Genomic DNA, 144,179 nt, shown 5'->3' with positions numbered 1-144,179 from the left:
TTCTAACGGTGGTAAAAACTTTTTGTCAATTCCATTATTTTATATTCTGACTATTGGTTGCAAACAATAGGCCTTGCTTACTAGTGATTTGCTTGAGATAAGAAATCAACCCTAGTAAGAAGCGAATTATCAACAGGGTCTTGGAAGCATCAAACTTTCATTTAATAATTAATGTTGCAACAAGATTAATTAACTTGAGATAACATCCTGTTATGAAATATAAATTCCCTAAGTTTTAAAGAATTAGGTGGTTAAATGTCTAAATAGGTTGAGAAATATTTAGACATAACTTCGACAAGGATAGTCTGCTGTTCCCACCTACCACAAGAATCTTGAACCATTACTAGCGTCTGTCAAATCCCAACACCATAGTGAACATAACTCTGCTTTCCCTTATCATATTGATTTCAAACACTGAATTAAGAAGTAATTATTTGCTACCTTTCCAAAAACCCCCATTGATAGAAAACTGTAACTATCAGTCGATGAACCCGCAAATAACTTAAATTCACACCATATTCCCTATGGGATTCGACCCCCAACCTAGTTGGGTTATATATTGACAATGATCGCTTACATTCTCGTAATAAAGGTGTAGTTTGAGCATTATCATCTTACAATTCCAAAGTTAAGCGATCCTGTTAAGGGTTGTGAAGGCTTTGTAGCTAAAAAGCAAACCGTCTATACAGATGCGTAGCTCAGTTATTGGAAAGCTATGGCATGTCAATTAAAAGCTTTGATTTCGTATGGCATGCCGCCTATATGGACGTGAATCACTGGTCTTGTTGGAAAGGTTAGTCTCTGTGTCTGTGGTGTTGATGAAAGCTTTGAATTATTAAGGTATACCGCCTCCATAGTGTTGAAACCTATTGGAAAGTTAGTCTCTATGTCTATGGTGTTTCACAATACCTTTGATTTCATATCGCATGCCACCTACATGGTCGTGAAACTACCTTTTATGGTGGAAATTTTGGGGTCTGTTGCCTAGCCGTCTGGCTGCTCTCTCTGACAGTCATCTATGCCCCCTACCTCCCTATCTATTTGGTGGCTATTATAAATAGTTTGCTAAAGTATTTTCTTCTATTGCTTCTCCCATGTCTAGACTAACCCAGAAAAAGGTTAAATTTTAGTTGTCATATTCCTATGAGAAGAGTTTTCAGGAGTTGAAGACTCGACTTACTTTCGCCCCAACCTTAACTTTGCCAGATGGCATAGATGGTTTGTAGTATATTGTGATATATCTAGGGTTTGTTTGGGTTGTGTTTTTATACAGAGAGGTAAGGTCATAGCCTATGCCTCTAGACAGCTTAAACCCGATTAAAAGAATTATCAACCCATGATCTTGAATTGGTAGCCATTGTATTTGCCTTGATAATTTAAAGGCACTATATTTATGGGGTTCGTGTTGATGTATTTACGGATCACAAGTGTTTACAGTATGTGTTCATGCAGAAAGACCTAAATTTTTGCTAGAGAAGATGGCTTAAGTTTTTGAAAGATTATGATATGAGTTTTTTATATCATCTGGGCAAGGCCAATGTAGTGGTGGATGCCCATAGTAGATTATCTATGGGTAGTATTTCCTATGTCGAAGGTGATAAGAAGGAGCAAGCCTGTGGGGTTCATCAACTTGCTAGGTTAGGAGTTCCTTGGTTAATTTAGTCGATGGTAGTATAGGGGTTTTGAATAGAGCAACATTTTCATTGATTGCTAAGGTAAAAGAAAAGAAAGACAGGGATCCTATTTTGGTTAGGTTGAAGGAGGCAGTTAGAGATTAGAAGGTGGAGGTTTTATCCCAAGGGGAGATGGTTTGCTTTATTGTTAGTGCAGGTTGTGTGTTCCATTTGTTGATTGTTTGAAACAACGAATATTAGCAGAAGTGAATAGTGTACGGTATTCTATTCACCCAGGAGCTACTAAGATGTACCGTGACTTGTGGGAAGTCTATTGGTGGAGTGGTATGAAGAAAGATATTGTAGAGTTTATGGCTAAGTGTTCAAACTTTCAGCAAGTTAAGGTTGAGCACCAAAGGCCTAGTGGTACACTTCAGGAGTTCAGCATCCCCACTTAGAAGTGGGAGGTAGTGAATATGGATTTTGTGATAGGATTGCCTCGTTCTCGTCATCACCATGATTCTATTTGGGTCATTGTAGATAGAATGACTAAGTCATCCTATTTCATTCCAATTCATACTTCATATTCAACTGAGGATTATGCTAGACTCCCTCTTATTGTGATGGGGTCCACGACACATTGGTCTCTCCCCCAGAGCAAGAGATGCGGTGCATTGGTTACTCCCTTGTAGTAAGGGATGCAATGCGTTGGTGTCATACGTCTAGCTTCTTGATCAAAGTGATCAAGGGGCAATTGAGTATTTTTCCCTCAACCTAAGTCGTCCATAACATAATTGGGGACATTCATAGGGGCATTATTTGACCTTTTCTTTCAAAATTACTCATTAGAAACCCTCTTCCTTCCCAAGAATAAAATCCAAGATACCTTTGCCAAGAATCCAAGAGTTCAAACTTCCAAGTTCAAGCAATCTTCAAGAATCTAGCTATTGAGGTATGTGGGTTTTTGAACAAGGTTAACCTTTCAACCTTGTGCCCAAATGTATGATTTTCTAGTTAAATTTGCATGTTTTAAGTTAGGGTTCATTCCCAAATCCTCATGTATTTAAAGCATAGCAATAACATGTGATTTAAGGGACTAAAGAGCATAAGAGTTTTACTTCTTCATGTTTTCAACAAGTTTGATGTTTTATCATGAATTTCATTATTTTGATGAGAAATTGCTATTCTCTTAGGTTTAATATGTTCCCATGCTTAAACTCATGCATAATACTCATGAATTTAACTATCCAATGTTTTGGGTCTCTGAACCATGACTTCATATTACTGCTTTAAGAGTTGTTATCATATTTTTGAAAATATTTAGTGCTGGCAGGTAATGAACACCCGATACCTATGTTTTTACTTGTTATTTCAAACTTTTCAAATACTAGTGAGCCAAACCAGGATTTTATTACTACATTCAAGTTCAAGTTGATCCTTGTTAGTATGGTACCATGTTATGTTGAACCATGAATAACACTAGTGTCATTCAGTTGGAGTAGGATTTAGCACCGAGAGGAAGTATAGGTTCAGCGAATCCTACTTCCTAAAAACTATGTGCTCCTATTAGATTTAAGGACCCACCAAAGAGCGTTTCCCCTTTTTGTCATAATTGGTCTCAGTATAGTGATCACTCCAGTTCTGGTTCAACTCCAATGGCAAGGATGGAACAACTCTTCTCAACGTGGGTCAGACGATGGAATCCATGGAAATATCCATGGTTTACGTTAGTTACATGATAGCTCCCATAGTTTCAGTCGATGTTGACATTCTATTTCAATTCAATTTTACTAGACCAAGTCATCAGTTTTTAGTATTTATTTAGTCAGTTATACAAACTATACCAGTTATTCAGCTAATGTCAGTGTATTAAAATACTTCATCTTGCATATTTAGTTTTATATGTTCATATAATTACATTCTGTTACTGCATATATTTTAGTTATTCCTTACCTCACATACCAGTACATTCAAAGCATTGATTGCATACCTTTATCTTGCTCTATGTTGCCTTATAACATTGGTTTAGACGTACAATTACTCGATCATTCTTAGAAAACACAGCAGTTCTCCGCGACAGAGTGGTGAGTCCTCATCCATTGAGGATGCGATATGTTATATTATTCATTTCAGCATTTTATTATGATTCAATTAGTTGGACTTCGTTGAATGTTTTTCCCATAAACTCCTCATGATTCTTAGAGGCTTTCAGAGCGTAAGATAGTCATTTAGTTTTTTAGTTATTATAAGTTGTTTTAGATAGATAGTTTAGTTTCAAGTGTTTATCAGATACTTGAACATGTCTTTTATATGTTTCTGTATTTAAAATAACAGTACTGTATTGGTTAATCTTCCGTGCATGTTGTTTTGCTTTCATTTTATTTTGTGCTCATAGCATATACTAGACCATGGGTTAGCTTGGGGTCGCTTATGGCCTTAAGCATCATGTCGCGACTAAGGGTAGCCTCTAGTCATGAGATTTATTCTGAATCGATACCCATGCATGTATTGCTTTATATTAAATATAATAGTTTTCTTAACGGGGAACATGTTAGGATCCCACCTAGATTATTGCTACTTACTCCAAAAGAGGAGTAGTAATTAGGAAAAGATAAAAACAATAGTAATTTGGAATTTAGTTGTTGATCCACGCTTCTAGGTTTTATCTTAGTAAGATGGTTAGGTTTTATGTAATAACTAGCGACTCAAAAGGTAATAGTTAACTAGGATCAAGATAAGGTTAGTAAGGCCACATCCTCATACTCAAAAGGTAAAGGGTGAAATCCTTCTACTCATCCAAAAGACTATGGAAGGTACATAACTTATTGATTCTACAAGGTACCGGGCTGGTTCAACAAAGTACAATAATCCTACAGAGTTGGGAAGCTAGGGGGAACACAATCCTAGTGTCTACTTACAACTGATTATAACCGAAGTTGATATTCGTTACTAGTTCAACATTCACACTCAAAAGCCCCTATTTAATTTTCTAGTTCTGTCCATTAATTACATTAACTGAGAGCCATGAATCCACATATTCCCTTGGGATTTTACCCAAGCTTTGTTGGGTTACTATATTTGGTAGATCGTGTTATCTACTAAGATGAGGTGTAGCTTAGACATCACAAAATTTTGGTGCCATTGCTGGGGAATATGGTGTTGTATTGTGAATAGAAGTTGTTGCTGTTTTTGGATCTTTTTGTTTTTATTCTTAGCTGGGTATACGCTGGTGTATTCCTAGCAAATAGAGTAGAGACAATCCCTTACTCCCGCTGAATTTGATTCTAGAGAGGATCCTTTAAACACCTAGTAGAATGACAGAGCCGAACAGAGACAATATTCTTGAAAGAGTTCGTGATGTTGTAATTGCTCCTCCTCCTTAAGGAGTACATGATATTATTGATCGATAGACCAATCAACTTTTAGATTAAGTGGAGAATGAGATGAGGGCAAAAAAGAAGCTTAGTAGGTAGCTCAAGAGGCAGAGCTAGTTGATCAGAGTCAGGCAGTAAACCACCAAGCAACACTCAGTGGAAATCAGAATAGATTTTGATATGGCCAAGACCATATGACCAGATAGTAGCTGATGACTCATTAGCACAAGATATTGTGTTGCTAAGATTTGATCTATGAGTATTAGCAAAGCAGCTTGTAGTAGCAATTCGAGAAAGTAAATACAGTAGCAGCACAGGGGCCAGCTTTCAAAGCTTATGAGTCAGAACTAGAGGAGGAAGCAAATTATTTGGATCGTCAGTTGGCAAGTTTTTAAGCCTAAGGAAAAGGTAACCAATGTCGGAACTATAATAAAAGATATAGAGATTGTAGTACTGAGCGAGATGGTGAATGGAGAAAGAAAGATGACTATAGAAAGAAGGGAAATATACAGAGACTGTAGTAGAGAGTGAGATAGTGATTAGAGAAAGAAGGATGACTATAGAAAGAAGAGGGATAAGTATATTCCACCTGGTAGAAGATATACAAAATAAAAAATAGAAGAAATGCTGACCAAGCTGGTGAAGGGTTAAGAAAAATAGGAGAACAACCTTAAGGAGATTAAGGTTGACTCTTTAGGGTTGACACAGAAGGTGGAGTTTTATTGTAATACCCCGATCGTTCCTTAAGCTTAAATTCGCCTTTTATATGAATATGGTTAACTTCTAAAGTGATCGATGTTTATACCATATTGTATTTCTCTAATTTCTAATATTTGTCATGTAGAGCATTAAATAAGCTTTTCATCGATACCAAATTCGCCCAAATCCGACACTCGGGTGAAGAGTTAGAGCCATTTTAGTGAGATAGTGTGCTACCTGACACTTTAGTGCGTCGTTAAGCCAACCAAAATGGCAATTGTTATTTTCCAGCGAGTCTCCATGATATTCACCGCATCGCGCCAAGGCTCAATATCAGGATTGTCAAATTGCAGTGCACCAACGCGATTCTACCACGTCGTGGTATCTTTCCAGGTCACTACCAAGGTGGCAAATGCGACCACCGTATCGCGCCACTGAGCAGTTTTCCAATTGTCAAAATCCAGTGAAGGTCTGCAATCATGGCGCGTCATGCCAGGACCAAAAATTGGGCTGTAGTTCTAGAATTTTCTCAAGGGTATTTTGGTCTTTCCACCCATCCTTACCCACTATATATATCCAAATAGAGGAGAAAATCCTCATTTTCCTTTTCTATTCCATCCAAAAGGTAGGGTTTCTCTCCAAAATCCAATCAAATTCTTGTCTAAATATCTCAAAATTGAGCCGTATATCTCAAAATTGAGCCGTAGTTTTCGTAAATTAGTTCAAGATTCCAAACTTCCAAGTCAAGAACATCAAGAATCCTAACTCAAGAAGTGGGGAAAGAAGTCTATAGCAAGTTTATTAATTCAGAATTATAATCAAGGTATGTGGGGCTTGAACAAGAATATCCCTTCATTCTTGTGCCCAAAGAATTGATTTTACTATTGGAATTTCATGATTTTGCAAGTGGGTTTATACCCAAAGTACCTTATCATTGATTTATGAGAATTGAGCTATTTCAAGATTGATATATACGACTATTTCATTGTTTTATTTCTTAAATTGGGAATTTATGCTATGAATTGTACATTGCTACTATGAATTGATGATTTCTAAGTGATAAATGATAAGAGTCATGATTTTAAGCTTTTTCATGAGAAGTTAATTATTGAATATATATATTGATATTGAGCTTGAGAATCAAGAATGAGTCCTATGACGTTTTCTCAAATCTTTTGATACTTGGTATAATTTGATAATCAAGTGTACTTGATGTTTAGAAAAACAATTTGAGTTTGAGTCGAGTTAGAAATCCACAAGCTATTTATGCTTTACAGATGAGATATATTTATATTTTGGTTTTCATGATAGACCCTTGAGTTGATTGAGGTGGATTTTCCTAATGCGTTCTGAGCTGAGTCTTGGAGGAGTATTTAGCACCAAACCGGAAGTGTGGGTTTAGTTCATCCTACTTCCCCAGAACTACGTGCCACCGTAGGATTAAGATCTAAGGGCCAAAGTGCCGAGTTTGTGATCATAGAGATGAGTTTGAGGTTATACTCCCTGGTAAGAGTATAACGCTCCCGCCAATATGGGGTTTCTTCCTTAGGAGGGAAAAATGTTGGACTCCATGTGGCTCACATGGTTTATATCGGTTATAAGAAACTCCCAAGTCCATAATAGTCTAAGTTTCTTGAGTTACCGAGTCACTCTAAGTCATGAGTCAAAGAGTTTGAGTTGAGTCCATTGATTTATGAGATTTATGAAGCATGTGTTATTATTGATGATTAATGAAAATTATGTTTCAGGAAATTCAATCGAAGAGAGTCATTATTGTCAGCGTGTATGATTTAATTTTACATTTATGATATTATTTAAAAATATTGCATGCACCCCCACATACTCAGTACATTCCCAAGTACTGATTCCTATACTCTTCTGTGTTCTATATTTTCTCATGATGTAGGTTCGGGTGCTCAGTCTTAGCAGCGATAGTGATCTTTGAGTACCTTCATCTATATTTCTGCAGTTGGTGAGTCCTCATAGTTCGAGGACCTATGTCCCTGATTTTTCCTTGTTAGTAGATGGTTGTTTCTTTTTAGTTTAGTACAAGTCAGTTGGGGATCTATACCAATGGCTCCTCAGTCTTATGTAGTAGAGGCTTTTGTCAGACTAGAGTACCAATATGTACAAAAATTTTAGTATTTTGATTATACAGGCCAGTACTTCGTCATATTCCAGTATGTTCATGACATGATTATTCTTCCTTGTTTTAGCTTGATTATTGTCATAGTGAGTTCTAAAAGTGATGACAGGTTGGGAGGGTTAGCTTGGGGCCACGTGTGGACTTAAGCACTGTGTGACGTCTCGGGATAGGTTCTTGGGGTGTTACAAGCTTGGTATCAGAGCCTAAGGTTCAAAGAGTCCTAGGGAGTATAATAAGACACATTACGTAGAATCTTGATCATCGGTTTGTAGAGCGCCACATCTATGAACAAGAGGCTATGACATGTTTTAGGAAAAGTTGGTTCCTTCTTTCAAAAGTCCATCGTGCTTATGACTGTTTCTCTCTGCTATTAATTCATGCTCTATTATGATAGAAAATGCCTCCTCGTAGAGCTTGCAGAAATAATGAATGACCTCAACCTATTTATCCTTTAGGTGAGACAGTGTCCCACATTGAATTCTAGGCAGCTTTTTAAGTGCTAGCCCAGGCGGTTACCGCCAATTTTCAGACCCGTGCAGAAGTTATAGTTCTACCTCCGCAAGAAGGTAATTCAAAGGTAGCTTGGGTTCTTGACTTTATGTGGATGAATCTGCCAGAGTTTTATGGGTTAAAGATAGGTGAGGACCCACAGATGTATCTTGATGAGGTGAAAAAGATCACCCAAATTATGCATGTAATGGAGAAAGAGAGTATGGAGCTAGCTTCCTATCACTTGAAAGATATTGCTTATGATTGGGTGGAGATATGGAGAAAGAGTAGAAGGGAAGATGCCGCTCCCATGACTTGGCAGTTATTCCAGGATGTGTTCTTAGACAAATTCTTTCCCCCGGAGCTGAGGGAAGAAAAATTAGAAGAATTTATGAACTTGAGATAGGGCTCCATGATAGTTAATGAGTATTGTCATAAGTTCAACCAGTTATCTAAGTATACTCCCGGTATGATGTCTGATCAGTGTGAGTAAGTTTTTAGCTGGTGTGTCTGGTTATGTTGTGAAAGAATGTAGATCTGCTATGCTTAATAGGGACATGGGCCTTTCTAGACTAATGATACATGCTCAGTAGATTGAAATGGACAAGGTGAAGGAGAAAGAAAGAGTAAGGGCAAATAAGAGAGTTAGATTAGAGCAACAGGGGAATGGTCAGACTAGATTTTTTGGAGGGAATTGCCCTCAGTCCTAGAACCATTCACTTGTGCCAATGCCTTCATCAGCTAGTGCTCCCGTATTTAGAATCAGGAAGGAGCAGTGTAATAGGTCTACTATGTCCAGGTCCCAGGATAGTGTGAGTAACAAACCTCATCCTTCCTCATATCTGAAGTGTGGTAAGGACCATCCTGGTGATTGCTTAGTCAATCGAAAGGGTTGTTTTGGTTGCGGTAAGTTGGGCCACAGATTTAGGGATTGCTCGTATGCCAGACAAGAGAGTCGAAATGATCGTCCTCAGAGTTAGGCCATTAGTGATCCGGCCCCTTTAGCTCGTCCTACTCCTTCTCAGGGTGCCTCATCTAGTACTGCTGGCGATCAGTCCCAGAATCACTTCTATGCTATACCACCCCACCAGGAGTAGGAGAATTCACCAGATATTATTACTGGTATGCTCCGTGTATTTCATTTTGATGTGTATGTGTTGATGGACCCTGGGTCAAGTCTTTCTTATGTGACTCTGTTGGTGGCTGTGAATTTTGAGATCAGTGCTGAAAAAATTCCTGAGCCTTTTCTAGTTCTACCCTAGTAGGTGAATCTGTTATTGCTAAGCAAGTGTATAAGAAGTGTCATATCACTGTCCTTAACAGAGTCATGTTTGCAGACTTGATTCAGCTTAACATGGTTGCTTTTTACATTATTCTGGGTATGGATTGGCTTCACTCTTGTTATGCGTCTATAGACTGTCGTACCCATGTAGTCAAGTTTCAGTTTCCCAATGAGCCAATTTTTGAGTGGTCCAGAAATTCTGTAGCTCCCAAGAGTTATTTTATATCCTACCTTCAAGCCAGGAAATTGATTTCCAAGGGTTGTATCTATCATTTGGTTCGAGTTAAAGACACTAAGTCCGAGACTCCGACTATTCAGTCTATTAGTGTTGTCAATGAATTTCTTGATGTTTTCCCAGAAGATCTCCCAGGGGTTCCTCCTGATAAAGAGATATAATTTGGGATTGATCTTCTTCCCGATACTCAGCCTATTTCTATTCCTCCGTATCTTATAGCCCCTGCAGAACTTAAGGAGTTGAAAGAGCAACTCAAAGATCTTCTTGATAAGGGTTTCATAAGGCCCAGTGAATCTTCTTGGGGCGCACCCATTCTATTCGTGCGAAATAAAGATGGTTCATTGCGTATGTGCATTGACTATCATCAGTTCAACAAGGTCAAAGTCAAAAACAAATATCCTCTTCCTAGAATTGATGACCTGTTTGATCAGTTGCAAGGTGCCAGTTATTTCTCGAAAATAGATTTGAGATCCGGTTTCACCAACATAAATTCAGAGAGTGTAATATTCCAAAGATAGCTTTTTGCACCCGTTATGGTCATTTTGAATTCCTGTTCATGTCCTTCGGGCAAACTAATGCCCCAACAGCTTTTATGGACCTCATGAATTGGGTGTTCAAATAGTACCTGGATATGTTTGTTACATTTTTCATAGATGATATTCTTGTGTACACCCAAAATAAGACCGATCATGCAGATCATCTCCAAATCGTCTTACAAACCCTTAAAGATCATCAGTTGTTTGCCAAATTTAGCAAGTGTAAATTTTGGCTAAGGTTAATTGCCTTTATAGGTTATATTGTTTCTTCTGAAGGTATTCGAGTTGATCCTCAAAAGGTAGAAGCTGTGAAAAATTAGCGTAGACCTATATCTCCATCCGACATTAGGATTTTCTTGGGTCTAGCTGGTTACTATCATCATTTTCTTAAAGGTTTCTCCTCCATTGCGTCTCCTTTGACCCGGTTAACCCAAAAGAAAGTTAAATTCCAGTGGTCAGATTCTTACGAGAAGAGTTTTTAGGAGTTGAAGACTCGACTCACTTCAGCCTCTGTGTTGACCCTTCGTTACGGTGTAGATGATTTTATGGTGTATAGTAATGCCTCTAGAGTTGGTTTGGGTTGTGTGTTGATGCAAAAAGGTAAGGTTATAGCCTATGCCTCCAGGCAGTTGAAACTACATTAGAATAATTACCCGACCCATGACCTTGAGTTAGCTGCAGTGGGTTTTGCCTTAAAAAATTGGAGATACTACTTGTACGGTGTTTATGTTGATGTCTTTATGGATCACAAAAGTTTATAGTATGTGTTTACTCAGAGAGAGCTGAACCTGCAGTATAGTCAATGGTTAGAATTATTGAAGGATTATGATATGAGCGTGTTGTATCATTTGGGCAAGGCCAATGTAGTGGCAGATGCCCTTAGAAAATCATCCATGGGCAGTGTAGCGCATATAGAGGAAGATAAGAAGGAGTTAGCCCACTAAGTGCATCGTCTGGATAGGTTGGGTGTTAGATTGCTTGATTCAGCTGAGGGTAATATTTGGGTTTGGGGTAGTTCCGAATCCTCCCTAGTTTCAGAAGTGAAGGAGAAATAGGATATGGATTCTCGTTTGGTCGAACTGAAAGGGTCAATCAAAGACCAAAAGGTGGAGGTTTTCTCCCAAGGGGAAGATGATGTATTAAGATTTCAAAATAGATTGTGTGTTTCGGATGTTGATGATTTGAGGTAGAGGATTATGGCTGAGGCGCATGGCGCGCGGTATTTTATTCATCCCAGTGCTAACAAGATGTATCATGATTTGTGGGAAATTTATTGGTGGAATGGTATGAAGAGGGATATAGTGAAGTTTGTAGAGAAGTGTGCAACTTGCCAACAGGTGAAGATAGAGCACCAGAATCCCGGTGGTATGATGCAAGAATTTAGCATTCCTACTTGGAAGTAGGAAGTGGTGAACATGGATTTCATGATCGATTTACCTCTCTCTCATTATTATCATGATTCTATTTGGGTCGTTGTAGACAGGTTGACTAAGTCAGCATATTTCCTGCCAGTACATACATCTTTTACCGTCGAGGACTATGCTAAGTTGTACATCAGAGTGTTAGTCAGGTTGCATGGAGTTTTGTTGGCTATCATCTCCGAAAGAGGTACTCAATTTACTTCTCAGTTTTGGAGAGCCTTTCAGAAGGGTCTTGGCACCCAAGTTCGTCTTAGCTCTACTTTTCATCCACAGACGGACGGTCAGGCTGAGAGGATCATCTAAACCTTGGAGGATGTGTTGAGGGCATGTGTTCTTGACTTCAAAGGAAGTTGGGATGAACATTTGCCATTAATTGAATTCGCTTATAACAACAGTTTTCATGCTAGCATTAGAATAGATCCATTTGAGGCTTTATATAGAAGGTGATGTAAATCACCCATAGGTTGGTTTGAAGTGGGTGAGGCTACTGTGATTGGACCTGATGTGGTGTTCAAGGCCATGAAGAAAGTTAAGTTGATTCGGGAAAGGTTAAAGACAACCCAGAGTCATCAGAAGTCGTATGCAGATGTGAGAAAAAGAGCTCTTGAGTTTAAAGTTGATTTAGTGTACTTAAAAATTTCTCCCATGAAAGGGGTAAAAAGATTTGGTAAGAAAGGAAAGCTTAGTCCTCGATATGTTGGCCCTTATAGAGTTTTTAATCATGTTGAGAAAGCAGCTTATGAGACTGAGTTCCTGCAGAGTTGTCAGCTGTCCACCCTGTATTTCACATTTTTATGCTCAAGAAGCATATTGGTGATTCTGTTCTGGTTGAACCATCAGAAAGCTTTGATGTTTGGGACAATATTTCTTATGATAAAGTTTCGGTCGAGATTCTAGATCATCAAGTCCGTAGACTAAGGAACAAGGAAGTTCCCTTAGTTAAAGTTCTATGGCAAAATCAATCTGTTGAGGGTGCTACTTGGGAAACAGAAGCAGATACACGAGGTAAGTACCTCCATCTCTTCTCTGCGAGTTCAAAACAAGCCGAAGGTACTATTCTTCTTTAATACAGTTCCCTACTAATCCAGCGTATTCAGCTATATAGATATCTATTCTATAAGCCGGTTGAGTGATATTGTTCCTATAAAGTGTTTCCAATTTCTTCTTCGATCTTGAGCCTAACTAGCAACATTCAAGGATGAATGTTTCTAATGGGGAGATATTGTAATACCCCGATCATTCCTTAAGCCTAAATTTGCCTTTTAAGTGAATATGGTTGACTTCTAAAGTGATTGATATTTATACTGTGTCGTATTTCTCTAATTTCTACTTTTTGTCATGTAGAGCATTGAATAAGATTTCCATCGATACCAAATTTTCCAAAATTTGACACTCAGGTAAAGAGTTAGAGATATTTTAGCGATACAGTGTGCCACCTGGCACTTTAGCACATCACAAAGCCAGCCAAAATAGCAATTATCCTTTTTCCAGTGAGTCTCTGTGATATTCACCGCGTCGTACCAAGGCTCAATATTAGGATTGTCAAATTCCAGTTCACCAATGTGATTCCACCGCATCGCGGTGCCCTTCCAGGTCACGACCAAGGTGGCAAATGCAACTTCACCGCATCGCGCCACTGAGCAGTTTCCCAATTGTCAAAATCTAGTGAAGGTCTACGATCATAGCGCGTCATGCCAAGACCAAAAACCGGGCTCCAGTTCTAGAATTTGCTCAAGGGTATTTTGGTCTTTCCATCCGTCATTACCTACTATATATGTACAGATAGAGGAGAAAATCCTTATTTTCCTCTTCCATTCCATCCAAAGCTAGGGTTTTTCTCCAAAATCCAATCTAATTCTTGTCTAAATATCTCAAAATCGAGCCGTAGTTTTTGCAAATTAGTTCAAGATTCAAAACCTCCAAGTCAAGAACATCAAGAATCCTCACTCAAGAAGTGGGGAAAAAAGTCTATAGCAAGTTTATTCATTCCAAATTATAATCAAGGTATGTGGGGCTTGAACAAGAATATCCCTTCATCTTGTGCCCAAAGAATTGATTTTACTATTGGAATTTCATGATTTTACAAGTGGGTTTATACCCAAAGTACCTTATCATTGATTTATGAGAATTGAGCTATTTCAAGATTGATATACATGACTATTTCATTGTTTTATTTCTTAAATTGGGAATTTATGCTATGAATTGTATATTGTTACTATGAATTGATGATTTCTAAGTGATAAATGATAAGAGTCATGATTTTAAGCTTTTCCATGAGAAGTTAATTATTGAATATATATATTGATATTGAGCTTGAGAATCAAGAATGAGTCCTATGATGTTTTCTCGAAGCTTTTGATACTTGGTATGATTTGATAATCAAGTGTACTTGATGTTGAGAAAAACTATTTGAGTTTGAGTCGAGTTAGGAATCTACAAGCTGTTTATGCTTTACAGATGAGATATATTTATATTTTGGTCTTCATGATAGACCCTTGAGTTGATTGAGGTGAATTTTCTAACGCGTTCTGAGCTGAGTCTCAGAGAAGTAATTAGGACCGAGAGGGAAGTGTGGGTTCAGAGCATCCTACTTCCCCAGAACTACGTGCCACCGTAGGATTGAGATTTGAGGGTCAAAGTGCCGAGTTTGTGATCACAGAGATGAGCTTGAGGTTATACTCCCTGACAAGAGTATAATGCTCCCGCCAATGTGGAGTTCCTTCCTTAGGAGGGCAAAACATTGGACACCATGCAGCTCACATGGTGTATGTCGGTTATAAGAAACTCCCAAGTCCATAATAGTCTAAATTTCTTGAGTTATCGAGTCACTCTAAGTCATGAGTCAAAGAGTTTGAGTTGACTCTAATGATTTATGAGATTTATGAAGTATGTGTTATTATTGATGATTTATGAAAAATTATGTTTTAGGAAATTCAAGCGAAGAGAGTCATTATTGTCAGCATGCATGATTTTATTTTACATTTATGATATTATTTAAAAATATTGAATGCACCCCCACATACTCAGTACATTCCCAAGTACTGATTTCTATACTCTTCTATGTTCTATATTTCCTCATGATGTAGGTTCGGGTGCTTAGTCTTAGCAGCGATAGTGATCTTTGTGTACCTTCATCTACATTTCTGCAGTTGGTGAGTCCTCATGGTTCGAGGACCTATGTCCCTGATTTTTCCTTGTTAGTAGATGGTTGTTTCTTTTTAGTTCAGTACAAGTCAGTTGGGGATCTATACCAATGGCTCCTCAGTCTTATGTAGTAGAGGCTTTTGTCAAACTAGAGTACCAATATGTACAAAAATTTCAGTATTTTGATTGTACAGGCCAGTACTTCGTCATATTCCAGTATGTTCATGACATGATTTTTCTTCCTTATTTTATCTTTATTATTGTCATAGTGAGTTCTAAAAGTGATGATAGGTTGGGAGGGCTATCTTAGGGCCACGTGTGGCCTTAAGCACCGTATGACATCTGAAGATAGGTTCTTGGGGCGATACACTTATGCCACTGCTATTAAGCAGTTGGAGCACCAGTTTGGGAAAATGTCTGATATGATCAAATAAAAACAACCTGTTACTCTTCCAAGTGAGAAAGTTCAGAGTCCACCAGCTATAAGTCATTATCTAGCTATCACCACTAATTGTGGTGCCACTACTATTGATCCCCATATACCTACTATTGAGGAATTGAAGATTGACAACACTGAGAGCGATGAGATACCTTAGGCTGAGTCTACAAAGATGACATGGGGTGATGATGATTTTGAGTATGATAGTAGTGAGGATTAGGTCATTGAGAACAATGATCATGTGTACCCTTATCGTGCGGCCCCTTCCTTTTTATTAGTAGAAAAGAAGGAGGACCCTAGAGTAGTCACTATTCCATGTTTTATTGGTCCTTTCAATGTCATGCAGGCTTTATGTGACTTGGGATCAGGAGTAAATCAGATTTCACTGGTTGTGTACAAGCTGTTGAGGATGGGGGAACTCAAACCTACGTCCATAAATCTGTTGATGGCTGACTCATCTAAGAAAAAACCGATAGGTGTTTTGTGTGACGTAGAAGTAAGGGTGGAATCCCTTATGTTTCCCACTAATTTCATGGTTCTTGATTGTGAGGTGATTTTTAAGCCCCTATTATATTGGGTAGACCCTTTCTACCCACTAGTAGGCTATTGATTGATATGGACTTGGGGGAGATTACCTTCAAAATGAATGATGAGAAAGTACTATTTGATTTGTATATGACAGTGCAATAGCCAGACGATATGTGAGTAGTATCTATAATAGACACTATTAATGAGGATGTTATTGCAGAGGCTAGTATACCAAATGCACCCGGTGCTGATGAAAGATGTGTGGAAGTCCAGTTTGCAGAGATTGAGATACCGAATGTAGGAAATATAAAGGAAAATGTAGATATCTTGCGAGCATAGGTGTGCTCTTTCACTGAGAGCCTTATATTATCCATCCCTCTAGTTGTATCCCCAATTACTCAGCCATCACCTTCGTGTGGTCCCAGATACTTTTATTTATTCACGAAGAATGATGTAGCGGTACTTATAGTTGGGACCGAAAGAGGACGAGTAGGGAATTGAAGAATCTAGATAGGCCATATAAGCAAGCCATGAAAAAGGCCACCCACGATTATACGGAGACTGCAATTATTGATAGGCAGAGGCGTGCTGAGATAGTTGAGGATGCATCTTCTCATAGTGCACTGCCACCACCATGGCCTCCGCGAGTGGATATAACCCTATCTGGGGAAGAACTGGTCCGTCTAGGATAATTTGTGTTCCTATTATGTTTTGTTTCATATTTTGATATATTCTGTGTAATTAGGAGATCTTTAAGTATTTAGGGCAGTAGTCATGTTTTTCATTAATTTTTGAGAAAAAATGACACCCCTCCAATAATTGTGTTTTAGAATTATGTAAATGTATATATGTGTGAACATTGTGGATCTTATTATGGCATTACGATTAGGGACATGATAATTATTGCTAACAATTGCATAAACCAGATAGGTAGTAGCTTATGGTGCGACTATGTGCCAATGTGTGTAAGACACTACTAGTTCCCTTTGTGTGTTGAATTCAAAACTTTCCCGATTAGTTTTTCCGAAGTCGTAAGATAGTCAGTTAGGAAAGGACCATGACCCGTTTTTTATTTCATTCCACTTTTAGCCTAAATGACCTTCCATGTGTGAGTTTTATCCCTTGATCCCTGTTTTGAGCCTTATAGCCTATTTTTCTTATTTCACCTATGCACCTTAACTCAGGCAAAATACCTAAGTTGAGTGTTGCTATCATAGGGGTACGTAGTATAAAATGGGTATGTAGAAGCGTAAAATAAGAGAAAAAGTTAGTAGGGCTAGGTATAGTAGAAAAAGAAAAGAAAAAGAAAGAGAAAAAGAAAAAGAAAAGAAAAATTGTGAAAAAAATGAAAAAGAAAGAATAAAAGACCTCACCAAACCTGAATGTGCAATAAAAAATAAAAAGAGAGAAATAAGGGTGAAATAAAACAGAAATTGGCTAGTAAGTCTCATAAAAAGGGAGAAATAAGGGTGGAATAAAAAGAAAATTGGCTAGTAAGTGACACCCCAAGGTTAGTGTAGTGCCAAGGAGGATTAGTCACTTGATATGTACATATGTACCATAGCAGCCCTCAAGCCTACATTACAAGTTGAAAAAAGTCTTATAGTAATTCTAACTTGACTGTCTAAATGCTAAGGTAAAGAAAATAAGGGCAAGCCTATGGTATTTGACATGCATTGATTGGAACTTCTTTTTTGAGGGTGAGTGTCTCATGACTGTCCCTGCACTGACATGACTTATTTTATATGAGTTAGTGGTTCATCTTTGTTGTGAGGTCACATGAGTCATATTTCTAGCTATTTGTTGTTTCAGGTCATGTAACTTGTACATATGCATGTTTGTCTATTGCTAATATAATTGTCATACCTTAATCCCATTATGTCACATTGTTGTGCTTCATATTCATACATAGTTGGTTTTGAAAAGTGAGATTGAAGGGGTTGTTGTGTTCTGAGCTTAAAGTGTTGAATGACTACCTTGAATAGCTTAGATTCTCCTAGTTAAGCATCATTTTTGTTTTGTTTCCAAGGAAATAAAAACATTTTAAGTTGAGGGTGTTGATGTGCAATAGAAATATAGCACTTTTGATACTTAAAACGAGGAAAATATGCAAGTTTCTGAGGTTGTTTTGTTAGATATGATGCGTTTTGGGTATGTTTTGCAGGAGATTAGGTTTTGGATGCTAAGTTCGTGAAAAAGATGTTCTTGGCTATTTATTGGAGCAATTATGGATGTTAGGGACACTTTTCAGCATTTTCATGATCTAAGCATGTTCAGGACTTGAAGAAGAGATGAAAAGACGACTCCCAAAACTTGCTAAGTCAACGTGTGGACTGTAAGTAGCACTTATGGAACGCATGTGGGCAAAGAAAGTACCAGAAGTCCAAAATCCCGAGAGCTGACTTGCAAGAAAAATTTATTCTGGCACTTAGGCCCGGCACTTGCGCCCACCCCTGCAGGCTGCAAGTGCTACTTGCGCCCAAGGTCATGGTGCAAGTGCAAACCATAAGTGGCCACTGACCATGTTTTCTCCTATTTTGATTCGATCTTTGGTTTTATGGTTTCCTCATGTACTATAAATACCCTTTATGTGTTTTTAGTAGGAAATATGCATTTTTGATAGTCACAAACATATTTTGATTCCAAGATTTGATTTTGATCTTGGGATTCTCTTGTATTGACTTTGATTTATTAATTTAATTACAATTGTGGGTTTTCTACTTTTTATTATTGTGATTTCATCTACGCTTTTGATTATGAATGTTGTGTATTTCTTCACAAGCATGAGCGGCTAAAAACCCATAGCTAGGGTTGTGGAAACCGGGGCAGATTAACAAAGTAGGGAAAGTGCTATTATTGTTTTGAACCAATACCCATGCATGTATTTCTTTCTTTATAATATAATAGTTTTTTTAATGGGTTCACACATTAGGATCCCACCTAGATTATTGCTACTTACTCCAAAAGAGGATTAGTAACTAGGAAAAGATAAAGACAACAATAAATTGGAGTTTAGCTGTTGATCCACACTTTTAGGTTTTATCTTAGTAAGATGGTTAGGTTTCATCTAATAAACTAGAGACTCAAAAGGTAATAGTTAAATAGGATCAAGATAAGGGTTAGTAAGATGATATCCTCAGACTCAAAACGTAAAGGGTGACATCCTTCTACTCATTGAAAATACTGTAGAAGGTACATAACTTATTGATTCTGCATGCAAGGTGTTGGTTGGTTCAACACAACACGATAAGCCTATGGAATTGAGAAGCCAGGGGGAACACAATACTAGTGTTAACTTATGACTGATTACAACCAAAGTTGATATTCGTTACTAGTTCGAAATTGACACTCAAAACAACCCATTTACATTTCCAGTTTCGCCCGTTGATTACAACAACTGAGATCCCTAAATCCACATATTTCCTTGGGATTTGACCCCAACCTTTGTCGGGTTACTATATTTGGTAGCATCCATATTATCTTCTAAGAGAAGGTGCACCTTAGACATCACTACTTATGCAGATTAATGATGATGTGGGTCAATGAAAGGTTATTGCATTCGATATTGGGGGAGATCGTATTATGCGGTATAAAGGTAGATTGTGTGTGTCTAATATTGATGGGCTGCGGAAAGGATTTTATGTCATGAACCAAACCAGGGCCTGGCTATGATGAGTATCTTAAGTCCCACATGGACCGGAGATCGCCCCCTCTACCTAACCTAACCAACATATCAACCACAAGTGCCGGGATGAAATCCGAACATATAACAAGATATTTAAAATAAGACTATCAATAGCTTATGTAATGTTTAAATCATTTGTCACCACAATACACTAAACCAACACACCCAAGTCCATAGTAATTTACGAAGCCTCTACAATCCAAAGTCAGTAGAATATCAGGACATGCCCCCAACAATAGCCAAACACCAAGTCTAACAATGTCTATGACAAATAGTAAAAGACCATAAAATATATGCCTTCCGAACTAGGAAAGCTCACCACTTCAATGTAAACTCACATACCACTCGAACCTCTGGTCACTGCGCTGAAAAAGAAAAAGAAGCTCTGGTCCCTGTATCGCGTTGGGATCTAGGTCCAATGATGGTTAGCGGATGAACGCTAGCATGTAACTCAGGGATAAATGAATAAAATAATCCCTTTATTCAAAACTGAGTCAAATCGTCATATGCAATCACATGTACATATATTTATATATAGTGACGGGATAGGGAACACGGATTAGCATGAACTTTAAAAACATTAACCTAGGCTGTGTAGAGTAACCATCATAAACAAGGCACCCATAGGCTATATGGGTCTAGATCTCCCCTAGCTGGAAGGGCCTTAGTGCATGTAGCCGCACGAACCAGAGAATATCCATATCCGATCATATAAATGCCCGCACCGACTAGTGTAGTTTCCAGTGTTAGTCCTTCAGACTCCACTTTCATGGCCTGACTAAACATCATAATTTAGAGCCCGGTTAAAACATTATTTACATGTACACACAACCATTAGTCCAATTACTTACCAAGGTATCCCATTGGTATCGTCATACCAACCCCACTTGCAAGTGTACAACATGCCACAACCATTACTATTTGACTTTGGGAATTGAACCCTTTGTCTATACAAGATATCAAGTCAATTAAAAATTTAGGGTCTCGAACCCATTTAGCTATTTAGACCACCAAGATTTCAATTCAAATGAACATATGGCCAATAAGGCCTTTATGAAACCATCTACCAACCATTTACATTATTAGGAAGTGCCTTAGTTCAAATTACAATTCAAGTAAATTTATGGTTACTAATACCTCCACAAACCATACATTCTTCATTAACATTATTATGCCAAACAGTTGTTCAAAGCATAACTCATCGTGTGACTAGATTCTTCTTATAGTTATTTTCACAAATACATTGACGGCATACTTTTACCAAGACCAAAACCAAAGTAAAAACCATCAAGTTTGGGGTTAACCATGACACAACTGTTCAACCAAAATTACCAAGCACCCATATGTGCAAAACCATCATTAAATCATGTATATTCATAATTTAAATCAAGAGTAAACAATACTCAACAATATTCAACAAAATCCTCCACATTGGTTTTCAAAAGAACCATTAATGATTCAAGAACAATGTTTAAATCACATAATTTTTATAAATTAACAATGAAGGAAGAGTCACATGCCTTATTCACAAAGATTCACGGAAAGAACTTGACTCTTGAGCCTCTAGATGAACACCTTGTAGAAACCCTAGCCCAATCTTCAAGAGAGAGTTTAGAGAGGATTTTGAGAGTGTTTTAGTACTGAAAAGTAAGTTATGAGAGGACAAAAAGTGTTATAATATGTAGAGTCTTAAGGGTTTTGGGGAGGGAAATGTCTAAAATACTCTTAGCTTAAAAGCTGTCAAAAACTCATAGGAGGGTATGGTTTGGCCTTTCCACTCGTACCCACATAATACCAGTGGTACCCTCCACGCATATATTTATCAGAATATTGGACACTATAATTTGTCCAACATACAACTCCTTCACATGAGTCATACCCTACAGTATAACTTATACCCATTCAAATCATACCCTAGGTAGAATCCTCTAGGCTATACTTTGGACATCATACGATTTAGCACTATACTTCTTGTACCCTAACATATGACTAGTATGATGCCTTATCATACCAAGAATAAAAATTAGATAATGTAACACTAACCAACATACGACCAAGGACTTCAAATCATATCTACTCCATACGAGTGGTATGATGTAGTCGTATGATGCACAAAATGTTCAAGGCTCAAAAATTTTTGCAAGGGCCAAAGTTTGTGGCATTTTATTTTGACTGAGGCTCATGGGTCTAGGTATACAGTTCATCTGGGTTCAACTAAGATGTACCATAAACTTGAAGACAATCTATTGATGGAACAATATGAAAAGGGATGTAACAAATTTTATGGCTAAGTGTATGGTTTATCAGCAAGTTAAGGTTTAACACTTGAGGCCTGGTGGCATATCTCAAGAGATAGAGTTTCCCATGTATAAGAAGGAGATAATCTATATGGATTTCATTATGGGTCCTCCATAGTCTTGGAACTAGTATGATTCGATTTGGGTCATTGTGGATAGGATGATTAAGTCTGCTCACTTTTTGCCCATGAGGACTAACTACTTAGGAGAAGATTATGAAAAGTTATCCATTCAGGAGATTGTAAAGTTGCATGGTGTTCCAGACACAGTTTTCTTCTTACTTCTTATGTTTATTTTAAAAAGGTTTGGGTTCTCAGGTGAACTTCAGCACTACTTTCGACCCTCAAATGGATGGACAAGAGGAGCCTACTATTCAGACTTAGAACTATATGCTAAGGTCCCGTGTGATTGATTTTAAGGGATGGGTGGATCATTTACTTCTTATTAAGTTTGCGTAGCACAATAGTTATAACTCGAGTATTCAGATGGATCCTTTTGAGGCTCTTTATGGTAGAAAGTGTAGGTCTCTTAGTATATAGTTTACAGTTGGTAAGACTAGGTTGTTTGGTCCTAAAATGGCTAACAAATCCATTGAAAAGGTAAAGGTTATTATAGATAGACTTAAGACTGCTCAAAGTCACCAAAAGTCTTATGCAAATGTGAGGCAAGGAGGGTTGGAGTTTGAAGTAAGTGATTGGGTATTCTTGAAGGTATCTTCTACGGAAGGAGTCAAGAGGTTTGGGAAGAAGGGAAAGCTCATCCCCATTACATTGGTCCATATTAGATTGTCAAGAAAGTTTGAAATATGGAATACGAGTTAGATTTACCTACGAGTTTGGGTTTTATTTATCCCATGTTTCATGTGTCCATACTGAAAAAATGTATGGGTGATCCTTCCTTGATAGTGCCTGTTGAGGATGTTGGTGTTATAGATTTCTTGTTTTATGAGAAAGTCCCAATTGAAATATTGGATAAGCAAGTCCGTAGATTAAGGACAAAGGATGTAGCCTCGGTGAAGGTTCTTTAGAGGAATAAAAATATAGAAGAGGCTACGTTGAAAGCTAAGGAAAATATGAAGGCTAAATATCCATTCTTGTTTCCCAGGTTGGATGGAAGTTCTTAAGGTATGAGTTTTCTTTTCCTCTTGTTACCTTTCGAGTTTGTCATTTAATTCTTGTGTATTCTTGCTATTCTTGTGCTAAAAGTATCCTGACTCATCATTCGGGAACGAATGATCCTAAGGGGGGATAATGTAAGCCCCCTTAAAATTTTGATCATTTTATTATTAACCTTCCCGCATTCATAATATCTATTTTTGAGTTGAATTGTGTTTATGGAGGTTAAAAGGGTATTTGGAGAAAGTTTTGTATTTTTAAACTAGGTTTGGGGTTATTTTGGGACTCCTAAGATAGTGAGGGTCTATGATTAGGTTGTGTCTTAGAGGTTAACCTCCATGATATCTACGTGGAATAAAGGATAACCTCCACGATAATGGCATGCCACACAGTGTGTTAATTTATCTAGTTTTGTTTTTTTTTTTCACTTGGGGTAAGGGTCTTTCAGTCTTTTTACCCCTTGTACGACCTTTAATCATAAAATAAGTCTATTTTCTTCAGTTTTCAAACATCAAAATCACCCATTCTGTCTTAAAACTCAAAACCCAAAAACATTCAAGGATTTCACAGTGCATTCACCATTCGGGCTCCAAACTTCAAATTGACTTCAATTTCTTGTTGTTTTAGGCATTTTTATATTTCCTAAACTTTAATTTTAAATTATGGCATAAATTGAATGGATTTTAATGTGATTTAAATTATGGGTTTTGAAAGTAGGTTAAGGGGGTTTGGTTGTTACTGATTGAATTACTTGTCCCATGCTTTAAATTGATTATTCATGTTTTAAATTGATATTTTTGAGATTGAATTGGTATATTATTTAAATGGTTAGAATAAGGGATGAGGTTTTCTCCAAATTGGATGAATTTTTGACTTGGAAATGAATGAACCTCAACCCACTTTGTTAATTTAATTTTAATTATGGAAAATAATATGGTTTAACTTTCTTTGAACTCAATGCATTGCATTAATGTATATAAAAACTGATTTGGATAGCCTTGATGGCCATGGTTTGTATTTTAATAGAACTTGAGAGTTAATTTAGTTATGTGGATTGGTTTGACATGTTTAATTTAGCTTGAAAGCGCATTGATACAACGCTACCAAACAGTAAATGTAACGACCTGAATTTTGATAAATTATGTGTTTTTTGGTCATTTGAATATTTTACCCCTCCCCATAGTTGTTTTATAGTATTTATGGGGTGTGGGGTTGATCGACTCGATTCTCAATGCATTTGGTACCATATGTGCAATATGGTTTTCGGAGGCTCGGCACCTCATTATGGACTTCTATAGTTATCTTTTGATCCGTGCAATGGATGGATGAATAGACTGCGCCAGCAGACCAAGAACATTAATTTTAGGGTGGTAACATATTGGGTCTAGTTCTGTGGCTTTTAAATCTCATTTTGACCCTTGGTTTGAAAAATTATAATTTTGGATTTCAGGGGCCTACCTTGTGAAAATGATGTCTTTTCAAAATCGGATATCACTAATGAGTTCGGAGTGTTGAATTTAGTATGGTTACATAGTTCATTTGTATGTATCGGATTTTGAATGAATTCGGAGGCCTTAGTGGTATCTTGGAAATTCATTAAGTTTCAGTTGTCATCTATTATGGTAGAAGATAGCACAATCGCACCAATGCCTATGACGATCACCATATCTGCTACTGCAGCTAGATAGTGCGATTACACATCTGATTGTGTGATTGCAATATTTGAGAACCTAGTAAGGGTATAAATAAACCTTTTAGGTCGCAAATTGGAGCTTGTGGGTGCTTGGGAAACTAGATTAACATCTATTTCTTGATTCTCTTATGGATTTAAGGTTAGAATTCACCCTTCTTTTAGTGAAATTCTTGATTAATTTTTCAAAACTCCAAAACCTTAAGGCTTGATTTTAAACCCCAATTTTACTCCTTTTCACTTGAATAATATTCCTAATTCTATAATTACTTATTTTTCCTAAATTCCATCTTCAAAACAACTTCGATTCTTGATTTTAAAGTAGGTTTAAAAATAAATTTTCTTTGATTTGAACCTCATTTTAACTCATTTTTACTTGGATTTTCTACTGTAGATTCCTAAAAGCATGGGGAACATGTTTTTGAAATAAAGTTACAATTTTGCCCTTCTTTTTTAAAACCCCATTTTAGGGGTCTATTTTGAACCCAAACTAAAAGTAGGCAATATGGATATATTATGTTTTGATGCGTAGATTCTATATTTCTTAGTTTTAGTTAATTTTGGGTTCGTTCATAAGAAGAAAGGTCATGGGTTAAAGCATAACAGATAGTTTTCAGCCTTCGAGGTAGGTCATGGCTCTACTCTTTAGACTGGGTTGGGTAGTTTTGTATGCATGTTAATGGGATGGGAACTAATCATGAAATTAGCTATCTAAATGTGTTGTGCCCATGTGGGGGCCTATATTTGATACAATTATAGGTTTGAGATTTTTTATGATATGTGTGACCGCGTGGGGTCCTATGTGATGTTGATAACCTGAAATACATGTGAATAAATTGTCTTGTTAAAATTCCTATTGTGGTACCATTGGGGTATTATGTTATATTCATACTTTATTGGCATACAAATCATGTGGAATTTCATGGATGGTGGAAATAGTGAGTGGATATTAGTTCACATCGTTGTGGAATATATCATTGTGGTTGGTTATGGAAGTACATCTTATGGTTGGTTGAAGAAATATTCATTGTGATTGCTTGTGAGCATCAAGTCCTCATATCATACTCATTTATGAAACAAATGGTACACCATTGCAACATCTGGGAAACACTGACAACACTTTTTTTTGACAAAAAATGTGACATCTTATAAAACCCTCCCCAGGGGATGTGCCGGGGAGGAGAAATGGATATATATATATATATATATATATATATATAGATTATATATGGGTTGAGGAACCCACCATAGGTCACATGTTGGGAGGCTTTCTTCCGTGGATGTATACGGAGGTTGTGCGACAACCTCTTGCATCATCATCATCATCATCATCATTTCTATCTTGTACATTGCACTTGCTTTATTGCGTTTATGTTGTGATTGAATTACCATATTGACTTTTCATATGCCTATTTGCTCTATCTTTAGCTATTTGTACTTGGCATTCTTGTATATACATGTTATCCTTGTTTCTACTTGTATGGATTATGATATAAATTTTTTTTCTACCTTGTTGTGTCATTGTAATATATGTAATATAATATATATATGTATGTGTGTGTGTGTGTTTGTGTGTATATATATAGTTGAGTTGTTAGTACAAGCGATGTGGGCTACCATTGTAGGACATTTTTTGATTGTAGGTGACGTGCTCATAAAACGTATTTTGTATGTTTTATTATCTACTTTGCTCTATCGGCTATGATAACTACTAAGTACAAGTGGATCATACTCACGCCTAATACGACCTTTTGGTGTAGGTCCTAGTTCGAGTGTGCCCCAGCTTGGTTGATTCGATCGATATTTGGTGCTTTCAAGGTAGTGGTTGACATTCAAGCATCCGGATGTATTCTACTACCTTTCTCATAAACTATATCATTATTTTCATTTCAGAGACAAAGTTTCTCTTGTATTTGGACATCTTATGTTTTTCCTATAGATTTGAGTTGTACTAGATACATTCGTATACTGTTGACATCAGATTTTAGGAGTTATGGTTGCGTTGTTAACTATATTCTTTTTGCATTTATTATGCTTATATGGTTCAATTTCATTCTAGAAGTCTTACCCTGGTGGTATTTCCGTCTTTCTCCCTTTGTGTATCAGTTTGGGTAATAGGCTTACTCGTTAAGGTTCACCATGATAAGTGCCATCATGACCCTTGTCTTTTAGGTCGTGATAGTAAATGCCTTAATTAATGACTCCTAAGTTAATGTTTGGAATTATATGCAAAGTAATTTTAGTTTGGGCTTAAAGAAAGTTGCGTAGCTCACCGTGAAGATGGAGGTCTTGAAAGGACCAATACTAGAAACCACGTTTACCGGCGTGGGGGTCTTTATGACTATGAACATAGTTCACACATTATATACTTTTGGGATGATTGGTGCCTTGGTGTCTCTGGCCCTCTCTCGAGATTCCTTGATTCGTGCGGCTAACACACATTGGAGCCCTTTCAGCAGGGGGAGCTGAACCCTTATAGCACATTTATGACCTTAGTATGGATTGAGCTATATAAATGTATATATAAATGTGTGCATGTGGTTTTGGCTGGTTTTTGGACATGACATTATGTTATCACTTTTCCTAAGTTACATGATAGCTTATCCTATTGACCTTCCTAGGACGCTACATCATTTCTTGATGTAGGGTACGGAGACATTTCCGTTGCTTCTGTGCAGCATTAGGTGGATTAGCACGTCTGTTGAGTTGTCTTGAAGTGGTGAGCCTCCATCATTCGGAAGGCTTTGTCATTTCATCATTCTCCCTTTACTTTCATAGTACTTTGGATTTATTTTGGTCATTGCCGGGGGCATGTCCTAACTTATTTGGTATTTCTGGTTTTAAAGGATATTGTGGACAAATATGGGTTGGTTAATATTTTGACTCTTAGTTTTGTTTGAGTCATCTATTCATTTTTTTTTATTAATATCTTGAATTGTCTCCCGCTTTATCTTTATTGTTATTATTGCACTTATAAGGTTAGGTGAATGTGGTGGTCTCTGCTCTATGGTGGACTTGAAATACCCGTCACAGCCAGGCTCTAATTCGGGTCGTGATAGTTGGGTGGTCTACATAGTGTAACCAAGAAAAAATGAACACATGAATTCTTAAAATATTTTCCAAATTTAGAAAATAGAGAATAAAAATGAAATATAGGATAAAAAACTCTTTTAAGTAGATGAATATAAAAATGACGTGGCTAATGATGTGGAGATGATGTGACATTAATTTTTTGATGTAGATATGATGTGTGATTCATGTCAATGCAAGTGATCTTATTTCAAATGAGTTCAAGTGTCCAATTGAAAATTCGTGAAATAGAAGGGTCCAATTGATAAATTGAGTCAAGTGTAAGAGCCTCTAGGGTCATACTGGCTTAATATCTAGTCTTCTATCTTCTACTTATTTCATACATACTGTAGAATGTAATGCATCGGAGTCATAAACCTAAATGATGGGAAAAAAGGTGGGACAATATAGAATACAAAAAGAAAATTGAACAAAACTACACGTTATGTACTAAATTTAGTACTAGATAAGGCATCAGGCAAAACTAACCTTAAGGGTCATCTACGTGTAAAAACTCATATAACTCACTAACCTGGTCATAAAATCAACCAACAGTTAGTTCTTTTGGTAGTTTAGATTTATAGGTTAATCACATTATTTTTCGTATGTCAAATGATTTAGTTGTCGACCTAATTTGTGTTGATTATTTAAATCTATAAAGAATTACAATAATAATTATCATCAAGGAATATATATACATCAAATATAATATATGCATTAAACTATACAAATTAATTACAATAAATCCAACTATATATCTAAATCAATCTATTCCACAATGCTTAACCCTTAGAACACCTTTCGACCTATGTATCATACGAACTCCACCTCACCTCTGCAACCATCTTCGTGCCCATCCTGCTTTCTCTTCATAAGAGGATACTCCACGTCATAGTTTTCTATCTTGGTACGCTTTTCCAATCTTAGTAGCACGCATTTTTTTGCAATCTCTCTACATGATCAATCTAGGAAGGGGGATATCTTGATAATATTTTGTTGATGAGTCCATAGGCGTCGAAATATGATTCTGAAAAAATAAAATGAGATAAACTTAAACAAATGCTAAAATAAATATAAATGAGAGCTAATTTACAGCTTTATTCAAAAAATATTAACTTATATGTCGACCAGGATATTGGGCGATCGTCTCACGAATAGGATTCAAAATGGATGAAGGCACCAAAACCTATATCTAAAAAATATAATAAAATGAGTAATAGTTTAAACTTAAAAAATTATTAGAAGATATAAAAATGAGAACTAATTTAAATTTTTATTTAACAAATATTAAACTATGTGTCGACTTGATCCTCGGTGACAACATGAGTAGGATCTGGGGTAGTTGCCTTATGAATAGGATCTAAAATGGATAAACTATGATAAAAATAAATTCAAATTTATTTTAAATAAATATTTAAAAAATTAATTATGAGTACTACTTTAAAGTTATATTAAAACCAATTAACATTTCTATCGATGGAATTCAGTTGATACTGTGGAACTTAGGTGTCCACATGAGTAGAATCCTAGGTGATTGTTTCATGAGCGGGACCCAAATTGGATAATATCTTATAAGAATTTTAAAAGTAAAAAATAAAAGTTGTTAATACAAGTAATTTTTAAAAAATTACTAATACTAACCAACATATCAGCTAGAAAATCATCAATGTCCGTCATTAAGATGAAACTTAAGTGTCTACCTCTGTCTAAATCTTATATAAAAGTGTAATGAACTTCTAGGTTATTTTTACATTTCCACCCATTTTCACTATTTAGATCTTTCCTTTAGCTGCCCCAAGTCATTTATGACATTTTGAAGCTGACAATTCAGTTACCAGATAATTCATTTGATTTTTAGAGTTGATTCCTTATTTTGAAGTCTTTATTGGTAAAAATTGGCTATTAGGTGAAAAATTCAGTTTAACAACCACGTATACCAATTTTGATAGTTCTATCAGCTCTAAAACATTGAATTTAGGCTAGAGGAACCTTTGATTTAGGTCCCAAGGCTTCCAGACTTATTTTGAGCTATTGGTCAAAATCTGATAAAAATGACCTTAGGTGTGGGGCCTACTCTTTATAGAAATGACCTCGGATGGATATTTTGAATGTGCCATTGAGTTAGGAATGTACAATTTGATAGGGTAGAATAGTTCGTTAGTGTTCATAGGATTTTGGATGAATTCCGATGGATCGATAAAAACTTAGAATTTTCTAAGTTTCAACTAATGCATCTGCTAAAACGCCACTTGGGTCGCTTTAGCAGAGGCCACTTAAGCGACCAAGCTTATCAACTAGTTTACTAAAGCAGAGCTCAGTCTGCTTATGCGGAGGTCACTTAAGCGGTTGTTTTTCCGCTTTAGCAAAGGGAGAAGACCCAATGGGTATGCTTAAGTTGTAGTTAGCCTCTTTAGCGGTGGTGGCTTAGGTGGTCAAGTGGCTACTTAAGCGGTACCAGGAGGGCATTAAATCCTTTTGTTACCCAATTTTTTTCCTATTTTTCTCATAAGTCACAAGAGTTAAAGCCTTAGAGAGTGTGGGAAATTGGAAGAGTAATTATTAGAATTTTGGGGTGTTTGTGTGCTCGAATTACTCATTTCCTCCTCAAAATCTTGGTAAGTTTCCATTTAATTCATGGTTAATTCCTTAATTTATTCCAAAATACATAGATTATTGTTGGGTTGATTTTAGTACTATTTAATCTCAAAATTTACTCATTCTTGAAGGTAGATTATCCTTGAACACTAAGGGTCGTGTTGATGGTTCAAATGTAAATTCCACAAGTAGGCTCCACATGGGATTTTGGCTTGATTTCAGACCCAAAGTATTAAAATACAATATGAGTACCGTTGTTCTCGTATTGATGGGTCATTACCTTTTTATTAGCATTGCACAATGCAAAAGCTTCTCAAAGGGGAAATTTAATTTTTAACGGTAATGCTAGGTTTACCTTTATCCTAGATTGGACTAAATTATAGTATATATATGATGCTGTGATAGATGTGGGTTGGGTATTAGAACTTGGTGTCATATTTAGTGTGGATTGAATGATTTAGCTCTTGGGTTTAGTTGGTGGTACACCGTTTGATGGTGCAAAATCTAAAGATTACAGTGGCACAGAGGTAGGGGCATAACTTATAGCTGCTACTCCTAGAATAGAGATTCCTCTAGTGCTGGTAGTTTCTCAATAGGTAGTTGCTCAGCATGCAATATCTATTGAGGAGTAGAAGATGTTGGGTGGATTCTTGAGATTGACTCCACCTAGGTTTTCTGGGGCACCGGGTGAGGATGCTTATTAGTTCTTGGTTGCTTGTGAGGATAGGATCCATAATTCAGGCCTAGTTGAGACTCATGGTGTGGACTATACTACCTTTCAGTTGGATTTGTAACTCGACATTGGTGGAGAGGTTATCGTTATTATAGGCCAGTTGGATCTCCTCCGTTGATACGGGCCTAGTTCTCCGAGTTCTTCTTGGAGATGTATTTGCCTCATAGCCTTCAAAATTATTTGAGGGAATAATTTTTGTGATAGGAGTAGGCTCTATAACTATTATGAAGCATGAGGTTCAATTTCATGATTTGACTAGGCATGCCACATCTATCTTGCCGATCGAGTATGATCGGGTTTAATGTTTTATTTAGGGATTGAGGCTTTCTTTCCGCATGGATACATAGAGTCGGGTTGCTATTAATAGATCTTTTTCTAAGGTTCCTGATCATGCCCAGATTATGGAGAAGATGCATTGCGAGGCCCCAGGGGGCAATGATATCAGGGTAGTTTCAGCGGAGTCAGAGTGGCTCATGGTTCAGAGGTAGCGGTTCTTAAGGTAGGTACCCTCTACACTAGTCCCATAAACATCAAGGTCAATCTAGTAGGCCCGTTTATGCTGCACTTTGGATTACAGATGGGGGCTAGTCTAGCTACAGCGATCATAGTGGCCTGGGTAGTGGTCAACCTCTAAGGGGTTTATATTCTGGGTACTCTAGTCGAGGTAGTTATTTTGGGTCATCTATATCTTTGAGTTTCAGTACAAAAACTTGGGCATGTTATGATTGTGGGGCCTTTGGCCATTTCTCTAGAGAGTGTCCTATGTGTGGAGCAATTGTTCCTACAGCACAGGGCATTTCACCAATTAGGTCTATGTTGCCTCCGGCTAGAGTTGGTATGAAAGATTATTAAAGTGGTCCCACAGTGCTTGTAGAGGTCCTCAGGGAAGTAGGACAAGAAATAGATCAGGCACCATCAAGGTGGTGGGTAAGGTTAGTTGCATGCCATACCTAGTATACCCGAGGTAGAGTCTTTTGATGTTATCATAGGTACAATTTTAATGTGCCATTAGTCGACTTTTGCTTTATTTGATCTGGGATCCATTTATTCTGATGTATCTGCCTATTATGTATCGTGGTTAGAGTTATCTTAGGAGTTTTTATCTTTTTTGTTATGTGTATCTACTCTTGTAGGTGATTCTTTATGTAATACCCCATACCTTTCCCTAGCTTGAAATAGTCTAAAAAATATGAGGAGCTTTCTTTGAAAGATGAATCCACTTTTGTACACGTGGTATTTTTAAGATTTTCACATTTTTCATGTGGGAAATTCAATAAGCTTTCCATCAATATAAAATTCGCCTAAATTTGATAACCGAGTAAGAAGTTATGACTATTTTAAGTTTCCATCATAAAACAATGCAATATTGGTCAGTGGCGTGCCGTGCCACAAGCTAAAATGGCAATTGTCCTTTTCCAGTGTCTCAGCAGAATTTCCTCCGCGTCGTGCCAAAGTTCCAGGTCACAAAATTAAGGGGCAACATGATGGCTCCACGTTATGCCATCCCTCAATTTTTCGATTATCAAATTCCAGTGTCACGACGCGATAGCGCCGCATCGCGCCAGGAGTCCAATTCGAGAAATTTTTACTGAAATTACAAGACGCATCCAGGGTTAAAAGGGTCAATTATTTAAGCTCTTTAACACGTGATTTAATGATTTTTCACCCAAAATACACTCTTTTCTCTCAAAAACCTCTCAAGAACAACCTAGGGCTTTTCATAGAAGATTCAGAATCAAGAACTTCCTCCGTAAATCTTCATGTATTTACGAACCAAGGTACGCATTGTGTTCATTCATGGATTCCTTCTATCCATGAAACTCAAGAACCTTGTTTTATCTATAAATCATGGTATTTATGTTGTAGGTTAATTGTAATCCTGTTGTTGACGTTGATTGATTTCAAAGCTGGAGTCCTTGTGTGTTTTTCATGATATTATGTTCATATGAAAGATAATATCCATGAACTTAGTTGCTTATGATGTGTAATTTGATGATTTCACCTATGCTCTAAATTGTGCATGCAAGGTGTTTGATAAAATGCTTGAAGGAGTAGAAATCATGCCTTATAGCTCAAAACATAAACTAAATGTGACATGCTTGTCATCCTCCTATGTTTAAATGGTCTCCATGCTATCATTGTGAAATGTATATGTTGTCGGAATGCCTATGATATTAGAACATAAGATTATGAAATAATTGTCAACATTCTCATCCATGTTAGATAGTATGATAACCATGTACTTTGTGAAATCCATAACTTATTAGATTATGTACTGTTGATGTGGATCTTGTATGCAACAAAGTCATGCTTTGTCAATCTCCTTCTATTGAGTCCTAGGGGTACTTGTACCCAAAATATATTGCTGTGTGCCTAGAATTTGCGTCATGTTTCCAATATATCCTCAGTCAAGCCATGTTTAGTAAAATTCAGTCAATCTCATGACTCAGGAAAACTCAGAAATCTCAGTAAATTTTAGTCAGTTTCAGATATTAGTAGCGTTTTGTCAGTCAAGGGAACTTATTTAACACAACCCACTTCAGTTTAGTTAATCATGTTTAGATTCTATTCAGATGGGAGTAGAATTAGCACCGAGTGAACCTAAGGATGGGAACACATACTGTTAGATGAGGGTGTGATTCATAGAAGTCATCCTTACATTCCAAAACTATGTAGCCAACATAGGTTAAGACATCAACATTATCCGATGAGGGTTGTTGAGGTGGATAAACACTATCAGATGAGGGTCCCACCATTCTCCTTTAGGGGACACTATCAGACGAGGGTCACCCACAACTTGTCCATACTAGTGGCGCGGTATTGACACCCTTTCAATTGGGGTTACTGATTAGACCTCAAAATAGCTATAATAGCTCATTATGAGCATGTCGGTTAGATAATTGTATCCCATAGTTTCAGTATCAATCTCAGTAAAAGAACTCAGATTGTTCTTCAGATTTTAGGACTGTCAGATACAGTTAACTCAGATACAGTCTGGGACTCAGCTAGTTTCATTAGATTCAGGACTATCAGATACAATCACTCATGTTATCAGTTATATCAGTTATTAGTATGTCATGTTATTAGTATTCAGATTCGGTAATCATGTTATTACGATATCAGTGTCAGTTATTATGTCTCATGTATATATTCTCACACTCATGATAGTCAGTCTGCTATTGTTATTGTTCATGAATATGAACCCCATGCATTCAGCCTACCTCACATGCATACTAGTACATTCAAAGTACTGACGCATTTGCTCTATGGTGTCTTATACCATAGGTTCAGAGATACGAGCTCTAGAGCATTAGTAGATTCTAGCCTCAGCAGTCAGAGTTAGCAGTAAGTCCTTATCTTTTGAGGACATGATCATCATCTTATTATCTCATTAGTCAGTTCATTAGTTAGATTTAGTTGGGGATATGTTCCATCAACTCCTTATTCAAACAATCACATTTTAGAGGCTTTCCAGACTACAATATTCTCAGATAGCTTATTTCAGTTGTTTTAGGTATTTTATACCCTTCCCAGATGTTATATTTTTATCAGATACTATGTATTAGTTTTGAACCTTATGGCCTTTCAGTTCATGTTTCCACATTATAAAGTATTTTATGCAGTATACAGGTACAGATATCAGTCATGGGTTATCTTGTGGTCCTTCAGGGTCATAAGCATCGTGTAGCATTTTGGGTACCAGATTTAGGGTCTTACAAACTTGGTACCAAAGCTCAATAGAGTCATAGGAATTCTAAAAGCCGCATCTAGTAGAGTCTTGTACATGGGTGTGTTGTGCGCCACATTTATGTATAGGAGGCTAAAAGATAAAGTAGGAATAGTTTCCCCTCTTTCAGTATTTATGTCGTGGCAGTGAGTATTATTTCAAGTCAATCTCTCAGTCTAATCTATTTCTCCTTACAGAACAGCCTCCTAAAAGAAGAAATGGGAATCAACCAGCCCCTTAGCCCGAAGAACCTTTGGGCAAACATATTTCTAATACAGAGTTTTGAGCTACATTCACTACTCTTGCTAACTCAGTTTCTGCTCAGAATAAATGACCAACTATCGTTCTGGCTAATCCAGTGGCCAATTCAACCGCAGCCAGGATTCAGGATTTCACCCAAATGAATCCTCCATCCTTTCTTGGGTCTAAGTCAGATAATGACCCTCAGGAATTCCTAGATCAGGTGCAGAAGGTTACAAACATCATGGGGGTTACTCCTATTGAGAGTGATGAGCTAGCTGCATATCAGTTGTAGGATGTTGCTCACACTTGGTTTAAACAGTGAAAGTCAGAGAGGGCAGTTGATGCAGGGTCAGTTGAATGGGAGGAGTTTGCTTTTTCATTCTTAGATAGATTATTTACCCTAGAGCTTAGAAAAGCTAAGGTGTTAGAATTCATCAACCTCAGGCAGGGAAACATGATGGTGAAAGAGTATTCTCTTAAGTTTACTCAATTAGCTAGATATGCCCCTCATGTGGTTGCAGATAGCAGGGCCAAGATGAGTAAGTTCGTTTCAGGGGTGAATAATAGCGTGGTTAATGAGTACAAATCCGCCATGCTAAATAGTGACATGACTTTAGCCAGGCTTATGACTCATGCTCAGTAGATAGAGGAGCAAAAGATTAAGCAGAGGGAGAAGTAGAATAAGAGAGCTAGGATAGGTAGGTTTTCATCCCAAGTCATCAGTTCCAGCTCCTTCGTCGGCCAGTGCTCTAATGCCAAAATTAAGAGACGGCAATAGAGATAGAGCGCTAGGCTTTAAGTCTTAGGATAGTATTAGCAGTGCCTGAACTAATCCCCTTTGTCAGACTTGTGGTAAGAAACCCAAGGGTGTGTGAAAAGCTGGCAGCAATGTCTATTTCGGTTATGGCAAGCCAAGCCACAGAGTCAGAAACTACCCTCAGTCAGGTTATCAGAGTTATCTTCGCTCCTCAGCTCAGTCCAATTTCCCAAATCAGTAGGCTTCCACCTCTAGTGCTACTAGTGGGCAACGCCCAAATAGATTCTATTCTATCCCGTCCCGAAAAGATCAGGAAAATTCTCCTAATGTGCTTACTAGTACGTTATAGATCTTTCATCTGCATGTTTATGCTTTGCTAGGTCCAGGTGATTCCTTGTCTTTTGTTACTCCCTATTTAGCAGTTGATTTTGGATCCAGTCCTAAAATTCTAGCAGAGCCCTTTTCAGTCTCTACCCTAGTGGGTAAAACCATTATAGCCCAGTGGGTATACAGGAACTGCCTTATTATGATATTTCAGAAAATCACTTTAGCAGATCTAGTTGAATTATAGATGACTAATTTTGATGTCATTCTCGGCATAGATTGGCTTTATTCTTGCTATACCATAGTCGACTGCAGAAATAGGATAGTCCAGTATCAGTTCCTAAATGAATTTATCCTTGAGTGGAAGGGTAGTGTATCCGCTTTCAGGGGTAAGCTTGTTTCCTACCTTCAAGAAAAGAAAATGATATCAAAGGGATGTGTCTATCATCTTGTTCATGTTAAGGATTCCAGTTTTGAAACTCCCAGTCTTGAATCCGTTCCAGTTATGAATAAATATTCAGATGTCTTTCCCAAAAATCTTCCAGGAATTCCTCCTGAAAGGGAAATAAACTTTGACTTTGATCTTCTTCTAGACACTCAGCCTATATCTATTCCACCATATAGAATGGCACCAGCAGAACTTACAGAATTGAAAGAATAGTTGAAGGATCTATTCCTCCATCATTCTTCGTGTATTTACGAACCAAGTATGCATTTTGTTCATTCATGGATTCCTTCCATCCATGAAGCTCAAGAACCTTGTTTTATCTATAAATTATGGTATTTATGTTATGGGTTAATTATAATCATGTTGTTGACATTGATTGATTTCAAAGCTGGAGTCCTTGTGTGTTTTTCATGATATTATGTTAATATGAAAGATAATATCCATGAACTTAGTTGCTTATGAAATTGATGATTTCACCTATGCTCTAAATTTTGCATGCAAGGTGTTTGATAAAATGCTTGAAGGAGTAGAAATCATGCCTTATAGCTCCAAACATAAACTAAATGTGACATGCCTGTCATCCTCCTATGTTTAAATGGTCTCCATGCCATCATTGTGAAATATATATGTTGTTGGAATGCCTATAATATTAGAACATGAGATTATGATATGATTATCAACATTCTCGTCCATGTTAGATAGTATGATAACCATGTACTTCGTACAATACACAACTTATTAGATTATATATTGTTGATGTGGATCTTGTACGGAAGAAAGTCATTCTTTGTCAGTTTTCTTCTATTGAGTCCTGGGGGTACTTTTACCAAAAAAATATCGTTGTGTGACTCGAATCAGCGTCATGTTTCCAAGATATCCTCAGTTAAGCCATGTTCAGTAGAATTTAGTCAATCTCATGACTCAGGAAAACTCAGTAATCTCAATAAATTTTAGTCAGTTTTAGATATCAGTAGCATTCCGTTAGTCAATGGAACTCATTTAACTCAACTCAGTTCAGTTTAGTTAATCATGTTTGGAGTCTATTCGTATGGGAGTAGGAATTAGCACAGAGTGAACCCAAGGATGGGAACACACGCTGTTAGATGAGGGTGTGATTCTTAGAAGTCATCTTTGTGTTCCTGAACTATATAGCTAGCATAGGTTGAGACATCAACGCTATTCGATGAGGGTTGATAAGGTGGATAAACACTGTCAGATGAGGGTCCTACCATTCTCGTTTAGGGGACACTATCAGACAAGGGTCACCCACAGCTTGTCCTTACCAGTGGCACGATATTATCACCCTTCTAATTGGGGTTACAGATTGGACCCCAACACAGCTATAATAGCTCATTAGGGGCATGTCAGTTAGATAACTATCTCCCACAGTTTCACTATCAGTATCAGTAAAAACACTCAGATAGTTCTTCAGATTTTAGGACTGTCAGATACAGTCAACTCAGATACAGTACAAGACTCAGTTAGTTCCATTAGATTTAGGACTGTCAGATATAGTCACTCATGTTATCAGTTATATCAGTTATCAGTATGTCATGTTATCATTATTCATATTTGGTAATCATGTTATCATGGTATCAGTGTTAGTTATTATGTCTCATGTATGTATTCTCACGCTTATGATAGTCAGTCTGCCATTGTTAGTGTTCATGCATATGAACCCCATGAATTTAGCCTACCTCATATGCATACCAATACATTCAAAGTACTGATGTATTTTATCTATCGTGTGTTATACCATAGGTTCAGAGACACAAGCTCTAGAGCATCAGTAGATTCCAGTCTCAGCTGTCAGAATTAGTAGTGAGTCCTCATCTTTCGAGGATATGATCATCATCTTATTATCTCAGTAATTAGTTTATTAGTTAGAGTTAGTTGGGGACATGTCCCATCAACTTTATATTTATACAATCCATTTTACAGGCTTTCCAGACTATAGTATTCTCAGATAGCTTATTTTAGTTGTTTTGGGTATTTCATACCCCTCCCAGATGTTGCATTTTTATCAGATACTCTATCTCAGTTTTGAACCTTATGGACTTTTAGTTCATGTTTCCACATTATAAAGTATTTTATACAGTATACAGGTATAGATATTAGTCATGGGTTAGCTTGTGGTCCTTCGGGGTCATGAGCACCGTGTAGTATTCCGGGTACTAGATTTGGGGTGTTACACTTTAGTAGTGGATCAGATTTATCGATCTTGTGTTATAATTGTTCAAGAGTTTGATAATTAGGCTAATCTTATTGTACTAGATATGGTGAATTTTGATGTGACTGGGGGCATGGACTGGTTATCCCCCTATAATGTGGTCTTAGATTGTTTTGCCAAGACCATTTCCTTGGCCATGCTTGGTATACCCCCAATTGTGTGGTAGGGATCTTTTAGCTACTAGATGAGGGGGATTTTCTTTATGGTTGGGGTAGGATACATATATCAATAGATAGAGAGTCTTATCTCACTTATATTCATGATGTTAGTTTGGAGAGACCGTCGCTTGACTCTGTTTCTATAGTTTGTGAGTTTCCTGATGTTTTATTTAACAATCTACCTGGTCTTCCTCTTGAGCATTATATTGTGTTTATTATTGTCTTGAGATGTTCAACTGACCTATTTCTATGGCAACTTATCATAAAGCTATTACCGAGCTTAAGGAGCTAAACTCTTAGCTTCAGGATCTTTTGGGTAAGTGTTTTATTAGACCGAGTGTGTTTATTTGGGGTGATCCAATCTTGTTCGTGAAAAAGAAAGATGGTTACTTGCTATGTGTATTGACTACAGATTACTTAATAAGGTGACGGTTAACAATAGGTATCCTATGCCTCACATTGTTGATTTATTTGACTAGTTTCAAAGAGTAGTGGTGTTCTCTAAGATTGACTTGAGGTCCCATTACCATCAGTTGATGATTCAGGTTGAGAACATCCCTAAGACAACCTTCAAGACTCGATATGGCCATTATGAGTTCCTGATGGTATCTTTTGGGTTGACCAATGCCCAGCCGTATTTATGGATTTAATGAACTATGTGTTCAGACCCTGTTTGAATTCCTTCATGATTATGTTCATCAATAACAGTTGTGTATTCGAGGAGTAGGGAGGAGCACATTCAACATTTGAGGATTGTGCTCCAAATTTTTGGATACCATAGGCTTTTTGCTGAATTCTCAAAGTATGAGTTGTTGCTCGAGTCGGTGATGTTCCTTGGACATGCGGTGTCTAAGGATGGGATTATGGTAGACCCAATGAAGATTGAGGCTAGTCATGATTGGATCAGGCCTACATCTCTAACTGACGTTCGCAGTTTCATTATTTTGTTGGTTACTATAAGTAGTTCGTCAAGGGTTTTACTACTATTGCAAAGCCGATGACCAGATTGACAGGAAAGAGGTTCTTTTCTAGTGGTCCAAGGAGTGTGAGTCAGGCTTTCAAAAGCTCAAGGGTTTTCTCACTTCAGTCGCTATTTTGGCTCTCCCTGTTGAGGATACGGGATTTACTGTGTATTATGATGCTTTCGGTGTTAGTCTGGGTTATGTGTTGATACAACAGGGTCAAGTTAATGCTTATGCGTCGAGCTAGCTAAATGTGCACGAATGCAACTACACTCATGATTTGGAGTTGGTGGCGGTAGTTTTGCGCTTAAGATTTGGAGGCATTATCTTTATGGCGTGCATTGTGAGATCTACATGGATCATCATAGTCTTCAGGATATTATGACCCAAATAGATCTTAAATCTAGGCGACACAGATAGATGGAGTTGCTGAAGGATTATGACATCTCTATTCTAAATCATTCGGGCAAGGCGATCATAATAGTGGATGCCTTACGCCGAAAGACGGTAAGTATAGGTAGCTTAGCTTCTATTTCAGTTTCTAAAATGCCATTGGCATGGGACATCCAGTCCTTAGCCAACTTGTTAGTGTGATTTGTTATTTGTCCCGACTCAATTTCCAAATCATGATGGAACCTATTAAAACCCTCCAGTAGGTAAGCTGACACCGTAACTCGGAGCTAAGACAATGGGTTACTTTGGTAGAAACGTCCAACATGGACCAAATATAGGAACATAAATATAAGCAATAATGTACCACATAATAGAAGACGACCAATATACGAACCATGACTTGGTAATATTAGTACAAGAGCATCTAAGTTTGACAAAAAGAAATACCACTTGAAGTCTAAATAGCCTTATGCATTCCTCTCAATTACAAAAGAGTGAATAAAGATAGGAGGGAAATGGGCGACTCGAACTACAAGCGCTCACCCTATCTCCGGAAGATCAACACAACATGATCTCAACTCAACGGTGGCAGCTAGTACTCAGGTATGCTCCAAAAAGGTACAATAGTGTAGTATGAGTACCAAAACAACCGATACTCAGTAGGCATCATCAACCGACTCAGATAAATTATAATATAAAGATGATATAAAGTAAGACAATATCTATAATTCAAGGTACAGAATCGAACCTGAAGCATCTCCATCATCAATATATAAAATAACTAATAACTAGAACAATAATACAACATCTCATATCAATACATACTACAACCGTCATATAAAGTTGATAACTGATCTGGAAGTGTAAAGCAACATGCATATATAATTAAGACCGATATATACAAATTTTGACACACATACAATCATTACAGAATAAAGTAAAATAACTTACCACGATGTCCCATACCATCGAGATGTGCACCCAAAAGAACACAAAGTAAAGAACTCATCACGACGTCCTATACCATCGGAGAGTGCACCAATAGATCAATTCATCAATGTATCAATATATATATAAATATATATGCACAACCAATTCACATTTACCACGAGTTCCACATTTCCCATCATGGTCACTTGTTAAGATCCATAATCATCATCAACTACCACAAGTAGAACCAACATATACCAAGGTAATCATAATCATAGTGATATAGTTATTTGGACCTCTAACTCATTAATATACTCTATCTAGTCTATATTAACTAATCACCATTTATTATTAAGCTACTAGTTCGCTAGTCATTATAAGGCCTCCAACCATAAGGTTAACTGATTCCTCATATACCCCTTCTGCAGGGAGTAGCAAATAATTATGATTCATTAGATAGGCAACATCCATATCTAGCCAAGACATATCACTAAACCATAAGCACCATTTAACCAACTCATACCTAGTTATCATAAGTATACTAGTCATCATATAGTGAGAAGCTACATATCACCAACATACTTATCTATCTATTAACCGATGCCATTTTACAGTTAGCACCATAATTATCTAAGTCCTCATCAAGAAACCAACAACATTACATGCTAGGCATTAATATCACTAATCATCAACAATGCCAAGTCTAATATTATCATTAGCCACGTTACAACCATAATTACTAGTTACCATATTTTAACTAAACAAGGTACCCCTATAGTATTCTAGGCTTCGAGCCATCAAGTAATATAACCACTTTATATAGACAACTAGTTATCACATAACCCATTTTACTAGGTGAAATTCCATAACATAACCATTTGTTCAAGCTAAATACACTCACTAGGTCAATCCTTAGTTCTACACATGATTACACTTACCGATTAGTCTTAACTCATTAATCAACATATTCTACTTCTATTCACTATTTAGTATTAACAAGAGTCACACCACTTAACTAGTGATCAATGGTAGAGAATTGTATGACTTCCCAAGGAAAACATCATATCCTACAAGTCCAACTTCTACCAGGAATTAGGCTAAGTTATCTAAATCATGCCTTAAAATCTTACCAATTCACACTAGTTCTATTGGACAATTCTTCTTCAAGGATTCCTCCTTAGTCACCCCAAACACCTAAAGCCAATCCATAACTAAGCATACCTAGGTCATCATACCTTTAAGGTGAGTGAACAAGGTCTCTCTCATCCATTAGAACAACTAGAGTATTCTCATGCTATTTATGAGATTACAAGTTCAGCTAACCAAGGTTCTAAGCTATGAGTCAACTATCCCACTTAATGTGTTTTAAGACCTAAGTGATTTAACTAGTCCCAAATATTTCCATCTACCAATTCAACATCCAAGACCCCGCCCAATCATATCAATATATCACAATTATACTACAATAAAGTTCAATCTAACTACAAGTAAGCCTAACCTACATCGAGTCCAAATAGCTCACAAACCACCAATCTTCACTTTTCTTTCCTTGAAGCTTCTTCCATGAGCAAAGATATCAACAGCATAATCTATGCATTATTATGGGAATAACAACACCCACATTGCACCATTGTGCTTTGGGTCCAAAATGACACCCAAAACCCCCAAATAGGTCCCCACCTATGGATAACAAGTTTTCGAGTCGAATCCATTTTCCAAATACCATTAGGAAGTTATAACCCTCAAGAAATTTGTACAAAACGACCATATTTGGGGCTAAAATGAAGCCTTAAGCCATTAGGGGTTTTAGGTCTTAAAATCAAGAAATCAATACCGAAATTGAAGGAATATTACCTTAGATTTGATGTTAATCGAAAATACACAAGCTATGCAAGCTCCCAATCGACCCACAAAACTCACTTTAAGGATCTTACACCCTACTAGGGTTTGGGGACTCAAAGTAATGGAAGAAAGAGGCCAATTCTCGGCCAAAAGTTCCTTTAAATAGACCTTACCGAGCTCTCAGGAGTCGCGATTGCACATACGTGCTAGGCCGCGATCATGGCCATCGCGATTGTAGTTAACCCACCATGATCACGGTATCTCCATCCATGAAAAACGACGACTGAATTTTGGAATTTTATTCAAAGCTTCGGCCAGTGCCTCAGGATGTATCCAAAATCCAATATGAGCAAACAAAATATGCAACCATATAGATTTCAACATTTCGGATGCGTTGGAGAAGTCAAATTTTCCACCCAATACTGTTTTACTAATGTTTGTGCTCGGTGTCCATTTGGAACCAACAAAGACTTCTTAATGGGAAAATGGTTCTAAAAACCAAAAGAGCTGCCAGGTAACAAACTATCAGTTCCAGCAAGTCATAAACGATTTGGGGCAGCTATGAGAAAGCTCTAACGGCGAAAATAAGCAAGAACAGAAAAAATAACCTAAAGGGTCATTACAACATCCACTACTAAGGAACTTTTATCCCCAAAAGTTAAAGATGAAGAAGAAAAAAAATACCTAAAGTCTCAAACAAATAAGGATACTAGGCTTGCATCTCACTCTCGATCTCTCAAGTAGCCTACTCTACTTGGCGGTGATTCCACTGAACCTTAACCACTGGAATCTCTCTAGCACGCAATTGTCTCACATCAGTCGCCAATATAAGCATGGGCTCCATGCAATTATCTCACATCACTCGCCAATATAAGCATGGGCTCTTCAACAAAGGCCAACTACTTATCTAACTGGACAAAGTCCCACCTAAGCACATGGGATGAGTTAGGAATACACTTCCACAACATTAATACATGGAAAATCGGGTGAACAACATCAAAATCAGAAGGTAATGCTAACTCATATGCCACCTCGCCAACTATGTGGAGAATCTCAAAAGGACCAATATAATGAGGGATGAACTTACCCTTCCTTCTGAATCTCCTCACACCTCTTATAGCTGAAACATGAAGGAATGCATGATCACCGACTCCAAATCTCAAGGCACAAAGTCTACGGTCGGCATAGTCCTTCTGCCTACTTTAGGCTACTCTTAGCCTATGCTGAATCATCCTAACTCTATCAATTGAGTCCTGAATCAAATCTATACCGCGACGTCTAACCTCAGAAGTCTCAAACATTCCTATCGTAGAATGGCAACTCCTACCATACAAAGCCTCATAGGGAACCATCTCAATACTCGAATGATAGCTATTATTGTAGGCAAACTCTACCAATGCTAAGTGTTGATCTCACTATCCTCCAAAATCCATAACATAGGCTTGAAGAAAATTCTCACGTACCTGAATAGTCCGCTCGGATTGACTATCTGTCTGTGGATGAAAAACTATACTCAAATCCATTCGAGTACCTAACTCCTTATAAAATGCTCTCTAAAATCTGGAAATAAATATAGAACCACGATCTGATATGAAAAAAATAGGCACTCCATGCAAATAACTATCGCTCAAACATAAATTTAGCCTAATCTCTCAGCACTGAAGGTCATCTGAATACGAATGAAATGTGCCGACTTGGTCAAATGGTCCATAATAACCCAAATACCATCAATACCATAGGGAGTACAAGGTAAACCACTAATGAAGACCATAGTAATCTGTTCCCATTTCCACTTAGGAATGGGCAACATCTGAGTCAATCTACCTGGACGCTGATGCTCAGCCTTAACCTGCTGACAACATAGGCAATGAGCCATAAAGTATGCCATATCTCTCTTCATCCCATCCCATCTGTAATGTTGCCTCAAATCTTTATACATCTTAGCAGTACTAGGATGAATGGAACATCTAGAGCTGTGAGCCTCATGAAGAATTGGATGAATTAAGTCGGGGAACACAAATATGACCCTGGAACCTTAATATACCCTCGATAAATAGTGTGTCTCCAAGACTAATAACTCACCACCTGATCATGGAGAAAACATAAGTTTCTATCCTCATACCGACGATAACGAATCTACTCAAATAAGGAGGACCTCGCCTCCACACAAGCCAAAATCCTAGTAGGATCTGAAATATTAAGGTGAACCATCAAATTGGCTAGGGATTGGATGTCCCATGCCATAGGCCTATGAGAAATGGATATACAAGCCAAGCTACCCATACTCACTACCTTGCAACTCAAAGCATCAGCTGCCACATTTGCCTTACCTAATAATACAAGTAGAAATATCATAGTCCTTCAACAACTCCATCTATCTATGCTGGAAAGCATGAAGCTCCCACGCGGTCATAAGATGCTGAAGGCTAGAATGATCAGTGAAAATCTCACAATGCACACTATACAAATTATGCATCTAATTATTGAGTGCAAAAACTACTGCCACCAACTCTAAATCATGAGTGGTGTAGTTTCACTTATGCACCTTAAGCTATCTAGATGTATAAGCAATAATACAACCCTACTGCATCAAAATACAACCAATACTAACTCAAGAAGCATCACAAAACATGGTGAATCCCCCACCCTTAACTGAAAGAGCTAACACTGGAGCTGAAGTAATATAATCTTTGAGCTTCCTAAAACTCAACTCACACTCCTCCAACCATGGAAAAGTAACTTCCTTCCGAGTTAATCTAGTCATAGAAGCTAAAATAGTAGCAAAGATCTAAACAAATCACTCATAATAACCATACAAACTGATAAAACTGCAAACCTCAATCGGAGACATAGGCCTAGCCCTGCCAAAATCTTAGCCGAGTCTACCATCATACCCGCTTTGGACACCACATGTCTAAGGAATGATAATGACTCAAGCTAGGACTAACGCTTAGAGAACTTAGGAAAAAGCACATAATATCTTAGAGTCTGGAGCATGACTCTTAAATCTTGTGCATGCTCGTCACTACTCCTTTAATACGTAAGAATGTTATCAATGAGCAATATAATGAAAGAATCTAGGTATGGTCTAAAAATGTGGTTCATCAAATCCATTAATACGGCTGGGGCATTAGTCAACCTAAAAGACATCACCAAGAACTCATAATGACCCTAACGGATCCCGAAAGCTGTCCTCAGGATATCCAAGCCTGAATCCTCAACTGATGATCACCTGATCTCAAATCTATTATAGAAAACACGACTGCGCCCTGAAGATGGTTGAAAAAATCATCAGTGCAAGGCATAGGATAACAATTCTTCACCGCCACCTTATTAAGCTTTCTATAATCAATACACATGCGCATCAAACTATTTTTTTCTTTACAAATAAAATAGGAGCTCCTCATGGGGACATGCTTGGTCTAATGAAACCCTTACCAAGAATATCTTGGAGCTAAGAATTCAGCTCTTTAACCTCAGTAGGAGCCATACATTAAGGTATCATAGAAATTGGTTAGGTGCCAGGCTCAAGGTTAATAGCAAACTCAATCGTACAGTCAGGGGGAATACAAGGTAGGTGGGCAGGAAATACATTAGGAAACTCACACACAATAGAAGCAGAGTCAAGCGATGGACTCTCTACACGAGTATCACATACATAAGAAAGATAAGACTCGCAATCCCTTGCTATAATCCTTCTAGCACAAACATAAGAAATAATCTCCATCGATTTGCAACTAATCGCTCCCTACCATACGACTAGGGCTACAAAAGTCATGGATATAGCAACGGTCTTGGCAAAATAATCCATGACCGCATGATAGTGGGATAACCAGTCCATGCCCAAAAATCACATCAAAATACAACATATCCAAAATAATAAGATAAACATAAGAATTAACATCACTATCTGTTACAACATAAGATCTAAATACTCGATCTACTACTAAAGAATCACCCACGGGAGTAGATACTCATAATAGCACAAATAATAAATCACTAGTAAAGTCCAACCATGATGCATAATAAGTAGATGTATAAGAATAAGTGGATCCGAGATCAAACAAAGCAAGAGCCGACTTGTGGCATTACAAAATCATACCAGTCACAACAACATTCGAAGTCTCAGCCTCAGGCCTAGAGGGTATGACATACAACTGACCATACTCACCACCTGGTTGGACACTTGACTAACCTCCTATCTTACTTGCATGACTACCACCTTAAGAACCCTAGTAACTACCCCTACAACCTTACAAACCATCTCTACCTAAGGGATAAACTTCCTTAATAGGTGTAGAACCCTAGGATAAAACAGCCATCACCCCCATGACTAAGGAAATCTCTCGAGAAATGACTAAAAAGTCCATAAGTAAAACAAGAATCACGAGCAAAACCAAAACTCACAGCCTGGCTAAACTGGAGTAACCACTATTCCTAGCATGACTTGTAGATGGACTTTCTAAAGATTGATCACCTCTCTTACTAGGGCGACCACTAGTACCAAACTGACCTCAGTTAGTGGTCTGAAGAGCTGCCTGAACTGGTCGACTAGTCTAAATCTGAGGCTAAAAAAATAGACACAGAGGATGCCCAATATAAAAAGTATAACCTCTGAATCGGGAGCTATTATGGCTCCCACCAAATCTGCCTTGATACTTGGGCCTCTTATCATGGCCCTCATGATTCATGTCCTTTATCACTCTAGCATGATCAAAAACCTAAGAAAAAGTCCTACCTATGTCAACTAAACTCCAAGTTTCCCAGCAAATAGAAGTCTCAATCCTCTCATAAAGTAGCAAACTCTCTCATACTAAGAATCTAAGACAGCAGTCGTATGCCTAGCCAACTCATGGAAATAGGCCTTATACTCAACAACTATCAAAGAACCATGCTCCAATATAGAGAACATATCCCTCAATCGATCCCTAAGGCTGCACGACATATACTTTTCTAAGAACATCTCTGAGAACTGAGTCCATAAAAGGAGAAAAGATCCAACTGGCTTAGAACTCACTAAACCTCTTCACTAATGTGGAGTAGACAAATCTAACTAAAATATGGTGTAATCCACACCACGAGTTTCAATAAGGCCTAAACCACGAAGCCTATCCTCATAAGTAGTCAGAAACTCAACTACATTCTCTCTAGGGGCACCAAAAAACCTAGGTGGGGCCAACCTTAAAAACCTGTCCAGTATTTTTTTCTCTTCAGTAAACATAGAAGGCTAGGTCATAAATAGCTGAGCGACTGTTGGCTGAACAACTACCGGCATAGGGGGAACCTCAACTCCAGGAGTTATAGCTACAGGCTTTACTCCTGACCTAGTATTCTGTGAACCATTAACAATATCTAAAAAATGACCAAAGAATCTCTAAGCAATAAGGAGGGAATAAAAACTAGTGGAGCCTGGACTGGTCCCTGGCTCATTACTGGCTGTGGTAGAGGAATCTCTAGCTCAGGTGCAGGAATGATGCTTAGGGAAGGCCCATCGTGATCCTTAACTGGGGACACATCATGAGGCTGGGTCTCAGTACCCTCATCATGCATAGCTGAAGCATGAGTCCTTGACATCTGCGAAAAAGTAAAGTCAAGAAGATATCCTACAAACCAACTCAGACTCTTAGAATGATATGAGTGAAAGAAGAGAAGGTCTCTTAGGAATGTCCCATAGCCTCCCAAAGATAGGAAACGACATCAATGTACTAATCCATATGGCCTCCCAAAGATAGAAAACGACATCAATGTACTAATCAGCATAACTCTATTAGACACTTGCTCTTGTAATAATAATACCGGTAAAGCCTAAGCTTTGATACCAAATTGTCATGACCTAATTTTCGAGTCATGATAGCACCTACTAAAATATAATTATAGGTAAGCCAACACCATAACCTGAACTAAGAAAATAGGTTACTTTGGTAGAAACGTCCAACATGGACCAAACATATGAACACAAGTATAAGCAACCATGTTCCATATAATAGAAGACAACCAATATACGAATACCAATCCCATGACCTAGTAATATTAGTATAAAAGAAACTAAGTTTGACAATTGGAAATACAACTTGAAGTTTAAATAGTCATGTATAGTCATCTTAAATACAAAAGACTAAATAAATATAGAAGGGAAATGGGTGACTCTAACTCCAAAAGCTTACCCTATCTTCGAAAAATCAACACAACATGATCTCAACTCAATAGCGACAACTAGTACTCGAGTCTACACCAAAAATGTACAGAAGTGTAATATGAGTACCAAAACAACTAGTACTCAGTAGGCATCATTGGCCGATTGAGCTAAATTATGATATAAAAATGATATAAAGTAAGAAAATATCTATTAGTCAAGGTACAAAATCAAACTTGAAGCATCTTCATCATTAATGTACAAAAAAACTAACCACTAGAACAATAATACGACCTCATATCAATATGTACCACAATCGTCATACAAAGTAGATGATCGATCCGAAAGCATAAAGCAACATATATATATATATATATACAATTACAACCATATAAATACAAAGTTTGTCACGTATAAAATCATTAAAGCATAAAGTAAAAGAACTTACCACGGCATCCCATACCACCGGGAAGTACAACCAATAGAACACAATGTAAAGAACTCATCATGGCATCCTACATCGGAGAGTACACCAATAGATCAATTCATCAAAGTATCAAGATATGTAAATATATATACATAACCAACTCACATTTACCACGGTTTCCACATTTCCTGTCACGGTCACTTACCAAGATCCATAATCATCATCAACTACCGCAAGTAGAACCACCATATATCAAGGTAATCATAATCATAGATATATAGTTATTTAGATCTCTAACTCATTAATATACTCTATCTAGTCTATATTAACTAATCACCATTTATTATTAAGCTATTAGTTTTTTCAGTCATTGTAAGGCCTCCAACCAATAGCTTAACCGATTCCTCATATACTCCTTCTTGATAGAGTAGAAAATAATTATGATTCATTAGATAGCCAACATCTATATCTATCCAAGACGTATCGCTAAGCCATAATCACTATTTAACCAACTCATACCTAGTTATCATAAGTATACTAGTCATCATATAGTGAGAAGCTACATATTACCAACATACTTATCTATCTATTAACTGATGCCATTTTCTAGTTAGTACCATAATCATCTAGTCCTCATTAAGCAACCAACAATATTACATGCTAGGAATTAATATCACTAATCATCAATAATGCCAAGTCTATTATTATCATTAGCCATGTTACAATCATAATTACTAGTTACCACATTTTATCTAACCTAGGTCCACCAATAGTATTCTAGGCTTCTAGCCATCAAGTAATATAACCACTTTATATAGACAATTAGTTATCATATAACCCATTTTACTAGGTGAAATTCCAAACATAACCATTTGTTCAAGATAAATATACTCACTAGGTGAGTCCATAGTTCTACACATAATTACACTTATCGGTTAGTCTTAACTCATTAATCGGCATATTCTACTTTTATTCACTATTTAGTATTAACAAGAGTCACACCACTTAACTAGTGATCAATGATAGAGAGTAATATAACTTCCCAAGGAAAACATCATATCCTAAATACACATAATGACTTAATCATACAATGGCATGACCACGCATATACCTATATATTCATATATGCTTACCATACATAACATCACCATAAATCAATATATCCTCCAAGTTTACCGGGCATCATCATATCATCAATACCTCTTCTAGATATGCTGGGCATCATCATAATATTAATATATCATCTAGATTCACCAGACATCATCATAACATTAACATATCCTTTGAATTCACCAAGCATTATCATAACATCAATATATCCTCTAGATTCACCAGGCATCATCATGACATCGACATATCCTCCGAATTCACTAGGCATCATTGTAACATCAATATATCATCTGGATTCACCTAGCATTATCATAACCACTAAGACAATAATAAATACATACATATGTATCAAAATTAATAACAAGTACATGCCCATAATAATAGAGTATAAGATATGTAAGGGAAATACATATCATGGTACTTCACTATTAATCATCACTACATTATATATAGATGTATAGGCATGTATATATAAATGATATGAGCAATCCCCACTTTTTTGAGTTTAATCATAATTATTAACAAGTCAAATATTGGTCATGGGTATATTTTCTAGAATCCTTCTTTACCCATATGGTTCACAACACTAGCTCAAAGAGATTCTTTTACACAAACATTAGCTTAGTCATTAAGCTTGGATCATAATAAAGGTTGTAACATAATTCAAGGCTTACATAGTAAACTTGCCTATAAATTTAAGTGATAACATAACCATAGATTTAATTTGCAAGACTTTCCAATGCTATCCATATCACAAAAAAACATAATCAATCAAGCATACACATTATTCCAACATCGAAAACATGCATAAATCATTTATTGGGTTTAACCATCATATCACCAAGAGCATAATCTAGGATTTCATTACGTATCTAGGTCACTAAAGAAGTTACATAGTTCAAGCTTAAGGCGGTTCAAGTTTAGCTTCTAATAATCCCCAAATTCTCTTCTACAAGTCTAACTTCTACCCAGAATTAGGCTAAGTTATCTAAATCATGCCTTAAAATCTTACCAATTCACACTAGTTCTATTGGACAATTCTTCTTCAAGGATTCCTCCTAAGTCACCCAAATACCTAAAGCCAATCCATAAATAAGAATACCTAGGTCAACATACCTTTAAGGTGAGTGAACAAGGTCACTCTCATCCACTAGAGCAACTAGAGTATTCTTATGCTATTCATGAGATTATAAGTTCAACTAACCAAGGTTCTAGGCTATGAGTCAACTATCCCACTTAACTTATTTTAAGACCTAAGTGATTCAACTATTCCAAAACATTTCCATCAACCAATTAAATATCTAAGACCCCGCCCAATCTTATCATGATATCATAATTATACTAAAATAAAGCTCAATCCAACTTCAAGTAAGCCTAACCTACTTTGAGTCTAAACAACTTATGAACCATTAATATTTACTTTCCCTTTCTCGAATCTTCCCCTATAAACCAACATATCAACAATATAATCTATGCATTATTATGAGAACAACAACCCCCATATTTCACCATTGTGCTTTAGGTCCAAAATGACACCAAAACCCTCAAGTGGGTCCCACATATAGAAAGCAAGTTTTTAAGACCAACCTATTATCCAAATACCATTAGAGAGTTATAACCCTCAAGAAATTTTAAAAAAACAACCATATTTGGGGCTAAAATCAAGCCTCTAGCCATTAGGGATTTGGGTCTTAAAATCAAGAAATCAACATCAAAATTGAAGGAATCATACCTTAGATTTGATGTTAATCGATAATACACAAGATATTAAAGCTCCCAATCAACACACAAGACTCACTTTAAGGATTTTACACCCTATTAGGGTTTTAGGACTTAAAGCAATGTAAGAAAGGGGCCAATTCTCAGCCAAAAGTGACTTTAAATTGACCTTGTCGAGCTCTCAAGAGGCGTACTTTCACATACGTGCTAGGATGCGATCATGACCATACAATAAAAATCAACCCACCATGATCGTCGTATTATCCATGATAGACAATGACTGAAAGCTTAGACTTTGATTCCAAGCTTCAGCTAGTGCCTCGAGATGCATTCAAAATCCAATATGAGCAAATGAGATATGCAACCATATAGATTTTGATATTCTGGATTTGTTGCTAAAGTCAGATTTTCCATATGATACCATTTTACCATAATTTTTGCTCTGTGGCTATTTGGAACCAACAAAGACTTCTAAATAGAAAAATAGTTCTAAAGACCAAACGAGCTGTCATGTAGCAAAACTATCAGTTCCAGCAAGTCATAAATGACTTGGGGAAACTATGGGAAATCTCTAATAACAAAAATAATCATGAACATAGAAAATGACCTAAACAGTCATTACAATATTTTTGACCTTAAGGGGATTCTTGCTAGTGTTGAGGTAACGTTTCCCTTATTTTAGCATAGTCGAGGTCATCAGTTTAAGGATATGAAACTTTGAATCATCTATTATTAAGTGTTGAGTGTTAATTCTAGGAGAGCTTCCATTGATTTTGATGGTATTTTGAGGTATGATGGCCGTAGTTATGTTTTGAGGGTTGGAGACTTGATTTAGTCATTTTTGTGTAAGACTCATAGATCTAAATTCTTTATTCATCTTAATACAAATAAGATGTATAGAGATTAAGGCAACACTATTGGTGGAGTGGTAGGAAGAGAGATATAATAGATTTCATAGCTCATTACCTATGTTGTCAATAGGTGAAGGCCAAGTATTAGAGGCTTGACAGCCTAATTTAGAGATTATTCATTCTTGAGTAGAAGTGGGGGAAGATCACTATAGACTTTGTTAGTGTTTTCCTCGAACCTCTTGTTGTTTTGATGGTATTTGGTTCATTGTAAATCGATTAACCAAATTGACATATTTAGTTCTTATTCAAATATCTTTTAGTGTCGTGAGGTTAGCTTGTATATATGTTGATAAGATAGTTTGACTTTATAAGAACCTATATCTATTAATTCATACTGGGACTCAGTATTCATTGCTAGTTTCTAAAGAGCTCTTTAGGAAGAATTGGGTACTGAAGTGTATCTCAGCACTACTTTCCATCTTTAGACTGATGGTCAATCAGACGGACTAATTAGGTTCTTGAGGGTATGCTTTGAGATTGTGTTATGGATTTTGAGAAATATTTAGCATTAGCATAGTTGGCATATAATAATAGCTACCATCTAAGTATTCAGATGGAAACCATTTGAGGCATTATATAGTAGATGTTGTCAATTTTGATAGGCTAGTTTGAGACCTTCGAGGTTATGCCCCATGGTACTGACTTGCTTTAGGAGTTGTTAAATGGAGTCAGGGTGATTAAAGATAGTCTGAGAATAGCTTATAGTAGGCAAAATAATTATGTAGATTATAGATTTTATTCCTTGAGGTTTGGATTTGGAGACTGAGTATTCCTCTGAGTATTATCTGTGCAGGGTATGATAAGGATTGAGAGGAAAGGCAAGCTTATCCCTATATATCTTAGGCCTTTTGAGATCCCTTGTACGATTGGAGATATGGCTTATGAGTTAGCCTTGCCCTCAGATTTTGTTGTTATTCACCCAGTTTTCCATATTTCCATGCTGTATAGTTACATCTATAATACGTCGCATATGATTCATAGGATTCAATCTAGTATGATGATAGGTTGACTTTCGTGGAGGAGTCAGTGTTCATATTAGCCAAGGATGTTAGGCAGTTGCACTCTAGGGAGATTCCAGTATTTAAGATTTAGTAGATACACCACTCATGAGAGAAGACTACTTGGGAGATCGAGAATGAGATGTGGGCCCAATATTCTCACCTATTCAAACCTTTAGGTACATCCTAACCCTAAACTTTCATAAGTGAAAGTTCCTTTAGTAGTGAATAGTGTAATGACCAACTAGGTCATTTTCTGCATTTCCATGCATTTTTTCATTTAGTGTTTTCCTATAGCTTCCCTATCATTTATGACTTGCTGGAGTTAACAGTTCAGTTACCGGGCAATTCATTGGTTTTTAAAGCCAATTCTCTATTTTGAAGTCTTCACTAGCAAAAATTGGCTATCAGGTGTAAACTTTATTTTAACGACCTCGTATATTCAATTTTGATAGTTCCATCAGCTCTAAAAAATTGATTTTAGGCTAGGAGGACCTTTTTATTTGGGTTCCAAGGCTTTTGAACTCATTTTGAGCTATTGGTTGGAATTTGATAAAAATGACCCTTGGGTTTGGAGCTCACTTTTTGTCGAAATGACCTTAGATGGAAATTTTGGTTGCGCCATTAAGTCTAGAAATTTAGATTTAATTGGGTAGTATAGTTTATTTGGATTCATGGAATTCTTGATAAATCTTTAGGGCTCAGTGAAAAGTTGGAATTTTCTAAGTTTCCAATGATGCACTTTAGCGGAGGCCACTTAAGTGGCTAGCTGGTCTCTTAAGTGACCAGGATTGCTAGCTGGGCCGCTAAAGTGAAGCCCATTCTGCTAAAGTGGAGGTTGCTTTAATGAAGGAAGTAGACCCAATGGGTATTGCTTAAGCTATACTTAGCCACTTTAGCAGTGACTGCTTAAGCAGTTAAGTGGACACTTAAATAGTCAAGTGGCTACTTAAGCGGTCAAGTGGCCACTTAAGTGTCACTAGAGGGCATTAAATCATCCTCTTAACCGATTTTCTCCCTTTTCCTAACATGTCTCATGAGTTAAAACCCTAGAAAGTGTGGAAAATTAGTAGAGTTATTATTAGAAGATTTTGGGTTGTTTGCAAGCTTGGATTACTCATTTCCTCTTTGAAATCTTGGTAAGTTTCCATTTAATTCATGTTTAATTCCTCAATTTATTCCAAAAATTTCTATATTATTGTTGGTTTGAATTTAGTAACATTTGAGCTCAGAATTTACCTAATCTTGATGGTAAATGATCCTTGAGCATTGAGGGATGTGTTGACGATTTTAAAAGTGTGATTCTATAAGTGGGTCCCACATGAAATTTTGGCTTGAATTTGGTCCCAAAGTAAAATAAATGCAATATAAGTACTGTTGTTCTTATCGTGATGAGTAGATTATCTTTCTGATAGCGTGGCACTGTGTGAAAGCTTTTTGAAAGTTGAAATTAATGTTTTAGCAGACTTCATCGAGTTTTTTCTGTGTGTAGGTAGGTTAGGTTTACCTTAATCCTAAATTGGGATGAAATTTAGTATATTTATGATAGAGTGCTAGATGTGGGGTTGAGGATTAGGACTTGGAGTATATTTAGTGTGAATTATGCAAAATTGACTTAACTATTCATGCTTTAGGTAGAATTCCTATTTTAGTACTCAATGAGGTTCACTTAATAACTTGTACTGAGATTTTGCACCTTAGTCTAATTTAGGGTAGAAATTGCCTTAGAATAGAATTTTAAGGATAGAAGTGGGCCCTTCGACCCACCTTAGGCCAAGATTTCTATTAGCTTCGTGCAGACTACATAGATATATTACGTTATCCTATTTACATTCTTGCACGCAAGAAGGTTTTACATATGATGGTTTATCTTGGATTGGGATTTGGGAGGTGATTAGTTCCAATTCAAGTTTTGCGATTTATGATATTAAGACCAATTCAAGTCTAACATATGAGATACTAGTTCTTGTTCGAGTTTGGCATCCATAACATTAGTTTTGATTTAAGTCCAACATATGAGATATTAGTTCTACTTTGAGTCTGATATTGAGAGGTTATTTATGATGGTTGTAGAATCGGTTTGAGCTGGTGTTTGTGGCATGGGAGGATCCACGATTATGGTTTCAAGATATTGTTAATTAGCATAATTATAGTTATTACTTCTCTATGATTACACCATCCAGGATTATGGGGGCCTGCATTGGGTTATTTACTTTATTACACCTTCTATCTTTGAGGGCCAGTTATATGGCGATAGTTATGCTTTTATTTAATGTTGTTATTATTCTGGATATTTATTTATAGTATTCTAAGCCTTATTTTAGCTTTTCCATCTTTCCTTGACCTAGTTTATTTATCTTAATTCTTATTATATTTATATTATGATTTAGCTCAGTCGGCCGATAATGCCTACTGAGTACCCATGGGTTTGGTATTCATACTTCACTTCTGTACCTTTTTGGTGAAGATTCAAGTACTAGTTTATGCCATTGACGTTGTGATCATGTAAGCAAGAGTTTGAATATAGGTGAGCTCTTGGAGCTGGAGTTGTCCTTTCTCCATCTCTTGTATTTTGGATAGTCTTTCTATTTTAAGACTGATGTATATTTGACTATGATATACTTATATTCTTTTGGCTAGGGGATCTTGTACCAACTATACTATGTTGTGGGATGTTATCACTTATCTTTCATTTACCTTCATTATGATATTATTATCCATTTATCTATAGCTTGTAAATCTTTTACTTGAATGATTTCCCGTATTTATACCATTTTCTACCAACTAGCCCATTGCTTATAGCTTCGAGCTACGGTTGGCTTACCTATTGGTGGGGTAAAGTAGGTTCCATGACTCTTGAAATCAGGTCATGATAAGGAGGATGGTCCTTTAAGTGTCTGTTGACCTAATCGATATCATCTAGTGATATAAAATAAGGATCTTGAATCAGTTAAATGAAGATGTTGGAGTCGATAGTGATTAATCAAAGGATAAAGCTAGATCTAGACCTAGAATAGGAGTTCATTTTGGATTTGATATAAGAGATGGCTCTAGATCTAGTGTAGGAGTCGACTCTAGCTCTAAATATGTATATATAAAAACATTGTTGTACTCAACAACTAGGTTTCTGTCCCTCCATATTATTGACCACCTACACAAAATCCTCTATAGACTGCATCCACATCCACGCCCCAGAGGTGCAAAGTGTGGATGGTGGTATGCATCTCCTAGAATAGACTACTTATTAGTTTGTCCACCCATGTTGTGCTATCTACAATGTCTCAAGAGAAATTTAAGCAACCTACTAACCTGCATTGGTAGATATAGTGTCCAACTAAAAATCTATTTCTAACTAGTTCAAATGATGTAAGCCTCTATTCATTTCTTGTATGCCCCTATAGGTGGATGAATCCTCAAACTCATATAACATGTGATGTAGCTAAGAGATCATCTTGATCCTATATAGGCCCATTCTACTATCCTACCTATGAGCCCAGTCATCGACCATCACATCTAAATATTCAATAAAAGGATTCTCAAGTCTTTTATGATTGTCCTGTGTAAAATAATCATCTACCCGTGCTATAAAGGTAAATATTTTATGTGAAAGACCAAGTTGTTGCATCACTCAATTGAGAGTGTGATGCTCTACGATATTCATGCATATCATAGGGAACAACAACCTCCACAAACCTTGATTGATTGTTCAACAAGGGCAAAGTATGTATGATTTTACTATATTATTTCCATACAAATTGTTTGAAAACAAAATTAAAAATAAAAAACTAATAAGGAGAAAAAAGAACTCAATGTTAAATAAAGCATGACATTAAAGATAAAGTTTAACTATTTCTTTATTATATGATCAAGTTGATCTCTAAACTGAATGACAACATGGAGCATCACGTGAGTACGATAATTCACTCGCATCCACCTCCTAGCATAGAGGAGTAATGCCTCATCCTTCTGCACATCCCAATCTCTTAGAGCAAGAGGTATAGGTTAAAAGTGAAAGAACTTCTCCCAAGTCTATATTTAAACATGATAATAAAAATAATTTTAATCCAACTCTCAAATTGTGTATTTAATTAAGAATAAGAAGGAACTTAATTAGTTATGTCACTCGGAGGAGATAAAAAGCTCCACTAATGTCAGCCTTCCTGCCCATAGATGATTGACATAGTGATTTGTATAGATACCCTAGAACAATATTGCTTGATATGTAGGTCCCTACCCTACCAGAAGGAACTAAAAACATTAGGAACTATAAGCTCAACCAATTGCTGGTGTGTTTAAGAACAAGATGCCATCGAATAAAATAACATATATAATCAAGCTATCACATTAACCCTCACATATGGTGTAGTATCTGTAATGAGCTCCATGGATAACTAATTTTTAGGTAGTAAATGATAGAACCTATTTTCATATGACTCACACTCAACATATCCCCAAGCTACGAATGGTAGCTAGTAAGTCGGTATAATAATGTGCATTAGTCCATAGTCTATGCATCCTGAAAATACAATGGATCATCATCAATCTCAATCTGAATATAATCTACATGTCCTTTAATGTCATCCTCACCTCCCTAAAATGTGGATGGAAGGTGTGAGTTTCTGTAACAACCCTCGAGGTAATTTTTTACTTTTTTGTGTTTTGATTATTTTTGTCCTTCTGCATTGTTACTTTATATCATTTATGAGTTGTAGGGATGGTTGGCACAGTACTCAAAGCATTGGAGATTGATTTATATGAGTTTGAGGTTTTGAGTAGTTTTAAAAGTGATATAGTTGACTTTGGTCAAGATTTTGTGATTCGAGTATTGGATAGTAATTCTGTTAGTTCCATTAGATTTGGAATGTGAATTTTACAATATCAGCATGGTTGGTTTGGGTTTTGAAGATATATTATGTTTTTTGAGTTTTTGAGCTAGAAGGTAGTTTATTTGACCTAAAGGGGTTCTCGGGGTTAAACTTAATGATAATGTCCTCTTTTAGTATATCCGATGAATCTAGATTATTAGTATATTTCTATAGGGTCTCAAACAAATCCTGAGGGTCCACTTAGAAAGATTTTAAGCCTTAAACCATTGTTAGTGCAAGGTTTCTAGAGAAGGGCTAGGCCTTTTTCATGTTTGTGGCCCTACCATTGCGTTTACGGAGAAGAAATTTATTTTTCTTTGCAAATGTAATGGTGGGATCGCATTTATAAAGACTAAGCTAGTTCAGATAGGGTATTCTCCTTCTATACATTCATGACTATACCATTGCATTTGCAGTTGGTCTGGGTCGGTGTTCTTCATAACCATAAGGGGTTGTTCGCGTTGGAGAAGAAGGAAAACCCATTTTTTGTGATTTAACTCAAGTTTCATCGTTTTAAGCTTGGGAACACATTTTTTGAGAGAATTTAAGAGGGTTTTTCATCAACTTTGATTTGGGTAAGATTCCAAACTTATTTTTATCCATTGACCTTCAATTATATTGCAAAAATATCTTCAAAACTTGGATTTTTGAACTCAAAATTATGTGTTTTACACGGTAAAAGTAATGAATGAGTGTTTCAATGATTTCTAACCCTATTATAACTTCGTTTTTGATGAAAATTTAGGTTTATAGAATTTAAAGTATGTGTAATATAATTATCAATTAAAATTTCTATTTTACCCTTTTATTTTTTGGGTCAAATTTTGAAGTTATTTTGGGCTGGAAACTAAAATTACCAATACGGGTATCAATAGATTTCTAATTACTAGTTGACACTATTTTTAATATATTAGGAGTATTCTAAATATTTTTGACTTTTGCAGTAGTTATGACTTAACTTTCTTTAGAATGGGCTGCATAGATAGCTACTTTTCTGAAGTATGCTATGGGTTAGGGAATTTTTTGTTGTATTCATCTTTTGAAAATCATTACTACTATCATGTTGCCTGTGTGTGGGCTTGTGTGAACCTTATTATTGATTTAAGAGACAATAATCATTGAAATGCTCATGCAGGTATGGTGTTGGACTTATTTGATCATTAATTGTTATTTACTACATTGTGATATCCTAGTGGAGGCCTGTGTTGACTTCAGTGATGCCATATACAGTTCTTTACTATTGTTAGGGGCTTGTGCCATGATTTATTGAGATTCGGGTGATTCAAGTTCATTTATGCTATTGTAAAGCTGATTATTGTATTATTGTTACTGTTGCTATGATCATGCATACTAATTTATCACTCATTTTTGTGGAACTGATATTACAATGGAATTTAGATTTCTTTGCAAAGAAACTTTATCATAAAATTCATTAGTCAGGGAAAGTGCCGACAAGGTTTATTGATGAGATTATGACTAGTATATGGATTGCGAACCCCATGAGTTTGCTTCAATCATAGAGAGTTTATATAAGGTGAATATTTGAACATTGAAAATACACCATACTATTTTGATGAACTACCTTTCATCTCTTTGATGTGAATGATACTGTGAAATAGACTTCTTTGTATATGGTCAATATCATCTACTGTTGTTAAGATTGAACTATTATACTGTTAAGAGCTGTACGACGTGATCTATTTAAGACTTTTCTAATTGTAGGGAGGTTTACCATTTGTAATGTTATTTTAGTTTTTTAGTTGGCTATTCACCCCACACTTAAAGCCTTATTCATACTCGAACAACTTCATACATTAGGCACCATAAAAGAAGACTCTAACATCACTACTCAAACTAATACACTCAAGCTAGAACTACAATGACTACATGAATAACAAGTTCCATATAAAGTATGTTGTATTACAATTGAAAACTCATGAACACCACTTCAAAACTTCCTAACCTAAAGAATTGACTCTACCTAGTTAGGAAAATCATGTATATTACTCAACTAAGAGATCATATAAGTCACCTATCCATTATTAAACATGCTCCGTCACTATAAGAGAGTTACCCAATTTAACTTATAATATGTAATTTATCACAAAAATAAGTGTAAGATCAAATTTCGCTCACTCTCACAAGGAATTCACATGTCATATAAGATGAACCATAAGCTTGACCTTTGAGTAGTACTCCACTAATATCATAATATCGAGGCTCAAGATTAAGTAGGACTTTAAGGGTTGTAATGTAGGCAAAGGGATAGGTAGGAACTATTCTATCCAGTAATAGTGACTATATTCCCTAAGCTCTTTAATACACCACACTTTACATCAGACTCCACTCTAACTAACCAAAATTTCCACCACTTTTATCTTCCTACTTCTCTTTTTTTGCCCATATTCTTAAGCTAGTTAAACACATCTTAAGTAGGGAGTATTTGATATCAATACATCATCTTAATTAGGGAGTATTCGATATCAATACATGATTCACTTTAGATTAATTATTTTTATCATTACATTACTCCCAACCACAACATATGAATTATTTTCAACATAAGCTTCACTTTTACTTTTTCCTTATTTAATTCTACACTCATTAACATCTAAATCTTTCAACTAAAGTTCTTAGGAATATTGGATCAAATTATGGTAAATTTGAAAGTAAGGAAATAAGTTACATATAAGTCTACAAAAGAATAGGCTAAAGGATCAACGAGGCTTACAAATGTCATGCAATAAGGGTAGATAAAGAAATTATAAAACATGGATATCAAAGAAATTTTGTGAGACCCCGTAAAAATTTCAATGAATTTATTTTTGACCCTCTCACATACATAGTATCAATTTTGACTCTAATTATGTTTAGGGATGTTAAAAGGGTATTTCGGGGAAGTTTTAGAATTTTTGAAAAGGGTTCGGGTCTATTTTAGGTCCCTAAGATTGTAAGCCTCCGTGATAGTGGTGTGCCATAGAGGTTAGCCTCCGCGATAAGGGTGTGTCACAGAGGCTACCCTCTGCGATAGTAGCATGCCACACCGCTATGTAAAATTTGCTAGTTTTTGTTTTTTCATTTGGGGTGAAGGACTTTTGGGATTTTTATCCCTTACACAACTTTATAGAATTAAAGTGACCCTTTTCCTTTAGTTTCAAAGATCAAATCATTATTTTTCCTCTATAACTAAAAACCAAAAAATTTTTAAGGGTTTTATAAGAAATTCACCATCCAAGCTCAAAACTTAGAATTCTCTTCAAATTGCTCTATATTTCAAGTGTTTTACTTGATGAGTTTGAAAGTGGGTTGAGGGGTTTTGATTGTGATTACTTGAATTTCTTTTCCCATGATTAAAATGGACTATTCATGCTTTAATTTATGGTTTTTGGAGTGGAATTGGTGCATTATGAAAATGGTTGGAATGAGGGACAAGGGTTTCCCAAAATTGAATAAATTTTGGCTTGATATTTGCATAAACCTTAACCCACTTGCTATCTTTGTTTTGAATGTGTACAATTATATGGTTTAGCTTGTCTTTTGAAACCATTGCATTGCATTAAAGGATAAATGGAGAACAATGGATTTGTATTACCTTGGTATATGGCGTAACTCTTTAAATAAAACTTAGGAGTCAATTTAGTTAAATAGACTGGTTTTGTGTAATTGAATTAGCTTGCAAGCATACTAGTATGATTATACCATGTTGGTAAATGCCTTAATAAATGACTCTTTGGTTAATGACTAGTTTATGTGCAACTATTTTTACTTAGGCTTAAAGAGAATTATATAACTCATAGTGAAGGTGTAGGTCCCGGGGGGATCAATACTGGAAACTATGTTTTCCGTTGTTGGGGGTCCATGTGACCATGTTCTTGGTGCACACATTATATATATTTTGGGAGGGATATAGCCTTGGTATCTTTAGTCTTTCCTCAGTTTGTGTAGATAACACACACTGGGGCTCTTCCAGTAGGGAGGACTAGATCCATATAGTCCATGGGTACCTTTACGATAAATTTCCTATATAGTTTAGAATAATACATTAAACTCTCAAGTTCATGGCCATCGTCCCTATCCCGATATCCTATATAAATATGTATATAAATGTGATGGATATGGTTTATGATTGGATTTTGGTAAATGCATTATTTTATCCCTATCCTTGAGTTACATGCTAGTGATCACCCAACTGGCCGTCCGTGGTTGCTGCATTATTTTGTGATGTAGGGTCCAAAGGGTTTTTTGTTTCTTCTATGAAATATTACGTGGTTCAATACTCCTGTGGATTTACTGTGAAGTAGTGAGACACCATCTTTTGGAAGGCTTGATCATTTCACTTGTTTTCTTTATTTCTTAGTATTTCACTTAGATTCTTCTTATAATAGTAGGGGCCATGTCCTGACTAAGTTGTTATATCTAGTTTTAGAGGCTTTTGTGGACAAAGTATTGGTTAGTTTGTTGTTTTAATTCTTAGAATCTTAATTTGACTTATTTATCATTCTCATTACTATTCTAGTTGACTTCGCTATTTATATTTATATGCTCTTGAGGTAAGGATAAAGGGGTAGTTTACAACCCTTGGTGGGCTTGAGATATCCATTATAGATAGGCCTGAGTTTAGGTCGTGATAATCTTGGTATCATAGCGTGGTTCAGAGTTGTCCACAAAGCTATGTCGAGTAGTGTTCCTTGTTTTGGTGTGTAGCGCCATACTTATAAGGGGGAGGCTACAAGAAATTTAGGAATGTTTCCCTTTCTTGTATTCTATTTTTGGGCTATAGAGTATAGTGCCATGAAACTCCTCTAACTCCTAGCTTACTAACATTTTAGATCACATCTCTTCGAAGATCTGACAATCATAGAAATACTGGTCAAAACTCTTTGCCATCTGAGGAAGATGTGTAGGGAACTCGCCCTATTTATAGAGTACATGCCCAATCTAGGGTCCCTACTTCTGACTTTTCCACTCCACCAATCCCTACTAGTCTTCTTCGAGCTTTTCGAGCTGGTGAAACTTATTTTTTGTCACCTTAGGGAGATATCTCTATTGCAGAAGTATGTCAATCTAATTATATGCTTGCCCAATTGGTTGCCTTTCAGTCCCATCGGTTTGATTATGTAGGTCGTATTTTTAATTTATCTGAGGTTACTCAAGTTAGCCAATTTATGAGGTTGAATCCCCGAACCTTTGTAGTCTCTAAGTTGAGGAGCATCCTCAGGATTTTATTGATGAGATGGAAAAAATCTTTAGGGTGATAAATATTATAGATTTAGAAGGTGTGGAGTTTGTTTCATATCAATTGAAGGATGTGGCTTACTAGTGGTATGGGGAGTGGGAGTCAATGAGTGATGGTGATGCCGAGATGGGGGTGTGGGATGAATTTTTAGGTGCTTTTCTTGATCACTTCCTTACTTAGGAGATGAGGGAAGCTAAGGCAGAAGAGTTTGTAAACTTAAAGCAGGGTAAAATGAGTGTTAAAGAGTATGCTCTGAAGTTTCAGCAGTTGGCCCATTATGCTCCTGAATTGGTATCTAATATGAGGTCCTAAATGCAAAAATTTTCTTTTTCTTGTCTCGTGATTTAGTGTTGGAGTGTAAGCCATCTATGGTGAATAATGATATGGACATATCTAGACTGGTGGTTTATATGCAACAGGTAAAGAAAGAGAAAAAGAAGCAAGTAGAGATAGAAGAGAGGCAAAATAAGAAGTTTAGATATTTAGAGTAGGGTGCAAAGTAGAAGAACAATGGAAGAGATCGTAGGCAGTGGACTAAGTAGAAAAATTAGGGAAATTCTTATTCAACGGCTAGTGCTCCCTATCCTAAGACTTCAAGTGATCGTCATTTTTAGGCTAGAAATGGTCCTAAGGCATAGGGTGCCCAGTTTAGTGGTGGTCAGTCAGTTTCACTTTATCAGCCTTGCCATTTTTATGGACAAGTTCACTGTGGATATTATGGGGAGGGAGAAATTGATGCTATAATTGTTTTCAGCTTGGTCATATATAGCGAGATCGTCCTTTGGATAGAGTTTTTACTAGAGCTAATAAAGTCTTATTTTCCACTTCTTTGTCTCTTGTACCTAATGGAATCTTTTCAAGTGCTGACACTAGCCGAAATCATCTTTATGAACTTGATACTTGTTAGGAATCTGAGGCATCCCCCAATGTTTTCACTGGTATGTTATAGTTCTTTTCCCGTAATGTTTATTGTTTGCTTTATATGGGTTCTACCCTGTCTTATGTGATCCCTTATGTGGTTGTACATTTTGTTTTTGGTCCTAAAAATATTTCTGACTCCTTCTCTATTTCAACTTCGATGGGTGATTCTATTATTGCTTGAAAAATCTATAGGGGTTGTGTGGTGTCCGTGTTTTATATGGAGACATTGTTGGATTTGATAGAACTTAACATGGTGGATTTTGATGTGATCTTGAGGACAGATTGGCTCCATTCATCCTATGCTTCTCTGGATTATAGGACCCGAACGGTCAGTTTCAATTTTGCTAATGAGCTAGTGATTGTATTAGAGGGGAGTTACTTAGAACCAAAAAGGAAGTTTATTTCTAATCATAAAGCTAGAAAATTGATTTCCAATGTGTGCCTATATCATCTAGTTTGGGTTAAGGATTCTAACTCTTAGAGTCCCTCTTTGCATTCTATCCCTGTGGTCAATGAGTTTCCTAAAGATTTTCTCGATGATCTTCCTAGAATTCCTCCCGATAAGGAAATTGACGTTGGGATTTATCTTCTATCAAATACCTGTCCTATTCTACTCCTCCTTATAGAAAGGCTCCGGTTGAACTAAAGAAACAATTAAAGGATCTTCTTGATAAGAATTTTATCCGTCCTAGTGTTCTCCATGGGGTGTTGATGATTAGTGAAATTACCACCCATTCACACTAAAAATTCGTGCACATTACCATGATTTAAATGTTTAAATGAAACATATGTGTAACTATATGCACTAATATCCATATTTTGCAGGCAAACAGGGTATGAGATGGAAAGATGTGGATTTGAGCTTAAAAAAGGATCAAATAGGGAAGAGAAGTGCAAAAACTAGAAAACCTGTGAAGACTGGGCCTCAGGTACCACGATCGCGGTAGGTCAAGAAGTTAGCTGGCTGCGATCGCTTAAAGAATTCAACAATCACCGAGCCACGATCGCGGGACAATGGTATTTTCTGCTAGGGGCAAAGTTGTAAATATAGCTGAAAAGGAAATACTAATAGGAGTTAGGAAAATAAAAATAGAATTTGAAATAAAGGAAGAAATGCAAAAAGCAGATACAATATTAGAAATAAAATGGTTAGAATAAGTAATACCATACAATATAGAACATACACAATTATCTATAACATATAATAAAGAGAAATTATTCATAAAAAGAACTTTAACATGATATGAAAATATATGTACTTGTAAAAATAATAGTAGAAGGATATTATAATAGGTATTATACACCTATGATAGATACATGAGCAGAAGCAAACTTATGTAGATACAACTGTTTACCAGAAAGTAAATGGGATAAATTAAAAACACCAATAGTAGTCAAAGGATTTAATAATGAAGGAATTTTAATTACATATAAAGTTAAAAATGTAAAAATACAGATATGGGATAAAATAATAACAATAGAAGAAATCTATAATTATGAACTAACATCAAAAGATATGCTTTTAGGAATGCCATTTTTAGATAAATTATATCCACATATAATAACTAAAATAGATTGGTGGTTTACAACACCATGTAAACAAAAAGTAAGAGCAAAAAGAGTTATTAATAAAATAAGAAAGAAAACTGATTGGATAGAAGGAAGTGAAAAAATTACAAAAAAGTTAGAAAATATAAAAAATACAGAAGACACAATAGAACTAGTTGTATTTTCGATAAATAAAAAAGGAATAACTATATTTTCAATAGATAAGGTAGAAATAATAAAGAAAAAATTAAGACAATTATATAGTGAAGATCCATTAAAAGAATGGGAAAAACATAAAACTACTATAACATAACATATAATTTTGACGATTTAAAAGAATTTAAAATGCATATAGATGAATTATTAAAAAAACAATATATACAAAAAAGTAATAGTAAACACAATAGTTCAGCATTTATAGTAAATAAAAATAGTGAATAAAAAAGAGGAAAAAGTAGAATGGTCATTGACTATAGAAATTTAAATGCAAAAACTATGACCTATAATTATTCAATACCAAATAAGATATTAAAAATAAGACAATAACAAGGATATAACTACTTTAGTAAATTTGACTGTAAATCTGGATTTTATCACTTAAAGTTAGATGAAGATTCTAAGGAATTAACCGCATTTACGGTACTACAAGGATTTTATAAATGAAACATATTACCATTTGGATATAAAAATGCACTAGGTAGATAGCAACATTTTTTGGATAGTTATTTTAAACAATTACTTAATTGTATAGTATACATAGATGATATACTACTATATACAAAAAACTAAAGAAGAACATTTAAAATTACTAGAATAATTTACAAATATAATAGAAAAATCAGGAATAAGTTTAAGCGAAAAGAAACCTGAAATTATGAAAAACCAGATAGAATTTTAAGGGATACAAATAGATAAAAGTGAAGTAAAAATGCAACAACATATGGTACAAAAAATAATAAATTCAAAAGAAGAATTAGATACAAAAAAGAAATTACAATCGTTTTTAGGATTAGTAAATCAAGTAAGAGAATATATACCAAAATTAGCAGAAAATCTAAAGCCTTTACATAAAAAATTTAAAAAGGATGTAGAATATAATTACAACGAGGAAGACAAAACACAAGTTCAGAAAATAAAAATACTTTGTAAAGAATTACCAAAATTACAATTCCTAGACGAAAATAAAAAATTTACATATATAGTAGAAGCAGATGCAAGTGAATATAGTTATGGAGGAGTACTTAAATATAGGTACAAAAATGAAAAAATAGAACATCATTGTAGATATTATTCAGGAACATTTAATGAAACAGAAATAAAATGGAAAATAAATAGAAAAGAATTATGTTCATTATATAAATGTTTATTAACCTTTAAACCATATATTGTATATAACAAATTTATTGTGAGAACAGATAATACCCAGGTTTGATGGTGGTTAACAATAAAAATACAAAACTCAGTTACGATAAAGGAAATCCGGAGATTAGTATTGAATATATTAAATTTTACATTTACAATTGAAGTAATCAAGAATGACAAGAATGTTATTGCAGATTACATATCAAGACAAAGCTACTCAAACTGATTTACCAATGGAAGAAGCTGATGTTAAAGATACCCAAACAGACTTAATATTACAAGTGTTTGAACAAATGAAGTTATTACAAGAAAGAGTTATCAGATTAACTACTGAAGTTACAAATGTAAAAGTGCTGGTTCAGCACTATAAAAAACAAAAAGCTATTAGCAAAGATACTGTGCAGGAAGAGCACATTAAAAAACTAGACCTAGAAGGTGACAATAGGAAACACCTAAAAACTCAAATTACTAACGAAATTACAGTTACAGCTGCAGGCGCAAGTGATGTATCCAAGGGAAAGAATATAGTCACTGAAAATTAATCTGAACTACCAAAGAAAAAGAATTATAACCTCAACCAGATATTTTCAAAACCATATACACCAAATATACAAAAACCAGAGTCATCTATACCTCTCCAGATATACACATATTCCAAATCACTCAATTAACAAGAGCAGGCTTATAACCATATCACTCGTACATATATTGATAATATTTATACCTTACAAAAATTGTTAAATACAAAACCTATCCAAAGTGAAGAATTAGCAAAACAAAACCAAGGATATATTATACAAAAATGTCAGAACTATAATGAACTTATTGCTTTGCCTAGCACCAGTGTAAACTTAATTTCTTCATGTTACTATTATGGACTATTATCTACAGTTTACACAATTACTGGAGAAGAGTTAACAAGAATTTTAGATATTTACAAAAAATTTATGGATTATAAAAGGATTACGAAGGGATAGTTATTCTATGTCCATTTCTACTCAGCACCAACAGAAATATTGTTTGATGAAATAAAATAGATAATTACTGTTGTCAAGATAGGAATGACACGAGACTATATTATCCTTGAAGAAATATGCGAAGAAGAAGAGATAACCAAAAATCAGATATTGGACTTCTATCGAAACGAGAGAGTTATTGGACTTCGTAGTATATTGACTGAGTTAGTAAATAATTATATAAATCAAAACCTAATTTGGATTTACTATAACAGAAATCAATTATTGGTTTACTCTACTTGTAAAAATATTAGAGCAAATGACAAAGAAGAGATAAGAAAATAGGTCATAACGATCCTAAAACCAGAAGAGTTACCAGTCGCAAGATCTATTACGAAAGGAATTATTTCAGAAGAAGCTATAGATCAATTTTGTAAACAGGTTGGCCAAAGATACGATGACCACATATGTAGCAGATGTAGTGGCAGACACAAATTTATCCCAGATGTGATGCCACAATAGCAAGAAGATAAAAACAACAGCTGGAAGATACACGACAAAAAGATAAGAAGATGGAGCAATAATGGAAAGATAAGGAGACAAAAACATCAAAGTGAAGAAAGCGACATATGAAGAAAAAGATAACTTTGTCAAATATGTAATACGTAAATCATGTGAACATTTAATAGCTTTACTATTTTTAGGATAGGCTTTTTGACTTTTGGCACTTGCCATTAAATGTAAAGATATAGGACCATTATTGGTTTTTATAAGTTTTTGACTAGAAATAGTATATAGGTAACGTGTAAAGTTATATTAGGACAGATGTAAAGATGTAAAAAGTTTACGCGTTTCCTTTAGGATTATAAATAGCATAGAATTTGCTCAGTTAGAGACAAGACTTTCATGTGTTGAAAGCAAGCCTCCTCTTTTGTAAACAAAAAACTTTTGAATATTTAATAAAAAATAGATATATTTCCAAGGAAAAGTTATGGATAAACAAAGTCCAGAATTATCAAACCTACCAGAACGGATATATTTATTTACGATTATGAATAGCTAAATTTATAAATTCCTGACAATCATGATATGATAAAATAAGTTCATGATAGTTACTTTATAGTAGAATTATTTGAAAAATAGAATGTTAAGAATTTTATTAGCAAAGTAGAAAAGGAGAAAAATCTCTAAGAACTATGCCATCCTAAAGGTGAAACCGGTGAGGTAAGAAAGCCTTGATAGGGGAGTAGCCAGAGTAGAAGCACTGTTTAAGGAAAAAGTATCCAGATTACCATGCTAATATTGACCGAAGAACATGTTATTTAAGAATAATCTAGTATATAGTAATCTAAAATGATCATATTTTGTTATGTGTATGATTCAAGGGAATAATTTGAAAAAGCATCATATAAAAAATGAATACTTATTTATCTGATGAAATGGTAGAAAAATTCAAAATACTTGTTTTATATATACTTAAGGATATAGAAATTGTAGATATAAGAAAAATCATATTGAAAAAAATATTTGATAAATATTTTATGACTAGAATAAATTACGTACCACACATACCTACCTACTCTTACAAATACTTACATACCAAACCTACACATCAACCATGATAAATTACGTATATTTAGAAAATTGAAAAATGGATATGAAAGATATACAATTAATAGAAAAACTAATGAAAACAAATTTAGAAGAATATACAAGAACTAAAGATATAAAATTCATAGAATTCCTTAATGAAAATTATTAAGATTAAAACAAACAACTAATAAATACTATGATAAAGCAATTAATTACTAGAATCCAATTCCAAGTTATCCAAGTTATTCGTAGAAACCTAAGCATATTATGGATAATATGACAAGATATATATTTGATAAAACTAAGATACTAGTTTTATATATTATAAAAGACTTAGAATTAGAAGACATAAAGAAAATAATTTGGGAAAAAAAATTTGATTATGAAGATGAGTTACTCAGTACTAATTGGATAAAAGATGAATTAGAAAATATAGATTTCTATGGTAGAAATAATTTAGACAGTTATTATTCAGATGGATATTATACAGATTAAAAATGCTAGAATATATTAATAGAGTTAGAGAAAAACAAAGTTGGCTATACGAAAAAATTAATTATATAAATCAGTTTAGAAGAGGAAGAGAACGATTAAAGAAAGATTAATTTGGATAAATAAAACCATAAAACAACTAGAATTAAAATATAGTTTAGAATATGATTTAGAATATAGTCAATGAGTGACATCTTTGAGGTTTTGTTGAAAAAATAGCCTCAAAAACCTTAAACCTAGCCTACCACATCATCAATGATTCAAATTTTGCACCGAATCATCACGATCCCATGCATAATTTTCCCCTAGGAAACCATATTCCCAATATGCATTTTAATTGATTACACTCTAATCATTCTTAGACTTGAGTTGGTCCCTTAGATGCCTAAGATTTAATTTCGGATAAAAAAACATTGAAAACCCCCAAACCATTTTGTATCATAGGTTTGAACTTAGCAATCAACTTTTATTTTGAACTTACTCAATTGCCACTAACATTGTTTCTCGTGGATTTGACTCCGACTCTTAGTTGGGTAATTATATTGACAACGACCACCTTGCATTCAAATTGACGTGTAAGTGGAGCGTTATCAGGTGCTCCTATTCTTTTTGTGAGAAATAAAGATGGGTCTCTTCGGTTATATATAGACTATCGTCAGTTGAATAAGGTTATAGTGAAGAATAACTATCCTCTTCTTGGGAATAATGACCTATTCGATTAACTTCAGGGTGCTAGGTGTTTCTATACGATTGATCTTTTTTCGAGTGACCATTATCTAAAAATTAGGGAGGTCAATATTCCCCAGACTTCTTTCTGAACAAGGTATGGTCATTATGAGTTTTTGGTTATCCAACTTTTTAGAGAAGAATTGATTTGTATGTACCCATAGATTACATGATTTAGTTACTTGAGGGATTGCAATGTACCCTAGGATGTTCATTATTATGTTTGCTTGGGGGATTCCCTTGTACCCTATAAAATATTCAATTAAACCATAACCATAACTCCCAAGACATTACCATTTAACCATATCAAACCATTTAAACCATTTATACCTGTTAGCGTTCCATTTTTAAGTTGTACTATACAATAGTTCCATTAAAAATCCAACAATATAGTAAAAGCATTCTCATAGGCATTTTATTAGACATGTTAAGGGCATAGTGTTTCTAAAGACAAAACCAAGAATAATCTAACCTTTCCCATGCAACCAAACATTCAAACCATCATTATAATATAAACACCATAAGTAAAAGACATAGGAAAAATATAACCAACCATTATAACCAAAACCCCCAACATATATTTGAAAACCTAAAACCAAACAACAATTTTCATGAAAATGATTCATAAAACATGCCTTTTGTTGGAACTAACAATGTGGAAGGGGTAACATGCCTTTGATTAAAAAGAAGATGGAGAGAAACCACCCTTGTAAGCCCCAAATTTATCCTATTGATGAAAACCTAGCCTTTCTTGACTCAAGAGCTTTTTTGAGAATTTGAGAGAGTTTCTAAGTGTTTAAGATTAGAATATTAGGGTAAAAGGTGTCCAAAAAGTGAAATAAGTTATGGGTCCTTAATAGTTTAATAGGGGAAATATCCAGATTACCCCCAACATAAACTACATAAAAATTCCACAAGAGGGTACAAATCCACCATACCACTCGTACCCTATCATACATGTGGTACCTACCACTCGTACTTTATACTTTCCTTGTACCCCAACACTGTCCAACATACGACCACTATTTCCCAATCGTGCCCAAGTATACAACAAGTTCCATGAAACCATACCCTAGGAAAAATAGGATTTCCTAGGTTAGACTTTGGGCATCACACGACTTAACATCATACAACTCGTACCCATTATACAACTAGTATGATACATTCGTACCTAAGACAGAACCCATCCAACCTATACTATTTAAGATACTAGTGATGATCGCGATATCATACCCAAATATATGACTAGTACCACTATTCGTATGATATTCAGTAAGCTCAAAACCCAGAAAATTTCTAAGGATCAAACCCAAGGTGTTTCAATAACTGTCACTTTTCCATGTTCGAATGGGCCTTATGACATTTAGCATGCACTGTGTGATTTTGGAGTGGTCATTAATTAAATTCCACTGGTGATATACAAGGTGTTGGGGTTAGGAGAACTCAAGCCTACATCTGCAAGGCTACTAATGGATGATTCATATGTAAAGAAAACAATGAGTATTTTGCATGACATAGAAGTAATGGTGACATACTTTACATACCTAGTGGATTTCATAATTATAGATTATGAAGTGGATGCCCAAGATCTGATCTTATTGGGTATACCCTTCTTATCCACTGGATGACTATTGAACCATATGGATTTGGAGGAGATCACCTTTACACTAAATAATGAAAAAATGTTTTTTAATGTGTGTATGATAGTCAAAAACTATATAATATAAGAGTTATGGTGGTGATAGATACAGTGGATGATAATGTGGTTGTACAAGATGTGCCTATTGAGGAAAGAGTATGGGTTGAAATGTTCACATTAGTAATTATAAATTTTGAGAGTAATGGGAAAGATGAATATGTTAATATGGTATATGCATTACGAGGCATAGGTTCTTATATGTATGCCCCTAAAAAGCTGAATCTTAATTTGGAAAGCAGAACCACACCTCCTGAAAAACCCTCAATTAATGAGCCATTAGTACTGGAATTGAAAACTCTCCCATCTTACTTGCAGTATGCATTCTTGGGAGCCAACAATAACTTATTGGTGATAGTTATGGTAGATTTTGCAGAATCACAGGCGGAAGCTTTGATAGCTGTGTTGTAAAAATTCAAGAGAGCAATTGGTGGACCACTGTTGACATTGTTGGGATTCCACCATGTATATGAAAATAAAAGATACATCTTGAGCCGGAAAACATTCCTAGTGTTAAGCATTAGAGGTGATTGAACCCTCATATGCAGGAGGTGGTGAAGAAGGAAATAGTCAAGTGATTAAATGTTGGAATAGTTTTCCCCATTACGTACAACAAGTAAGTTGGACTAGTTCAATGCAAGCCAATGAAAGGTGAGATAATAGTGGTTCCCAAAAAAAGAATTAATTAGTTCCCATGAGACTAGTGACTGTATGAAGAGTCTGTATGGATATAGAAATCTGAACACTTGGAAATAAAAGGGCAAGTTTCCCTATATCTTTAAAGGATTAGATGTTGGATTGACTAGCAGGCAGGGGTTGGTATTATTTTTTTTATGGGTACTCGGGTTACAATAAAATACCTATTGCTCCAGAGGACTAAGAAAAGATGACTTTAACTTGCCCCTATAGGACTTTTGCATTCAAGAGAATGTCGTTCTAGGAATGCAATGCTCCTGCCACTTTTCAAAAAGGCATGATATCCATATTCTCTAACATAGTGGAGGACACGATAGAGGTATTCATGGATGACTTTTGAGTGGTTGGGGATTGATTCGAAGTCTATTTTGCCTATTTGGCTGATGCACTACAGAGATGTGATGAATGCAACTTAGTGCTGAATTGGGAGAATTGCCACTTCATGGTCAAAGAAGGTATCATTATGGGGCACAAGATATCCAGAGATGGTTTTGAGGTGGACAAAGCTAATATTAAGGTAATTGAAAAATTACCGCCACCAGCCTCAGTTAGAGGCATATAGTGTTTTTTAGGCTATGCAGGTTTTTTTAGAAGGTTCATTAAGGATGTAACGCCTCGAATCTGGTACCCAAAATGCTACACAGTGCTCATGACCCCGAAGGACCACAAGTTAACCCATAATTGATATCTGTAACTGAGCACTGAATAACATACTATAATTATACGAAATATAAGCTGTAAGGCCATAAAGTTCAAAACTGAACTAATACTGAATATAAAACAATGTTTGTAATGGGGTATAACAATACCCAAAACTGAAATAAATTATCTAAAATATGATGTAGTCTGAAAGCCTCTAAACTTTCTGAAAACTATACAGTTCATGGGACATGTCCCCAACTAACTCCGAACTACTGAAATAATAAAGTAATAAAATAATCATGCTATCCTTGAATGATGAGGACTCACTTCTAGTCGGGCTACTAAACGTTTGATCTACTAAGGATGCTTGGGAACTCATGCTTCTAAATGTATGGTATAAAACATCATAGCACAAATGCGTCAGTACATTGAATATACTGGTATGCAAGTGAGGTAGGCTAAATACAAGGGTTCATATGCATGAACAATAATAACTGACTGTATAACATGAATGTGAGAATACATACATGAATACATAACTGTAACTGAGATTGTGCTAACGCTGACTCATGAATTCTAAAAATATGGATTACTGATATCTGAGTACTAATACTGGAATACTAAATGACTGAGTCTACTGAATACTGAGAGACTAATATTATTTTACTGATAGAGGAAAGACTATTTCTAATAGTTCTGATTATGAAGAATTGATCTGGTTCACTATATCGGATAGTCCTGAAACTGAATACTGATAATATGAGTATTATCAGTATATTGAGTATGTCCTTACAGATATGAGTATTATTAGCACTATAAGGTTAATAACATGATTGTTGAGTATGAGTACTGATAACATGAGTATTATCAGAAATGCCACTTATAAGGACAAGCTGTGAGTGACCCTCATCTGATAGTGTCCCCAAAAGAGAATAGTGGGGCCCTCATATGACAGTGCTTATTAACCAACCCTCATCTAATGATTTTGATGTATCAACCTATGTTGGCTACATAGTTTTGGAATGCAAGGATGACATCTAAGAATCACACCCTCATCTAATAGTGTGTGTTCCCATACTTGGGTTCACTCGATGCTAATTCCTACTCCCATCTGAATAGACACTGATCATGGATTACTGAATTGAATTAGACTGAATTAACTAAACTGAACTGATACTAATAGTATCGTTTAGCGAAACTAAACTAGGTTCATTGAGTTCCTTTTATTGACAGGATGCTACTGAGATCTGAGAACTGGCTGAGAGTACTGAAGTTACTGAGATTTACTGGGTATACTGAGGTTACCGAGATTGCTGAGCACTGAGATTACTAGATTTATGGGTTTTTCCCTGAGTCACATGACTGATTGAGTTCTATGGATCATGACTTGACTGAGAGTATCGTGAAAACATGATATGCCTCTAGGCACACAGCTAAATTATCGAGTACAAGTACCCCCAGGACTTAATAGAATGAAACTGACAAGGCTTGACACTTTTGATCACTTGACTAATGTCAATAATTCATAATACATAAATTTGGGGATTTCATGAAGCACATGGTTATCATAGTCTTGAACATGGATAGTAATGCGTGTAAACATGGCATAATTTCATGATTCAAATCTTATGAACATCCCATCAAGCAATCACAATGCATAGGTTTAGCATGGGAATCATCTGAATCAAATAGGTATAACATAACGTAAGAGACATAACATAATCTTGACACATGAAAACTACGTACTTGATCATTATTTATTCATTGGGGTATATTATCAAACACCTTGCACGTACACATACAACATAGGTATGATCATCAATTTAATATGACATGGTTCAATAATTTAACTCAATTGTATGAATTTCAACCATATACGAACATAGTTTCATGAAAAACATTATAAAGATACAATTTTGGCAATCGTACAACAATAACAACATGAGTGTAATCACTTCAAAACAAGAACATCATGACATATAGTTTAAAATAGGGTTATTGAGTTTCATGGATGAAAGGAGTCCATGAATCAACACTGTGCATACCTTAGTTCTTGATTCTACAAAGATTGACGAAGAGATTCTTGAATTTGATTCTTGGATTTGAATCTCCAACTGAAAACCCTAGCTTATTATTGAGAGAAACTTGAGAGAAACAATATATTTTGGGTGAAATATGGCTGAATCACGTGTTATTGGGTATATACAAGGGTGATAAATTGACCCTTTTAACCCTTTGATGCGTATTTTAATTATGTGAAAATTTCTCGATTAGGACCCCTGGCGCGATGAGGCGCTATCGCGCCGTGTCTCTGGGAAGTGAAAAATAGGAAATTGCATGGAGGCGCGACGCGGAGCTATCGCGTTGCCACTTTTTTTATGACCTGGAAGTTTGGCTCGATGCGCCATTATCATGGAGCAACGCTGGAAATCGATAATTGCCATTTAAGTTGGCTCCGCGATGCACTGATAGATCAAATGATACACTGCCTCACTAAAAAGGCTCTAACTATTCACCCGGGTGTCATATTTGGGCGAATTTGATACAGATGGAAAACTTATTCAATTTTCCATATGATAAAAAGTGGATTCATCTTTAAACTAAGTCTTTAACATTTCTGGGATGATTTTTAAGCTAGGTAAAAATATGGGGTATTACAAATGACTTCTCTAAAATTGCAAATCCTCCGTGTAAGCTTTTAGAGAGAGGTGAAATCTGTGTTTGATGATAGATGTCTCCAGGCTTTCAAATGGCTTAAAGAGAGATTAATTTTGGCTACGATCATTATGTCCCCTATCTGGTATGCACCCTTTAAGGTCATGTGAGATGCATGTGGAGTGACCTTAGGTGTTGTACTACGCCAAAGGAGAGAAAAAATCCCTTAGACCATCTATTTTACCAGCAAGACTTTAAACCCCGCACAAAAAAATTATACGTTCACAGAGCAGGAGTTACTTCTGGTGGTTTTTTGCAATTGAAAAATTTCAGTCCTATTTAGTTGGGACTAAGGTCATAGTTCACAAGACCATGCAACCTTGAGGTACTTGATGTTGAAAAAATTCCAAATCGAGACTGATTCATGGTGTTCTCTTGCTACACGAGCTAGCTTTTGAAGTAAAGGACCGTAAAGGCATAGAAAACCAATTTTCAGATCACTTGTCCAGGCTTGAGGATGAGGCAATAAAGAAGTTAGGGAATGATCTAGATATAGATGATACCTTTCCAGATGAGCGGGTCTTGGATGAATCTCAAGACATAATTCCCTGGTTTGCTGAATTTTCCAACAATTTTGCAAGTGATCTTGTCCTAAAAGACCTATCCTTTGAGCAAAGAAGGAGATTTATGCATAATGCGAGGAAGTTGTTTTCGAATAAGCCATATCTGTTTAGGCTTGTCACTTCTCAGCGTTTGGGGGTCATTATAGTTGTGCCCACACAACCCACAAAATTTTATAGTGTGGTATTTACTGGCCTAAAATTTCCAAGGATGATCACGATTTTACGCAAGCGTATGACCAATATCTCGCCGTGCAATGAATTCCCCATGACAGTTATCTAGCATTGGAGTTGTTTGATGTATGGGTAATTAATTTCATAAGTCCATTCATGAGCTCCTATGGAATGAAGTATACTTAAGTAGCGGTTCACTATGTGTCAAAATGGGTGGAGGAAATTTCTCTTCTTGACAATGAAGGTAGAAGTGTCATCGCTTTCGTGAAGAAAAATATCTTTTCTCTATTTGGCACTCCAGCTGCTATTATCAGTGATGGTGGGTCTCACTTTTGAAATCGATTGTTTCAAACCTTCTTGATAGATATGGTGTAAAGTATAAGGTGGCATCATGTCAAGACACAAACCAGGGCCTTTCCATGACGGTTATATCAAGTCCACCGATGATCAGAGACCACCCCTTTGCACCTAACAAATCAACACAATATCCCACTATCGGATGAATTTTTTGAACATATAAAAAGATAGCACAAGTTAAGATTAAAGAATAAAAGATAAGTCTATGACCAATAACCAGTAACCGGCCTAAAACAACTGACCAACATTGTCTATGTCCACAGTAATCCAGCAATGCCTTTTAACACAAGAACCAAAACCAGTCCTTGTCAGGATATGTCCCAGACAGTGACATCACAATGAAAATGATAATATTTATGATAATGAAAACTCTTAATTATACTCTAGGATAATGACAGATGAAATGTTTAAGTCTTTTGATGAATGGAAGCTCACCACTTCACCACAACAAATCGATGAATCGAGCCAATCCACTTAACTCTTCACAGAAAAAATAGAGGTATCTTCGGTACCTGTATCCTATGGGGATACAGCGCCCAAAGACGGTTAGTGGGGTGAATACTATCATGTAATTTAGGAATAAGGATAACATAATATTGTGATGAACAATTCAAAATCAGTAAAAAACAATGCACATGATCAAATACATACATACATACATATATATACATATATATATATATCACATGCTTAGATAGGGAAACAACTCTTAACATACACTATAAAAAGTTAGTTGGGATTGTGTAGATCAACCATCATCATATAGGAAGTCACCTACAGCTATATGGGCCCAACTCTCCATCAGCTGGTAGGGCCCTAGTATGTGTGGCCGAACGAACTAGAGGCTATATATATGCACTATAGGCAACTCAAACCTCTCGGCATATCAAGGTTACACAATAACCAAATCATTTAATAAATTATAGAGGACTCAAACCTCCCAATCATTCGATAATAATAAGGGGAACTCGAATCACCAAGTCATATAGACCCCTATGTCAGCAATCGCAGTTTCCAGTATTCGTTCCTCGGGACCTCAACTTTCATGAATCAGCTACACAACCCTTATTAAAGCCCAATTAAATCATTTATCACACATTTCCATTCATTGAATCACACTATACATTAAGTCATTCATTGTTGGTATCGTCATACCAACTACACTTGCAAGGTAACATCAACATGCCACGTAAATTACCATCTGTTGGTGGAAATCCTAATCCTCATTGGTTCAATTATATATTATCTTGGGGAATTACACAAACCCATAAGGTTTAATTAAAAATCATTATGCTTCGTTAACCTTTCACATTGTATAATAGTTCAAGACTAGTGCAATGCACATAATATTTTTCATATTCAAAACCAATTCCACAATAAGGGGTGGAGGTCAGGTCATAACCACTTCAAAAGTCACAAGTTTGGGGAAATCACAATCCCTTAATTTATTTACCATTCCCATTTATAAAATTTGTTTTAAAACCACATTAAAACATAAGCCATGCAGGAACAAACATGAAACATCATATAAGCAATAGTTATTCGAAAACCCTCAACACATGTTTTCAAAACCAACATCGATACCGTATGAATAACACTTTAAAATTTATATTTTTTTCCAATTAATATTTAGGGAAAGAGTAGCATGCCTTAAATAGCAAGTTTCACTGAAAGAATTCAACCCTTGAGATTTTGGATGACCTACTTCTTGGAAACTGTAAGTATGATAGCTTGAGAGAATTCAGAGAGATTTAGAAATGTTTGAGTATGTTATGAATGAAAAATAACCCTCTTAAGTGCCTTATAAATGTCGGGTTTTAATTGGGTGAGAGTGAATTGTCCAAAGTGCCCTTTATTGAAAACTAAAATTTAGTTGTTAGTGACTATAGGTCACTAAATAACTCGTAGGGGCTCACTATGACTCCTCACCATGAGTCATAGCCATGACAGTCTCGAGGGAACTCACAATATGTTGACCCTATGGCTCAACTAATACGACTTGTAATGGGACCTTACAACTTTTAGGGTCCAGTCGTAGTCAACACAAAACCCATTTAGGGTAAACACTAGACATACTACGATTGCACCCAATGACTCATAACGAGTCCTCCCGGCTCTTATTGAGCCACTAGCACATAGAGAAAAACTTAGTCGCACAATTACTGATTTAGTTATATTGGGTCCCTAGGACCCGTCAAGACTCCCTACAACTCATGGGGGAAGTCATAGTCAGGACAGTGAGGATAAAATTTTAGAAATTTTCAAGCACCAAGAACCTGGGGCATTACATACTACCCTTAGGATCATTCCTCCTCGAGTGACAGGACAAGGAATTTATTAGCACGATTTGAATCCAAACACAATCACCCTTACATTTAACAAAGACAGAAAACAAGGATGTTAATAAATGAAAATACGTCAAGCACAAATTTCTTGAATGGGGAACAAGCATGGGTACTTGGATTTCATGTCCTACATGGCTTCCCAAGTAGCTTCTTCAACCTTTTGGTTCTTTCAAAGAACCTTTATCGAAGCCACAACCTCAATCCACAACCGATGGACTTGCCAATAAAAAATCTAAATTGGGACTTCCTCATAGAATAGGGAATCTGAAATACCCACCTCCTCCAAGTGAATAAACATTGAAGGATCACCCAGGTATTTTCTCAACATCAAAACATGAAACAACGAATGATTGGAGATCAAACAAGAAGGCAAATCTAATTCATATGAAACATTACTAAGCCTCAATACACAGCACGGACCAACAAAATAGGGAATGAGTTTCCCCTTCTTACCCAATCTCATCACTACCTACATGGGGGACACCTTCAAGAACACCCAATCGCCAATACTAAACTCCAACTCCCTTTGCCTTACATTTACATAGGACTTTTCGTGACTTTGGGCAGCCATAAGTTTATCCTGAATCTCCTTCACCCTCTCTAAGTCTTGGTGAACAAAATTAGGGCCAAATGACTTATTTTTACCAACCTTAAACCACCCAATAGGAATCCTACACTTCATACCATGTGAGGCCTCAAACAAGAACATGCTAATGCTAGAGTTATAATTATTGTTGTAGGAAAATTCGATGAGAGGCAAATGGTTAACCCAACTTTATCCAAAATCACATACACAAGCCTAAAGCATATCTTCCAAGGCCTAAATTATCCTTTTTGCTTGCCTATCTTTCTATGCATTAAAAGACGTATTAAGGGTTGCCTTAGTCCCCAAATCTCTCTAAAACAACATCCAAAAGTGAGATGAGAACCGAGTGCCCCAATCAGATAAGATGGAAACAAAAGTACCATGCAACTTCACAATCTCCTCAATGAACAACTTTTAATAATACTCAGAAGAGAAATTAGTCCTCACTGGAAATAAGTGAACATACTTAGTCATCCTATCCATGATGACCCAAATCAAATCAAATTACAGGTGAGACCGCAGAAGATCAGTAACAAAATCTATATTTATTATCTCCCATTTCCATATCGAAAGCTCAATCTCTTGTGTCAACCTATTGATCCTCAAGTGCTCTACCTTCACTTGATGACACACCATGCCCTTAGCCATAAAATTAGCCATATCTCTCTTCATATTATTCCACCAATAAATATCCTTAGGATCATGATACATCTTTGTTGAACCAGGATAAATAGTATAACACGACTCATGAGCTTCGGAAAAAATTCTTCTTCACAACACATCAACATTGGGAACACATAATATACCTTTGTACTTTAAGATACCATCACCATCGATCTTAAAAATAATCACCTTCTGCCTACCTACATCATTCTTAATTTACGTTAAAATATGATCCAACATCTGCTTCTCTTTCACCTCTGCACCAAGAGATAACTTCACTACCTTTTGAACAATTACACCACCATTCTTAGAATCCAAGATACGGATCTCGAGATTAGATAAATAGTGAATATCCTTCATCAAATCCCACTTCTCTTTATCCACATGAGATAAGGTTCCCATGGATAACCTTTTAAGAGCATCAACAACCAAGTTAGCTTTACCTGGATGATAGTGAAGACTTATGTCATAGTCCTTAAGAAACTCAAGCCATCTTCTTTGTGAGGGATTTAGATCCTTTAGAGTAAACACGTATTGTAGGCTCTTATGATTAGAATAAATATCAATATAAAACCCATATAAGTAATGTCACCAAATCTTTAATGCAAAAACCACAGTTAACAATTCTAAATCATGAGTCGGGTAATTCTTTTCATGAACTTTTGACTAGCTAGAGACATAAGCAACTACCATGCCATGCTGTATCAATACACACCCATGTCCAACTTGAGACACATAACAACAGACCATAAAACTCAGTGCCCTCAGGTAGATTCCAAATCTAAGTGAAAGTTAACTTATAGTTTAGCTTCTTAAAAATACCCTCACAAGCATCAGACTATAATAAATTCACCTTCTTCTGAGTTAACATAGTAAATAGGGAAACAATAGAAGAAAAACTTCCCACAAACCTTCTATAATAGCCACCAAGAAGCTTTGAAAGCCGATTGGAGTCATGGATCTAGGACACTTCCTATCCACCACAACCTTTTGTGGATCTGTCATGATCCCTTCACTAGAAACAAAATATCCTAGATAAGTCCACTTTGAGAACTTTGCATACAATCGTTGATCTTTAAAGGTTTGTAATAAAAGGAGGAGATGATCATCATGATTCATCTGACTCTTGGAATACGCCAAAATATTATCAATAAGAACAATCATAAATAAATCTAAGAACTAATGGAAAACCTGATTCATAAGATCCATAAATGCTCCCAGGGCATTTTTTTAAACCAAAGGACATTACCCAAAACTCGAAAGGACCGTAGTGAGTTTGGAAAGCAGTCTTAGGGATATATACCTCCCTAATCTTCATCTAATGATAACCAAACCGAAGGTGAATATTAGAAAAGAACTTCGCACACAAAAGCTGATCAAATGGATTATCAATCCTTGGATGTACAAACTTATTCTTCACGGTAACCTTATTTAATTAGTGGTAATCAATATACCTCCGTAGGGACCCATCCTTATTATGCACAAAAATATAGAAATGCCTCATGGAGACACACTAGGGTAGATAAAAACCTTATTCAAAAGATCTTTTGACTGATCCTTAAGTTTCTTCAACTTATTCAAAGCCATTTTATAAGGAGGGATAGAAATATAAAGAGTATCTGGAATAAGATCAATCCCAAAATCAATTCCCCTATTGGGAGAAATACTAGGAAGATGTTGAGGGAACACTTTGAGAAATTCACAAACCACAGAGAAAGTCTTCAAAGAAGGACATTCAGATTTAAAATCCATAAGATGCACTAAGTGATAGAGAAACTATTTAGAAACCAATTTTCGGCCTCTAAGATGCAAAATGAACCTTCCCTTGGGTACTAGGGAGCTACCTTTCCATTCAATCACTGACTCATTAGAGAAATGGAAACTGACCTTTAGAGTCTGAAATTAAAAGACATATATTAGGAATACAACCAATCAATCTCCAAAATAACTTCAAAGTCTAAAATTTCAAAGTCTATCAGGTTTACCAAGGTCTCCCTATGATAGATTGACATCGCACAATCCCTATAAACCATTCTAGACACAATGGAGTCACCCACCAAAATCAGACTTAGAAGGATAATCCTTCTGTATATGATAATCCTTCTGTATATGACCTATCTGACCATATTTAAAATATTTTTTTTGGCCTTCTTCACAAACACCACGATGAACATGACCACAAAATCTACAAAGGGCATATGATGGAGCTGAATAAGCCCCACCAGCCTGATGCTAGGCTCCTAGTATTGTAAATCCACTATCATAGATGATCACCCCATTGCTTTGGAAAAGGAGAACTAGTCATAGAGTAGGAACTAAAATTACCTCATTTTTTCTTAGACTAATTTCCACCATTTCTACCACTCTAATATTGACCTCTACCCTAATTTAAATATCAAAACCTCTTAGTCTGCCTTTGACTCATCTCTGTTTGCTTCTTCTTTTCATCTTCCACTTGCTGCATATACACTACATGTCTAGATATATCCATATCTTTGTTCAACAAGGAAGCCTTGCTCTCTAAGATCAACTCACGGGACAACCTAGAGGCAAACTTCCTTATTTTAGCCCTCATGCTAGACACAAACTTTAGAGCATAACATAACAATTGATGAAACTTCAAGGTATACTCCTTTACTTTTATCCTTTCTTGCTTTAAATTTAAAAAATCCTAAGTTCTTGCCTCCCTCAACTCCTGAGGAAAGAAGCAATCAATAAAAGCATTAGAGAATTCATACCACAAAGCAGACTCAACATCATCGCCCCTAAGCTTCTCCCACTCTTTATAACATTGGTATGATACATCCTTCAACTGCTATGAAATCAATACCCTCTACTTTAGTAAAATGGAGCACATAAAAGACTTTTCTATCTTATCAATGAAATATTTAGGATTTTCCTCAAAGTTAGAATCAATGAAAATAGAAGGACACAACCTCATAAATTATCCAACTCTAGTGGCCTTAGAGGATGAAGTAACAAAAACAATATGCTTATTCTAGGAGGCCACCAACTGTGTAAGCAAATGAATCAACTGGCAAAACTCAACATTAGTCATACCAGCTTGAGGTACTTGATGTGGGATAGGGGGACTGGTGGAGCTCTATCATGATAATCAAAAGTGGTTACCCTAGACCGAGTCTGGACTCCTGGAGTAAGACAAGCTACGTGCACATTGTCCTCGAATGGGACAAAAGAGTTTTCATGAATATCCTATCTTTTGGGAGGATAAATTTGAAAAGCGAACAAATGAGGGTTAGAAGAGATTAAATACCTTAGACTCTATTGCTCAAAGTAGAAAAACAAGAAAGGGAAACAATCCTATTTGCCTCATTTCCTCTCTCTTATAAGTGTGGTGTGCTATATACCCATAAAAGAGACTCTACTTAAAATGACTTTGTTGAACACCCAACAAAACCATACCTAGGATCTAATATAATTTTTTTCATAACCTGAATGGGGGCCTGGATGTGACGGGTATCTCAAGTCCACTGGGGACTAGACACCACTCCTTTGCACCTAACTAAACAACACAATATCCTGAATGTTGGATGAATTTAGAACATAGAAAAATATAGCACAAAGAAAGATTAAAGAATAAAATATACGTCTATGACTGATAGCCAGTAATCTACCAAAAATAACCAACCAACATCGCTCAAGTCTTTTATAATCTAGCGAAGCCTTCTAACATAATAGCCAAAACCAGTCTTGGTCGGGACATGTCCAAGACACTGATGAATAAGAATGAAAATAATAATGTTAATGATAATAAAAACTCTAAATTTCACTCTAGGATAATGGCAGATGGAATTTTTAAGTCTTTCGAAGAATGGAAGCTCATCACTTTAACGTAACCAATCAATGTACTGAGGCGATCCACTTAACTTTGCAAAGGAAAAGTAGAGATATCTCCGATACTTGTATCGCGTGGGGATACAATATCCTAAGATGGTTAATATGGTAAACACTAGTATGTAACTCAGGGATAAGGTTAACATAATATTGTGATCAATAATTCAAAATTATTCAAAACCAATGCACATGATCAAACTTCTGCAAGTAAGTAAACGAGAAACTTCTGCAAAACCAAGGTATGAGCACCTCTATGTCTCCTTATTTTGAATTGCTACAACATGAAATGAATAATTGGTTAGTTGATAAAAGTTCATCTTATTTTTCTTCTTTTGCTTTAACTAGTTTGAGTTTGGAATGATAATACACACTATATGGGTGAATTCTGAGTAATCCATACGCTCAAAAGTGTGAAATTGTGTGCATAAATGTGAAGATGGTGTCAATTTTTGCTAAAAATTAGGATTGTATGATAAATGTTTGAAAAAAAGCCGAATTGAATTCTGAATCTGAAGAAAGGGGTGCGAAGGTTGAAATGGTGAACCGTTAATTATGCAACGGACCACTAAATAGACCGTCACAAGAACCCCAAAAATAACAACCACTGGTTAAGATGCGACGGCCAAAGTCGTGGACTGTCAACTTTACGAAAGACCACCATATGGATAGTCTCCTCTCTAAATTTTTAGGTCTTATGGATAGGACCTGATAGCCCACCTGGTGAACCACCAGTTACCCGGTAGACCACCAGTGTGTCCATCAAGTCTAAGTTTTCACTGTTAGGATGTTTTTGTGATATGAACTAATTCTTTCTATCTTTTTCCAATGTTATGGCTCGCAAACTCCCACCAAACATAGTAGGAAGATCTCAAAGGGGTAGAGGTAAATCTGCACTAGCGTATAACACTAGGTAACATAAAAGGAAAAATTCCATGCTCTCTCAGTCTGAAGAGAAAAGCGATAGTAGTACAAAAAGTACCAGCTCAAGCCCACACGAGGCCATGGTTGCTACAAATCAACCCAAGCCTGTTGAGGGTAAAACTGAGGCTGCTAATATGGGAGAACAAATAGAAGTGTAATGTGGATACTAAACCTGAGGATGATAATGTTATCAAGCATAAGGATTCTTAAGTCTGAGAGCTGATTAGATGGTAATAGAGGGAGCAAGAGAGAAATTCTATAACGGTTTGACGCCTACAGTAAGAGGGATAAAACGGCCATTTATGAAGAAACATCATATTGCGACAATAGAGTTACATGAATATCCTAAGTTGGAATGATGTTTAAATGAGTATGAACTAGCATAGATGAACAGGTCACTAGGAGTGTATCAAATGAATTGGGTAAGAGAATTCTTTGCCAATTATCTTACATTAGTAGAAAAGGACTGTCCAAAGGGGACGTCAATTGCAAGCTTGCCAAACAAAGAGTCAATACCTTTTCGAGGAGTCACTATTTATATTTCAGCTTGAATAATTAATAAGATGTTGTTTGGGATAGAGTACGAGGCTCAACCTGTTATGCCTGATCTTGAGTACAGTTTGAGAACTGTATCTACTCAGAGGCCTTAGGTGGCTTCATTATTGACTGGTGATGGTAACCCTTCTTGGTTGACCAATCCGTGGAAGTGTATTGTAAAATATTTCATTACCTTTAAGGCTAAGTTATAGTGAGCCGTTGTTCGCTTAAGGTTGATGCCAACAAAAGGTGACGGAAACCTGGATAACCACAAAACTAGGGCTGTAGGTTGACTTCGGCCAGATTATTAAAAATTAGATGTTCATAAGGGCACATAAAATTACCGGTGTATTACCGTTCCCACGCTTGATTACAGAGTTATGTAGGGTAGTAGACGTGCCTCTGATTCATGGAGTTGAAAATGCAGCCTAGGTTACACATAGATAAGACATTTAGAAGTTGTAAGATGACTCAAAATTTGAGAGGCATGTTGCCAGGCCTTCTGCTTACCAGACTTAATCTGCACCAACTCCTGATTCTATCGAAATTCCTGCAGGTATGCCTTTGCCCATCACCACTTTTATGGAACTTGAGTATGTGCCTCCAAGTACATATGCAAGTTCAGGTTTCACACCATCTATGGGTGGATCAGACTTTACCGAATACACGTTAACACAGGAAAATTTTGCAAAATTGGTGAAGCTACAAAAGAGGTTTTAGAAATAGTTAGAAAATGGGTGTTATAATTCAAACCTTTTATTGATGGAATTATAGTTGAGGCAATCCATCCATTCCAAAATATTCAGGGTAGGATGGACAACATGGAACACTGCATCAACAAAAGGCTAAATGCATTGTCTCTCCTTAATCTTGCCAAGATCATGGTTAAATTTTAGCAAGCGAAGGCTGATTAGCAAAGTTAAAGGGAAGGCAGCCACAAAAGACTATTTTTGACCCAACCTTAGTGGTGAGTGATGATGATAAAGGCATCATGGACCTAATTGGAAGACCTGTGAAACACAAAAGAAAGCAACACATAGATGAACGAGCTGTAATAAAAGCTGAAAAGAGGAGAAAGAGAACAGAAATGACACCAGAGGTAAATAAACAACATTAGTTAAAGAGAGCTCAAAAGAAATCAAAGAAATATGAAGAAAATAGGAAGAAGAAAGAGAAAGATAAAGCAGCAGAAGTATCTACTAGTGCTTCCCCAGTAAGGAGCAAAGTTCAGGCTTAGTTTGCAAAATGATTTCTCTGATTTTTGAGGGTGAGGTTTTGAGTGCCCCTACCATAATAGGGCCCAACATTGCACCAGGTGAGGATGCAGGGTCCTCACCACTCTTCATAGATGCCTCAGACGAATAAGAGGCAATACAAATATACACATTCTTTTGTACTTTAATTTAACACTTTTAGGACAATGCATATATTTTTTTATATGGGGATGGTGTGCTTGTACCATGGGGGGTTGTGTTGCCGATATTCTGAGCCCTTCCATGTGCTATCTTAGAGAATCGGCATGTCTAGGATCATGTTAAGTTTGCATTTTTCTTTTCTTGCATTTTCTTCCATTTAAGTCTTGTTATGTTGTTAAGGTTGGTCTATGAAATAAAATTGTTGTTTGTGTTAGTATCTTTTTGTAAATACGGATGATGAATGATGTTGGGACAAAGATAGACTATTTCCATATGACTATTTATTTGTCCCTTAGGATATGTGCTGAACTATTAATTAATCTGTAGTTGGCATTAACCTATAAATATACATGACATGTGATGCAAATCTTAAGAACAATAGAATGAGTGTGACTCTGTTGCGACTGTGTGTGCGAGTATTTGTATTAGTTCTTACATAGTATAGTACCTAGAACTTGCCTAGTTCAATTGATGTTGTTCTATAGTTAATGAGATATGAAGGGATGGCAGGTCACCTTGTGCTTTTAGTCCACTTAGCCAAAGTAATTAACCCTACAAAAAATAATTTCTTATTTTTTGAACCCTTATGTAAGCCATTGTTAATTTTTCTTCATCACCAAGCATTCTAGTTAACTCTCTTTCAACTGCTGACTCCCAGCTCTGACCCTGGCCTAGTAATGGGAAATGCGTACCTAAACTTAGGTAAAACACCTAAGTTGAGGGTGGCTATTGTAGGACTGTTAACTGCCTAATGGAAAGTTGGTCTAGAATTTTAATTTGAGCATTTGACCCTGGTCTAGTTAAGACAATGTACACCTTGACTTATGGCATCATCCTAAGTTGAGGGTGGATAATGCTTGTGTGTATATATATATATATATATATATATATATAAATATATATATATATAAAGGCTTTATCGTGGTAAATCATGAATGAATGAGAAAAAGATTAGTGAGCTAGTAAAGCAACACCCTTGGTAAAAAGAATTTAAAGGCACAAAGAGCTAAAGCCTAGTTCTTACAGACATTTGCACAAAATATCTTCCTAACCTAGTCTGATACCTCATTACTAGACTAGTAAAGACCTTCTTGATGTTAGAACTCAGCTATAAGAGGGGTGTTGTATAATAAAGGCAAGCTTATGGGTATATGTGCTATGTTGGTTACTTCTTTAGTGAGTGAGAGGGTTTTTATTTGTATCCACAAAATATAATGAGTGGTGGATCTCCTTTTTTGTGAGGGCAACGTGAGTCATACCTAGTTTGGTTGATCACTATTGATTTTTGTATCCATGTTGTGTAGATGAATTGAATTTAAAACAATGTCGGATATAGACTCTGATATGTTAAACCATATGATTTGGATGATAAGTGAATGGTTGTATGAGAATTGGTTCAGTAGTAAATGCCCATCATGTATTGTTCATATTTGTAATTTGTTGCTTAGTTGCTTAAGGACAAACAATTATCTTAAGTTGAGGGTGTTGATGTTTCAGATTTTCACGGAATATTTTTCATCTTTTTCTTGGGAAAATTGCATGTTTTCAAGAAACCGAAATTGCATTTAATGCTGGTTTTTAGTGTTTCAAGGTAAGGATCTAGCTGAAGGAAGAGACTAAAAAAATTAGCAGAAAAATACTTCTGACGGTCAAAATGGTGGACCGTCAGTCTTGCGATGGACTACCAACTCAAACGTCAGGTCCAAACTGAATCTATGACTTTAGAAGACCTAACAACAACCCATGTGGTGGACCGTTCGTCTTGCGACAGACCACCACTTTGGCCGTCAGCTCTAAACAGAACTAGACATCCTAAAATACTTAGTGATGATCAACATGGTGGACCATCGGTTTTGTGATGGACCACCACTTCGACCGTCAGGACTATCAAGAAATTGACTCTCAAGGATCATCAACGATGATCAAAATAGTAGACCGTCGTCTTGGGACGAACCACCACTTTTACCATCAGTCTTTTCTAGAAAGTGACTCTCCAGGATCAGCAGCGACGGACCAAATGGAGGACCGTTAGCCTTTCGATGGACCACCAACTTTGCCGTCACTTCGGATGTGGATTTTTAAGTTTGAATTTTAAATCCCTTTTGTAGAGGAACATATAAATACCCAGTTTTTGGTTTTATTAGGAATCGCTCTTTTATTAGGTTTTTTCATTCTGAAAATACATTGTTACATAGTTTTTCTCAAGGATTCGCTGGAGATTTGTGGATCTAGATTCCTTTATCATATTTTCTATTGAAGATTGTAGAATAACAATTGTGAATTTTGTAAGTAAACTTTGAATTAATTTATGAATAACACAATGGTTTCTTCTCTTCCTTGGGTGGAAATGTGTGGCTAAGATCCTATAACTAGGGTTATGGGAGCCTTGATGTGAAAAGCTGATTTTGGGTTGTGAATCTAGTAGATTCCTCTAAGTAATAGATATTGCTTAAAATATTCTTCACTTTAATGACTTTTCTTGGTTGTAAACTTGAAAAGTGAGCCCAATAACAACACTTGTTCAAATAGAAAAGTGCTTGTTAGGAAAAGAAAAAGTTTACATTAATCTAAAGGCTTTAACCTTTAAATAGAGGATGGATGTCTTAACCAGATCAACCCATGTGAGTTATAGTTGAATTAATACTATGTTCCTTAAGTTTAATAGAATTAAGAGATAAGTTACTGATTAAGGTTGAGAAACTAATGGGTAAGCCATCGAATTCAATTACTCTTGAAATAAGAATTGTTCATTGGGAATCCAACATAGTTCAAAACCCTAGCTACTTAAGCATCTTGGTAACCATAACTCTAGTTTTACTTCTCTTATTGAAGTACTATTAGCAATATAACCTACAGTTGGATTACTTTCTATGACAAACATTTGAATATAATTGATAAATCAAAATCCCCCTCTATTCTGGAACCTTGGATCAATAGTCTAGTAATAACCACAACACTTAGTGAACACAGTATTCCCTGTGGGATTCGACACCCAACCCAGTTGGGTTCTATATTTGACAATGACCACTTACACTTTCTAATAAGAGTTATATCTTTGGCATATCAGTCGTCAGTGACTTCAGGTGAATACACTACTCATAAGGCTCTCACAATTAGTTGACTTTATGACTCTATTAATACGACTCATAATAGGACCTTACGACTTATAGGGTCCAGTCGTAGTCAACAGAGAAACCATTTGTGGTAAACACTGGGCATTCCTATAATTTACACCTAATGACTCATAATGAGTCCTTACATGTCTTAGTGAGCCGCTCATACTCAAAGAAAAAATTAGTCACACACTTATTAATTTGATTATGATTGGGTCCCTAGGACCCGTCAAAACTACCTACGACTTGTAGGGGAAGTCGTAATCAAGATAGTGAGGATAAAATTTCTAAAATTTTCAAGCACCCAAAGCTCAGAGCATTACACAAAACCTTACCTCCCTTAGACAATAGGCAAGTTGAGGTCTCTAATATAGAAATCAAGTCCATATTGGAGAAAACTATGAATGCCAATAGGACTAACTAGTCAAGGAAATTAGATAATGCATCATTGGCCTATCGAACAGCTTATAAGAACCCTATAGTTACCTCCCTATATCAGCTTATATACGTCAAGGCATGCTATTTACCGGTTGAGCTTGAGCATAAGTTACTATAGGCAATTAAAAGGTTAAATTTTGAGTGGCGTAAAGCATAAAACTTGAGGTTGAGAATGGGAAATGAGATAGATAAATTCTGACTACGTGCATGTGAGATCTATGCCATATACAAAGAATGAATAAAGATGTATCATAATAGAAAAATAGAAAAAAGTATATTTACACCTTGTGATTTGGTCTTATTGTATGATTCAAGACTCTACTTGATTTCTTACAAGCTTAATTATAGGTGGACTGGATCATTAACTGTGTTTAGGTTATTCTCACATGGTACAATAGAAATAAAGCATAATAGTGAAACCCCGTTCAAGGTGAATGGGCAGCAAGTGAAGCACTACATGGAAAACCTACAGGAAGTGAAAGTCTTTGTTGAGATAGATCTTGGCGAGCCAGAGTAGCAAAGGTAACTGAGTCGTGCCATAATGGCAAATTAAGCACTTCTTTAAAGGTAACCCAAGGTACACAAACTCTTAATGCATCCCAAGTATGTTCTCACTTCCCTCTATTTTACTTTATCTTTTGCGTATTGGGAAAGTATGCAGTCTTTTAGTTGGGGGTGGGGCAAACCATAGCCACCATAGGTTTTTGTTGCTGTGATTCTTTTCCTGTCTACTGCGGTATAGTTGAACAACAATCGTATCTAGGTTAAAAATTTGTGTTGTATTATTTTTTATTTTGGATTGTGTTGTGTTTTTTTGTGTAATTAGGATATTTTTATGTATTTAGGACAGTTTTCATATTTTGATTGATTTTTAAAAAGAAATGACACCTTTCCAAAATTATTTTTGAATTGTGAATGTATATATGTGTAAGTATTATGAATTTTGTTATGGGATTACAATTAGGGACATGATAATTAGTTACTAACAATTGCATAATCTGGATAGGTAGTAGCTTGTAATATTGACTTTGTGTCATGTGTGTATGAGATGATACTTAGTTCCCTTTGTGTGTTAAATTCAGAACTTTCCCAGTTAGTCTTACCTAGGTTGTGGGATAGTTGGTTAGGAAAGGATCATAGACTGTTTTTTTATTCAAGTCCACTTTTAGCCTAAATGACCTCACCATTGTGAAATAGTACCCCTTGATCCTTGTTTTGAGCCTTATATCATATCTCTTTATTTTTTCCTTTCACTTTCCCATTGTGTTACAATGGACCTATTTTGGCCTTAGTCCTCCTTGAACATTGTGCACCTCAACTCAGGCAAATCGCCTTAGTTAAGGGTGGCTATCATAAGGGTGCATATTGTATAGTGGTTATGAAACAATGTAAAGTAAAAGAAAAAGAAAGTAGGTCTAGGAGTGGTAGCAAATGAAAAAAAGGAAAATAAAAAGAAAAACAAAAATGTGAAAAAGTTGATAATGAAAGAAATAAGAAACCACACCCAACCTAAATGTGCTTTAAAATAAAAAAGGGAGAAATAAGGGTGGAATAAAAAGAAATTGGTTAAAATATGGACTCTAAAGCTAGTGTAGTGCCAATGAGGCTTACTCACTTGATATATCCATATGTACCATACCATCCTCCTAAACCTATATTACAAGCCGAATAAAGTTCTGTAGTGATCCTAACTTAACTGTCTGAGAACTAAGTTAAAGAAAATAAAGGCAAGCCTATGCTATTTGATGCACATTTAATGGAATTTCTCTTTTGAGTTTAAGTTTCTCTTGACTTTCCATGCATTGACATGTTTGATTTTATCTATAAGTGAGTGGACTTCTTTGTTGTGAGGGTACATCAGCCATATTGATAGTGTATACTTGTTTGGGTAATATGATTTGTATATATGCATGGTTGTCTGTTGCTAGTGTACTACGATATCTTTATCCCTTTATGTCACATTGTTATGCTTTATGATTGTGCATAGTTGGATTTGAAAGGTTAAAATGGGAGTGGGTAATGTCTTTTGAGATTTAATCATTGATTGACTGCCCAATATAACTTAGATTCTTCTAGCTAAGCGTCATGTTTTTTTCTATTTTGTTGTGTTGCCTGAGGATGCACAAACATTCCAAGTTGAGGGTGTTGATGTTCTATAGAAATATAGCATTTTTTATGCTTAAAATAATGAAAATATGCAAGTTTCTTAAGTTGTTTTGTTAGATATGATGTGCTTTGGTATGTTTTATGGGAAATTAGGTTTTGGATGCAAAGTTCAATAAAAAGATGAAAATGGATTTTTTGGCTACTTACTTGAGCATTTTTGGATATTTGTGGCATTTACCGTGTGTATGTGACTAAAGCATATACAAGAACTTGATTTCCAAAAGCTTGGTTGCAGGGATTTGAAGACCTGACACTTGCCTATGTCGAGACGCAAATCACATGTAGCATGTGTGGTCCGTATGTGGCAAAAGTAAGTGTAAGGACTGAAGTTCCAGAGAGTGCAAAAGCTGAAGGAAAATTTATGGAACTTACCTATGTCTACTTGTGGACCAAATGTAGTACTTGCAAATGACATGTAGTACTTACAGACTACAAATGGGTAAGTTAAGCACCAAAAATTCAAAATCCAGAGAGTAAACAGTATAGGAAAATTTTTTGGCACTTACTTGGGTCCATAAGTGGACCACGTGTAGTACTTGCGGACAGTATGTGGCCTAAGTAAGTGGATACCGACTCCGTTTATCATTTTTCATTGGGGATTTTATTTTTCTGGTTTCATCATGCAATATAAATACCCTTTATGTGTTTTTCAGCAGAGGTTACTCATTCTTTTTACTTACAAACATATTTTGTTATTCTGAAATCTGAATTTGGTCTTGGAATTATTTTGTATTAATTGTGATTTATAATTCAGTTAATGTTTTAGGTTTTTAGTTGTTATTATTGTGATTTCATCTTATCCTTTCAATTTTGAATGTAGTTGATTATTTCACAAGCATGAGCGTCTAAAACCCTTAGCTAGGGTTTGAGAACCTTGGTGGATTGACGAAGTAGGGAAAGTGCTATGTTGTTCTGAAATGATACCAATGCATGCATTGTATTATTTTCTATTTAATAGATGTATTAACGGTTGAAAATGTTAGGATCCCACCTAGATTGTTGTTAGTTACTCCAAAAAAGCAGTGACTAGGAAAAGATAATTACAATAGTGATTTGCAGATTAACTTTCGATCTAGGTTAATAGGTATTATCTAAGTATGATCATTAACTATCATCTAATAACTAGAGAACCAAAAGGTAATAGTTAATTAGGATCAAGTATAAGGGTAAGTAAGACAACATCTTGAGACTCAAAAGTTAATGGGTGAAATCCATCTACTAGTCCAAAAGATAGTTGATGGTACATAACTTATCAGATTTTGTATGCAAGGTATTGGGTTGGTTCAATAAAGAACGATAAGCCTACTGAATTGAGAAGACAGCGGGAACATAATCCTTGTGCTTATTTACGACTGATTACAAATAGAGTTAATGGTTGTTACTTGTTCAATATTTCCACCACAATCCCCCCATTAACTTTTTCATTTCTATATATTGATTAAAATAGTTAACAACCAAAATTCCATGTATTCCCTTGGGCTTCGACCCCAAACCTTGTTGGGTTACTATATTTGATAGCAACCGCATTATGTTCAGATTGAAGGTATAGTTTGGGCATTATCAATACTTCCTCAGCCTTATTATGTTTAGTTCTTTGGTATGAGCATAATAGTTTATCCTTACTATCTCACTAGATTTATTATGTGGTTACTGGACATTTGAACTTAAACTCTATTCCTATTTGTATGATATATATTTGTGCATTATCTTTGGATCGCAGTCGGCAATTTCCTACTGAGTACCACATGTTTGGCACTCATATTAAACGTGTGCAACCTGGAGATTATAGTACGGGTTATCACCGGTGTTGTGAGCGTCGTGTGGAGAAGTCATGGTTTAGAAACATAGAAAGAGCTCTCAATATTTAGAGTATTAATTTCCTCCCTCTTATGTACTAGAATAGTCTCTAAGTTGTATTCATAGATGAGTTGCATCAGTGTAATTCCCTTGGTACTTTATTTTGTCTTATTATTATACTAGAAGTTCTTGTGCTGATTTCACCGGGTTTGGGATTATATTATGTATGTTAGCCTTTATTATACTTATTCCTCATTCTTTCCTTTATCTATCAAGGTAGTCCATTACTATAAGTTTTGGACTATGGGTTGGCTTGCCTACTAGTTTGTTATAGTAGGCACCATCATGACCTAAGAAATTAGGTTGTGACAATCATCCCCTAATGTCTTGGGATTTAAGGACCTAATTTCGAAGAATTTGCCATCAAATAAGATGGAAATTTAATGAGAGAAATAGTGGGAAAACACCAAGGAGTGATAGGCCAACTTACCTTAGCTTCAATGGATGATTCCCCACTCATTCCTCTCTTCAAACTCAAAATGGTAAAAAAATCTTGAAAAAATGAATGGGAATTATGGGTGAAGAAGGGAATTTAACAATCCTTAGGTACTGCTCAAGTGGTCACCTAGTCACTTAAGCATGTGCTGCTTAAGTGTCTCTTCATTCACTAAAATGGTCAGGCTTGAGGGTGCAAACATCCTTAAAGTGGTGCCTTGGCTTCTAAAGCAATGCTTGCTAAAGGGGATATTGATCATTTATGAAGCCCTAGGCCAAATGGCGAAGTCCTCTAAAGCAATCTAAAGTCGTAAAAGCAACAATCGCTTAAACAGTCAAATGGCCGCTTAAGCAAATACACCAGTCACCTCAGGCAACATATTTTTTAAATCCAAAAGACTCCAACTGGGTGCTAGAGATCAATCAGAACCCTGTGTGTGTAAAAAAACTATGCTACTATTCCAAATTTGACATTTTGGACTCAATAAAACCATAGAAACTTTTTTTCAAGATCATTACTAAATGTGGGGTCCACATCTATAGTTCTATTTTTCTTATAATCCACCTAATAGCCAAAAATAAGTTCGGAAGCATTGGGACCTCAACAAAGGGTCCTCCTTACAAAAAATCAGCGCTCCCTAGCTGATGGCGCTGTTGAAATTATCATAAAAGGTTGTTTACTATGAGTATTGGTCTGAGACCAATTCCATAACAACGAAAGCTCCCAAATAGTGAAATCAACATAAAACCCAAATGAGTTATCCATAACTGAACCGACAGTTTTGACAAGTCATAAATGACCTATATCAGCTACGGTAATGCTCGCAACATCGAAAATGCAAGCAAATAGAGGTAATGGTCTAAAGGGTCATTCAATATCCGCTACTAAAAGGACTTTCATCTGTGAAAGTAAATGGATTAAAAGAGCACGCAAGCTTGAAAGGATAGGTACTTGGCCTGCATACTCTGAGCATGACTCCTCAGATAACCTCTATGAAGAAATAATGCTTCCAAGGGATTTTGCAATAGGTACCCCTTTTAAAATAATTTCCTTACTTCACTTTCCAAGAAACCCAAAACTCAACATTAACAACCATCTGGACTCCAATCAAATCCAGAATGGATGATGCATGCAAATCCAAATTGCAACACACTGATACCACATCGATACCAACATAATAAAGTAAAAACTAACCCAAGACAAATGCAATCCAAGAAGTTAATCATGCAACTAAATCTAATACACAAATATATCTTTCTTTTTCCCATCCAAACCTACTATATGGTCTAAACCACCCAAAATGACACCCCAGTCCTGTCCATGAAACTCCATCACACTAACCTCTAACAAATAAAACTCATCCACCAATAATCCATGATGGAAAGAATAAGGATACGCCTATAAGGTGCTACCTAGGAATACAAATGGTTATGACCAATGTCCATAATCTACTATCAAAGCTATGGCTAGTCCAAGTGACCCTCAAAATTGATAATCAATAGTTCGAAGAACAAACTCTCCAAAACAAATAATCCACTCTAGAATTCCCCACCAATCAAGGGAAAAAGCCATGCTAATTCCAATTCGGGCATACTACTCCCGCTAAGCAGACAATCCAAAATTCTGATGAAAACTAAAAATCAAGGTCAAAGCTAAGGGATCCATCGTCAAGTGTCAATGGGCTACTTTCTTGACAAAAGTCTACCATAATTTGTCTAAACTGAAGAAGATCGAGGAGGTCAGTAAAGAGTAGGCTTAGCCAGCCTATTGGTGAAACCCTAACTAAGGTAAATTTGAAAAAGAAGGTTGCACCCAATCTCTACAACTCCCATACAAAATATGAATAATGAAGCTGAACCGCTTGACTTCAACTATCAAAAAAAATCCTATATATGGGTAAGAATCCACACTCTGATCGCTAACACAACTTCCAAGTAGTCCATCACAAGATTCAAAGTCCAATACTTGAGCCCACAAGCCTAAACCAAGGCTGAAAATAGTATTAAAGATGACCAAAACTCAAGCAACTCCAAGAAAAACAACCTTATCTAGAAATTGATCAATCAAATGCTCCATCGAAAGCTATGAACGGCCATAAGCACATATCACCAAAGAGAAGCACTCCATGAAGTCATACTAGGATGAAAAAATTTAAACTGTTTATTTCGTTAATCCACCCATGTAAAACAACCTTAACCAAATAAGCCATGAATCACATCAAAGTATAATAGAGTACCAATCTTAACATCAACACCACGGTCAAGTCCACTGCATAAAAACAAACTAAGTAAATCTAGATAGGAAATTCATAATTGGCTAACTTAAGAAGCGGTCACAGGAAAAGATCACCTATCTCCACTGCTCTTAACTTTACTAGAACAAGAACCACATTTTAGAAAAAATAGAGTATCCAACTCTGCACCAATACCAAGCTCAAAGCTATCACTAAAAGACAAACCCAACAAACCTGAAAGGAAAGTCTAAGACCTTTCGACATCAACTTCAAGACTATCACTGGGCAATGAACTATCTGGATAAAAAAATGGATCCCAAACTGGTTAATCTAAAAAATGATCTATAAAGTAGGATAGCCATCCTAGTAGTCTCAAAAGTAAGCCCCATAAACCCAAACACCAAAATAGGTGATAAAACTAACTTGCCAACTGTAGCATAACAATAAAACCATAGAAGTCCAACCTACCTTTTCCCTATATAGCCCACTCAACAGCTGACCTAGCATTGCTAATAAAAGATGAAAATGACAAAACTCACCTTGCTACAAGAGAGAAATCATCAAACCATACTAGCCACCTTGGACAATGAACAGAAATTGCGATAAAGGGAATTTAATCTAGATTATACTAATTTAGCCTCCAATAAAGTAAAAATTAATCAATGCCAAATAATGATAACAATAACTACAACAATAATAATATAAACATCAATATAAAGAGTAGTGGTATCAAAAATAAAAATAAATAATAAATACCACTCTAGGGCCATAAGAAGACCAATATGCAAAGGTAAATGGGACCAAACCCAAATGCTATACCCCTAGGAAAATGTCAATATTGATCTACTGTATCCACTACTAAAAGAAATGATCTATGAGGTAGTCATATAATTAGAAACTCTACACCAAGGAACACAACAATTAATATAAAACTTCCAAGATTCATAATCATTAATAGGTGTGAAAACCCTAATACACTCAAATGACAAGGTGAAGGTATGAAATAAAAGGCACACCGATCATAGTGGAAACCTAAAATCACAAGCCTGATGTGCTTAAAAGAGTAAGAATTTAATAAATTACATAGTGTGTAAATCACTAATTGAGGTACTAAGTGTACAACCTCTAACAGAAGGTGATATAATACTATAAGGCTGTAACGACCTGAGACTTTCCCCTAGTCATCACACGGTGCTAGTGTAACGCCCTGGATAATGGGTCTCGGAGCATCACACGGTGCTCGAGGCTACGAGTAGCCCCAAGCGAACCCTTTGAGCAATTTTCATTCAGTTCAACACAAATCAATGGGGTTTCCATAAATAACCCTCAAATATCAATAGAGTAAGCATCAGAATAAAAGAATTTTTGAAACATAACAAAATACGAGTTATTAGTCAACTCCCAACATCTATATTAGTCTTACAAGCCTCTAAGAAAATCAATAAAACTAGCGAGCCATTGAGACATGCCCCAACTGACTCATACTTAGTTATCAAATATAAATATTTTCGTGAAACCAACATCAGACATTACGTCCTCAGAGCATGAGGACTCACCACAACAAAGAATGTAGAACAGCATGCCCAAAGAATCACTGTCGAACCTGGAAATGAGCCCCTGAACCTATATTTTGAGAAAATACAGTCCAAATCTAAAGATGTGGGTCAGTACCATGGAAAGAAACCGAGTATATGGGGGTGTATGCAGTTTTATAAACATCATAATCATAAATATTTATAAGAAATATGCAGGATGTATGAAAGACTCACATAGCCCGAAGAAAATCATCATAATCATAAAAGGATGAAATAAGTACAATAACACATGTGAGTCATCATATAATTTGTCAATCACTTTCAGTTCATCAAGAATATCAATTCTCATAATGTAAATATCATTTAAATCTTTCAAAAGAATAACTTTTACAATTCCACTTTCAAATCACTTCACCATTCACCATAGACACAAGGAAACACACACACACTGGGAGATTCTATAACCGACATAAACCATGTGAGCTACATGAAGTCTAACGTACAACCCACATTGGGGAGAGCCTTCCTATCCTTGCCATCGGAGTAGGACTATCGATATCAAATCCACACAAACTAGTGATCACAATATAAATCATCCGCAGGCTCACTTCTTCGGGGGCATATAGTTCTAGGAAAGTAAGATCATTTTATACCTCCCACTTGGTGCTAAAGATTTCTCCCGTACTTAGCTCAGATCATTTCAAAGACAATCCACAATAAAAAAATTGCAGTAATATATAAATATACATCAGGAGCCATCATGCTTCCCATCTATCAAAATCAACCACGTTGTGAATTTCTTTCACACTCGAGTTCAAAACAACTCCATTAAGACCAAAAGGTCAAATCATTCAAAATATCTCAACTATTCAACATCAACGTGCTTATAACACACACTTTCTAAAAAAAACAATTTTCAATGGGGATTCACAACCCAAATATCAAAATCATGATAAATATCATTCAAGATTCATGCTTTATATGTCCACACATGTAAATTCATCTTTTAAAATCATAAACATCAAGATATCATAATAATCATCATAAGATATGGGTTCATGCTTCAAATTCGTAAAAATCAAATAAAAATCATGCCTTTGTAAAGAAAATTACTTTTGGGCACAAGAGTGAAAGAGAGTTCTTGCTGAAAACCCCCACATACCTTGAATGATGAACTTTAGATCGATACTCATTTTTGAGATGTTAATCGTGTCTTTGAATGATGGTTCTTGGAGTTCTTGAACTAGAAACTTGGAATCTTGAATAAATTTGCAGAATTAATGGTGAACTTTGGAGGTTCTTGAAGTTCTTGAACTAGGAACTTGGAATCTTGAATAAATTTGCAGAATTAATGGTGAAATTTGGAGGTTCTTGAAGTTGGATGTAGGAGCTTAGGGTTTTCTTTTTGAGGGAGTTTGATGAAATATAACATATAATACTTCTAATAGGCTTTAATATAGGGTTTGGACGGATTTTGGGTAAGGGGGAATGACCAAAATGCCCCTAAAAATCAAATGATTCTCGAATCTGTCCTTTGGTGGACTGTTTTGATAGTCTGAAGTAGATCAACCATAATGTTTTACTCCGATATCCAAATTGGATGAAACCAATTTCATTGAAAAAAAGGCTCTCATATATTTCTATTAATATATAGTATCTCACCTAGATCATTGTGTATGAGGAGTTATGATCGTTTAAATTTGACCCCAAAATTCACTTTTGATAGGCTGAAGTAGATCGACCATAACTTTTTCCTTCGATAGAAAAATTGGATGAAAGCAATTCCATTAGAAAGAGGACTTACAGAGCTTTTCATTGATATATAGTAGATCACCCAGATTATTATGTACAAGGAGTTATGATTATTTAAAGTTGGAGCAAAAATACGCCAGGCCTCAGTACTTTTTCTTGCATGTTTTACTATTCACTACTATTCACGGTTCGGTCGAAATGTTCATAACTCATCACTCGGGTGTCCGTTTTGGATGATCCACATGTCATTGGAAAGCTTATTTGATACTCTACACAATGGTGGGTCATAATCTAAGTCATTACACATGAAAAATTTATAATTCATTCTAGAAGATAGAACCCAACATATTTTTGCACAAAATTTCAATGAAAAATTTCCTGGGGTATTACAGCTAGCAACCCTGATGGACCACAAACTAACCCATGAATGATATCTGCTGTGAGCATTGAACAATAATACTGAAATAACTGTGGAATAGTATTTTGAAATGCCATAAGGTTCAAAACTTCTAAAATACTGATAAAATATAACATCTGTATAATAGAATATTGTCTGAAAATCTAGTCTGAAAAGCCTCTAACCAAATCTGTCTGAAAGTGGAGTTGATGGGACAATCCCCAACTAACTCCCTCTGCTAAAACACTGCTAAGTTGAAGTATTGAAATAAAAGCATATCCTCGATAGATGAGGACTCACTGCTAAATATGCTACTGCTGGTTAAATCTGGCTAAGCGCGGTTAGGAACATAAGCGTCTAAACTAATGATATGAAACATAATAGCACAAGAAACGGGTATGCGGTCAGTATGTGGAAATATACTGGTATGTTAAATAAGGTAAGGCTGAATGTATGGGTTCATATGCTTGAACAATAACTATCTAAATCACATGTAAGAGTTGGATTAATATACATGGAGGATCTGTAACTACTAAGCATACTGTGCATACTAGGAGTAAGTATACTAGAACTAAATCTGATAAATGATAACTGAACATATTGATAATCTGGGATCACTGATAATCTAAATTACTATTAACTGAGTGACTTTATTGGCAGTACTGATTTTGTAGAACTGAACTGAGTTTTATTATAAAGACTGAGACTGAAACTAAAGCTATGAGAGGTAATTATCTAACTGATATGCCATAAATAAGATGAGTTAACTGAGCTGGGGTCAAATCTGTAACCCCAATTGCAAGGGTGTCAGTATCGTACCATGGGTAAATAAAAGTTGAAGAGTAACCCTTTACTGGTAGGTTCCCTAAATAAGAACGATGGTACTCTTTACTGAAAGGTAGAGAACCTCATTAACCCTCAACTAGCAGGTTTGATATCTTACCCTACGCTGGTTACGTAGTTCTGGAATACAAGGATTGCGTTTAAGGATCACACCCTTCTGCTGGTAGGTGAGCCCCAATCCTTGGGTTCACTTAATGTTGAATTCTACTCCCAACTAAAAGACACTGAACCACTATACTGGACTGAACTAGACTGAATTCACTAAGATTACTGAGTTTTCCTAAGTTCTATAACTGACTGTGTTCTACTGAGTTTTGCAACTGTCTGATAGTACAAGTGATTGTGATATAACTTATTCTATCCTATCACCGACACTAGCTATAGGAAAACAGCTAAATCGACAGGTATTAAATACCGCCAGGACTCGATAGCATGAAAAGAATAGAAAACCATAATCTCTAATAATATACAAATGTTCACTTGATCATAATTCATTCATAGAGACATTTTATCAGATACTTGTAATATATTAACTTTTACATGAATGGGGAATATATTTTAGCATGCTGTATTTGTATTATTTAATTCTCATAGATAATTTATCAAACACATGGGAAGCATACTTGGTTCATTAAATCATAAACACTTAGGGTTAACATGGTTACAATAATGAACTTGTAAATTAAAGGGTTTATCATGAATATCATGTAATTCAACAACACTATAATCAATTATTGGAACTTGTGATCTAAATCATGGATCAAAACTCAAACAACATCATGAACATAAATTCAATCTAATACATGAAAATCATAAATCATAAATCATAAATCTTATATATTGAAAAAGGATTCTTGGGGTCCATGGAAGGTAAGGATCCATCGATGAACATCTAACATACCTTAATTTGATGAGTTCTTGAAGAAATTCTTGGGATTGATGTTGATTCTTGAAAGCTAAGGTTTATTTTCTTGAGAGAGAGTTACCTTTTGATTTTGGGAAAAAGTGAATAATAAAAGGTTTTACATATTTTTAGGGCTTAAATCCTACATCTGGGCGGAATAAAATCATAGGAAAAGACTATTTTAACCTTAGGCGCAACTTTAATTTTTTGAGAAATTTTCTCGATCTGGACCCCTGGCGTGACACGCCATTATTGCGCCAAGCCAATGGTAAATGACGACTGGGAATTGGATGGTGGCGGATGCGGTGGTATTACATTGTCACTTTCTTTGTGAAATTAAAGTGTACTGCAACGCGGTGGAATCACATTGGTATACTGGAAATTTATAATTGTGAATTGGGTCTATGGCATGATGCACCAATAGCATGGAGCAACACTGGAAACTGACAGTTGCTATTTTGACACACTCCGTAATGCTCTACTTTCCTGAATGACGATGTTTAACGACCGAAACTTAAAATCGCCATACTTCTTACCCTATTGTCGGATTTAGGCAAATTGTTTATCGCTGGAAAGATAATTGAATTTCCTACACAATGGCAGGCTCAAATCTGAAAATTACTAAGTATTCCAAAAATTTTATTTAGGATAACCCATGTACTAAGAGTTAATCTAGGTTAGGGAAATAAGGGGTATTATAACATTTCCCACTTGGGAACATTCATCCTCGAATGTGGCTAGTTAAGCTAAGAGACTACGAACAAACTGAGTTTACATACTAAAATAGACATGCACAACTGAAGCATGATTACATGACTGGTCTGATAGACTGAACTTACATTCTGAACATGCATGTTTGATGCATGAATACATTTTTGAATGGATTAATAAATACGTGACTGAATATGCATGAGCGGGAACATGGGGACATGACTAAGTTTGAATCATGATACATAAACTGAACTAATTCTTTGGATACGTGTCATGATAGAGGGATGGTCATATAGTTGAGATTCAAACTTGATGGTCAACTATGAAGATCCATTACTTTAACTAGATTCGCTACGTGAAGAGAAAATGAAAGGTTTAGATTGTGATAGCTCAGGTATTATAATGTATCTCTCCTTTGGGATAATATGTCCCTCAAGAATTCTGACTTGGCTGAGATACTATGGAAAAACCTTAGACGATGCACCGAGAACCTACGAACTAAATCCTAACTGAATATCTGGAATCTGAAACTAAGGCAGAAATATTTAAATAGGAGATCTGTAACATACCAGTGACCACATCAGGAGAACTTTCCTGATCTTATGTGGACTGAAGTGCGTAAAACCTATTTAGGCATTGCCCATTGGTGGCACTGGAAGAGGCACCTTGTTGATTTGGGTGACTTGATTGAGCTGAAGGACGACTATACTGACCCTAAGAACGTGACTGAGGATAATCTTTGACTCTGTGGCTTGGCTTGCTATACTCGAAGCAAACATCACTACCAGCTCTGCAAATACCCTTATGATTCTTATCATACACTCCACAAAATAGATTAGTACGACCATTGCTTACGCTATCCTGGGTCATCGATACACTGCTAAGAACAAAGCTGGGACTGATAACTTTGGATAAAACTGGGAACGGTTACCCCTATCTAACTTAGGCTGATTGAAATTAAAGCTAGCTATTCTAAACCTCTTATTCTCTCTCTCTTTTTTCTTAAACTTCTACTCCTCAATTTGTTGAGAATGGACCAAAAACCTAGATATGTCCATCACTTTAATCAAAATCATAGTTCTGCACTCTTTGACCACACTATCTGACACCCCAAATATGAACTTGCTCACTCTGGACTTATTGTCTGCCACTATATGGGCAATATACCTAGCTAACTGAGTAAACTTGAGGGAATACTCTTTTATGCTCATACTACCTTTTCTAAGATTAATAAACTTTAAAACTTTGGCTTCTCTCCGCTCTAAGGGAAAGGATCTACCTAGGACGGTAGTAGAAAAATCATCCAACTCTATGGGCTCTGTATTTTTACCCCTGCTAAAACCACGTATGGGCTACATCTTGTAGCTGATAGGCGGCTAACTCAGCACACTTATTGGAAGTCACTGCCATGATACTTGTGACTTTTTGAACATAATTGAAGAACTCATGTGCATCCTCTTTTGAATTAGATCCTGTAAAGGAAGGAGGATTCATCCGAGTAAAGTCTCAAATTCTGGTTGCAGAAGTATTGGCCACTGGGTTGACCGGAACAGCAGTTGGCCGTTCATTCTAAGCTTCTACTGAACTAACTAGAATAGTGAATGCAAATCTGAATTCTATGTAAGAGACATAGGGATCTGCCTGAACGGGCTGAGGGGCTGACTGGTATTCGATTCTTCTTTCAGTAACACTTTTGGGAGGCATGTTTTGTAAATAAAAGGAAGCAACGGATTAGACTAAGATATTAACTTAAGCTTATGCTCACTTGTAGGGCATGAATACTGAAAGAAGGGAAAATTTTCCTAAAACATCTCATAGCCTCCTATCGATAATTGTGGCGCGCTACACAACCATGCACAAGACTCTATGCGATGCAGCTTTTCAAACTCCATAGGAATCTATTGAACCTTAGGCTCTGATACTAAGTTTCTAATGACCCGAGACTACCCCCTAGTCGTCACATGGTGCTTACAATCCTGAAGGACCATAAGCTAACCCATGAATGATATCTGTTGTGAGCATTGAACAATAATACTGAAATAAATGTAGAATAATGGGCTAAAATTCCATAAGGTTCAATACTTCTGAAATATTGATAAAATATAATATCTGTAAAATTGGATATTATCTGAAAATCTAGTCTGAAAAGCCTCTAACTGAATTTGTCTGAAAGTGGAGCTGATGGGACAACCCCCCAACTAACTCCTTTTACGAAAATACTACTAAGCTAAAGCACTGAAACAAAAGTATATCCTCTATAGATGAGGACTCACTGCTAAATCTGCTACTATAGGATGAATCTGTCTAAGCGTAGTCAGGAACCTGAGTGTCCGAACCTATGATATGAAAAATCACAGAGCAAAAATTAGGTATACGGTCAGTACATGGGAATATACTGTTATGCTAAATGAGGTAAGGCTTAATGAATAGGTTCATATACATGAACACTAACTAACTGAATGATATGTAAGAGCAAGATTAACATATATGAAGGATCTGTAACTACTGAACATACTGTGCATACTAGGACTGAGTCTACTAGAACTGAACCTGATAACTGATAACTAAACTTATTGATAATCTAGGATAACTGATAATTTGAATTAATATCAACCAAGTGACTTTATCTGATAGTCCTGATTCTGTAGAGCTAAACTGAGTTCTATTCTACAGATTGAGACCGAAACTAAAACTATGGGAGGTAATCATCTAACCAACATAACCCAAATAATATAAGATGACTGAGCTAGGGTCCAATATATAACCCCAATTAGAAGGGTGTCAGTACCATGCCATGGGTAAAGACAAGTTGAAGAGTAACCCTCTACGAGTAGGTTCCCTAAACGAGAATGGTGGTACCCTTTACTAGCAAGTAAACTAACCCTCAACTGGCAGGTTTGATTTCTCACCCTACGCTGGCCACGTAGTTCTGGAATGCAAGGATTTTTTCTAATGATCACACCCTTCTGCTGGAAGGTGTTCCCCCACCTCTGGGTTCACTCGGTGTTGAAGACACTGAACCGTTATACTGGACTGAATTGAATTCACTGAGATTATAGAGTTTTCCTATGTTTTGTAACTGACAAAGTTCTACTGTGTTCTGTAACTGACTGAGAGCACTACTAATCATGACATGAAAGATACTATCCTATCACTAGCACTGGCTCTAGGAAAACAGCTAAATTGTCAGGTATTAAATACCCCCAAGACTCGATAGCATGAAAAGTATAGAAAATCATAATCTCGAATAATATAACAATGTTCACTTTGTAAAAACTCATTCATAAAGACATTTTATCAGATACTTTTAATGCATTAACTTGTACATGAATGGGGAATGCATATTAGCATGCTATATTGGCATTATTTCATTCTCATAGACAATTTATCAAACACATGGAAAGCATACTTTGTTCATTAAATCATAAACACTTAGGGTTAACATAGTTATAACAATGAACTTACAAATTGAAGGGTTTATCATGAATATCATGCAATTTAACATATACTAGAATCAATTCTGGAACTTGTGATCTAAATCATGGATTAAAACTCAATCAACATCATGAATATGATTTCAATCTAATTTAAACATGGAAATCATAAATCATAAATATTTTATATTGAAACAAGATTCTTGGGCTACATGGAAGGTAAGGATCCATGGATGAACATCTAACATACCTTAGTTTTATGAGTTCTTGGAGAAATTCTTAGGATGGACCCTGGTTCTTGAGAGCTAGGGTTTGTTTTGTAGAGAGAGAATTACTGTTTGATTTTGGAAAAAAGTCAATAATGAAGGGTTTTACACATTTTAGGGCTTAAATCCCACATTTGAGTGGAATAAAATCATGGGGAAAGACTGTTTTAACCTTGGTAAAACTTTAATTATTTGAGAAATTTTTCTAATCTGGACCCCTGGCGTGACATGCCACTATCGCGCCAAGCCACTAGAAAATGATGACTCAGAAATTGCATGGTGGTACGATGCGGTGGTATCGCATTTCCACTTTGTTTGTGAACTAGAAGTGCACCGCGACACGGTAGAATCGCGTTAGTACACTGAAAATTGACAATTGTAAATTGGGTCTTTGGTGTGAAGTGCCAATATCATGGAGCAACACTGGAAACTGATAGTTACTATTTTGTCACACTCCATGATGCGCTATTTTCCTGAATAACAGTGTTTAATGACTTAAACTTAAAATAGCCATAGCTTCTTATCCTGTTGTCGGATTTAGGCAAATTTTATATAATTGGAAAACAAATTGAATTTCCTACACAATGGTAGGCTCAAATATGAAAATTACTAAGTATTCAAAAAAATTTTATTGAAGATAACCCATGTACTGAAGGTTAATCTAGTCTAGGGAAATATGGGGTATTACAGAGACTGATGTTGATGAGATGAAAGACTAATAATCCCACATATGTGAAATTATCTGGACTAATGACCATTCTCTCTACAGTAGTAGAAAACTCTTAAAAGACTAAACTGGTGAGAAACAAAGGGCTAACCACAAGTGGCTGACCAACTTATGTTGTGGTCACTCGTACTAGAATGACCATCTTATCCATAATTGTAACACATCTCAAGAGTTCTAGGACAATGGGGAACATATCTTAACTCTGTATGAAAAAACAACTCACTCTTGGAGCACTCTCAATACCAATGACCAATCTTACCATAACTACAACATGATCTTGAAATACTTTGAGGTACTATGCCTGCTGATCCATATTGGGAACCACGACCTAAAGATCCGTGTTGAATAATCGGCAAGGTTTTTTGAGAACTAATAGGCTGCAAGTAAAGTTGATCCTTAATAGGAGTATCCCTACTCCTTGGGGAAATACCAGTAGCACAAGATTAATGACATGGCCTCTTACCACCACCTGCATAAGTCTCAATACATTTTTTTTGTAGCCCTCGTATGATCAATAACCTAAGAGAATGAAGACCCAGTTGCTATTAAATGCTTCGATGCAAAATAGAGTGGCAAAGCTAATCCTTTAATAAACCCATGCACCACCTCATGCTCCGAAGGATATAACATAGGAGTATGTTTAGCCCACTAAAGAAATACAATCTTATACTTTGAAATAGACAAGGAACTACTAAACACCAATAAACCCAACTCTATTTGAAGACATGGTTGATGAATTGGATGTCATCTCTTACTGTGAGGTATCCATAAAAATGATCGAAATCCCTAGTGCTTAGTATTGAAAGGTTGAGATGGTCACAAAGTCTACCAGAGCCTAGGATAGACCAAAATCCTCCGGTTGGTGTTGACTATCTCTAATATTAAACTGTCTCCCTAGTCCGATGTTATGCTGAAGCCTTGGAAGCATATGCTAAATGCCTATCCATAGCTATCAACAACCTCATATCTTCCATCTTGAACATAATAGAGCCAAAGAATGTACTAGAGCCTTATCAAAATTTAGGCCCACAATAAGGAGACAGGAATAGAATTTCCAAAGAATGCCTTCTAGCCTCTCAAAGATAAGATACAAAAGCCTCCACACCAATCCACATGACTCTACTAAATACTTAGCTCTTGATACAACAAACCTAGGCTCTAATAAAAATATGCCACGACCCAATTTCTTAGGTCATAATGGCATATGTTATAACCCACCAGTAGGTAAGCCAACCCATAGTTTAGTGTCAATTATAATGGACTATCCAAAAAACAAAGGAAATATAGAATAAATATAGCACAAAGGCTAATATATATATATATTTATATATATATATATAATAAAGCCATCCTAAAACCTGGTGAAGTTAGTACAATAGCTTCTAATACCATAAAAAAGTAAAATACTTAATAAATATATAGCTATAACCCATCTATAAGTACAATATAGACATCAGCCTAAACACAAGAGGGAGAATAGTAGTACTCTAAATGCTAGGAGCTCACCCCAAATCATTGATCCATAGCTGCTATGCATGATGTACATAATAATGGAAAGAATCTATATAATAATCTGTAGGCTACAAAAGTATAGTATGAGTACAGAACACGTTGTACTAGTAGGAAACTACCGACTGAGCTCCAAAGATAATGAAATATCGAAAATTGGCATGCAAGAACATAAATTATAGGAAACTATCCAGGGAGCTAGTATGATAACTAGAGAGTCAATAAGTTCTAATAATCCTATTCATTTTGTTATCAGGAACTAAAATACTACACCGTATATCACTATCTAATAAATAAATAAAGTGTACAAGAAGAATATATAGTAGTATACATGGTCAAGGATTGTATATACAATATGAGTAAATAAGGGAAGAGAGATATACAAGGTAATACCATACCTATATATATATAAGTACACAATATTAACTTAGGGTTACAATCTTACATAGCCAACCTAATTGCTCTTGGAATACCTAACCAAGTAGGAGAGATAATGTTGGCATGATCTGGGCCTATAGTTAAAATATGTAACTACAAATACACTATCCATAATGTAAATTACCATAAAAATATAAGGGATTAGGATCATACCTATAGCCTCAATAACAGTCTATAATCAGCTTGCTATAAACTACCCATAACATCAATAATAAAGAAACCAGCTCACCTAGATAGTCAATACCTAACCAGGGCCCCAAATAATCAAAAGGTTCAATCAACACACAAAATAGGACAATCATATCCTATACTCATGTAATCCTTCTAAGGATGATAGATATAAACACCAAATAATATACTTGTGATAAGCAATGTATATGCATCAATAAATGCAAAGTAAATCCATAATACCATAAATAATTCAAGTGACATAACATACAAAGTGTATACACTTCCTCTAGCTTGTGGGCTCACAATGGTAGGACCTATAGAGACTTCTCTTATCTGCAGATCAGCTCACACACAAAGGGGCTCCTAGGGGATTTGGGAATATACATATACACTAACTTGATCCTAATCTAGGATTTCTAATAGTCATCATCATAAGTGAACTCCATCCAGTACCAAAGAGATGTATATATAATAAATACACAAACTCAAACCATGGATAAAAAGTGCAAGTCTATAAGTCTATTACACAAGATCAACTCCAAAACTTAATCATTGTAATACAGTAAAAAGGGTCAAAATCTCTGACAATCTAAGTAAATGGTACTGGTAAAAGAGTTGATAAATCATGGACCAGAATCAATCTCGATTAAATTTCTAAAATATTATTTTTAGTTGTAAAAGCTCATAAATAATTGAGTGAGGTGGTATGATTTCCTTTCTATAAAAGAACCCATTTTAAGAGTGAAAAGTACGAATAAATCCCATTTAAGAAAAATATTAGAATCATGCTTTTATTTGTAATCATACCACTAAGTGAGCATGAATGCACCAAAATCTAAAGAAGCTATCACTAGTACAAAAAATATAATTATGAGTGGCCAATACTCTATAGATTAAAGGTACATATTTTATAAGGATAACATACTCACCTGGAGTCCAATTGGTACTATAACTATGCAAAAGGTCCAATAGTATATTACTTTAATAAAGGTATACTTTAATTAGGGGAAAACCATCATCAAATTCTCTATTTCAAGTAATAAACCTTATACAAAAGTGTCCTTAGAATAAACTATGATTACATACTACTAACCTAGGGTGATAGGATCATATATCCTTAAAAAGTATTTTATCTTAAGGGTCAATTTACCCTATTATCCCTAAGCTCCTGAATTAGGCTAAGTCATGGTGTTCTACCCTAATCATATCCTATCATCATTACCAAACATACAATATATATCATAAATTTTCTTGTAAAGAAGAGTAGATTGAACCCTACCTAAATCTCGAACCATAATTTTGAGTCATCCATGAATCTCCTACCTTTGTTCAACAATCCCAAAATTCCACCAAACTATAAAATAGTCATCTACACTTCATTTGGAGTAATACGAGACCAATTACTATATAAAGGGATGTGTCAAAATTTAGGTCATGAAAGGGCCTCATAGGCCCATAAATGGAATCTAAGATTGAATCTGTCATGAGGTCCCTTAAAATATTATGAACGTGTGCTCAAAAGTTGAGCACAAATGGTGCATAAATAGGAGACCAAATTATCCCTAAGGTATAGTGATTTAAATACCTAATTTATAAGAATTATAATGAAATAGGTTGGAACTTTGATAGAAAAATCAGTGGGAAATGACCAAGGCTTGTTAGAATAGCTTACTTTAGCTTCAATGGATGATTCCACTCTTTCCTCTCTTCAAGTACCGAAAATAATGGGAAAATTATCAAAAAATGAATGAGAATTTTGGATGAATGAAAGTATTTAACAATCCCTAGGTACAACTTAAATAGTCACCTAGTCACTTAAGCGGCTTTCCAATCACTAAAGCAGTCAGGCACGGAGACACGGACATTGCTAAAGTAGTGCCTAGCTCGCTAAAGTGATTTCTCCTAATGAGTACATTGAATGGTTATGTGAACATTGGACAAACGGCCAATGCCACTAAAATGACCCAATGTCACTAAAGTGATGACAACTTAATTGGTAAAATAACCACTTAAGTGGTTGCATTAGCAATCCGAGGCATCAAGTTTTCTAAGTTTGAAATGGACTTCGACTTTCTTAAGATTCATTTAGAACCCCCTGAACACAAATAAATTATGATACCATACCAATTTCAATAATTTAGGTTCAACGAAACCATTAAAACTTTCATCTGATATTATTTCAACTAAATGTGCGGCCCACACATATAGTTCTATTTTTCATATAGTCCACCTGATAGAAAAAATAAATTTGGGAGCCTTTGGACCTAAACCAAGGGTCTCCTTAATCTAAAATCAAAGTTATAAAGCTTATGGCACTGTCCAAATTATCATTTGAGGTCGTTTACAAGGAGTATTGGTCTGAGACCAATTCCTTAATATTGAAAACTCCAAAATAAGGAAATGAGCATAAAACCAAAACAAACTATACCATAACTGAAATGATAGTTTTGGCAAGTCTTAAATGATGTATAGCATCTGGGATAAAGCTCAAAATTCCATAAATGCATGAAAATATCATTACACAATGCCAAAGGAAAGGGATAATATCAAGAAAGCAAGAACTTCCTCTCTCTCCCATTCTTGTTATTTAGCTATTTTATATTTGAGGTATTGGATTCATGTGTTCATTTATGATCTTGAATGGAAAGAAATACATGCTTATAGTTATTGACAATTTTTCCAAGTGGGTAGAGAAATTTGTGATACCCTATAGGAAGAGTTAGAGAGTCATTATATTTTTGAAGAAACATAATTTTCTTAGTATAGTACCCCCAAAGGAATTCATTAGTAATGGAGGATCTCATTTTTGTAATCTTTTGTTTCTTGCCCTTCTTGATAAGTATTGTGCAAAACATAGGGTGGCAATAACTTATCATCTATAATCTAATGGGCAAGTTGGGGTCTCCAGTGTTAGGATAAAGATAATCCTTGTAAGGACTATAAAAACAAATAGAACAGATTGGTCCAGAAGTTAGATGATGCTTTACAAGTGTATTAGAATACATTTTAGACCCCTAAAGGTATGTCTCTCTATCAACTCATATATGGAAAAATGTGTTATTTGTTGGTTGATCTTGAGCATAAAGCCATTTGGGCACTCAAGAAGCTGAATTTGAACTGTGGTGATGCCTGTACTTGAGGCTTGATCAACTGAAAGAGTTGGATGAATTTCAGATAAGAGATAATAAGAGTTTAACTCTTTACAATGAAAGCATAAAGATGTATCACGGCTAAAATATTAAGAAGTGGGAGTTTAATATAAGTTACTTGGTCTTGTTGTTTAACTCAAGGATTTACTTGTTTCCTGGTAAGTTAAAGTCTAAGTAGATGGGGCCATTTTGCATAGGATGTATATTTCAACATGGTGTCATTGAGATTGAGAATTATGAAGGTAAATGGTTCAAGGTAAATTATCAACATATGAAGGCATATATGCGATGTGATAAAGAAATAAACGTAGTTGATATTTAGGCCTTTGGTGAAGTTTGAGTTAAACTAAGGGACTCGAGTTATGCCGCTATATCAAATCAGGAACTTTATATAAGGAAACCCACGAGGTATCTTCTTGAAGTCTAAGTAATCATAATACCAATGTCATGTCGTGATGTTAAATTAATCATTACTTGGGAGGCAACCAATGCATTTTATTTTTTATTTTAATTTTTTTTTAATTTCAGGGTAGACGAAATTTGTTGAATTATGCATGGACTACTTAAGAAAAATATGAGAAGACATGGAATTAGAAATTAAGTGAGGATCCACAAGCCTAGTTTATAAACCATAGAACCTCCTATTGATCATGGATCCCACTCCTAGACAATTATGGATCTTCCAAACTTGCATCATTATTGGATAGGGTTTATAAACAAAGAGAATGATTTGTGGAATATTCCACAGGTCGTAGGTTCCTACGTGGAAAATTAGGCAAAATAGGAAAAAATGAATGAGTTCATAGACCTATCTAATGAACTATAGATTAACCTATTATTCATTAATGGTAATCATAGAACATATATAATTTTTCTTTATTTTATTTTTGTCACCCTAGTTAAAACCTATTTGAACCAACCCAATTCATATTCCCACTAACCTAATACCAAAATCATTACAAAAACTGACCCTTCTTCCTCTATTCTCCAAAAGTACTCAAAGAACCCCTCCATCTTCACCAAACACAATCCCCATAACCTAAATTTACTCTCTATAAATATCCTCTTCCTTAACTTGATCACCCAAAGCTCCATAACCCCAACATATAGTCAATCCTCCATCATAGTGGATCAATTTTTTTAAAATACTATCTCACTCAACTATCCAACTCCATTAAGGTATGATCTTCATTTTTAATTTACCTAAAATGTACTTGGATTTCTCATTACTTAACGTAGGGTTTGATTCACCCATAAAATAATAGTAATTTAGAAAGGTCATAGATAGGTAATTTCAAACAGAAATTTATGGATTAATTTAGGTGAATACAATTATTCAAAAAGGCACATGATAACATATTGTTTAAATTGGCTCATATAGTGCTTAGAATTTCCATATTGTCATGGTTCTTCCCATGAATTGAGTTGTCTAGAATTATCATCTATTAAATTTCCTTAAAAAATGATGGAAGGATTTTCTTGACCACCAACTCCCAACTAAATTATTTGTTGATTTTGTTGAGCAAAGCTGAGTGACTAGGATTGTGTGCTTAATGGTTGAATTTATGCTAATAAAGAAGTCATAGTAACCTCTAGGAATAATTCCATTGATTGTAGCCTTAAAAGTTAGATGATGGTAACAAATTATGTACCTTTAAAACTAAAAATGGGTTGATTAAGTCACTAGAATGGTACATGAGGGTATTTCACAAGTGTGGAATCTATTTCATGGCTTGTGGACCTTCTCTGTCTATTAATGTACTATAATTTGAAATTTATACATTGAGTTTATAAGGCTAGTCCATAGGTCATGGACTCCATTCACCACTCCTGGACGCCCTTTGTAATTTAACAACATCAATTTTTTCTGATTTTCATTTTTGTTTATTGTACTAATACTCTCACCTGCAAGTACTATGCTGCTGAATAGGAACAAAAAATGAGGTGAAGCCACCATATAATCCAAAAAGAAGAAGGGTGCTCGTAAAACTACATCTAGACTTCAGGATAGGTCCGTAGAACAAAAGAAAAATGTGTCTGAGGAAGTGTATGAGTGATGTCACCCAAAGTACACCTTGAAATGAAGTATAAAGTGATCTTTGTTAAGTATAAAACCCAACCAAGATTAGGGTCGATCCTACTAAGAATATGGTTAGGACCTAGGTCAATGTGGTTGTTTGGGATTCTCCAATTTATTTCTAATCGGAGGATTTAAGAGTAAAAGTAAACAATCTTTTTAGTTAAAGTAAAAAGTGAACAAATATCTATTTATATTGAGATAATCAATGAGAATGATGAACTTGGATTATGTTTTCCATGATTTCTTAACTCTGTAGGTTCTACATACTAGTGATCTATCTTGGTTCTTAGAATGTAGAATCGATAAGTTATGTATACTTAGAATAACTTTAAGCTTCTAAGAAATATCCTCAAGTAAGTTTTCTCTTATTTTTTGTGTTATTAACCCCTATCTTTAAACCCATATTAGCTGTTCTAGATTATTAGCTCAAGCTATTAAGTGGAGGTTAGTAGCTCTAAGACTCTATTGTATATACCCTTCTTCTAACATATTTCTCATCTATTCATCAAGAGTAATGCAATGACTAGTTCTAAATAAAACACCGTTAGAAAGCAAGAAAACTCATGGAAATAATAACATATGCATGGACAACTTTCAAGAATTACTATGTACTTTAGCCACTTGGTTAATTCACTATTGTTTCCACAATCCTTGTTATGTGATTTCGCTGTTCATGTCATAAAAATCACAATAGAAATTACAGACAAAATCATAATTATGAACTTACAAATTCAATTGAATAACTTTGGAATGTTGAATCCTCAAAGAATAAGTATTAAAGATGGAGAATAAAAGAATAAACTAATTTTCCCTGGTTTCCACAAGAGCTCCAATCTTTCTCTAAATAAACTAAAAGTGCACAAGTTCTAAGAGTTATGAAAAATTAAATAAAAATTATTTTTGTAAAATATTTATAAGTATAATAAAGGATTCAAAAAAATAGATTCAAAAAAATAACTAAGTCCAAATTTGACTGGGAAATAATAACCTAGACCAATTTGAACTACATCGCATGCTATAACAACCGCCTTTTTAGCCGCTTTCACTTTTACTTTGCCCTTTGACTAGTTGTCACTTGGCAGGTTTGATAGGTGGCATGAATTCTTAACTTTGAAAGTTTGTTGTTTCTCATATTTAATATTTTAATAAATTTAATCCATTAAGACGATTGGTTGATTTTCTTATATAACTTCTGGATTTTAATTTCCTTTTAGCTCCAAATTTCTTCATCTTCACACCAATTTAATCCTACATTTATAAATATATTTAGCATAATTCATAAAATCAATACTCAAAAAAAGATAAATAAAAGAACTAAATAGGAGGAAAATAATGACTAAATATATGAGATTATGGCCTCACATCAACACCCCACACTTAGATTTTTGCACGTCGTTGAGAAAAAATTAAAGATTATCTTAATAAATAAAATCAAGTAACGCCACCTCTTTGGTTAATACAAATTAGACCATCTAATAATTCACAACATCAAGTACACTTTTTGATAATCATGAAAGAAGTAAAAATAAACAACAAACCTTTATCCTCCTAATCTCAAAGATGGACTCTAACTCATTAAATTTCATCTTACTCACCTATTTTTTCCAAAGAAAGATAATAACATTACCAATATATCATGAACCAAGTGCCCTCATAAGAGTAAATGGCCCATACACTCATTTCAAGAGATTGAACATAATTTAAGGACTTAGTATCAAAGAACAACTCCCACACTCATAAGAAAATTCACATGTATGAACAAAGAATTATAGGATTTCCCATTATGTAACTCTCAACTAATTAAGCATGCTTGAATAGAATCAAAAAGATTGTAGTAGATTGTAATGTTGGCTAGGGGATGGGCAGGAAAACACAATAGTGACTTACACTTTCCTAAGCTCTTTGCAGTTTGTAAACTTCATCGCTCATTATTTTCATCACTTTTTTCAATCTTCTCTTCATCAATTATTTTCACAAGTAATTCTCATATTATTAAGAATATTTTAATTATTTTGTCAAACATTTTTTATATGTCGGATTCGTTCAAAGAGGGTGTTTTCATCACTTTTTAGCTATCACTTATCACTTTTTACACTCAATTATTCCTTTTCTTCAGATTTAATAATTTCAACATATTGTATACTATAGTGCTCAAGGATTTAGGGTGAAAAAATTAAGGATTCAAAAATGGATCAAGGTAAATATATGAATACAAAAAAATAGACTACAAGCTCAAAGGGGATAACAACAGATATGATATCCAAAAAACTAAAATTTACAAGAATTGTAAAGAAATCCTTATCATATTTGAAGCAAAGCAATACTTCTTATTTCATGTCAATGACAATCGGGGCAAGTTCAAGACTAAGATGTAAATCATGGAATATATGCAAAAAATCCTCACCATACATGGAATAAGGAAAAATAAAGATGGATTAATCCAAACAAACTTTTTCATCGTTATGTATATGGTTGTAGTTTAAAATTTCATGCTAAAGTTCTTCTCAAATTTGAAGTTATAAATTTTATGCTAGGCTAGTTTCAAATGAAATATGAGAAAGGTATGATCTAGAGAGATCTAGGAATAAATTTGATACGTATGGTGGTATTTGATTTGATTATATTTTATATAAGATGATAAAAAATTCGTAGGATTTTATGAAATTTAGTTTGGATAAGTACAACTCTCAAAATTGATCTTAGTGTAAAGGGTATTTATGAGATGCCTTGAAATTAAGGTGTGTTGTGAAAAAGGGGGATTCTAGTAAAAATCAGACATTCTTTCTCACCCATATCGCTTATGAGACATGCCTAAAAGAATGAAAATTTCTGATATAGCACCCAATCAATATGATCAACCTAACTATAGCGACACATATTTCTATAGCTATGTTTGTTGCTAAGCGATGAAAACTATTATTTTATTTTAAAAATCCTCCAATACGGTTTATTTTTTTAAAACTCATTTTGTGGTAAAGATGTAGTGATTTTTGGCAAAAATCATCAGCTAATCATCATTTTGCTTTATTAAGGGAAGAATTTCATCTTGTTAACCAGTAAATAAATAATATAGCCTTAGCATTGCTAGTTAGCATAGTTTAGTAAGCGTTAGGGGATGATATTAGTTGGGTTTTAGTTGTAATTTAGTAACTTGGGTATAAAAGTAATGGGTTTTGATTAATGATGATTATTTTACCCTTGCATGTAATTAACTCACTAAATTGTTCATGGAATTTGTTGTTTTAGGTTAATTAAGGTAAAAAGGCCATAGAACTGAGATACAATGATCATAAAGTTGGAATTAGATATTGGGTGTGAGTTATAATCTCCTATATGATAGGTCATTTTATTAATAAAGTATTTGTATACATTTTCTAGACCAAGATCAAGAAAAAATTGCACAGAAGGTCAAGGCTCCAACTTAGTAGAGTTGTGCAAGCTTGGTTTAAGGTAGGAAATGGTATTATAGTTTAATCCAGTTTGTACTATTTGAGCATGTTAATTACTTCTTAGAATAGCTTGTTAGTACATGTTGTTTGGTGAGGTCAATTTAGTGATTTTACCTTATTGTACAATTTTGACCCACCTTACGGTTAAATAAGGAATATTTTGGTATTTAAGCCTTCTCTTAGATCATAAGTGGAATAAGGTCGGTTGTTACTAGTGTTTGGGGTCTTGGTACAAGAATATAATTTGTCTCCTTTAGGTTATGATTAGAAGATGGTTATGGTACCCATAGCGTGTATGTATAAGGTTTAGGTGAGTTTGACGGTTTTATGAGTGAACTTAGGAATATTTTATATATTGAACTATTTCTTGACTTGTCTTTATTTTCTTTGACTTAGCTTGGCTTACTTGACTTTGTTAAAAATCTCTGGACTTGTTGCTTGGAATCCTAAACTACTTAATCGAACTTGTTATGCTAGGTGCAAGTTTAAATGATAATGGATTAACTAAATGAGCTATATTTTGGTTAAAAATTCATATTCTGATCTTGGGTTGGCCAAATGACCCTACCAATATATGATTATACTTATGTGCTGATACTACACCCACTCTTACTTCTATCGACTACAAAATATATTTTAGTGTATCCTACTTGACCTCAATTGTTCTAGCATTTGATGTAGATTTGAGGGGTGAGCAGCTTATCCAAGTTACCATAGTGTCTTTCGTTTATTACAATTTCCTTTGTTTGGACATTATAAACATTTCTTTGGTTTTTGGGGTTGCATGCCTTCTTGACATTCTTAGTATAATTTGGTATATTGACTTTAAAATTCTACATATGTTTTTATTTTAGTATTTGTTTCCAAATATCCTTAAGTTGTTAGACTGGATCATCATAAAACTATTAATGGGATAGTTTTCTTCTACTCTTGTCTAAGTGTTGGTTAGTATTTTTGGGGTTATAGTTTGTCCTATTGGAAAATGCTGTGGGTGCCACTCATTTCTAATTAGGTTGTGACAAAGTTGGTTTGGATGTCTAGGTTCGTTGATCTAGACAAAAATGGGTCTAATAAAGGCTTGCAGAATAGTACAAAGATGTCTATAATTTTCTTTAGAAGGTTATAGGACCTTAGGAAAATTGTCATTCTTGTATTTTTTTCATACTATAACTTGATTCTAATTAGTATCTGGTGATCTAAATTGGTAACTAATTTTCTTCAGTCTTTTGTTCTAAGATGGTGACTACAGGTCACACAAAACCCGACCTACAACCTGATTATCCATCGCCCCAGCTACAAAGCCAGCCATTAAGAAAATAAGATGAGTGAGAAAAAGAGGTAGGTTAAGAAGGGGACGAGCCACACCCACCATGGGTGGAGCTCAAGAAGATATTATCTTGGATCATAAAAGGTCAGTATCACTTCCCCCACAACAACATTATTTAGAGGAGATAGAGGCAGTAGACGAGCAGGTAATAGAGCCTGAGGTAGTGGCACCAATTGGTGTTGAGCCATACCTTCCTTATCTACTGAAGTTGTTCAACACATGTTAGCTTTTATGATTGGTACCGGAGCCAACCCTACTTTGCCAATTGTTTAGACTCTACATGTTTACCCTACTATTAATATGGCTCCTAGAATGGATGGGTCCTTAAGGACTGATTTTTTTTCGTATCTAATTTTAGGTACTGTGATGAATAGTACTGAAGATGATTTACTGAATAAATTTTTGAAAATAAAACCCCTAACATTCTAGGGTACTAATTCTAAGGATGATTTTTGAGTTCATCATATAATATTATAAGAGGTTACATAATATGAGTATTGTACAGTATCATGGATTTGATTTTATAAGTGTAATGTTGGATAAGGATGCTAAGCAATAGTAGAGAGTGTATTTTAAACGGAAATCACTAATTTTATCACCATTAAATTGGGAGCACAAGAAGGATGAGTTTTTAGCATTAGAATTAGGTAATATGTTAGTTGTGTCCTATGAGGCTAATTTTTCATGCTTTATCTCACAATGCTACTTAGTTGTTGACTAATGAGAAGGTGAAATGTCAGCTATGTCAAGGGGCTTTTTAATCTTCTACAAGTCACCCTTCTCTTAAGTGGGAGTGTTTCTATTGAGGTATTATTGGTAACTTTAAGAGAAAGTATCTTTTAAGACAAGTGAATGTCCGGGCACAACAACAAATATAGGATATAGTTATAGCGGCTACAGAAAGAGGTAACAAAAGGGGTCATCCATAAAGTGGATGGGGAAATTAGGTAGTGTTCAAGGAAATAGCAGTGTAGAAGAAGGACCATAGTTGGGGAAAGAGGTAGCTAATATCGATGATCAGGCTCACTGTTATGCTTTTTTAGGAAAGACTGATGTCGAGGTGCTGATGTAATGATCAAAGGTACCTTTTCTGTTTGTAACCAGATGGACTCTATTTATTTTATCTAGGTTCTACTTACTCTTATATATCTCTCCAATTTTTGGTGGTTCTTAATTTTTTGATGATCTACTAGACTACTATGTTTATGTGTCTACTCCCCTTGGTGGTTATGTGGTTGTAATCCATGTTTTGCATTCCTATTATGTGTTGTTTGTAGGTTTTTAGTCGTGATTTATTCTATATATATTAGACATAATTTTGGGTATGACCTGGTTATCTCCACATCACATAGTCTTAAATTGTATTACTAAGATAGAGAATCTAGATATTCTTATGATTGATAAAATAGCATGGGATGTAGTGTATAGGGCCAAATCGGCAAAAATTATATCATTTTTCCAGGCTAGAAGATTAGTAGGGGAAGGGTTGTTTAACATTTTTAGCTCATCTCTAGGATAGTTTGGAGTCCCCTTCTATAGAGTCAGTTCTGATGGTTTTTGAATTCCAGGATGTGTTTCCTTCAGAATAATCAGGAATGCCTCTAGATAGAGATATTGATTTATATATTGATTTAATGTTGAATACTCACCCTATATCTCTTTTGTCCTATCTAATGGATCCACTAGAGTTGAGGGAACTCAAAACATAATTATAGGAACTACTTGACAAGGGACTTATTCAACCATGTTATTTACCTTTGGGTACTCCGGCTCTAGTTATTTCATAAAAGGATGGTAGTATGAGGATGTTTATTGATTATAGACATCTGAATAAGGTAACCATAAGAAACAAATGTCCCCTGCCTCGCGTAGATGATTTGTTAAACCTATTGTAAGGTGCTGATACGCCCAAATTATAACTCTCATTAGAGAGTGTAAGCGGTCGCTGTCAAATATAGAACCCAACTTTGTTGGGTGTTGAATCCCACAGGGAATACTGTGTTAGCTAAGTATTGTGGTTGTTACTAGACTATTGATCAAAGGTTCCAAAATAGAAGGGGGTTTTGATTTATCAATTATATTCAAATGTTTGTCACAGAAAATAATCCAATTGTAGGTTATATTGCTAATAGTAATTCAATAAGAGAAGTCAAACTGAGTTTTGGTTACCAAGATGCTTAAGAAGCTAGGGTTGTGAACTATTTTGGATTCCCAATAAACAATTCTAATTGCAAGAGTAATTGAATTCTATGGTTTACCCATTAGTTTCTCAACCTAAGTGAGTAACTTATCCCTTAATTCTTTCAAACTTAAGGAACATATTATTAATTCAACTATAATCTCACATGGGTTGATCTGGTTAAGGCATCTACCCTCTATCCAAAGGTTAAAACCTTTAGATTATTGTAAATCCTTTCTTTTCCCAACAAGCACTTTTCTATTTGAACAAGTGTTGTTCTTGGGCTCACTTTTCAAGTCTTCAACCAAGAAAAGTCATTAAAGTGAAGAAGAGTTTATGCAATATTAATTACTCATGGGATCTACTAGATTCACCACTCAAAATCAGCTTTTCACATCAAGGCTCCCATAACCCTAGTTATGGGAGCTTAACAACACATTTCCACCCAAGAAAGAGAAGAAACCATTGTTTTATTCATAAATTAATTCATAGTTTACTTACAAATGTCACAATTGTTGTTCATCAATATTCAATAGAAAATATGATAAAGGAATATAGATTCACAAATCTCCAATGTTTCTTAAAGAAAAACTTTGTAACGCCGTATTTTCGGTATGAAAAAAACTAATAAAAGAGAAAAGTTACCTATAAAACCTAAAACTGGGTACTTATATGTTCTCAACCAAAAAGGATTTAAAATTCAAACTTAAAAACCCGCGTCCAAAGTGATGGACAAAGTGGTGGCCTATCGTAAGGCTGACGGTCCTCTATTAGGTCTGTCGCTGCTGATCTTGGAGAGTTACTTTCTGGATTAGACTAACGGTCAAAGCGGTGGTCCGTCACAAGACTGACGGTCCACCATTCTAACCGTCGCTAGTGATCCTTGAGAGTCAAGTTCTGGATAGTCATGACAGCCAAAGTGGTGGTCCATCGCAAGGCTGACGGTCCACCATGTTGGTCTTCGTTGAGCATTTTAGGATGCCTGGTTCTATTTATCACTAATGGACAAAATGGTGGTCCATCGCAAGACTGACGGTCCACCACAAGACTGATGGTCCACCATATGGGCCATCACTAGGTCTTCTGAAGTCATGGATTCTGTTTGGACCAACAGTTGAGTTGGTGGACCGTCGCAAGACTGACGGTCCACCATTTTGGCCGTTAGAAGTGTTTTTCTACTAATTTTCTGAGTCTTTTCATTCATCTAGCTCCTTATCCTTAAAAACTAAAAACCAACACTAAATGCAACCTTTGTTGCTTAGAAACATGCACTTTTCCCATGAAAAAATATGAAAAATGTTCCATCAAAAGCCGAAACATCAACACTCTCAACAATGCGACGGTCAGAGTGTATAACCGGCATTGTTTCAAATTCAATTCATCTACACAACATGGAACAAGAATCTACAGAGATCAGCCAAATCAAGTATCGCTTAGGTTGCCCTCTTAGACAAGGAGATCCACCACTCAGTATTTTTTGTGGATACAAATCAAAACCCTCTCACTCATCAAAGAAGTAACTAACATAGGACATACACCCTTAAGCTTGTATTTATCATCCAACACCCCCCTTATAGCTGAGTTCCAAGATCAAGAAGGTCTTTTCTAGGCTAGTAATAATGTATCAGGCTAGATTAGGAAGGAATTTTGGGCAAAAGTGACTAAGAACTAGGCCTTAAATCTCTTTTCCTTCAAATTCTTCTTACCAAGGCTGTTGCATTGCTAGCTCACTTACCTTTTTATCATTCATTCATGCTTTACCATGATAACCCCCCCATTTATTTTTATATATATACACAAGCATCAGCCACCCTCAACTTAGGTTGATGCCATAAGTCAAGGTGCACATTGTCTTAACTAGAATAGGGCTATGTACTTAAATTCAAATTCTAGAACAACTTTCAATTAAGCAGTTAATAGTCCTACAATAGCCACCCTCAACTAAGGTGTTTTTGCCTAAGTTTAGGTACACATTGCCGATTAATAGGCTAGGGATAGAGCTAGGAGTTAACAGCTAAAAGAGAGTTAACTAGAATTCTTGGTGATGAAGAACATTAACAAAGGCTCAAATAAGGGTTCAAAAATGGAAAATTATTTTTGGTAGAGTTAATTAATTTGCTAAGTGGACTAAAAGCACAAGGTGGCCAGCCATCCTTTCTTATCTCATCAACTATAGAACAACATCAATTGAACCTGGAAAGTTCTAGGTACTATACTATGTAAGAACTAATACAAATACTTGAACACACAGTGGCAACTGAGACACACTCATTCTATTGTTCTTAAGATCTGCATCACATGTCATGTATATTTACAGGTTAATGCCAACTACAGATTCACTAACAGTTGAGCACATATCCTAGAGGACAAATAAACAGTCATATGGAAATAGTCCTAGCTTTGTGCCAACATCATTCATCATCTGTATTTATAAAAGGATACTAACACAAACAACACTTTTATTCCATGGAACAACATTGACAATATAAAAAGACTTAAAAATAAGAAAAATGCGAATCTAAAGACCTAGAAAAGAAAAATGCAAACTTAACTTGATCCTAGACATGCCAATTCTCCTAGATAGCACATGGTAGGGTTTAGAATATCAGCAACACCACCCGTACATAAAAACATATGCATTATCCTCAGAGCATTAAATTAAAGTACAAAGAAATACGTATACTTATTTTTTCTCTTATTCATATGAGGCATTTGTGAAGTTTGGTGAGGCTCCTGTGTCCTCACCTGGTGCAATGTTGGCCTCGATGGTGGTAGGGGAACTCAAAACCTCACCTTCCTAGATCGGAAGAATCATCTCTCGAACTGATGCTAAACTTTTCCCCCTTTGCTAGGGCAGCATAAATAGATACTCTTGTTGCTTTATCTTTCTCTTTTGTTCATCTTTCTTTGATTTCTTTCGAGCTATCTTCAGATCATGTTTTTCCTATTGCTCCGGTATCATTTCTGCTCTATTTCTCCTCTTTTTAGCTTTCTTTATAGCTTGTTCATCCATGTGCTGCTTTTCTTTGTCTTTCATAGGTCTTCCCATTAGGTCCATAATGCCTTCATCATCATCAATCACTACTAAGGCTGGGTTAAAAATAGTACGTTGTGGCTGCCTTCCCTTTAACTCTACTATATCAGGCTTCGCTTGCTTAAATTCAACCATGAGCTTGGCAAGATCAGGGAGAGACATTGCATCTAGCCTTTTGTTGATGCAATTCCATGTTATCGACCTAGACTGAATAGTTTGGAATGGATGGATTGACTCAGCTACAATTCCATCAACAAAAGGTTTGAATTCTGACACCCATTTATCTAACTATTTTTGAAACCTCTTTTGAAGCTTTACAAATTTTGTAAAATTTTCCTGCGTTAACCTGTATTCGACAAAGTCTGCTACACCCATAGATGGTGCAGATCCTGACCCTGCAGATGTAATTGGAGGTGCATACTCATGTGGCACATAAATAGTGATGGGCAAAGGCATACCTACAGGAATTTCGGTAGCATCGGAAGTTGGTACAGATTGAGTCTGGTAAATAGGAGGCTTGGTGACATGCATCTCAAATATTGAGTCATCTTTCGACTTCTCAATGTCTTGTCTATGTGTATCCTGGATTGCATTATCAACCCCACGAATTAGAGGAACATCTTCTTGCCTACACAACTCTGTGATCAAGTATGGAAATTGCAATACAGTAGTGGTTTTATATTCTTTTACAAACATCTTCTCTGCAATAATCTGGCCGAAGTCAATCTGCAGCCCTGTAACCAAACTGGGCACCAACACAACTCTGAGTAGGTTTGTATCTAAATTTCCATTACCTTTTATTTGCATCAGCCTTAAACGAACATCAACCCACCAGAACTTAGCCTTGAAGTTAATGGAATATTTTGCAATGTACTTACATGGATTGGTCACCCAAGAGGGGTTACTATCATCAGTAAACAAGGTAGCCACCTAGGGCCTCTGAGTAGATGCAGATCTTAACCTATACTCCAGATCAGGCATAGCGAGTGGAGCTTCATACTCTGGCCCACAAAGCATCCTATTTATTATCTGGGATGAAATATTGACGATGACTCCTAAAATAGGTACTGACTCTCTATTTGGAAAGTTTACAACTGATGAAACCTTTGGATAGTCTATCTCTACTAATGCTAGATAATTGGCAAAAACTTCTCTTACCAAATTCGGTTGATACGATCCTGGTGGCCTTCTCATCTATGCTTATTCATAATCATTGAAATAATGTTCCAGCTCTGGATATTGATGTATCTCCATTGTCACAATTTGATGTTTCTCCGTAAATTGCCTTTTTATCCCTTTTGTTGTATGTGTTAGTCCATCATAGAATTTCTCTCTTGCGCCCTCTATCTGCCATCTAATCGCCTCTCGAGCTTGAGGATCTTTATACTTGATAACATTAGCATCCTAAGTTTTGATATCTACATCATTTACCTCCATTTGTTCTCCCATGTTAGCAACCTCAGTTTTACCCTCAACGGGCTCGGGTTGATTTGTAGCAACCGTGGCCTCGTCTAGGCTTCAGCTAGTATAGCTTGTACTACTATCTCTCTTCTCTTTAAACTATAAGAGCATGGGATTTCATTTTTACATTACCTAGTATTGTACACGAGTGAAGATTTGCCTCTACCCCTTTAGGATCTTCCTTCGCTGTTTGGTGGAAGTTTATGAGCCATAACTCTTGAAAAAAAAAGTACAGAATTAGTTAAAAACACAAAAGTAGCATAATAGTAAAAACTTATACTTGATGGCCATACTGGTGGTCTTTCGAGTAACTGGTGTTTCAATAGGTGGGCTATCAGGTCCTATCCAGAAGGCCTGAAAATTCAGAGAGTTGCGACGGTCCATATGGTGGTCCATCGCAAAGTTAACAGTCCACCACTTTAGCCGTCACATCTTAACCAGTGGGTGTCATTTTTGGGGTTCTTGCGATGGTCCATTTGGTGGTCCGTCGCATAATTGACGGTCCATTATTTCAATTGTCGCACCCCCTTCTTCAGATTCAGGATTAAATTCGGCATTTTGTCAAACATTTAGCTTACAATCCTGATTTTTTAGCAAAAATTGACACCAACTTCACATTTATGCACACAACTTCACAAGACTTTACCCACATAGTGTATATTATTGTTCTAGACTCAAAACCAGTTAAAGGAAAAAAAGAAAAACAAGTAGCAGTTAAAAAAACATGGAGATGTTCATACCTTGGTCTTGCTGAAGTTTCTCTTTTATTTGCTTACAAATAATAAAAACAAACTTAACTTAAAACTCTATAATTGCTTTCAAGAATATTTGAGATGAATATAAAGAAAAGAAAGGGTTTGTTTGATTAGAGAAAAAAGAAGTAGATTGAGAGTCTTAGGAAGATCAAATGCCCTCAGATTCTTTGAATCCAATAGAATTTGGTCAGTTAAAGAAGTTAAAAAGGGTACAACATATGTAACCGCTCTATTACTTTTTTAAAATAAATTAGACAAAGATGGGTCACTTAAATAAATCTCAATTTTAAACCGACACGACCCAGTGCTAGGGTAACAACGATGGCTGCTACAACGGTCCGTCGGGAATGCAACAGACCACTATTTGGGACGTCGCTCCTTACCAGAACATGGTTACTTCAGCTTAATTTTTATGGTCTAAGTGGTGGTCTACCAATTTTGTGATGGTCCACCACTTTGGTCGTCGCACCTTACCAGAACCTGGGCAACTCAGGTTGATTTTGACGGTCAGTATGGTGGTCCACCATTTTAGTGACGGTCCACCACTTTGGCCGTCAACTTTCTCGAGTGAATGAATTTTTTATCTTTATTGCGATGGTTGAAATGGTGGTCCGTCAGGTGACTGGTGGTCCACCGATTCGGCCATCACTTTTGTTCAAGTAGCTAAAATTTTCAACCCTTTTTCCAATTGTATTACTCCTTTTTGCTGCATTTTAAATCCTACACACTTCACAAACACATCAAAAATGCACTAGAACTACAAAATAATTTAACTAATGCTTCACAACAACACACTGTGGGTTACCTCCCACCAACGCCTGATTTATAGTTGCAGCATGACTTAGTTATCTTGATTACTCATCTTCATTGAGATAGATAGTATCAATACTCCTTATTGAGTCCATTGGACCGATATACAGTTTCACATGCTGCACATTTACTTTGAAGACACTTCCATCTTTATTTTCAAGTTCCACTACTCCATATGACTAGACTTGACACACTTTAAATGGGCTGACCCATTTGTATTTTAGCTTACCTGGAAACAGTTTGAGTCTGGAGTTGAAGATAAGCGCCAAGTCACCTTTTGGAAATCCTACAGTCGTATTACTTTTTCATTCTTTCCATGTATAGATTAGCCCAATCATAAGATCCAAGATGGAACTCGTCCATGTCATTCAGCTGCCCCAGTCTCATATTCACTACCTCATTCCAATTCAAGTTAAGCTGCTTCAGTGCCCAAAACGCTTTATACTCTAGCTCAATCGGCAAATGACATTCCTTGCCATAAACCAATTAGTATGGAAAAATGCCAATAGGTGTCTTGAAATCCATTTGATATGCCCATAAGGCATCGTCCAGCTTTCTAGAACAATCCTTCCTTTACAGTCTTGGCAAGGATAGCTTTAATTACTTGATTAGAGATTTCTACCTGCCCACTGGTTTACGAATGGTATGATGTAGCCACTTTATTATGCTTAACTCCATATTTTACCAAGGCAACTCTGAACATCTTATTACAAAAGTGCTATCCTCCGTCTCTGATGATGGTACGTGGTACCCCAAAGCGAGAGAAGATGTTTTTCCTCAAGAATGCAACAACTCTCTTCCCTTCAATATCTACTAGAGCCACTGCCTCAACCTATTTTGACATATAGTAAACGGAAACTAATATGTACTTCATCCCAAATGATCTCACGAAGGGCCCTATGAAATCAATGCCCTAGACATCAAATAATGCTACCTCTAGAATTTTAAACTTTGGCATTTCATGGTGTTTTGAGATGGACCCTTGCCTTTGCCATTGGTCACACCTCTTCATGAACTCATAGGCATCTTTGAACAAAGAGAGCCAATAGTAGCCACTCTGAAGCACTTTTCTTGAAGTAGGATCACCTGCACAGTGATCTCCAACTGGGGAAGCATGACTCACTTCCAGTATACTCAACATATCTACTTTTTGGATGCACCATCAAATAATACATTCTGTACACCACTGAAAAAGATACAGTTCATCCCAAAAGTAATGTGTCACATCTTGGATAAACTTTTTCCTTTGATGAAAGGAAAGATTCTCTGGTATTACTTCACTCACCACATAGTTCACAAAGTCTGCATACCAAGGTACTTTTTCGAGCATTGTAGCCAATATTTTCTCATTTGGAAAGGAATCATCAATCTCTAACTCATTCATGGCTGCCTGTTCGCCTTAAAGTATGGATAGATGATCTGCTACCTGATTTTCTCATCCCTTTCGATCCTTGACCTCAAAGTCAAATTCCTGAAGTAGCAATACCGATTCAAATTCCTAAAGTAGCAATACCGATCGTACCAGCCTTGGCTTAGCATCCTTCTTCGCCATTAAGTACCTTAAGGTAGCATGGTCAGTGTACACCACTACTTTGGTACCCAACAGATATGCCTAGAACTTCTCAAAAGCATACAACACTGCTAGAAGTTCCTTTTCAGTCACCGAATAATTCTTTTGATCCCCATTTAAGGCGTTGCTTGCATAATATAACGGATGGGATAACTTCACTTTCTTTTGGAAAATAAAAGCTCCCAAGGCCACTACACTGGAATCACACATAATCTCAAATGGCTTCATCCAATCAGGACCAACAATAACTGGAGCCTCCACCAGTTTCAACTTTAGACATTCAAAGGCCTTTCTTCAGTCATCACCAAAAGTGAACTTATCCTCGTTCTCTAAAAGTTTGCAAAGTGGGTTTGCAATCTTTGAGAAGTCCTTTATGAATCTGCGGTAAAACTCCACATGATTGAGAAAGCTACGGACCCCTTTAATTGAGATAGAGGGAGGAAGTTTCTCAATCACTTTGACCTTTGCCTTATCTACTTCAATCCCTTTAGCTAAAATTTTGTGTTCGATAACAATGCCTTCCTTTATCATGAAATAACATTTTTTCCAATTAAGGACAAGGTTGAACTCTTCACAAACTGCAATTCCTAACTAAGATTTAGCAAGTAGAGCTCAAAAGAATCACCTACAATCAAGAAATCATCCATAAACACCTCCAAGGTATCTCTAACCATATCAGAGAATATCGACATCATGCACCGCTGAAAAATGGCAGGTGCATTACACAACCTAAAAGGCATCCTCTTAAAAGAAAATATTCCATATATGCATGTGAATGTCGTCTTCTCATGATATTCAGGAGTAGTATAAATTCGGTTGTAACCATAATACCCATCTAAGAAATAGTACCTCTTCCCGCTAGCTAATCAAGCATCTAATCTATGAAAGACATTGGGAAGTGGTCCTTTAGTGTCCACAAGTTGAGTTTTCTCTAATACATACACACCCTTAACCCAGTAATAGGACTGAGTGGGATCAACTCATTTTTCTCATTTGCTCCAATTGTCATGTCCCCTTTATTGGGAACGCACTAAATAGGACTCACCCACTTACTATCTGAGATTTAGTATACCACTCCTACATCTAGCCACTTGATGATTTCTTTCTTAACTAAATCTTGCATAGGGGGTTTAATCGACGCTGATTCTCAATAGTCAGAACACAATCCTCCTCTAGTTGAATCTTATATGTACATATACTAGTAGGTATACCGATGATGTCACAATTGTCCAACCAATATCCCTCTTATATCTCTTAAGAATAGAGATGAGAGCTTTCACCTATTGCTCACCTAGAACAACAGCAATATCAATAGGTAGTGTATTCCAACTGCCTAGGAACACGTACCTCAAATGACCGGGAAACTCCTTCAGCTCCAAGATAGGTGGCTCTTCGATAGAAGGCTTAGAAGGTGGACTTGGACAATTTTTCAAGTCTAAATCCAACTTCTTAGGAGCATATGAATAAGACCCCATGCCTGTTAAGGGACACACCGTCTCCTTATAATCTTAAATACCATCATGATCATAATTCATAATTACAATAACTAAAGTCTCCACAACAAATTTTTCTTCTATAGTCACTTCCTACTCCTCCTAAAACTAAACATCCATAATAAAAAATATGCTCATATCTTTATGATATTTCATGGACATGCATACACTAAAGCAAACTACTTTATCATTCAGCCTGAATAATAGCTCATTTGTCCTCAAATTAATAAGTACACTCCCAGTTACGAGGAAAGTTCAACCCAAGAATATGGGCACCTAGAAATCCACCTCGCAATCAAGAATGAGAAAATTAACTAGAAATATGAAATTGGGCACTTTTACTAATACATCATATAGAATCCCCATGGGCCATTTCACAGACCTGTTTTCCATAACTAGCCTCATGTTTGTGGGAGTAGGATCCCCCAAACCCAAGTTCTTATACCCAGCAAGCGACATCATGTTTATACTAGCTCCCAAATCACATAGAGCTTTTGCGAAATCAAGAGACCCAATAGTGCACAGGATGGTAAACGCTCATGGGTCTGCCTTCTTCTGCACCGTGACCTTATGGAGATAGAACGACAATGATAGAGATTATCCATCAAATCATAGCTAACTATCCATTTCTTCATGACAAGGTCTTTCATGAACTTAGCAGACCCGGGCATCTGCTCCAATACTTCAACTAATGGCAATTTAATTGTCAACTGCTTAAGCATGGCCATAAACTTGCCAAAGTTTGTGTCATCGACCTTTTATTTATATCGATATGGAAATGGAGGAGGTAGCTTTGAGAGCATAGTAACTACCACTTCAGCCTCCTTTTCCTTGCTCTTCTCCAACTCATCAACCAGCTAATAGTTGGATGGTGTATTTTCTATAACTTTATCTTATTTCTTAGACTCCACTGGATAACTTTCTTCATGATTAATCTCCTCTTGAATCACATCTTTAATTACTGCTTTACCCATAGACAGGCCTGGTTAACTAACTACTCCGTATGGTTATTGCCATGTAAGAGCCATCATTTTAAGGGTTCTGAACTATATCACTTGGAAATATTCCACTTTTCTTCTGATTCAAAGCTGATGAGAGTTAACTCATTTGCTACTCCAACTATTTGATAGAATTAGTGTGTGAGTTTACCAACTGACTTATGGTAGACAAATCACTCTTCATAGTAGTCGCCCCAGAGTTGGTAGCCTCAACTCTCTTTAATAATTTCTCCATCATGTCCTCCATTGACATCTTGCTAGAACTAGTTACAGCATTATCGTTTTCTTCCAGAAGGTAAATATAGTCCACTCCCATCATTATTTGTTGTCCGGTTTCCTTGATATCTATCCTTGTAACCAGCTTTATTGTAATATTTCTTAGCTTGATTTCCTTGGCTATTACCTCAAAACCCCCCTGGTGATTTAGATAGTTTGCCTCTTCTTCCGAATTAGAGTTAGCTCTTCCCTAGGATGTAAAAACTTTCACCTTTTTTATTTTTTCAAACACTAGATACTTAGTTAGCAAATCCATCTATTTTTTCAAGTATGCCATACCTTGGTCATATTCGTCCTCCTTCTTGCATTGCTTTGTAGTCATACTACCAGACACAGTAGTGCTTGCTATCATAGAATCCCAGGTATTCCAAACTCTACTCTATTTGGTTATCTTATCAAGCATCTCTGTAGCCTCTAGAAAAGTAAGGTCAACAAACGATCCTCCTACAGCATTATCTATGACTGGCTTCATAATAGAGTTCAAAGCTTGATAAAGAGTCTCCATAAAATAAATATTTGTCATGTTATGGTTTGGGTATTGTGTCAGTTTTTTTAAACCTCTCCCAGGCCTCATGAAAAGCTTAAGTAGGAACCTGTCGAAAGTTATTGATTTCATCCCTTAACTGTACCTTCCTGGAAAATAGAAAGAACCTTTCTAGGAAAGACTCTTTCAACTGCCTGCAGTTGGTGATAGTATCGCCTCCTCAAATAGGGACAAAGGAAATAAACTCAGGTAGATAGCATTCTGACCCACTCCTGGGTTATTGAAAGACTTGAAAGCGGTGACAAAGTTCACCAAATACATATTTGGATCATCTCCAGGAAGGCCACCGGATAACCCTTTAAGATGGAGGCGTTGAATCATCGTACGTGTAATTTCAGGTGCTAGAGATAAAGGAATAATAGCTCCAATTTCACCTGCTCCATCCAATCCATCATCGTCGTCATTCAGATCAAACTGTACAAGTTGTCGATCTAGCCTCGCCCTAAAGAGACGATTCCTGTTTACATTTCGATTCACTGGTGCAACCACATTCTCTGTATGCCTTGTGTTGACAGGATCTAACAAATCATCATCCCCTAAATCATCATCATCAGGATTAGGATGATGCACTTGCTGGCCATCATTCTACTGATTTTGTTAGCTCTAGCCAGAGCGGCTAGTCTCTCAGCATCTTGGAGGTCTGCCATTCTACCAATTAACTGCTATTTTGAATATATTGATAATAATGGTGAACCCAATCTCTGTGTACTTGGCATACACAATAACTACCCTACACAGAATAAAAACTACAAACAAAGTAAAATATGGGAAACTTGACCAAAAGTTAATTAACAAACACAAACTTATTTGACAATCGTATTCCCCGACAATGGCACCAAATTTGATAAACCCAAATTATAACTCTCATTAGAGAGTGTAAGCAGTCGCTGTCAAATATAGAACCCAACTGTGTTGGGTGTTGAATCCCACAGGGAATACTATGTTAACTAAGTATTGTGGTTGTTACTAGACTGTTGATCAAAGGTTCCAAAATAGAAGGGGGTTCTGATTTATCAATTATATTCAAATGTTGTTACAGAATGTAATCCAACTGTAGGTTATATAGATAATATTATTCAATAAGAGAATTCGAACTAGAGTTATGGCCACCAAGATGCTTAAGCAGCTAGGGTTGTGAAGTATTTTGGATTCCCAATAAACAATTCTAATTGCAAGAGTAATTGAATTCTATGGTTTACCCATTAGTTTTTCAACCTAAGTGAGTAACTTATCCCTTAATTCTTTCAAAATTAAGCAACATATTATTAATTTAAATATAAACTCACATGGGTTGATCCGGTTAAGGCGTCTTCCCTCTATCGAAAGGTTAAAGCCTTTAGATTTATGTAAATCCTTTCATTTCCCAACAAGCACTTTTCTATTTGATCAAGTGTTGTTCTTGGGATCACTTTTCAAGTTTTTAATAAAGAAAATTCATTAAAGTGAAGAAAAGTTTATGCAATATCAATTACTCATAGGATCTACTAGATTCACAAATCAAAATTAGCTTTTAACATCAAGGCTCCCATTACCCTAGTTATGGGAGCTTAGCCATACATTTCCACCTAAGAAAGAGAAGAAACCATTGTGTTATTCATAAATTAATTCAAAGTTAATATACAAAAGTCACAATTGTTGTTCTTCAATAGAAAATATGATACAGGAATCTTGATTCACAAATATCCAATGAATCTTAGAGAAAAATTATGTAACAACGTAATTTCGATATGGAAAAATCTAATAAAAGAGAAAAGTTACCTAGTAAAACCTAAAACTGGGTATTTATATGATCCCAGCCTAAAGGGATTTAAAATTCAAACTTAAAAACCTATGTCCAAAGTGACAGACAAAGTGGTGGTCTATCACAAGGATGACGGTCCTTCATATGGTTTATTGCTGCTAATCCTAGAGAGTCACTTTCTGGAGAACACTAATCGTCAAAGTGGCGCTCCATCGCAAGAATGACGGTCCACCATTCTGATCATCGCTGATGATCCTTGAGAGTTGAGCTCTGGATAGTCATGACGGACAAAGTGGTGGTCCATAACAAGGCTGATGGTCTACCATATTGACCGTCGCTGAGCATTTTAGGATCCCTGGTTTTATTTAGCACTGAAGGCCAAAGTTGTGGTCCATCGCAAGATTGGTGGTCCACCACATGGGCCGTCGCTGGGTCTTCTGAAGTCATGGATTCTGTTTGGACCTGACGGTTGAGTTGGTGGTCTATCGTAAGACTTATGGTCCACCATTTTGACCGTCAAAAGTGTTTTTCTGCTAATTTTCTAAGTCTTTTCCTTCAGCTATCTCCTTACCCTGAAACAGTAAAAACCAACATTAAATGCAACCTTGGTTGCTTGAAAACATGCATTTTTCCCAAGAAAGAGATAAAAATATTCTGTCAAAAGTTGGAATATCAAGTGCGATGGTATATTATAAAATTGGGTTGTTGTTGTGTCATCATCAGCTGAAAATTAAATTGGTGGACATACCAAAGACAACTTTTCAAACTCATTATGGCTATTATGAGTTTCTCGTGATGTACTTTGGGTAAATAATATGCCTCTAGAATTTGTGAGCTTGATGAATGGTATCTTTTTGTCATTCTTAGATTCTTTTGTTTTTATATTTATCGATGACATTCTAGTTTACTCCAAGAGTAAGGAGAATAATATATGTCACCTTAAGGAGAATCATAAATGTCACCTTCGCATAGTGTTGTAGATTCTAAGAGAGAAATAATTATTTGCCAAATTCTTAAAGTGCGAGCTTTGGGTATCTTTAGTTAAATTTTTATGGCACATCATTTCCAAAAAATGGGTAATGGTGGATCCGCAAAAGACTGAGGTTGTTAAGAATTAGATCCAGCCTAGTTCAATGATCAAGGTAAGGAGATTTATTTTCTTTCTAGTTGTTAGCACATATTTGTCAGGAACTATGCGTCATTGAAATGGACTTGACAAGGAGGAATGATCATTTATTTAGATAGATCAACATGAGAAGAGCTTCTAAAATCTACACATTCTTGACTACAACTCCTAGCCTTTATTTACCGATTAAAGTTAAGGACTTTATAGTGTTTTCTGATGTTTTACTTAGGGGATTTGGTGTTGTTTATGAAGAATAGGAATTCCATTGATTATTATTTAAGTCATTTGAATCCTCATGAGAAGAACTACCCTACCCATGACTTAGAGTTGTACGTGGTGGTGTTTGAGTTAAAGATTTAGAGACACTATCTTTATGGTGTTAAGTGTGAGGTCTTCACAGATCACCATAGCTTATAGTATGTGTTTACTTAGAGAAATTTGAATCTAAGGCAATAGATATGGATGGAGTTGTTGAAGGATTAAGATGAAACTATTCAATACCATCCAGGTAAGGCAAATATGGTGGTGGAGACATTGAGACAAATATCTTTAAGTATGGGTAGTTTGTCATTCTTTAGGGTGTCTAGGAGATCTGTCACTAGAGATTTCAAACTCTATCATCATAGAGCATATTGTTTGGGATTTCAAACAAGGATGGAGTGTTGGATAGTGTTGCGGTGATGTTGTAGTAAATTCAACATACTGGGTTAGATTAAGGCCAAGAGATTTGAGGAAAGGAAGACAAATGGATTTCTTAATAAAATGGTATGTGAGGATGTGGTGGATTTCAATTTATATACGAGGGGGGTGTTGTTGTTTCAAGGAAGGTTATGTGTTCCTTTGGTTAGTGATTTGACTTATGATGTACTTTTAGAAGCCCATGGTTGTGATTATTTTGTTCATCTCATATGAATAAGATGTACCATGACTTGAGGCAACTTTATTAGTGTTCAAAGATAAAGAAATACATAGTAGATTATGTGTCCAAGAGTCACAATTGTCCACAGGTGAAGTATGAACAACAAAGACCTGTGGAGTTGCTTCTGAGGATGCCTATACCTATGTGTAAATTGGAGCACATTACTATAGATTTCATGGTGGGTCTTTCTAAGACCCTGGGGAAATATTACCTTATTTGGGTGATAGTAGGTCGATTTATGATATCAACTCACTTTTTGCTAGTTCGAGTAGACTACAACTCCCAACAGTTAGCATAAATTTATGTCAAGGAGATAGTAAGAATTCCTGGTGTGACCCTTACCATCATTATAGATAGAGATGTGTGGCATCCTAGCACACACACAAGCATATATGGTCACCCAAGTAGTAAAATGGCCTTTAAAAATAAATTATCGATCCCACAGGGACTTGGTTGAACAACAATCAAATTCTATCTTTACCAAAGTAATTAAACAAGTGCAAGTTTAACAAATAACATTTGACAATTAATAACTCAAAAGAAGTCATAAACAATTCGGTAGAGCAAAGTGTTGGAGACAATATTAGGGAACAATCTAGGGTCAAGCACTATGAACAATCCTACTTAGTCATAAAAGCTCATCAATTTAGTTAATTATGTTCGTTGTTGATTCATGGGGATGATAACATTATCATGGTCTTCTGAGCCTCTAATCATCTATTAACTTAGCCCTACAACTACATTGTTTAGTGGGGAAGTGAAAACTAAATTAAACGTAGTTATATTTGATCTCTTATATGAACCAAATGGGAAAATTAGGTATATTCTTATAGTAAACACAAATCTTAACTTAAATTACTTCAACATATAAGATCCCACTCCATATATCCCACAATCTATTCTATTGTTCCTCCTTTTGTGCTAACAGTAGAAATATTGATTTACCCTAAGGGCTGTGAATCCATATAATAGTAATACTAAGAATATTTAGAAACCAAACAATGAAAATAAACTTAAAACAAACTCAATTGAAAGAATAAGTAATCATGTTCTTGTCCTCAATCCTAGATGAGGGTATTTAGCCACTCATGGATCTACAATGAAACACAATTAAGGAATTCATATAAAAAATTTAAAATAAAATAAAATAAATATTAAGAACCCTAATTTCAGCCTACTAAAATGTATTTCGATCCCTAAAATTCATCCAAGGTATTTACAACAAGTCCCAAGTGTCGTATTTATAATATGGCCTTTATTGCTCTGTGTTTAGGGGAATGGAAAACCCTTAAAGAGGATGAAAATTTTCTTGGAACCTTTATTGTTTTCTAATTTCTATAGCTGCGCTTATCTTGGAGGACTAAGGGTATGGTACACCCATGACTTTAGAAATTCCAGATTTTGACATCTTGAACTCTTTCCTTTTCCCTTTGATTTTCTTGCTTCTTAGGTGTCTTTACACTTCACTTTACTCATGTTTATCTTTAAAAAATTGATATTAAAATCACCGATGATATAAAATATCATTTAACAAGCATAATTAGTTCACCCAACACAATAGAATTCGCCAAGATACACCAGAACAACACATAGCTCAAGCTAGTAATACTAGTTTTCTCGTCCGAACTCTATGTGATCAAATTGATTCCTGACTTCAATTAAACAAATAGTGAACATTATTAAAATTTATTTTAACACCTATATTCTCAACTACATCATTAAAAACTCATTATTCACACAATAAATCCATAAAACTAGGCTAAACTTAAGTAAATAATGACAGTTAGATGCATAAATCCACCTAAGATAATTACCCCACACTTAAAGCCTTGTTTTTCCTCAAAAAACTCTTAACATTAAGCATTATACAATGAATAATCAAATATACAAGAAGAAACACACTCAAACTAAAGCTACAATGACCACGTCAATAGCAAGTTTAACAATACGCGTGCCTTATTATAATTGAAACTCATGAACACTACTACGAAACACCCTAACCTTGAGAACTACCTCAATCAAGTTGGAAAACTCATGCATGTTCCTCACTTAAAGATATCATACAAGTAACTTAACTTTCATCAAACATGTGACCTCATCATAAGATAGGTACCCAGAGTCACTCATATAGATGCAATATATTTGAAGAATAGGTATAAAATTCAAATTTCTCTCACTCTTACAAAGAATTCACTTGCCACGTATGATGAACCATAGTCTTTTACTTAGTGTAATGCTTCACTTATATTATAATATCAAGGATCAAGATAAAAAATGTGTTTAAGAGATGTAAAGTATGCTAAGGGATAGGTCGGAACTATTCTAGACAGTAATAGTCACTATCTTTCCTCAGTGCTTTAATACATTACATTGTACATTAGGATTCTTTAAAACCAACCAAATTTCCACCACTTCTCTCTTCCCACTTTCTTTTATTTTTCCCCATTTACTTAAGTTAGTTAACATATAGTAAGGGGGAGTATTTTACATAAACACATAATTAAATTTTGATAAATTTTTCTCTTTTTCATTACATCACTCCCAACCATAATAAATCAACATTTCAAGACCAATAGATAGTCTTTTAGGGCTTCACTTGCTCCTCTTTTATTAATAACTTTTACACTCTTTAACCTCATTAATTTTCAACTAAAGATCTTAGGATATTTGGATCAAATTATAGTCAATCAAAGAAGGTGAATAGTCTACATCTAAGGCTACAGAAGAATATAGTATAAAGTCTCAACTGGGCTAACTAAGATCATACAAAAAGGGTAGATAAAAGGGGATTTGAAATATAGCTATCAAAGAAATGCCTATATCTCTCAAAACTAACATTCTTTATTTCTCTTTGCATACACACCAGTCAAGTTCTAGAAATCAATATGCAATAAGGAATACAACAAAAATCCTCACTCACATATGGAACACGCTAAAGTCAAGTATAATCATTATTAACTCTAAAACAAGAAATAACATGAATTTACAATTAATCCAACATTCCACTAGAGTCATAAAAATAAGACTAGGTATCTCACCAGTAGTCACTCACATCAACCAACATGCTTTTACATTTAAAACCTCTTGCATTATATAATCACACATAGCAACTAGAAAGAACATCTCACTTATTTCTAACAATTACTCCTAAAAATGAAAAAAATCCTTGATTCAAAGGGAGCGTGCTAAAAAAAGAATCGAAAAGAAAAACCAAGGGGTGGGCAAAGTGTTCCCTAATGAGACTAACACCAACAAAAACTAAACAACCGAGGAGAAAATCTTCTTATAATTTTTTCAAATTTACTAAAACTAGTAGTTAGCTATAAGAATCCTATAGCAGCACTTAAACCTATACCATGGGAAGATTCCCCACCCCATAATTAAAAACACACTTTGTCCTCAAAGTATAATCCAGAAGAAAGGATAGAAATACTCCCTAAGGCCTTTAGCCTAGCTAGTAGTATCTTTAATCATCAATAAGGTCTGGTGAACCCCACACCCAATCTTTGCTATGCTCCTCAGATTAGGTCTCCGATACTCAAACTTTCCTTCTATTTGTGATAAGAAATACAAAAAAAATGAAATAAAAGTAAAATATGAAAATAAAATACGTACCTAAACTTAGTTTGCCTCCTAAGCAGCACTTGATTTAGTATCGCAACATGACCTATATCACTGCTCTTCATCCATATTCCTTTATCATCTTTGTTATACTTAAAGTCTATCTTCTCACTCTTTTCTGACCTCTTAAGTATGTACTCTGAAGGTCCATAAATTTTTCAATAATAGCCTTTTTAGGCTTTTCTTTCAGTTTTTCAACTTCTGGCTTAATAGGCAGTTTGGGTACCTCTATGAGATAGTCTAGTGAGGCCAATGGTGGTTTGCACTCCACCCCACACTCATCCACTTACATAACTGTGATCATGCATAAATCCATATAATGAGAATATGGATTAAGTGGTTTGTATAATTTGAAGTCCACTTCTTCATCATCTAGTCTTACAATTAGAATGCTCTTTCTAACTAGATTATTATCTTTAAAATCAATCAAAACTTTTTTCATTGATAAGAATGGATGTAGTAGTAAGATTGGTACCCTGTCATTTGTATCCTAATCAAGTACAATGAAATCAATAGAATATTTAACCTACCAACCTTAATGAGCACATCTTATATGATTTCTCTGGGCTGTACTCTAGTTTTATCCACCATTTTGAGCACCAAAAAAGATGGCCTCAGCTTCCCCAATCAAGGGTATTAAAAACATATAGGGGTATCAAATTTATACTTTTCCGCAAGTAAAACAACTGAGATTTCGGTCCTTGAAAAATCCATGAGCTTTGAGCTAACTACCCCTTTAACGACTTATCATACAGGCCGTATGGAGTGGTTACGGGTCTAAATACCTATGTCATATCCAAACCAAAGTGTAATTATCTAAGTTATGGTTTGAGTATGAGTGACTCACTATGAGTCATAAAACCATATTACAAGTGGTAGGGTTGACTCGTATATTTTCCAGTGTCTAATTCTTTGGGTTCTAACTTGGATACGACTAGACCATACGAGTCATATAGTCAGGTGGCCAGTGGGATCATGGAGTCGTAAGATAGAAAGTGTATGGGTGTCAAACTCACTATCTATGATATGACTCATGGCTATGATTTGTATGATGTGTTGATGACTTAATGGGTTGACTCATACCCAAGGACGACCTTTTTATTGTGTTAAGTTAGGGGTACTTTTGACATTTCCCACTTAAAACCCTTAAGGTCCCCACATCCCTAAAATACTTTGGGGCATTCATTATACACTTGACAAGATCAAAATATCATCTTTACTCCCTCAAAATCCTATTAAATAAAAATTGACTAGGGTTTATCTAAAGTGGCCATCTAAAGGTTTAAGAGTCAGTTTCTCTTCATGAATCTTCCTAATTCAAGTAGGTAAATCTTCCCTCATTGTTAGTTTAATAAAAGCATGTTTTGATAGCATTTTTCATACACTATGAATGGTATCTTTAAAATCAAGGTTTCGGGGTTTGAATACATATCATTGAATATTGTTTTCTATGG

The sequence above is a fragment of the Capsicum annuum genome, chromosome 3 (genome assembly GCF_002878395.1).
Source record: "Capsicum annuum cultivar UCD-10X-F1 chromosome 3, UCD10Xv1.1, whole genome shotgun sequence".
Lineage (NCBI taxonomy): Eukaryota > Viridiplantae > Streptophyta > Magnoliopsida > Solanales > Solanaceae > Capsicum > Capsicum annuum.
This window is presented reverse-complemented; position numbering follows the sequence as displayed.